At 35.2% G+C, this 144179-nt stretch overlaps 1 protein-coding gene across 1 annotated transcript; it reads left to right on the top strand.

The window, feature by feature from the left end:
• The first annotated feature begins 53451 nt into the window (after positions 1-53451).
• On the top strand, positions 53452-96522 carry LOC150096601 (ileal sodium/bile acid cotransporter-like). The gene is made up of 3 exons (XM_090408027.1): positions 53452-54515; positions 87648-87819; positions 93908-96522. The coding sequence occupies exons 1-3, from the start codon at positions 53799-53801 to the stop codon at positions 94531-94533; spliced, it is 1515 nt and encodes a 504-aa protein (XP_090264153.1). The 5' UTR covers positions 53452-53798; the 3' UTR covers positions 94534-96522.
• The last annotated feature ends 47657 nt before the right edge of the window (positions 96523-144179 follow it).

Below are 144179 nucleotides of genomic sequence, written 5' to 3'. Positions count from 1 at the left end.
ACGAGGATGTAGCAAGAAGAAAGATCCCTAGCAAACGATCTGATTGCGTTCGTACAGCAGAATTCCTCGCAAATCTGCAGGAACAGGTGTTGAAGAACCCTGGCATTGGAATTCGGGCTTTGTTCGTGAAGTTGCTAACTGTAGTCAAGCCCTGGATAACAAGGGTAGCCAATGGTAGGCCGTATGTATGGCAGCAGGATTCGGCCCCTTGCCACACCTCTGGGAAAAGTCAAAAATGGTTGTCTGAAAATTTCTACGACTTCACCAGTCCAAATGTTTGGCCTCCAAACTCCCCAGACCTTAACCGCATGGATTATTTTGTATGGGGCGCAGTTGAAAAAGACACCAATCGCACTTCCAGTAATACAAAAGCCCAGTTAATGGATAAAATTAAAACAGTTTTTGCGGCCCTTCCCAGGGAGACTGTAGCATCAGCTTGTTCGAGGTTCCGAAGCAGAATTGAAGCTGTGATCGATGCTAATGGTGGTTATTTTGAGTAAATCTTGTTGATAGTATTGTAATTAACTCTGCCTGTAATGTTTTTTTGTCAATTCATTAAATTTAATAGATACAAAGAAGATTTTCTTTTTCCTTACGAAACTGTCAAATTTATCCCGAACACCCTGTAGGTGTATTTTTTCTTATTTCTAGTTCTTGGTTTAGAGAATCTTCAGAGGAGCAGAATTTGTGTGCTCTGGAAACTAGTGATTTAATGATGCCAAATTTCTGAGATGGATGATGAGCGGAAGAATTGTGAATGTAGCGATCTGAAAATGTAGGCTTGCGATAGATGTTCAGAAAGGAGATACCCTGTGGAGATTTTTTTTCTAGCGTAAATTTGATGCGAGGATAAAAAAGGTTTATCTTATTATTTGGTTATTATATTATTATTTTTAAAATTTGGTCACGATATGTCGACGACGTATTTGCAGTCTGGGATCATCCCGAACAGGAATTATAACTGTTTCTAGATAAAATAAACCTTCTTCATCCTCGCATCAACTTTACGCTAGAAAAAGAATCTCCACAGGGTATCTCCTTTCTGGATTTACACATTCAAAGAAAAGAAGACGGTTCCATCACCACGTCTGTCTATCGCAAGCCTACATTTTCAGATCGCTACATTCATAATTCTTCCGCTCATCATCCATCTCAGAAATTTGGCATCATTAAATTACTAGTTTCCATAGCACACAAATTCTGCTCCTCTGAAGATTCTCTAAACCAAGAACTAGAAATAAGAAAAAATACACCTATATTAAATGGATATAATCTTAAAACAACTCAAAAAATCATCAGTCACCTTCCCACACATCAACCCAGACAAGAAGAAGTCCATAGGATTCCCATACCTTACGTCAAAGGCATCTCCGAACGTCTTTCAAAAATTATGAAGAAATACAATTTTGCCGCTACTTACAAACCTATCAACCAAATCTATAACTTGTTACCTTCTCCTAAAGACAAACTCTCACAACTGATGTTATCTGGTGTTTATGAGATCCCATGCTCCTGCAAATTGTCTTACTTTGGTCAGACAGGTAGGTCTGTTCAGAAACGCATCTCGGAACATCAAGACCACATTCGTCTTTTCAAACCGCAGAAATTTGGTCTCTCCCAACACGGAGTTGAAAATCCAAACCATAGGATCCACTGGGAGAAGTCGCAACTTTTACACAGATCTTTATATAAATATGAACGTTTACATAAAGAAAGTGCTGAAGCCCTACTACACAGACCAAATTTAAACCCCAACGACGTTCTTACTTCCTAAAGTATGGGAAATTGTCATACAAAATTTTTTAAAATAATCTTTATATATAGTTTATTTTTATTTATTTATATTTATTTATTTTTTATTTATTTTTTTTTTTTTATTTTCAGTTATATTTAATTTACTTCTATGGCACGTTACTGCACGCATATTGAGATTCCATTGTAACCATGCGCCCAAACTGTATGTTATTCCTAGTATTATTTGAACTACTGTACTGATGATGTCCCAAGATACTTGGGATGAAATATTTGAAATATTTACGAATTAAATAGTCATTACTGTGGTTATTACGTGTGTTTTTATTGATGAATTCACCACATGTTTCGTTATATAAAAAAGATTTGTTACTATGTATGAGACTTGGTTCACCATTACACACCAGAATCCAAACAGCAGTCAAAACAGTGCACAGAGGTCAGATGTTGAGCGCCAAAGAAGACAAAGTCGGTTTCATCAGCAGGAAATGTCAAAACATCGGTGTTTTTGGATGCTGAAGGCATTTTGTTTATTAATTATCTTGAAAAGGATAAAACAATAACTGGGGAATATTATTGCGATCTTTTAACCAGACTAGACAAAAAAATTCGTGGGAAAAGACTCGGTTTGCAGAATAAAAAAAAATCATATTTCATCAGGACAATGCACCTACCCACTTGGCAATGGAAAATTAAGGGATTTTCACTATGAATTGTTGAAACATCCACCCTATTCCCCAGATTTGGCTCCCTCTGGCTTCTATCTCTTCCCAAAACTAGAGGTGATTGCAACTGTAGAGGAATATTTTGCATATCTTACTGAGAACCACTACAGGGACGTGATAATGGCGCTGGAGCATCGTTGGAATAAATGTATCAGTCTTAACGGAGATTATGTTAAAAAATAAAAATAATTTTGAAATTATGAATTCGTTTTTTCATTATTAGGCCATGAACGTTTCAGACCACGCTCGTAAGATACATTTTTAAGAGCTATGCGAAAGAAGGCGGTTATCGAATGCATCAGTAAATTAGCAAAATGTAAGATGAATATTCTCTGGAGAACACATACGAGATGAAGATCGTATTTTCATGAAATATGAAGCAAAACACAAAATTTACAACTGGCAATAAAGATCTACACAAATAAATAAGAAATACTCGTAGCTCAGTCAGAAAAGACTAATTTGGTCGGAAAGACCTGCGTTCGATTCCCGTCCATGACGTGAAGAACCTTTATCTGGTCTCTTTCCGCTAAAGGTGAGTTAGCCGGTCTCGTACGGAGGGTAGAGGGATTTTTCACTCGGATATTCGGGTTTTTCGTCCTTTAGAGCCAGTCAAACCGGCCCCGTGAACACAAACGGATTTGCAGTCATCAATACTTACGACTATTGATGTGGAAGAGAGAGAGGGTCCTCACCACATGTCGTTACGCCCGTAGTTAACCACGAGTCACAGTCAACCTCCGAGTTAGGAGACGGCACATGAATGGGATATTATTATTAGGGATCCTCCAGAGATCCCATACAAACATACTACGTGGAATCGGGAGGTTTCTGGTACTCATATAGTTTATCGTACTGCTCGTTAAGCTCATTCACCGTCTGCACTCTCACATCCTCTTAGCCAATGGATCCTAATTATCGCCACTCACTTCATGGAAAAAAAAAAAAAGACGTACGTCCTTCCTTCCGTAACTTTCAAGGACAGTGTTTTGTTCTACCCTTCGGAAAATCTTACCAGCATTCATCCGATAATTAGTTATATCTTAATCTTAATCATACCACCCCAAATTCTATCTGCCAGAGTCGTCACAAGTCCTCGCTCTATCCTCTGGCTGAACGTTCAACAGTCTCAATATAATTACAGTAATTAATAAATAAAAATAAAACAGAAATAAATTCACCTTGCAATTTTAAGGATAAAAGTTTGTACATCTGCTTTTTTTTAATGCGTTGATAGGACATAAAGGGAGAGGAATGGAAAAGTCTGTGATGCTTTTAGAGAGTAGGAGGCAATTCAAAAGTCCCCAAAAATGTGATGTCGTCTAAGGATTATCCCATTAAAAAAAATCGAGCTAAAACAACTCAAATACTGCTTCATTTTTTTTCTAAACAAAATTTTCCGTAGAGCAGGACAGCTACCGATCGTAGTCTTTTGTAATAAATTTTGGGAAATCATGAAAAATGCACGTAAGAATGATTGCTATTCCAATCCGCACCAATTATTTTAAGTGATTTAAATGTTTATTAATATAGATTCAGGACCTCGCAGGTTTAAACATTTGAAACAAGGTCGCCAAAATCTTAAAAATAATCAGTTTATTGATGACGGCTGAAACAACTAAGACTATGACACTAGTGTATTATTGTATGCTAATTGCAGTAGCTGTTCTGGCTGGCTTGCCTGTTTGGAGAAAATAACCTCTCAGTTTCCTGGAAGAATACCCGCAATTGAAAAATTAAAGATGATTAAGAGTTTTGATTCAAAAGACATACCATTGCTGGCTTCGATGATTAGAACATGGATGCAAAGATACGTTGAAACACAAGAAATTCCATTAAAAGGGTCGATGATGTTTATCAACTGAAGCGCTCAGTGTGTTTGCAAAAGGATGCACACAAAATAAATAAAAATAAAATAAAGTTCTCATATTGTTCTAAGATTTAGTTTATAAAGTAGACTAAAATATCAATCTGCAAGTTTGAGATAAACTATGGATATAAAGCGAACCATTCGTCCATTCAAAATTCAGAAATTGAAGTGCGGAAACCGTAAAATACGAATCATTTTCTTATTCTGCCGGATTTTCTTAGATGGAGTCAACGAGTTTCGGGAAATCATGTTGAAAAGTGGCTTATCTCGCTGGCAAAATATTCAACCACTTAAAATAACTTGAAACAAGAAAACAAGTTTCGCGTCTTTATCAAAGACGCGAAACTTGTATGTCCTAGAAACCATACTAACTAGGAAAGAGGGCGTCAAATGAACGTATGGATTAAGTGGCTCTAAACTTATTTCTGTTAGCTGCAGAAAAACTATCCATACTTATAATTGAACTCAAGCTATTTCGGAAATATACAACTAATTATAATTAAAAACAGTAGACAGAAATGTCTCGAAAAGAGTTTCCAGTTGGGATGAAAAACTAGCTGTGGTTAGTAATGTATGTCTTAATTTCTCAAGAAGTATTTTTTTAAATTAAATTACGAGTGAAATTATGAATTAAATTATATTGAATTTTTAGATATATCTGTATGCTGCAAAGTTGAAGATCGTGTGTGTCGCCTAAAACTAATAAGCTAACTTCCTGCACTGATTTCGAAATCCTATGTACGAACTTGGCATATTTCCATTCAAGAAAGTATATTCGTAACAGTTTCTTTTACCACTGCTGACAGCTGTAATAAGATGCTTTTTTTAAGTCTTTATTTTATAAGTTTTCGAAACAAGTACGATAATTAACTGTCCTTCCGGACTTCTCTAAACATTTCACCTTCCTGACCTGCACTGACAAGGAACTAACTATTAAATATTTTTTTCTACACTGCAAAATCCAGTGTGCAAGGCCTTCAAGCTGAAGGAAAAGCCCAACATCAGTGGACTATAGCCAGCAGTAAATAATCGTTTTTTTTTCCTCTCTTTTTAAAGTTTTCTAGGTCACTAATTGAATCAAGTTCTTACTTAACTACTCATCATTGGTTATGAATTTTTAAAAAACGTTATATTTTATTTCTGTAGTTCATCTTAAAGAATAGTTAGTGAACAAAAATGATTTTATGCACTGCTGGAAGAAAAGTATATTATACTAGTTGCAGACAATAAAAAAAACAGTTGATAATCGCCTGAATTACGTGGAAAAATACTACACGAATTAAGAACTGTAATTAAAGTTACGCTTTTTTTTAAAATATATATTTTTTATTTTTTATTTTTTTAACTGCCAGTCGCGATGGCAGCTAAATGTAAGGGCTCGATAGTAAAGTTATCATTTTATAATATCTCGCAATAAATTAAAAGTCAAAAGTCATGTTTACTGTACGCTTCGGGTTTTATTTAACTTTATTAATGACCTTATTTGATCCTAAAACCAAATATATTTTATGATCATTTCGTTAAAAGCAGTATTAATAAAGGGTATTTCAGATTTGGGCCTCCGTAGCTCAGTCAGTATAGACGACGAGTTGTGGTCCGAAAAACCTAGGTTGGATTCCGTCAAGGACGTGAAGTTTTTTTTTTTCACCCGGAAACTAGGATTTTTCGTCCCCCAGAACAGGCAAACCGGCACCGTGAACACACGCTTCTACAGAAATAGAACACCTCCAGGAATAAGGAGTAACCAACCTATTCCGTAGGATTTCAGTTCCGAATGACTACACGGTAAAATGTGTAGGCCAGTGTTTCTCAATGTTTTTTGGATCATGCTTCACCGCAACGTCTCAAAGATCTTGATGCCCCCCCCCTAGTATAATAGTCAGCCAATTCTGAAAAAGTATAATATAAATATGTATAAATATGTACATGCACATTTTCAAATTGTCCCCCACAATATTCAAATTGCCCCACGTTGAGAAACACTGGTGTAGGCATTCGGAAGTAGGTCTACGCATTACGGTAGTTCTAATTTGAGTGAGCGCAAATTAGGATAGGATTAGGATTTCAGACTGCACAGCTACATTGAAGTAGCTGTCTGCCTAGCATTCGAATGCAATCCGAATAAGCAATGAATTGAACAAATTAATTCTTATCTTCTTCTTCTTCAATCTTCTGGTCCTGTCTACTGCTGGACGAAGGTCTCCTCCATGATTTTCCAGATCACTCGGTTTTCTGCCTCTCCCATCCATCTCATTCCTGCAATTTGTTCCAGTTCATTTCTCCATCTTCTTCTCAGTCTTCCTCTTTGTCTTGCTCCATCCATTGGTCTGTTGTTTTTCTAGTCCATCTCTCGTCACTGCATCTGGCAATATGGCCAGCCCATCTCCACTTAACCTGTTTAATGTATTTTACAATATCCATGACACCTGTTTGAGATCTTATCCAGATATTTGTCTTCCTATCTCTTAATTTTATTTTTAGCATACTTCTTTCCATGCGATGTTGTGTTGTTCTCAGCTTTTTGTTTAGGGCTTCTGTTAAAGTCCATGTTTCTCCTCCATATGTTAGGACAGGAAGTATGCACTGGTAGAAAGCTTTCCTTTTTAGACTCATAGGGATGTCACTTCTGAATATGTCTCTCATTTTCCCATAGGCCATCCATCCAGGTGAATTCTTCGTTCAATCTCTTTTCTTTGGCACTCCTCAAAGGATAACAATTGGCCCAAATATACATATGAAGTGACTTGTTCTATTTCATGGTTTTCAACTTTGATAGTTCTATGGTTAATGTATTTATTCATCATTATTTTTGTTTTTTCTCTATTATGACTTATATGACTTAATTCTAATATGACTCGCATGAAAAAAAAAAAAAAACTGTGTGTTCAACGTCTCTTTAATAGTGTCCATAATTAAATCGTATGGTACGATGGTTGAACCCTTTATTCTATTAATCGATGAACTCCGTAAAGCAATCTTATCTTCGCTGCAGGATTTCTCTACTCTGTCACAGGGTAATACAATAAAAACAGTAGCATGAGCGTTTGTTCTTTGTGACATAACGCAATAAGTTTCTCAAGATACTAAGAAAACAAGAATTTTAATTCGGTTAAGCATTTTTGCTTCTTATACTTACTAAGTTCTACTTATACGAATATAAATATGAAAATCTCTCTCTAGATTTCTATTTTAAAATTAATATACAACAAGTGGTATTTGCTTAAAAATGATTTGATGTTATCGAAGGATTGTTTTAAGCGATTGTTTTATCACACCAGCTGATGAATTTCATTAGCTGGTGTGATAAAACAACCGTCCCGTTGAAGTGGCTTAAAAAGTTCCATATTTGGTCTCTAGAGCAGGATTTCCGGAGCATGTAAAAAAAATAAATTAAGAAATACAATTGATAAAAATAAAATAAAAAATTCTTAGTCCACCCATGATACAGATGTAATATAGGTTTGCATATAACCTTTCGTGGGTTAAATAAAATAAAAAAAAACGATATAGAAGATTAAAATATTTTTCATTACCTAACCTGAGTTAAAAATATGTTATGCTGTTCTTATTGCCAGTTCATTTGAAAGACAGCATTGCATCTCCATTCTCCAAAGAACGGGCTGTGGGTTCGAATCCCAGTCTGCTATAGATGTTCGTGAAAGACTTTAGATAGAGGGTTTCATCTCCTGATGTGAGAGCATCCTGGAACCTCAAGTAGCTTCTGGAAAAAAATAATGTTTGGTCTGTACAACGAGATTTTGGATTATCTAATCCTCAATCCTACTAACGTGTTATAGGTGTCTAACATTTACTTGGTAAGATTATCCTCAAATGCAAATAAAGAAAAGGTTACATCGCGTGAGAATATGTAGAAAATAGGGAAAAGTCACCATCTTGATCTGCTGTCGAATTTTTTTTTAATATTTACATATAAAATATTCATTTATTGGTTTTTCTGAACTGTAATAGTGTATTTCCTGAACATGCAACGATTTGCAATATAGAAACGACACCACGATCACGCTTTTAAATGTAGCTTTATCATTTCTTTAGTGTTCATTCTGATAATGCCTCTTATAACAAGCAGTAAAATATTAACGCTATTAAATATTTTCTACACGTTCTTACATGTATTTAACCGTTTTCTTTATTAATATATGGCTGACACGCATATTTCATTAAGATCTCTTACATCAATGCACTGAACGGTGAAAGAACAATGAATTGCGATGTTTACTACGCTATTCACTCCAGGTAGAGCATTCGAACAAAGCTGAGTGCCTTGCGATCCGCTAGTTGTTTTGTGTAGAAAGCACTTAGCTTATTTCATAATTTTCTTATTACGTGTCACCTCCATGGAGTCCGAGGACTAATATTCATCACAGGAGGCCACTATACCACTATACACCACTATACACCATACAACTACATGAATTGCATTAATTCTCTAACGAGAATTAATGCAAGTCTTTTCCAACTGAAGGTCGACATGTCCCCTTCTTCTTCCAACTACGCTACGGAGAAAATTAAAATTATATAACTTATGCACTCCATTTTAAAACAAGTAAGGAGAGGTTTGCAAACAATCTTAAAGGGACACGTTCGTAAAATAATTGTTGTATAGTGACACTATTTATCATTCACAGCTATTGAACGTAGAGCTTACAAAGCATGTGCATTGTACACGTTTTTTGGTTTGCGAATTTTGCCATTCAAATTGTGCAACTGAATCGACAAAGTTTAATAGATCCTTAATATCAAATTTCACTGCATTCCATCAAGTGAAAAAAAAATCTTAAAATATTCTTAAGTTTAAAAAAAAATTCTTAAAGTATTAGAATACAGAGTTTAAAAGCTTCCATCCGACAAGTTTAAGTTATGAATGATAATCCATCATTGTTTATAGCTAGATAAAAACTTACCAGATTGAAGCCTTTTAGGCTCTTTATTCTCATGAAATATAAAATTGATGAAATATACAACTTTCGAACACAGAATTCCCACAGTATTGAACAGAGGCTTTTTTGACTTCCTAAGATTTCTGACTGGTCTCTGATGAAAATCAACAGTACGAAACAGCTGTCAACAGTAACACCTAAAAGAACTAATACAACGCGAATATATGAGATCCTCGGCAGAATACGTGTCTTTTAAGTAGTGCAAACAAGACGACTCCACTGCTGAAGGTTATATTCGCATAAAGTATAATAAGAAAAAAAATTTATCAAACACTCGTGAGTCTAGGACTGGTTCAAAAATAAAATTCTTACATTGGAGTGCACTCGGTAGATATTACGATAAGCAGACTCTTATGATTTGTTTGCATACAATGCAGTTTAAAATTGTTCAGTGCTGAGTTTCGATTGCAAGAAATATCATGATGTCTTAAATGTGGTTACATTATTCAAAGAACGCCCTCGAGCAGTAGTACTTTTGTAAAAATCCGAAGTGTGTCAAAAAAAAAAAGTCATACGTTTTATTAAAACATGACCCTTTTGGGGGTTTATGTAACCTGGATATACATAATTTGTCGGCACAAATCGTCGGAATGAAACCAAAAATGAAATGGTTTGACAAATTTTAACAGAGATCCTAAACAATTATTAATAAGAAATACAAATTTCATTAAATCCCATCCAGCTAGTGTACGATTATTATCAGTTCAAAAGTGAACTACAGATGCATATTCTTTGTACATACTAAATCCTAAATTTTATTAAATATATAATGTAATTATATACTGCAGTTTATAATTTGCATTCCTCTCTTCATAACACTACAAATGATCTAATTTTTTTTAAAAAAGAGTAAAAGCTCTACACATTTTTGTAAGGATTCCTAATACCAATTTTCGTGAAATCCATATGGATGGAGACGGAGAAAGTGAATCTACCCATTAAGTGTTTACATACTTTGAGAAACTTACGTAAAAACAGAAAGAGAATAGTAGCAGACAATTGTTTAATAATAAAACCATCTACAGTAGTTTGTGTCAGCCTACTGATCCAATGGTCCAAAAATTATAAGGATGATTCAACAACAGCAAATAAGACTCGAGGCAAAACTGCTGTTCAGATAGAAAGAACTCGATATTCTTTCTATCTATAGAGCATATAAACGATCATTCATGTTACGCTATGATGTTATATACGCACTTATAGCTCTACGATATGTCCTACTACTATCTTGAATACGTGTCAATTCGATGACCGTCTAGTATATCATTTCCACATCGGGCTTTCGCGATTTCCATACCATCCTTCCGTACTCTTTGTTTGCTTGGTATTAACTTTCTGCTTCCTTCGCATTTCCTTGGGCTGATAATGTTGTATACAGTTGGTTTTGAGTAATGCAATATTTCAATAATGTCGAGAAGGCTGTTGATATGGATCCTATGATTACAGCTCTTTCAAAGTTCAAGAGTAACTGCACTCTAACACTGCTGCAGTGAAAAATTTCTGTCTTCACGTTAAGTGTTACTTGTAATTTCCATTTCAGAAAAAATTAAAACTATCTGTCGACTTTTTTTTCTCTCGAAAAGTCTTAAACATCAAATTATGCAAGTTCTTACGTGAGTATGCCAATCTCCTTAGGAAGGGAAAGGAATAAATCTCACTCCTTAGGTTGCAGCACTTGCTTTTAGCACTAGCGGCTTGAATCGCAGTAGGAATAAAAACTGAGATTATTTCTGAACATATTAAGTTTATGTCCCAGTAAAATATTATTTTTATGCAGGAAAACATAAAAGTAAAGAAGAAAGTCAGCCAGATGTGGTTCTGGTTCAAAAGTCAGAAAGCGCATAAAACCGCCCATAAGTATTCAAAGGATAAACAAACTTGTATAGAATTATTCCACCGTGGTTGCCATTTTTAATCTCCTCATATTCTATCAGACAGATCACCCAACAAATCTTGCATATATTTTTGATGCACGCCAGAAGTGCTTTTGTTATATTAAAATAATAGATCATGGTAAAGTGAAAAAATAAGAACTGCACTTATACTTTTGGTATTATATTAAATTAAATAGCTTTGTCTAGATAATGAATTCGACAGTAATAATAATCGTTGACTCTCTCTCTCTCTCTCTCACACACACACGCACACACACACACACACAAACGCACGTGATACGGGACCGATTTCTGTTGCTCTACTAATTTCTAGTACAGCAACGTAACCAGTGAAAGTAATTGTGCTGCGACCTATTTCACAAATAAGGAAGTGACCAGTGCAGCTGTTAGGAAAAGTCAATGCAGCAAGAAGTGCTAAATTAAAGCAAATACTTCCTTTTCGTCAGATATCATTAATCTTTTCTAAGCACACATTACACATTTTTCACGCATTTGTTCGTTCATTTTACATTACTACTATCTGTTCACTTGCGAAGAATCAACAATAAAATGACGACGAATTTTTAGTTTTGCTTTTAAATGTACATTGTGGTAGTGTGCATAGCATAAGCGTTATCAGAATATTGGAAACAGATTGTTTGCTAGCTATTTTACAATTATTCTTCGCAAGAATGAAAGTTAAATTCAGAGAACATTTGAAAACTAATAAAAATTTTAAAAATCAAAAATAACATATACTCACACACTATCCTTTTACTGGCTTCTCAATCAACAGTATTGCATAATTAAGTCGTTTTCTGATTATAAATTGCTCCAGAATCGTCGAGCAGTTTTTATTCCCTTCGTTTCATTCGTTTTAATCATTGTAACCCTTTTTACACGTCCTCTTCCTTTTCCATATCAATGATCCTTTCCAGTTGGTTGCACATCCAACCTAAAATTTTGCCAACGACAGACCTCTTTCGATGTAACTTGGTCAAAACATGTACGTTTTGACTTGTATAGTGCAAAGTTTTCTATTTGACAAACCTTGCACTACACTAGTGGCAAGTATTATTTTGTGATACTTGCCACTAGTGTAGTGTAATAAATCTCTAAAGTATTATTTTGATGCCCCCTCCCTCTCGTTTTTTCCGATAATATTTTGACAATATTTAATACAGGATTTCTGTTCTTGGGAAAACTAACCTCTAATCTTTCTTGGCATAATCATATCACAGGTAGTGAGTGCCTCTGTAATATCCATGAAATTAGGTTTTCTTTTTCACTCCAGGCATTTCTTTACCTCTGGACACCTATTAACTCTATATAAACAAAACATATTCAATTCTGTTCTCACATTTGGAATGGTATCCTTAAGAGCTTGTTAAAAAAAATTGGCTCAGTCTAAAAGGGAACTGCTGGGTTTTGGTAAAGGCTATCCTTGTTAAAATGTAAATCTGAAAATCAATTTTCGTCCAGTGTGGACAATTAGATCCACTTTTTATGGAGACTGAGATTAATGTGATGACCCATTTTATTACAAGTAAGGAAATGACCGTAGGCAACCATTAAAACGGTTCGTTTTACGCAACCGTATCCCCGTAATGGTGACATTATTCGTTCTTCTCGAAATATTTGAACCTAAAGCCATTTTGAGTATACTGTACACATAATTTTTATCTATCCAATTTTTCCATTAAATTGGCCCTATTATAGAGAATTTGCCGATCATAATTATAGCAAATAAAATAAGACCTTTATTAGGCAGTCTTGAATTAACTAGTTTAACAATGAACAAGTATTTCCTTATCGGATCATTACTCCACAGTACACTATCTTGGAGTTAACATTTCCTCTAAAAGGAAGCCGTAATACATTTTAAATGGTCATAATCGTATTTTTTAGGTTCGGTAAGTTCAGTCAGGACTACAGCATTTTGTATATTCTACTACTGAATCGTACCCCGGACTTCTCATTTGCTCCATATTTCTAGTTATCACTAAGACATGTCCCATACCTAGAATCTCTTTTCTCTCTTCTTTAAAAACTTATTTTCCCATTGTCAAATTAATCTGCTATCGCCACCACTTTCTATTCAAATTTCTTTCACTACCAAATTTTCGACTATCTGTATTTTGATTTTCTGCAGACAAGGTGCACAATCATGCTTCTAACGAGACAAAGTCTAAAGTTTAGGCAACCTTATATTCTTCTGGTGAAAGGGTAGCTAATTATTAGACTAAATTTCTTGTAAATATCTCAGGTAATTTAAATACATTTCAAAAAGTATTTGAAAGCCTTAAATTAGGAAGACAATTACTGAGGTTAACATTCTGCTCTTGAGGATATTGTATTCTGACATTATGATCAAAGTTTACTTCAAAATTACAGTAAAATAATTCATAAAATCCCATGTCCCAATTCAGCAGGCAAAGCTGAAAGAAAAGATGAAGTATCAGCTTAGAGATATCAAGTTGATACTTCACCAACTTAGAAGTATCAACCAACCAACCGCCCGCCTACCCACCCACCCACCCACCCACCCACCCACACACACACACCCACACACCCACACACACACACACACACACACACACACACACACACACACACACACACACACACACACACACACACACACACACACACACACACACACACACACACACACACACAGTTGCAGCTATTTTAATGCATTTCAATCTAGCGCTTTCTGTCTTAACTTCGCCAGTTACTTATCTAAGGAGGTTGTAACTGCCATTTCCACTAACTCAAAAAATAACTTGGTGTAGTTTGCTCTCCAAAGGCACGGCATTCCCACTGTCGCCCGGTCTACAGCTCGTTTGGCAATATAACAATAAATGAAATGAGCTTCGTAATTTCTATTCGTCTTTTTTTCCTGTTATCAAAGGCAAACAGAGGTGACAATAAATTAAAAGAATTCTCTCGGAACGAAAACCATTCCTCATTTCAGTCTTTAAGCAAATCTTGAGTTTTCTAATAAGGTGCAATATCAGATGAAAGACTATGCATCTGATAAATCGATGAACAGCTCGTATTAATACCTTGACAGATTTCATTTTGGGATACTGATCTATCGATTTAAAATAATCCTTCTTAGGGATACAGCAGACCCTGTAGTTTCTACTACATACGCGACCGATAGATACGCTCGTCACTCTGCTTTTCTTGAGTTCTTGGAATGTGATTTGATTAACCAAGATTTGTTGTGACCTTTAAAATTCACTGTTCCTAAATGATAGAACCAATGTTGTTTGAGTAATAATTAAATCTACTTTCTCCTCAGCTTAAAAGCATTGCGTGTGTGTGCGCGCTTACTCTGAATTTCATTACATAACAGTAATAAAATCTCAGTGTAAGCGCGCACGTGCATACACGCATGCAGTAAATTTGATTACGTTTCTCTTGAGTTTATCTCTTTCTCGAGTGGGTTTTCCAGAGTTATGTCAATTGTTCTACTTTAATAAACAAATATACGAAAGCGGTCTACTAACTCGCTAACTATTATTGTGCATAACAAAACAATCTTGTCATATCGTTTCGGATTGCACATGTTAGTGGCGTTAAAGAAGTAATTTTATCAAGCATTTTCTAAAGAAGTATTCCTGTCTCTGATAATATAACTAGTTATGCAGACAGTTCTAAACTTAATAGAAACGGGCTCGCTGTAGAAAGCACTCCTCTGTAGTTCTTAGTAATCTTTGCTTTAATAATTAATCCCATAAAAATACCACGAAAGCTTTGCTATTTTTATTCATTGACAATAATCGTTGAAATTAATTTTGGTATACTTGTTAAATAAAAATAAGATAACGTGTTATTTATATCTCATAAAATATCCTAAGAAACTTCAATAACATAACAGTCCAAATCTTCCAAACCATATTCAGAAAACAAAACATTTAGACATATTTGATGGATGCTCAGGGTGTTTGGAAGTATTACACTAAATTACAATTACTCTAACCTTTATACGGGAGGGGAGTTCATGACAGAAACCCATCGTACGTCGAAAAGGTTGCAAGTCCGAAGTCACTACATGAATCAAAAAGGATATGTTAACAATTAGCAGCTCTGAATACTAAAATGTATTTTGTTTTGTTATAATTTTTAACTAATTTAACTCTAGTTTATAGTGAAATAATGCAATGTTCAAATTATAACATAAAATTACTGTATATATACAGTACTGCACCGCAATAAATAATGAAACATGAGTGTACAGTGAAATAATAAGCCTGGAAACACATGGAGCAAGAGTAATTCAAGAAAAATTCCTGCTTTATTAATTGGATGATTCGTCGTAGGATGCAGAAGCTAAGTTATCAATAACAAATTATTCAAAAAACAAAGCGTTCTGAGAATGGTTTACAAGATGCATAACTTGTGGAAGGTTTAGGCTCATCTCTAGGGGATGATGTCAGAATAGGGGGTGAGCTTATTTTAAAATTTGTACATTACATCCATCTTAGTCTGCACAGTTTGCCTTTCGCTGTAGAAAGTAATTACAGCTAGCATTATTCTGTCAGGTTTGCTAAATTTCCCCATGCAGAGATTGCTTCAAACAACAAAACTCTTATAATAACAGAGGAAAATGCCTTTGCCAATTTTTTTTTTATAAACTATTTTGAGATTTGTCTTCTTCTTCTTCTTCTTCTTCTTCTTCTTCTGCTTTTTTTTCATCTATTCTTCTTTTTCTACAACTTTCTCTGCTTCTAGTTCCATAAGTTCCGAGACCTTTTTTGCCACATCTTCCACAAACGGTTCTACACCTTCGTTGTAGACGTCCAACTATTTACCTAGCATCATCTTCTCTCCAATCTCTTATGAGGTTTGTCTTTATGGAATCTTGTGAATGTATGATCACATGTTTTCGGTAGCTTCTTCCGAACACCATTCGTACACCACTGCACATTACTCCATGCTGCATCTAAATTCTTTGTAACATGCAAGATATTGCATTCCTTCCAAAAAAATTTACGCGTTTTCTCATCATGAGCAAAAGTATTTCTTAAATATATGCCTTTGAAAGCAGCAATAACACTGGGCCATGAGTTAGCGTAGTGAGATGATTGGTATTCGGTGAACGTGTTAACGGACGGCAGTCGTAAATTTAAGTCGCATATGCCATAAGTCGAGGACTGCCTTAAGTATTCTGCCATTTCTCCTGATCTAATTATGAAGTTATTACCAGTTAATTCTTACAAAAAAATTCAACATATTCTATATATTCTATTCTCTAATTTTTTATGGTAAGTTATGCCTTTAAAAAATAAAATAAAATAAAAATATCTCGTGTAGAAAAGTGAACCGACAGTACCCAAGAAGCAGGAGGCTACATTTCCGAAAAGCAGCTTTAACATTACTTTTTAATAATCATTGTTACTATTATGGTACAGCACGAATTTCAATGGATAATTTACATTCTGAACAATTAAAATGTCCAGAATCCCGATCTTGCACTCATATATATATATATATATATATATAAGGTCGGCGTATACACTGCTTGAAAAGAAGTTAACGGATACCCCCATGGGAAAAGTGCATCGTACCATGTAACGAGTCGTGTTTGTAGCTGGTAAAAATTGGAGGAATATAATGCTCCCAAATGAGTGCAACTGTGTCCGGGTGAAATTGCTGCGAGAAGGGAACTGACAGAGTTTGAAAAAGGGGTTGTGATAGAATGTCATGTTGCAGGTCAACAATCAATGCCACCCCAAGTCAACAATCAATGATCCCATACTGAGATGGAATCGCAGGAAGTCAACTGCAAGTGCTACTCACAGTGACCGATCCACCACACTCACCGAACGTGACCATTGAATACTACAAAGTTTAATATGTAGAAACTGCCATTCGTCGGCCGACGCGTTAAATGCGAAGTTCCGGACGTCGACTGGAACACAAATCGACACAAAAACATTCAGAACCAAGGCTCACAACATGGGTTTCCATGATAGGACCGCAGTATGCAAGCCCCATATTACCCGAACCAACATGCAGCGTCGTCTTCAGTGGTGCAAAGAGCGTGTATAGTGGTACGTGTAAGGTTGGAAAGCTGTGCTGTGCAGAAATGAATCACGCTACACCCTCTGCTGAGCAGAAGGATGGATATGGGTGCGGCGGATATCCGGTGAACGTCTCTTACCAGCAGGGGCGAATGCTGGTTTTAAAATTCATGCTTGCTCTTGTTATCATTCAGGGAGTGAGAGGTGTGATTGAAATCTGATTAGCGGAATAATGAATTCCTGACATTTAAAACTATATATTTAGAAATTTATGTACATTTAATCATACAAATACATACAACATTTATTTTACTAATGATATTCTATCTTTTTCAATTTAGCTACTTGAATACAAATTCTACCCTACGGTTCTTCTTTATGAACTGGTCAATAACATCGTCATATAAAGTTGGTTGTAACTTAATTTTCCCAAGCAATGCACACAATTGTAAAGGCTGGCTGAAGCTCACTGGCTAGAGCTACGTTGACTGCGTATGGCCTGTGTTTAAGCAACAGAGTGAGACGACGTGAAATAGCTATGCGCGCGCATGAAATCACAGTACTGCTGCGAGGACCTGGAAGCTTCTACAACCGAGCAAGCCAAGGTAGCTTTGACTAGACGAGCGGGCAAGCATCGGCCTTCGATACACAACGCAAAGCTCAATTATTGCCGCGCAAGTTTAAGAGGTCTTCTGTCTACAAAAATAAAAGCCTAAATGGAATGCTTATAAATGCATACATTTATTGACAAATAAATATTACTTCTTTCTCAATGAGCTTGCGCAACAAGCATAGCAAGCATGGAGAATTCGCTCCTGCTTACCAGAGTGGGTAACTCCAACTATGAAATTCGTGGGTGGTGTGGCTCTGTTTTTACCTGTTTTGGCCTCGGAACTCGGTTTGAGGTGTCATAAACACTGAACTCCGAGAGGTATCTGAACATTCTGGACAATGCAATGCTCCTACTTCGTAGCGTTTCTACGGAACCGACTACTGGTCTCTTTCAGCAAGACAATTCACGGTGAATTGTCTTGCTGAAAGGTTGTTGTTGTAACTGCGTGGTTTGTGGGCATGAACGTCACCACACTTGACTGACCTCTACAGAGCACTGATCTCAACCCTACTGAACATCTATTGGATGAACTGGAGCGTCGAATGAGGTATCTCCCCACAAAAATTGCATGTAGCAATACAGCGATGTAACAGAAGGGATAATAATAGATAGTAAAAAGTAACACTACATCATCATCATCATTTATTCATGTACGAAGGGGGAAATATATACCAAAATTATATAAAAAAAGCAAACAATAACAAAAACTCATGGAGATAAAGTCTGTTGGATGAAAGTGACCCAAATTGCTCCGTTTTGTACGAAAAATGCCAGACGGTTCATGAGCCTTATCTTCATAAATAAGTTTACTGATGTATTGCCAAAACTGTCTTCTTGAGCTTCCTCTGCGTTCATTAATTGGCCTGTAGATAGTAAAAGCACTGAACGCAAGTGAAGGTGGATGTCTAAGATAGTGGCCCAATCATCTCAACTGACTTTTTTAATTGTTTCTATTATAGGTCTTGCTGGCTTTCTTCAAGAATGATAAGTATCAGAAATGTTATCCCAAAACGATTATATCAATTGCTCGTTGAGTAGTAATGTTCCACGTCTGGCTACCATATGTAAATATGGCTTCACTGGTAGTTTTGTACGGAATAATTTTTGTATTTGTGGTGATGAGATTCGATTTCCAAATATTAGTTAGACTTTTATAGAATTGAAAGGCTTTGTGCTTACTTTTCACTGTCTGTTATAGTATCGATGTAGGAACCAAGCTACTGAAAATCATTTACTTCTTCAAGAATGCGGTCATTTAATCTATTATTTCTTTCTGTTCTGTTCTTTAGTTTTATTGCTGTTGACTATCAATCCAATATCCATTGTGGTTTGGGGCAGTCGAATGTTAGAGTCAATCAATCCAACATCATCTGCAAAACAGAGGCTATACAAGTGAGTTTTTACTGCTGAATCTTCAAGAGTTGTTCCGTACCCATTTCCTATGAGTATGAATACATAACCACGGGTAGTAATAATAAAAAAAAAATATGGTGCCCCAAAGAGTCTATCTGAAGAACTCCAATGGAAATAGGAAAGCGATGCTCTCAATCATCTCTCCATTAATGCTTACTTGCATGATACTACATACATTATAAATATACTATATTATAATTATTGTTCAAGGGATAATATTGAGACTGATAGATTAATAAACAGACTTAAGAATAAAGACCTTCTTTATTCTTAAATCTGTTTAACATGGCTTAAAGTCTTAAGTCTCTTAAATATGGATATGGTCCTTGGTTTCACGCATTGTGAAACCAAAGACCATAGCCATATTAATTACTAGAAATCTATAAATGTAGAAGACATAGACACTACAAAATCATTTAACGTATGTAGAATCATTTTACAGGCACACGTAACATACAAATATAATATTGAGACATAATATATAAAGTTCTAGTAATCTTTTATAATATACGCTGACATGGTAGGCGGACTTGTTAGCGTATCCACTATCCATATATATTAAGAACAAAATATTAAGAATTATAAATAAGTCATTAGTTAAATATGGAAACATATCAGGAATGGTTATAACTGTAATTATTCTGTTTTGTATTCTCATCAAAGGAAGCAGATTGCTGTAGTAGTCTCCAACCCAACATGTGATACTATACTGCAGTGAAGAATTTACCCATGTATAGTAATGAGCATTGATAAGTTTTTAAATTTAATATACTCTGTTAATTATGAACCTCAAACTGTTTGTTAAAAATGAGATGTGGGAGTTATATTTCCGATTGCTGTCGATGGGGCCCAAACACTTTACTGATTTTTATACTAATTTATAGTTTTGGGTACCACTAGAATTTGTTTCAAGTCATAAAAATGGAACTTGATTTTTTTTCCAGTTTTTTTTTATAAGTATGCCAAAACATAAGCATTACTAAATATTGTTCAACGATAAAAATTAAAATATAACTGTCAATTAGGAATATACGTTTTGTAATGAATATAAACGGCCAACATTCAAGTACTTGCATATTTTACTATATTTACAATAATTAAGGGGGGGGGAAGCCTGTTGAAAATACATGCAAATTTAAAAAGTGCCTCGTTTCCTCTTGTAAGCATTTTTGCATATTTCTCTGTGAAAAACAACCACAGTGCTTTCATAAGGAGTAACACTCCATCTTCTCTGGTAGCGTTGCTCTATTACTATGATGTCCTCGTGGAACGGTTTACCCTGCTCGTTCATTCAATGTATCAAAATTTTCGAAATAAAAATCTAGATGAGAATGAAGGAAGTGAATATTCAAAACAATCCTGCCATTCCACCCCCGCCTCACACACTTATGTTACGTTGTTATAAGATGGAAGAATACTGCATATATACAGAAGGCATACATAGAAACTTCCTGTTTCTATATACAGGGTGGCCATAAAATAATTTTCCCTCTTTGGAGGCATCTGTAGCTAAAACCAATAAACGGAATGAGACCAAATTTTATATTGAGACTTTTGAAGGCATGGGGAGATGATTTCCGCGAAAAAAAGATTTAGTACCAAAAGTCGCCGATAGAAGAAATTTTGGCGCTGACGGAGCTGAAAACAAGAGGATAATTACATTAAAGGCAGATGAAATGGAATAATAACATTTCGACGGTGTAAGCGACAGCCGCGTCACTCATTCAAGCTGGATATGTGGCGCGTTACAATGATAATAAGAATAATAATAATTAAACTAAAACAACAACTTGCGAGAGACACAGAAATTAATGTAGTGATTGAACTCACAGGAAGTAATGTTTTATTCATCAGAATCAGGGTCCCCTGGACTACATACACGATTTTCACTGTGCTAACCTTTCTTCTGCCGATTTTATAATAGGACCATACTTTTTGGAGCGTATACTCCTTGAGCGTATTATTCCTACAGGTCCTATAACCTGCTCCATTACTGGAGAGATTTATCGACGAATGCTGGAAAATTTTGTCATTTCTGCATTGCATCAAAGACAATGTTTGGACTCCATAATTTTTATTCAGGATGGAGCACGACCACACATTGAACGTTCAGTACAGCGCCTTTTACGCCAGCATTTCAGTAATGAGAGGGTCAGCTCTTTCCGACGGCATGGCCGCCTCGATCTCCGAACATCACTCCATGTGACTTTTGGCCGTGGGGGTATTTGAAATCCGTTGTGTATGTTGGTGGCGTTCCCAACTTGCATGTCTTGAAAGAGAACATAAAACGGGCTGTTATGAACATCTAATCCGACTCCTTACGCTCAGCTGCTGAGCATGTCGCACACCGGATGCAATTTGTTGTACAAGAAAGGTCAGCACATTGAAAATCGTATATGTGGTCCAGGGAACCCTGATTCTGATGAATAAAACATTATTTCCTGTGAGTTCAATCAATCACTACATTAATTTCTGTGTCTCTCGCAAGTTGTTGTTTTTGTTTAATTATGATTATTCTTATTATCATTGTAACGCGCCACAATCCAGCTGGAATGAGTGACGCGGCTGTCGCTTACACCGTCGAAATGTTATTATTCCATTTTATCTGCCTTGAATGTAATTATCCGCTTCTTTTTGACACTGCCAGTGCCAAAATTTCCCCTATCGGCGACTTTTGGTACTAAATCTTTTTTTTTCCCGAGGAAATCATCTCCCGATGCCTTCAAAAGTCTCAATATAAAATTTGGTCTTTCCGATTGGTTTTAGCTACAGATGCCTCCAAAGAGGGAAAGTTATTTTATGGCCACACTGTAGAAAGCTTCATAACTATTAGTAAACATACTGAGTTTTGTTTGCGGATTCTATCAAACTACTAGAAGGCTCAACAAACAAGAGCCAATATTTCAACTCATGAACTTATTCATTTATGTAAAAAAAAAGTCACCTACACCACGGCAATAACAGAGTCCATATTTGACTCAAAATATGAAGCCAGTATTTTGTTCCTATTTTTTCTTCTTCTTCCTTTACGTATTAGGCCTAGTGGCCTGTTACGGTTACGTATTAGGCTTCGTGGCCTATTACGATTCGAAACCGGAAATCCCACTGAATGATGCGTGTGTTAACGGAGCAGTCTGGGGAACGAAAAACCCGAGTTTCCGGGTGGAAAAAACCCTACATCCTTATGAGACCGGCTAACTCACCTTTCGTCGAAAGAGACCTGATAAAGGTTCCTCACTGCTGGGAATCGAATCCAAGTCTTTCCGACCAAAGGGCTTCGTCTAAACTGATTGAGCTACAGAGGCGCTTTCCTATTTCTAAAATCAGAAATTTTCTTCCTCGAGCTAGTTTCTATTGTTGAAGATGAGATCTTTTAGCTTATTAAAATTCAAATTATAGCTGATACGACTAGGTCAATAAGACCAGTGCATTTATGTCTATTAACTGAGTTAATGGACAAAAAAAAAAAAAAACTGCTACCATAGTATGATCTGAAAATGAGATTGAAGCATTTCACATTGTTGTTCAGATAAGTTCAAATCTCTAACAAGGCTGTTTAATTCCTTTCGCTCAATCAGATAGTGTTTGTTGACAACGTCATAAATGTTTTCATCTGATGACAATGATGACTTCCTGTTCACACCGAAAGCAGATTTATCATCCATCAGTGCTGCTGACGGGTGATAAATTTCACCAAGCAGGTGAAGATTAAGTGAGATACTGGGCTTATGGTAAATTCTAACTTTGATAGGTTATCAAAGTTTGGTTGCCCATAGAAATTTCAGATGCATCACATTAAGTAAACAGAATTAACATCTGGTACACGTATGATACATGTACTTTTAGTTCTTTCCAAATTACTGGTACTCTAAAAGCCATAGATCAAACCTTTTATTTTATTTATTTTTTGTATGTTTTTATTTTCTTTTATTTTATTTTTTTGAATCCCTTAATTCACGAAAAGGTTTCAGTAATGAAGACGCCAAGTTTTATCTGTTCTTTCGACTTCGCAGTCCTTTAGCACGAATGATACTGCGCACATGCTTGAAGAAAACGAAATACACACACTAACATATTAAAAGTGCATATATCTATAAGAAAAAAGAAATCCATGCTACATGGAAATATTTGGATTGCAGAATGGATTCAGAATCTTGAAATACATCAGAAGTGTCTACATTATTTTAGTTACAAAAAAATAATAAATTAATTGAGAAGCAGTCAATATAATTATCATTTCTTTATCACTTCTTGCATATATAGGTTTAATTTTTATGGTTAATTCAAAAAATCATATCCTTTAAACAGTACATGTGAATGAATTATGTTCTACATGAAATGCACTGCTTATATTCAGTGAATTTCTAAAAGCATGTGCAGGTATTTGTTATTGTATTGTATTGTATTTTCATTGTAATCATGCACTTTTGTTTCTTGACGAAACATACTCTAATTCTCGTTCGGTATTATAGGCACGCTGTTTTAGCTCCACAATATATAACTTGCTTATAACCAAAGTGTCGAATAAGAATTGGAAAACCTGATTATTATTATTAAGTGGATTCTCCAATTTGGAGATCAGTAACCATGGTACGGCACAGTGTGCGTTCTTCTGCCACCCTTTTGATCTCGTAATGGCTCTTGTTACCCACCCATTTCTTTACATCATCTCCCCAAGAAGTTCTTAGTCTAGCATGAGATGTTCCTCTAATTTTTCCTCCAGTATTACCAGAGACGTTTTCCCTGCTGATCCTCTTAATTTTGCAATTTCTCTTTATAATATTTTCCATGAGTGCTACTTTAGTTCCCAGTTACTTCAGTACCTCTTCAGTAATTTTTTCTACTTCCAAAAAATCTTCAGTGCGTTCATAATAACACTACATCTCAAAGGAAAACCTAGAGTTGAAAATTCGCGATAAATTAAACTCCAAACAGTGTTATCGCGTATTAAATGCTGCTCAGTAAACAATAAATGATAGTTTTTTCATAATTTATTTCATAATCTTATTGAAAAAAAATTGATGATCCATTTGCGGATCGTGTGTTTATGGATTATATTAGAAACAAAAAATCAGAAATATATCTTTTTTTTTTTTTTTACTTTATACACCATATTTTAGATCTTCCTCCTTTACTGTCTCCAGCGCCCCCACAAGAATGTTTACATAATAATTTATAGAAGAAATTCTTTAGCATAAAATCTGTGGTATATATTTTCATACACCGTGTTCTATACACATTTATTTTTGAAATAATACTGCCTGAAATCGTTACACTTGTGGTGAATTTAATTAATTGCTGTGGAGTTTACCTAATTTAGATACAATTCCATAATATTAACGACCAAAAGAAAGCAAACAGAAATGTGCACATGTTCTCGATATTGCTTAGGCCTTGTTTTCATAATTCAGTATTCTTTTTCATTTTAATGTTGATAAGTTATGAAGAACATCCTCAGGTCTTGAAAGTTTACTTTTCACTTGGTTAGACTATAATAGATTTAGTTTAATCCTTTATCCAAATGTAGCTTGGTCCACCTTTGCTACGAGTTTCCCGGTGTTGTACTACCTTACCCCAGCCCTAAAGATATTTTCAGGCGCAAACTTTGTTTGCTCACAGTTGGATAAAGGATTAAACTAAATTTATTATCCTCAGTTCTTTTGAGGCAACCGAGCATTACAGCATCCTAGACAAGCACAGACAACCAAGTTTGCGTCCTTCCATTTCCAGTGAACTACTGCTATATTACTCATTCCTAACTACTCTGTAGCTTTATTAACGATGTCAGAAAATATTTCATCGTGTGAGTTTTATGCACCTAACATGAGCACTATTTACACTAGTGGCCAAAATTGTGGAAACCTTTTGGAATTTTTGAGGTTTGATGGCTCATAACACCACTTTTTTTGTGTAATACCAAATTATATATCAATAAAGATAATCAAGAATGTAATGCAACAATGTTTGTTCAATTATCTGTATTCTATGAAAAGTTATAGCCAAATAACCAGAAAAAAGAAGCACAACTTGCTTAGCTTGATATGAAGTAGCGTTCCTTCATTTGAATGTAGCCAATGAGCATGAGTGTTTAGAGAGCCCATCAGGTGTCGTCTTGTTTTGGCAATGAGCCAATAAGGTCACAGTAGGATTCAGCTATTGATGTCATGTATTGGAGCTAAGAGGAGGACATTTGTCAGTGTTATGTGATTGCTATCAAGTTGATTGTTTTTTTTTTTGTGTTCTTTCATTTAGTGAGCTTGTAAAACGTAATAAAATTAAATAAATGGCGCAAAGAGTTGACTGGTCACCCAGAAAGCGATGTAAAATAGCACTATTAAGTGAACAAGGCTACAGTTATGAAGAAATTAGAAGAAAAATTGGTGGAAACGTAACCAAAGGTGGCATTTCTTGATTTTTGAAGAGGTATAAGGAGACTCAGTCACTACAAAATCAGACTGGTAAAGGCAGGAAAGATGCACAACAACAAGTGATGATAGAAGAATTGAGAGACTGTGCCTACGTGACAGAAGAAAATCATCTGGGTGTATACAAGATGAAAGGGCGCAATACAATGTGAAGGTGAGTGCAATGACTGTTCGGCACAGACTGCAAGAATTTGGTCTAAATGCTGGAATTCCACATAAAAAAACAATTTTTATCTCTTAAACAAAGGTTGAAAAGATTAAACTGGGCTAAAACCCATGTTAACTGGATAACGGAACAATGGGACAGTGTTATTTGGAGTGATAAGGCCAAAATCTCCCTGTTTGGTAGTGATGGCATAAAATACGTAAGGAGAAGAATCGGAGAAGATCTGCATCCTGATTGCATTACACCTACCGTGAAACACCCACTTAGTGTTATGATCTGGGTTGTATGACATCAAAAGGTGTGGGCAGAATTTGCGTGATTAATGGGAATATAAATTCCCAAAAATACATAAATGAAATACTTGAGCCCAAACTGAAGCTTTCCGCACGTGATCGTTGCCAAGATAATGAAGCATTTATATTTCAACAGGATTCAGCTCCATGTCATGTTGCTGCTGTGTGCAAAAAGTGGTTTCAAGATAATCATATTCCACTGCTGGAATGGCCTGGGAATAGCCCAGACCTTAATCCAATCGAAATCTATGGAGCCGACTAAAGAAACTTGTTAGTCAGAAGCAACCCACCAATAAAACCCAATTAATAGAAGCAATAATTCAATCTTGGTTTCACATTATAACAGCTGCAGAACTTAAAAAAACTTGGTTCACTCCATGGAAAGGCGTTGTTAGGCCGTAATTGACGCTAAAGGTTACCCAACTAAGTATAAACTCACATTGTGAGAATTTTTGTATATCTCATTTTTCTATGTGTTTCACTTTTCTTCTTTATAACTGCTGTTCTAATAAAAAAAATCCTTCATAAAAGTTATTGCATTACATTCTTGATTAAAATATTAAAATATTTGATGGCTCATAAAATAAATGTTATGAGCCATCAAACCTCAAAAATACACTTTTTCCAAAAGTTTTCCACAATTTTGGTCACTAGTGTACATATATCTTTATAAATGAGGTAAATTTTAATTCAATGATAAAATTAGACTGGGATATATTGACCGAAGAGTTTAATAACACATTAAGCCGACTAGCTTCGCCAACTTGACTGTTGGCTTCGTCTGGGCATACATAAGATGATAAAAAAACAGCTTAAAACAGGTCAAGAAAGAAACATAAACGAGTAATAAACGTTATACAAATTCAAAAGACGCGCTACATCAAACGCATGGAGCGTGTGTGATGTCAGACATTGTTATGCAAGTGCGTTCTGTAATTTGCAGCGAAGTTGAATTCTGGTGTGCTAAGTGATCTTATGAGGGGCTTATCCCTTACAAGGATTATCCCTTAGTTCCTATTGAGGCTGCCTTTTGAATGGATTACCACAGTAGCTTCTTTGAAGTTTCGGTTACGAAAGTCTTCCTCTAAATATGGCATAGAACTTTTATTCCATTCAATGTCGTGATTGGTGTTTGAGAAATGGACTAACCCGGAATTATCTTTTCTGTTATTATTAACGTCTCTGATATGTTCTTTTTTTCTTATTTCCAAACTTCTGGAAGTTTGTCCTACGTAATTAAAACCACATGAATAAGGGATGTTGTAAACGCCAGGATGTTTGAAGAAACCATTTTTATCCTTTGGTGATCTTAACAAGTTGCAGACTGTCTTAATTGGTTTGAAAGTTACTCTTATTTCATATGGTTTAAGAAGTGTTGCAATTTTCTGTGAAATTATCCCAGTCCAATTTTATTATTGAATTAAAGTCGGTGGTCGAAAAAAATATAATTATCAAGAGGTAAATTTTCCTAGTTCATTCTTTTTTTTCTTTTTGCTGAAATAAATAAATAACGAATGTAATTTTATCACGAAGCATTTGGTACTTTGTCCTACAGTCTCTGACGTATTCAAATGATCTGAAACATGGCCTCGACTGCAACTATCAAGCAAGGTCACTTAGAGGGTCGAATTTGCCTGTGAAAAGAACCAGCTATCTTTATCGTAACTAATGATATGTGAGAACGCGCATGATCTCTTTAAATATCGCTTAATTGACCTATGTAATTTAGTATTCTGAATATGCTAGATTCGTCTTTCCCTACTATATGTGATAAAAACACCGGAAATATCCGGCCAGAGATAGTTTTTGCTGACAAGAGTATTTACATACTCGGGTTGCTGCTGTTGCGCGTGATGCAACAGATATAACTATTTGAGTATTTTCATGTTTCTTTAAAGAGATGGGATCAAACCAACGCACCCATGAATGTTATAAGATATACAAAATGCATAAAAAAATCATCACAGTGCTAAGAGCATAGCATCAAATTCAAATTCACTGCAAATTTGAAAGAAATGAAAATCGAATACTACCGAAATGAATTTTAAAAACCCGAAAAAAATGTTAAAAAAATCAGTGGATATTTATAAATAATAATATTATTCCCAAGACATAATTAGTAATGATATAATTTTGTATATAATTATAATAATATAATTAGTAAAGACATAATTTTGACTCCTGGAATAATAATTCCAGGAATCAAAAAAAAAAAAAAAAAAGCAACAGCAGTCACGCAGATTTAAATGATGCAAGAACGTAGATAGATATACTTTGTTGGTGAAAAGCTTTTAAATAATGTTACTTTGCCATATAAATAACACTACTAAATTACTGAGAATTTCATATATCTTTTCACTGTTAGCACAAATGAAATTACAAATGAAATACCTGTTAGAAATACTATGAGTCTTATAAAGTTCGGGCACGATGACATAAATACGAACGTTGATCTGAGCGATCTCAAATTTATTTATTGGATACTAATTACATGCGAGTCCCGTGGTTAGCTTAGTGCTTTGCCCTTTGCAACCATATGCCTGGGGAAGGAGTGTCCTAGGTTCGATTCCCGTCGACGACGTGATGAGCTTAAGGATATTTCTCAGCAATAGCCAAGTTAGCCAGTCTTGGGAGTAAACAGCAGGTCCCCCCCCCCCAGTTTATCTGGGGTTTTTCATCCCGCAAGCAGGCAAACCGGCCCCATGAACATACACGGATACAGTCATGAATATCGCCCTTAGGGAGATACAGCAGAGGAGTGGCGAACTGGCTGCATTAATACGAGAGTAACCCCTCATTAGGAAAGGACTCAACCCGTCCTAGATAAATGAGAAGGATAGGATAGGATAGGAATTACATAGGAGGATGGTCTGAAACGTTCTTGGCCTGGACCATACATGGCAACACTATCGGCAAGATTTTTTTTTTCTAAGTTGGTACATCTGTCATAAGCATCCTTGTGAAATTGCAAGTCATTCTATCATGTAGTTTGTTTCATACGGCTGTCTGAAGCAAACGTGTTGTCAGTATCCCTTGAAATTGAATAAAATTGGGTATCGTGCGGTTATAAAATTCTTTGTAAACTAAGGTTTAACGCCAAAAGAAATTCATTCGAAGTTCATAAAAGTTTATGGGCATTCTTCTCCTTCGTTTTTGACAATTAAGAAATGGGCTGCACGAAGATGATCTACCTGAAGACGTCCAAAAAAGTGTAACAATACCAGAAATCATTGATCAAGTGCACGATATTGTATTGGATGACCGGCGAGTCAAAGTGCGTGAAATTGCTGAGACTATAGCCATTTCAAAAGAATGTGTAGGATATTTTGTATGAAGAATTGCAAATGAAAAAGCTTTGCATAAGATGGGTGCCGCGCTTGCTCACAGCAGATCCAAAACCTACTCGCATGAAAATTTCCGAACAGTGCTTGGAGCGTTTTAACAAGAACAACTGATTTTGTCAGTTGATGTATTACTATGGATGAGACTTAGATTCACCATTACACACCAGAATCCAAACAGTTGTCAAAACAGTGGATAGAAGCCAGTTGTTCAGCGCCAAAGAAGACAAAGTCGGTTCCATCAGCACGAAAGGCAGTTTGTTTATTAATTATCTTGAAAAGGGTAAAACAATAATTGGAGAATATTATTCCGATCTTTTAACCAGACTAGACGAAAAAATTCGTGAGAAAAGACTCGGTTTTCAGGGAAAAAAATCATCTTTCATCAGGACAATGCACCTGCCCACAAAGGTGTTTTGGCAATGGGAAAATTAATGGATCTGCACTACGAATTGTTGGAACATCCACCCTATTTCCCAGATTTGGCTCCCTCTGACTTCTATCTCTTCCCAAAACTAAAACTCTTCGTCGCTGATCAGCGTTTTTCTTCGAATCAATCAAGAAGTGATTGCAGCTGTAGAAGGGTATTTTGTAGATCTTACCGAGGACCACTATAAGAACGGGATAATGGCGCTGAAGCATCGCTGGAATAAATGTATTAGTCTTAATGGAGATTATGTTGAAAAATAAAAATAATTTTGAAATTATAAATTCGTTTTTTCATTGTTAGGCCGAGAACTGTTCAGACCCCTCGTATTTAACTTAACTCCAATGACCGGCACGTTTTCCACCAAATATAAGACGACTGTGGTGATAATGCCAATTTACATATCACCGGCCAGTTGGATAATGACTTTGCTCGGACAGATCGTAAGTCCCAATCCTTTGCGGTAGCAATGTTTCTGAAAGGTCTAAATGGTGAACCATAGTCGTTTCCCATTCTTTTTTTTCTCTTAAAAATCGGTTGATTTGTACAAAAACTCGGTTAGTAAATTTTTATAAGCTTTATGTACAGTACTTTTTTTCAAAATATCTCTTTCAATAAATTTTCCCTTTCTCTTTTATTGCTGTTTGAATTTTGATTTCACAAACGCAGTTTATATTTCACTCAAGAAACAAATTATTTTTTTAAATCATTTGTAAAATTTTCGGCCAAGTTTCAAAGCCATTGTCAATACAGTTATAAGAAAACTCTAAAAAGAACAATTTAATTGAAAGCACATGATATTATGTGCACTATTGGCTGCAGGAGAATAGCTGCATCTGTATTAATAGATATTCATAATAAAGTGCAATACATTAATTTAGTTAATTATTTTTAAATATAAACAAAATTTAATTATAATTAAGGAACACAAATGGTCAGTATTAGTTAATATAACTTCCCAAAATTTAGAAAGTTTTAGGCAATCGCTTTTGTTCAGGTTTGGGTTGTGAATGTGTGCTTCACAGCTTTCCTTGTACAGTCTTTCCTGAAGAAAATTTTTATAACCGAAACCTCAGCAAACAGATTGTGTATTTCAACAACTGATTTTTCGGAAGTCGAGATATAGAATTTAAAAATTCTGAGGATGCATCAACATCTGGCCATTGAAGCTCAAAATCCCGTCTTCACTGTATTCATGAAAACTGCTCTGTAGCTTTGAGCCTGCTTTCCCACATTTCTTAATAAGAGATACATTTGTCATAAAAATTCAAAATATGTTTTTCAAAATGTACTTTTTTATGTCTCCTTCGTTGACATACAGAAACTTCTTTTTGCACTCGTAATTTTTTTCGCATTCATAACTAAACAGAAATTAAGACTTTAAACTTAACAAGTGTGTGAATGTAGGTACCATATTTCTTGAAAACAATATGCAACATCAATGTAGACCATCAAAAAAAAAAAAAAATGTTTACCTTCAAATAAATATTTACGATCATGGCAAACAAGAAATTCATCAGCTTTTCAAAGTTTTGAAATTTACACCCATATTGTTTTCATCATTTGAAATACCGCAACCCGAAAATTCGCATCACTCGATATGGAGTGATATATAGTTTTGATATGCTTCTATATATATATTTTTCAATCTGCTTGGTTGTGTTTCTCTATTTTACTTTAAAAATTCAAAATATGCTTTTCAAAATCTACTTTTTATGTCTCCATCGTTGACATACAAAAACTACTTTTGCTTGCACAATTGTGGGGATGAACTTGTTGTCCATTCTGGCTATTAATTTTACCTTCGATTTCTTGTGCTTCAAAGCTACTTCTATAGCTGAAATTTTATTTTATTTTTTTCTTTCTCAAAATGTCGTATTTTTCTTTAGCATTAGTAAGTTTAACTAAAGAATATAAGACAAACAAGGTATGGACTATGCGTTAGCGTTTTTTTATTAGAAACTTATTTTCTCAGCACAAATAAATAGTTATTTCTTATTCTTTCAAATGAATATTATCTCTGTGGTGTACTTTGTTCATTTCTATGTTACAAAGTTCCAAACATTTGAAACTTTAGAGTGAATGTAAAAGTCAACGGTGTCTAATCATGATTCATATCCTCCCTTTTGATGTTTATGCGTGGTCGTTCTGTGATGCTAATGACTTCAACATTCTGATTGATATTATCAGTTCTGGTTTTCGAGTATATGGACAAAATGTTTACAGATAACTCAACCAATGTTAATAGGTAACATTATACAATTTTCTGAAATAATTAATTATAGGATATCAGTTTTTCCACTTTTTAACAGATATTTGTTAGTGAGTCACCCAAACTGATATCAGTTTGAGATAAGTGACATCACTAACAGATATCCACAACCGGGGAGATCACTCATCTTCCCTTGTCTGAGCGGACATCTTCTGAAGGAGAGAGGAAGGCATTGTAGGAAAGACTGCCGTCACTATCTCGACTACCCCATCACCCTCCACGACCTAATGTTATATTTTTTCCCTCCCAACAATTTCGGACATATGAGTGACAGAACTAGTCAACTTGCTCTTACATCAAAAATGCTGTTTGAGCAAGTAATATTAGTAACTCTCGATGGTGTTTTCAAAAATAAAGAGAAAGTACATTTTCTTTTCACATAGTTGTACATGATAAAAGTTTAAAATCATGTGACTGATAGTCGAAACTTATTTCAAAACTTTACGATCCTACTGTTCTACAAGTAGAACAAAAAAGACAGAGCTAGCAAATAACGTAATTGTGGGATTTTTTTAATGGATAAAGTACAAAATGAATAAAATAGTGACAATTTTGTTACTATATTAGATGTATCCAATAGATTAGAATAGAAAAACTAAAAGAAATTTGCGCGTTTGCAGACAAATCTTATGAAATTTCTTGCCAAAAACTAAGCAGAGACTTTTTTTGAAAATCCACTCAGTGGATTATTAGTAATGCCAACCTTCAAATATTTCAAGAAACTTTGTCAACTTTTTGGAGGAAAAAAATCCAGCTACAGAAGTAGTTTGGAAGCACAAGGAATTGGATGTTAAATTAATAGCCAGAATTTTTAGTGTAGATTATTTAACATAAAAAGTATAGTATCAGACCTAATGTTCAGTTGAAATAATAATAAATAACACTTTATTTGTGTTGGAAAAAATACTTAACATAATAAGGATAAATAATATAGAAAACCATTCGAGGCACAGAGATAGGTTTTGCCCTATGATGTCATAAAGTAAGAGAAAATCACATCAACGTCATATCACCAGCATGCAAAAACATGCCCATGAATCATCTGCAAGAATATTACATTTTGAAAAAACGGTCAGGTAAACAGTACTATAAGGAATAACACTCTAATGCATTTTCAGTTTACTGCAATTCTTCAGCTATTGTATTGTGTTGTGCTGTTTTGTGTCCAGTAGAATAAAATAATGGGTGAACCCCAAAAGCCTTTGAAATTTTCTTTCTTCAGGAAAATAGCACGAGACAAAACAATTCACATAGCTCTAAAAGGATGGAAACCGATTATTATTTTAGAATATACATAGATTATTATTTTAGAAGATACATATGTTGTGTCGTGGTTATCGAGAAGCACATGGGAGAGGTTGCACTGCCAGTGGAGTGATATTCTATGATACTTGCAAAAAAAGAGTAGAGTACGGATTGGATATTGGAGACTATTATATTCTCAAATGCCAAGCTGATGAACTAATGATAGAGGAAACAGTAAATGGTATAAGTAAACTTTTCTCTATTACCTGGGAAGAGGCTGAACGAATTTCACCAAAAATATAGGACATTGATAATCATCTACTTTTTTTCGAAATTGAATTACCATATATTCGTATCATGGGAAAAATTATTGCTAACCATCTAAATTCATCAATGGTAAAATTAGACTTTCAAGACTTTATTCAATTCGATAAAGATTCTTTATTTTGGAAAATTCATGTGATTCCTATGGTGTCCGATCTTAGGACTCTTTTGCATGACCAGCTATTTTGATGTAATGTAATCAAGAAACAGTGAGTAACCAACATTTTCTTTATTGAACTCATTGGAAAATTAAGAGCGTAAACTAAATCTTGTGAAATATTTCTGGGTAATTACATGTTCGAATTTTTCTCTGTGAATATACTTGTAAATAATATTTCAGCAAAATAAAATATGCATTTGTAAACTTAAATGAACCAGGTTTTGTGTTGTTGATGTGTTTTCCACTGTGAAATTTTTATTCACTTATTCTGTTTAGAAGTTGATATATAAAAGAATAACTTCATACCTTAATGCAATTCTGTTTAATTATTGTTTAAAAAAGTTAACATTTCTTTAGGAAAAAGTAATGAACTTTTAAGATCTAGAAAATTACATCTATACAGAGACCATATCTGTAAAAATCGGCGACAAAGAAATCTTTAAGCAGAATCATTAACACAGATCATAATACATCATAATACAAGAAAACGTAAAGGTAAAAAAAAAAATATCACTCCTGTGAAATTAATGCCTGAACGGAAAAAAAAAGTAGGAAAACTGATATCCTATTCTTAATTATTTCAGAAGAAAATTGTCTAATGCTACCTATTGACATTGTTTGAGCTATCTGTAAACATTTTATCCATATACTAGAAAACCAGAACTGATAATTCAATTACATCAATGTTTGTGTCATTAGAACACAGAATGAACACATAAACATCAAAAGGGAGGATATGAGTCATGATTAGACACCGTTGACTTTTACACTCACTCACTCTAAAGTTTTAAATGTTTGGAATTTGTAACATAGAAATTAACAAAGTATATTATAGAGCTAATATTTATTTGAAATAACAAGAAATAACTATTTATTTGTACTCACAAATGAAGTTTTTAATAAGAAAACGCTAACGCAGAGTCCAAACCTTGTTTGTCTCATATTCTTTAGTTAAACTTACTAATGATAAAGAAAATTATGCCATTTTGAAAAAAATAATAATAAAATAAAATTTCAGCTACAGAAGTAGCTTTGAAGCACAATGAATCGAAGGTAAAATTGATAGCCAGAATGGACAACAAGTTCATCCCCACAATTTTGCAAGCAAAACTAGTTTCTGTATGTCAATGAAGGAGACATAAAAAGTAGATTTTGAAAAGCATATTTTGAATTTTTAAAGTAAATAGAGAAAAACAACCAAGCAGAGATTGAAAAAAAAAAAATATATATATATATATATATAGAAGCATATCAAAATTCCAAATCGAGTGATGCGAATTTTCGGATTGCAGTATTCCAAATGATGAAAACAATATGGGTTGAATTTCAAAACTTTGAAAAGCTGATGAATTTCTTGTTTGCCATGATCATAAATATTTATTTGAAGGTAAACATTTTATTTTTCTTTGCAATTTTTTTTTTGATGGTTGACATTGATGTTGCATATTGTTTTCAAGAAATATGGTAACCCTACTTTCCGACACTTGTTAAATTTAAAGTCCTAATTTCTATTTAGTTATGAATGCGAAAAAAAAAATTACGAGTGCAAATTATCAAGTCTTAGTGCAATTTGTCAGACTACAGTGTGAAAATTAACAGAAGATTATAGCGGTGACTCTACTTCCGATCCTTGTTTGCGCATTTCCTTTCAGTCAACACTTACTAAAGCAAAACAAAAATACAGGAGTCTAAAGTATAATCTTTGGAAGTTGTAACAGAAGAATTAAGTTGAAAATTATAGTACCAGACCTAATATTCAGTTGAAATAAGAATAAATAATTATTTATTTGTGTTGTAAAAATAGGTAACATAATAAATAAGTTAAAAAAAATATCACTACTGTGAAATTAATGCTGAAAACGGAACAAAACCATAATGCACATGCGAACAAAAAAAAAAAAAAGAACTCATTTCACTTGTCAGAATTCCATACTCTAACCATCACCCAGCTTTCCACACACAGGAAGTCACATTTTCACTTCAACTCAATGACATCACATTGAACAGAAACCCATAAGGAATAATAATCGGGTGCATTTTCGGTTTATTTACTGCAATTCGTTGTTTTAGGCCGCAGATCGTTTGGTGTGTGTGTGTGTGTGTGTGTGTGTGTGTGTGTGTGTGTGTGTGTGTGTGTGTGTGTGTGTGTGTGTGTGTGTGTGTGTGTGTGTGTGTGTGTGTGTGTGTGTGTGTGTGTGTGTGTGTGTGTGTGTGTGTGTGTGTGTGTGTGTGTGTGTGTGTGTAATGCTGTACTGTACTGTTTTGTATATTCAGTAAAGTAAAAAAAAAATGAGCGAACCCAAAACCCTTTGGAATTTTTCTTTCTTCAGGAAAATAGCAAGAGAGACAAATCTTGTGAAATATTTCTAGGTAAATTACATGCTTGAATTTTTCATTGTGAATATACTTGTAATATTTCAGTAAAATAAATGTGTATTTGTCACACTCTAAACATCACCCAGAATTCCATACTAAAACCATCATTAGCCATAAGTCACCACTGAAAAAAACAAAAACAAGGTTCTCACACAAATATGCCACCCAAGACACACAGGAAGTCACACCTCCCCACTACAATAACCTCCCTTTCCCCTTCAACTCAATTAAGTCACTTGTTTACACCTAACAAATTACGTCACTTATCTACATCAGATAACAACACACACCCATGACACTGACGTCACTCCCCCCATTTACCTACCCTTATTTGGTTTAAGTGTCCGACCAATGACGTCATTTTTCCTGGCGTCACATTCCCCACCATTTACCCTACCCTTATTTGGTTCATAGTGATCCCCCTCCTACTACTGTCCGACCTATGGAATAACATTGAGAATATTACATACAACAAAGCTACAGCGATTTCTGAACAAAAGAAACGTAATTTATTTAAAACATTTAATGTACTTCTTCAAGAAAAAGGAAAACAAAGAAAACATCTAGATCACTCTAAAGTAGTAATTAACCTTTCTTCAAGAGTAATATCAAGAAAAGAAAAAAAATCTACTTTTGAAAGGTTTCAACTTCGCTTTAACGCCATGCCACATCCCGAAAATTGATATCATAGCTCAAATCGAGAAAGGAATAAGAAATCTACCTGGAGTTGCATCGGATCTCATCCACATACAAAGTACAGCATTACTATTACAAAGCAAACTGCCACCCAGGAACTTACCATACAAGGAATCCACAGCTCTCAAAGAACTAAAATCAGACAAAAGCATCGTTATAATTAAGGCGGATAAAGGGAATGTGACGCTAGTCATGAACTCAGAGGATTATTACAAAAAAGTGAAAATTCTTCTTGAAGATTCCAATACCTATACACCCTTAGACAAGAGATCCCACTTGGCAAGCTCACAATAAAACCAATGATCTAATTAAAAATATACCCAATTGGACTGAGGAACTAAAAACAACTCTTCAATCAAAACACCCATTTTTTCCTAGAATATATGGAGTACCAAAAATACGTAAGAAAGATAGTCCTTTAAGACCGATAGTGGATGGAAGAGACTCTCCGACCACAAATCAGGCAAAACACCTCACTAACATGATTTTACCGCACATAGGAAAAACAACATCAACAAGGTTCTATGTAAATATCCTTTATCTTCTCAATGAAAAGATAAAGGATATATACATAGAGCCTTCAGACATTTTGGCTAGTTTGGATGTAGTCAGCGTTTTTACAAATGTTCCTAGAAATGAAACAGTGAAACTCCTTGAATATCTTTTTCCACCGAACATTGTAGAATTATATAAACATTGCATAAAAAGTACGTTCTTCATGTATCAAGACAAATTTTGGGAACAAAAAGGACTGGCAATGTGCTCCCAGCTATCCCCAGCTTTAACAAACCTTCATATGGAAAATTTTGAAAATAATGCACTAAACAGCTATCATAAAAAACCGAATATTTGGCTTCGTTATGTAGACGATATTTTCATCGTATGGCCAGGAACCACAGTGGAACTCACTGCTTTTAAAGATTATCTTAATAATCTGCACAACAACATAAATTCACTTTGGAACAGGAAGAACATAAAAAGGCTACCTTTCCTTGATATCCTAATAGAAATCAATGAAAAGAAAACACATCATCTTTCTTCATTTATAGAAAACTCAACAACACAGCAAAATTTCTTAATGCTGCCTCACACCACCACCACCACTCCATACAAAAAAAAAAAAAAAAGTTTAATAAAAGCCTTGAGGGATAGAGCTTACAATATTTCCAACACAGAAGAAAAGCGGAAGGAAAAATTACATCATTTAACACAGATCCTCACAAAAAATGGTTTTGAACCTAAGACAATCAAGAAAATCTTCAACACACCTCCTAGAAACATCTCACAAAAGCAAGATTTCAAGAACGCAATTACGCAACCATACATCAAGAATGTTACGGACAAATTGGCCAAATTACTATACAAGCATACCACTAAAGTAGTTTTTCTACAGCTAGAAAAAATATCAAGATTTCTACAGCCCCCAAAACCTCCACATCCCCTTTAAAAAAACCAGGTGTCTATAAAATTTACTGTTCCTATGGCATCTGTTATGTAGGCCAGACGGGAAGTTCAGGGAAAATTCGTATGAACGAACATCAAAAAAGGCGTGCAAAAGAAGGAGAGAACACAAATCAGGAAGTGGAGGTTCCCACACAACTTCCACTGGCCATAATGTATACTTTGACAAACATGTCTTATATTGAAAAAAACTGTTTCACAAGGAAATTTAAGGAAGCTGCAAACATGCTTAGAATCCCAACGCAATGCAACAAAAACCAGGGCCTAATTCTACACCAAGTTTGGTCAGCATTCATAAAAAATATACCTATCAGACCTCGGACAGAGTGAACGTGAACAACTCAACATAACAACATCGAGCATTGTTCAAACATAGCATGCATTAACATATGTATCGATTCTGAATTCGGATTTTTTTAATTTGAACAGTTAGACTGTCATAACAGCATCTAATGGACTGTTTTGAGTAATTTCTCATTTCTTGTTTTTAAACTTTTAGTTACCTTTAATCCCTGAAGATGTAAGTGAAACGACGTAAGAAACTTGTCGGGTTTGTTTATATTTATTTATCTTAATAAACATGTGGTCCGAAATCTTTCTTTTGACTGTTGTTCTTCCTAACTTGTTTATGTGAGAAGTTCACTTTTTTATCTTGCTAATTTTTCCATTTTTTTTTGTGATAGTATGTACACCTGAAGAAGTCGGCATTCCGATGAAACTAGTTGTGTTCTAATTATAGTTTTTGTCTTATCTCGGTGTTTCTAGTCAATAAAATTCCAATGTAATATATATATATATATATATTGGGTAAAAGAGAAATACAGATTCGCCAATAAAAAGCAAAGGGTAGCTATCTTTCGTCTGTATATGTAACGAAGGAAAGAAGGAAGGATGATTTCATCAGGCGATTAACCCATTGTCCGTCGCAGCGTTTTATTCCATAGTGTAAAATCAGCATCCATAGCTATCATATGCATTGGTATTGGTTGGAATTACGGCCGAAGTAATTAAGGCTATGAGGTCAGTATTTTATGCCTCTTAACCGCACGTATCCACTGACCGGTTTGTGTCTCTTTTTTTTTTTGTAGGTATAAAACTCGAGTTTTCAGAAAGAAAAATCCTGCCATCTCGGCCTGTATTAACAGTTGTTCCTCAAGTACCTTAGACAGGATCTGACCTAAGATCTTCACAATCAAAAAACAATGTCCCACTGCCCTCGCCAGGGAGGTGCGCCAGTCGCCAGGTATTGTACAGAACATGCATTGCATTCAACGTAGTTGTGAGGCACAGTAATATATTCCTACAGTTAGTAAAAAATAATTATAACTCTGCTTATACTAGCAATTAATAAAACATTAAGCATGAAGATAGTTCTGTCTACAAAACACCAGTTATATGAATGCGAGTACAAATTTATACATTAAAGCTGATCGACTATGAAAAAGGGAACTTCTAGAAAACTCGTTAAACAAAATTAGGAAGGGGTGGAAATTTGAAAGCAAAACGGTAAGCTTTTTTTGGTACGTTTTAGATATACACTGTGCTAAAAAGATATTGGAACTTTCAAATTTGAGAATAAAACAGTGATATGTGCTGTATATAACTGTCGTTACCAGTAGCCTGCACTCAGAGTGGCATTTAAGGTTGCTGTAACCTTAGCTAAGCTATAACTTTTAAGACTGAGTCAATTTTAGGTTTCATAGCTTTTTGGAAGCCCTTGTAATTATGTGAGACCCTAAAGTATACCTTGTCTATCTTATGCGTAAATCCGGCCATGCCTGTACTGCTGTCCCAAGAGTCGACTGTACATCTATTAATCCAATGTGTAGAACTTACAGACTTAGAAAGAGGTGTTATCATAGGCCTATCCATTCGTTATACATCACCAAAAATCAATTGTGGCAATATTATTAGCCCATTGAAATGAGACAGCCACCCCAGCCAAGAATAGTAGCAAAAGTTAATACTAAGAAAACAAAGAGTACCAGGAGGAGCGGTATGGAGTTCAATAGGGTTCTGTGCACTGCAACCTCTATGATGTTCTCTGATAGGGGGAAAAAAACCTCTATGACGCAGATAACCATTATAAAGGCTTTTTGACTGAAGGCGACAGGAAAACTTGAGTTTCCCTTCTGGAAACTAGGATTTTTCATCCCATAATCAGACAACCAGTCAAAAGAACACACACTATTTAAATACAAATATATATTTACAGGCATAAGACTGACTACTTTATCATGTTAAAATTATGGTTATGGAAGTCAAGGATACTTGGCACCCCCAAGGGCCATAAGTATTACTAATGAATAAATGAATGAATGAATACCCGAATGAACGAAATGATAACTGCCCGAAGGATAAATGAACACCAATAAATATGAAACATTTCTAGATAAGACAATGCACATTGTGGTATTTTTAAAGAACAGACCCATGCTTCTTCAACACGACAATGCATCACGACACAGTGCAATTACACAGCACCATGATTGGAAGAAAGATGTGAGAAAATATGACCGGTCTTCACAGAGTTCCAATCGCAATCGAAAGGAACACTTTGCCACAAACAGAAATTACAGGTATGGAGCAGACCAACGTCACATGAACTGATGGAAATACTAGAGGAAGAAGGGCTCAATATACGACCCATATTATCAAAACCTGGTGGAGAGTATGTCTAGAAGAGTGAAAAACGTGATCAGAGGCCAAAGGAAAACTCAAACTTTGATGTATGCAATTTAAGTTTCTCTGAAATAAAGTGCTATCCTAATACTTTGTATATTGTGGTAATATTTATCGAAATTTTGTATTTTTCCCAAATTTAAAAATATTTAAATACCCTAATTTCCTTCAGTTCTTCAACATCAGGCAACCTTACATTTGAAAGACTAGGTAATGGGTTATGCGCTGATATTTTAACAGTTGTAGTCTACAACTACTACGAATCCCAACAAATTTCTGAAGATGGATGATTTAAATTATTATAAATTATCAATGCGTTACACTTATTAACACATTATAATAATATTGTAGAAGCACAGTTAAGTAACCAAATGGTTACTTAATTACTTGTACTCTATAATGAAAAATGTTTAACCCTAAACTGATCTTATTTTAATATGGGTTCGTTTGGTAATATTTTTAACTTAAATATCAGGAAAGAACGTTGCCTTAAATTACTTTTTTGGTTAGTTTTAAAAATTAAAGAAAATTTTAAACTTAACGAATACTTCCTATTATTCATTTATTTAAAATAAATATTAGTATCCGGAATTCCGGATACTAATTGTTTCCGGAACTCCATGGGTCAAAAGACTTATTGCTGGAAGGAAAATTCTCTAAGACCATAATGCGACCTACATTTGTAACCTACATTTGTTTTCTTTCGTGAAGCGCATACAAATCATATGTACCGAAACAAATAAATAGTCATCAAAACAAATTTATTAAAGCAACATTAATGCAAACTTCTTTGTTAAATGCCCTTCAAATTCGGAGAGTCTCCTCGAATTGCGATTACTTCCGCTAAGCTGAAGTGCGGAAATGCGACTGATGAAGTAACAACCAGTCACGGTCAAGTGGGCTTTACGATGTGATGCTACGAATTTAAGTTTTTTGGTGTTTTCATTGACACTGGTTTTTAAAGGGTGCTTTTTTATCATTTGCTGTGCAGAGTAATAATATTTAATAAAATTTATTATTTTGGCGCTTATCGCGTATTTATAATGATTTAATATTATAAATAGGAAATATGAAACTAATACTAGTGTGTGTGTGTGTGTGTGTGTGTGTGTGTGTGTGTGTGTGTGTGTGTGTGTGTGTGTGTGTGTGTGTGTGTGTGTGTGTGTGTGTGTGTGTGTGTGTGTGTGTGTGCGCACACTACAAGTTCAACATGAAGGACGACGACACTTCTGTAAATTTTGACTCTTGAACTTGTCAAACAGATTATTATACTGGTACTAAGATTATTTGCATTACTTCTTTATGGAATCAGCAGAAACATATAGCATTATGTACGGCTGGTGCTAAATGCTTATAATATCGCATCTTCTAGAAAATTATCTAGAGATAATAATGAAGTGTTCCTCAAACTATTTACAAATTGAAATCGGATCTTCCTTATACTTTGTTTCAATAACAGCAATTTCCTATTATAATACAAAAGTGAACAAAACATTTTCGGAATTTGGACATTTTTAACGCTTCATAAAATCTACAAATGAAAAAACTCAGCGAATTATAAGCTATTTTGTTATGCCTTGATCAAATTCCGGTCTGATTGGTATAGTGATTAGCTATAGTGGTTAGATGAGATGAGATGAGATGAGATGAGATGAATTTCATCTCCTGGTGTGAGACCACCGCTCCACTTAATGGAGGCCTGAATTGGCTTGATAAAAGTCCCATGTTCGGTCACTAGAGTAGGGCTTCCGGACTATGTAAAAATAAATTAAAAAATACAAAAATATATATATATAATTGATTTAAAAAAATAGGGAAAAAATAATCCTTGGCCCACACACAGTATAAAATGCACTATAAGTTTGATAACTTTCGTGCGTGGGAGCAACATAAAAAAAATGCTCACCTTCTAAGATATTAGAGCGCCATCCATGCAATGAGTGAGCGAATGGTCGAAACAAACGATTTCAGATGATGTCATACGGCAAGACTTTATTCTACGTGAGACAGAAGATCCGTCTCCAGTCCCTTGATATATTCTTGCGTTCGAATTGTGTGATCTCGTATTGTCGCCTCTTTCATATCACTCTGGTTGTTGAAAAACTGAAGGCATATTGGGCTAAGTCCTCGAAACGCCACCAAATCGAAAACATAAGATGTTCTCTAACCCACCTGTTATTCAGAGAGAAAATATTGCTTGCCCTGTTGATTACTGCTTTTGTGCATTCGAACAGTTAAAACAAACAGACAGAAGTTTTATGTAATAACAATTTGGTTGATAAACTTCATTCTAAGAATATGAGACTGGAACAGACGCCATCAACTCTAGTAATCATTTGACGGCATCTGTTCACATTGGCAAGATGATAACGACAGCGCAGATATCGTTACCATCTTGGAGTACAAATTTTGATCAAATTTCAAAGAGCGCTTGTGATCGGGTTGGCTAACATGGCTTGATACAAGAATGAATTGAGGGGTTGGCCATCCGGAATGAGGATGATCTTCGAGAATAATGTCAGTGGCTTTGGAGATTCTGAATAAACCAAATACTGTGCAATCAAATAATTCAAATACTTCAAAGCCTTTGAAGAAATGTTTCAAACTGCAGTATATTCAAGTTTAAAATCGTAAAATAAAAGCTCCCGAATTAAATGATTTTGACTATTCATTCTAAATAATAAGCAAAACAGTCAATGATTAAACATAAATAATCCATATCTCTTTAATTATACACATTATATAAATAATTATTCCGGGTGGGAAAAAACCTCCTACTTCCGTATGAGACCGGCTAATTCACCTCTAGTCGAAAGAGACCAAATAAAGTTCCTCACGTCATGGACGCGAACCGAACCCAGGTCCTCCCGATTTTTTTTTGATATCTAGAATATCAAAAAGAATATCGATCTCGGTCAGTGAGTGTTGGTGTCCTCCCAGGAAGTTTTCCTGCTGGTAATACCATCAACTTTCCATCTAAGAATGACATAAACAACGGTGGATTTAAATATACTAAGACGGGCAATGTCACAGACAGAAAGACACCCAACTATCATCCCACGTTGGAAGTCGATCAGTTTAGCTGAAAACGTGGCATCTTGACATCGAGTACAGTGCTAAACATGCAACACATCCCACCTTTTATTACCAGACTTATGCAGACACTCCCTGAATGTTTGCATGTGGTAAGATCCAAAATTTGCATGGCACGTAAGGTGTTCAAATACTTCTGTCAATATAGTGTATATATAATCTACAGAATCCCTAGAAATTTCAATGGTAGGTGGCAAATCTACCAGTTGTACAAATGCTCAGTTGGGAAGTAATATCTGTTCTTTAACTATTATCGAACATATATCCGATCAGTACGTGAAATGTAAATAAATGAACAGAGTAATCAGTATCTGTTCGCCCACCGTTTGTAGGTCCCTGCTTCGCGTCTTTCCAAGAATAGTCGATTCATGCTGAAGGGGAGAAAGAAATGAAGGACGTCCGAATTGGTCGCCAACACGCGAAATCACGTGCTTTATAGGTAAAATTTTCCAACTGTTATACAAGCAACATAGTTAACTACAATAATCATAAAATAGAAGTTAATTTTCCGACCGGTAATAATAAACAACTCATCCCACAATACGGATTGATACCCTATTATCGGAATGGATTCTCCTTTTTCTGATATGCGCAGAAGTGTCGAAGGATCTCTAATCGGTGGGCGAACTATACCATTGTTACTGCAATTAAAGGACTTCTCTCTCTCTCTCTCTCTCTCTTCTCCACACATGCAAGCACACGCACGCACGCACGCACGCACGCACACACACACACACACACACACACACACACACACACACACACACACACACACACACACACACACACACACACACACACACACACACACACACACACACACACAGAGAGAGACTCACTCCAATTTCATAGATGTTGCTTCTTTTCCTTCAAGCTGGGTGGACTATTTTAATTTCGCTTTCGTAGGCTCTGTCATTTCTTAAGACTTCTTTGTCTGTTTTGCAGTAAGAAAATCCTGCCACATATTGGGATCAGGTATTTTAATTGAAAAAGTTCATAGAGTCTTTGCGACTTGAACATAATTCATGCCCATCTTTCCAGCAGAAGAACAAATGTCGCATTGTCCCCGCTACTACGCAATGGAGGCGCTCTATCTCCCATCTTCCCTTACGTGTTAGGCTTAATGGCATGCCACGGCAAAGTAATATGGTTTCTTAAAAACCATATACTGCTGATGATAGGTCAGTTAATCGTTGCTATCGGCACTGTCTACTATAGCTGTAAATTGCGTGTGTTCTTGGCCAGTCTGCCTGTTTTGCGGGATCAAAAACCCGAGTTTCTGGGATCTGTAGGTGCTCTCGTGAAACAGAATTACTTAGCATAATTCCACACCATAAAGTAACAAGATGTTTGCGCAAGACCATCATTGTGATATTAAATAAATTTTTAGCACTAGGATTGAAACAATGTTTCAGTCCTAGTGCTCATTCGAACTGTTAATTCGTAGACAGTTTATTTTAAGACAATTCTTCAAAAGTAAAAAAAATCGAAAATTAAAATGATTTGGAAAGAATAACAAAAAAATTTTGATATTTTAAGTTCCTAGTGGGATAATGCTAATGGAATAAGAACCACAAATTAAGCATAAGTTTATTGTATAAGTATATATAAAATAAGTATATGTACGATAATTTTAATAAAACTTTTATATAGTAAATATGTAAAACATGTTTCATAGCAAATATGTTAACAATAAACATAGTGAAAAAATGTAAATTTCATTAAATGACTTGCTGCATAGGGTAAAACGTCTAAAAAATACTGAATATTACAAATAATACAAACGTACCGCATCGACGTGTCACTGTTAATAAACGTACCAGTACGCCGTGCCGTTGCTACCACTCCTGACACCTCTTCCCCCACCTAAAAAAAAAAAATAAAAAATACTGATCTTAGCTAACTAAGATTAGTATAAAAAATCTTCAAGGAATAAACTTAAATTTCACTATTTTATTTTTTTTTTACTTAAAAACTGAATATACCTTGATATTTCTGAGAGGCAATAATACAGAGTTATGATTTCCTTTGATTTCTTATTCATTTATCAGCAGTTTACTATATCGAATGTGACAGAGAGAGAGAGAGAGAGAGAGAGAGAGAGAGAGAGAGAGAGAGAGAGAGAGAGAGAGAGAGAGAGTTTCTGGCGTTTTGAATAACAAAAAGTACAATAAACTGAGATCACGTTGTAACAGATGCTCAAAAAGTAAGTTATCACACAATATTTAAGAATATAGAAGATATCAGGAAGGCGGCAAAGGCAAACATTCTGAAGACTATAAAAGTTAAGAATTTGAGTAAAAATCTACTGTAAGCGGAATAATAAATGATAAAGTGACATAAATACTGAAGATAAAAATGTTATGGATGTATGGAGTAATTACTTTTGAAAGACTATTAATGAAGCAAACAGTGAAAAATCAAAGTTAAAGAGATATTCAAGAGATATACATTTGGGAGTATACATAACAATACTTGAGATTAATGCCATTAAAAACCTGAAATATGGAAAGGATAGATAATATTCGACCAGAAATGCTGAACTATGGAAGTATAACAGTTTTAAAATAGCTGCACTGCGTAATTCAGAAGGTCAACTTTCAGATAAGGAGTAGAGGAGTACTTGTAGTACCCATTCATAAAGAAAGGAAATAAAACAATGCGAGAATTGAAGAGGAATTTATCTGCTAAGTATTCCATTAAAATTTATTTATTTAGCGTATGGCATAATAAAGACACACGACATCAGAACATATATATAAATACATATTTGTGCAGACAATAAAAATGAGACAAGTAATGTACATATACAAATATCAGGTAAAAAAAGTCACTAAAATTTTAAGTCTAGTTCAGATAGCCAATCAAGAGCTGAAGGATCTGCCTCAGAAAAGGCTCTCAGGTCACCCTGGTGACCTGAAAGACTGTGGAGGACCGCAGCTCTTATGCTGGGGTCCTCGACAATGTGCCAGATAGTTTGGATTATGGCCCCACAGTCGCATTGGGGTGTAGGTGATCTTACCCACTTGTGTAAGCTGTCTACGCAGATACCATGTCCAGTGCGTATCCTATTTAGGCTTTTCCATAGAATGGAAGCTCAATCCCTTTCGGATTTTGGTTGGGAAGGATATACTTGTTTAAGTATGGTGGCGATTTTTCTTTCCAAGTTTCTAGCCATTTCGAATTAACATTGAAATTGCTATTTACTAGTTCTTCAGCCAGTATTAGTGGAGCCCGTCGGGATTTAAGGCGATTCATATTTATATATGAGGTCTTCATATATATTGGCAACAGGGGATTGCTGTTTATTTTTTTGTACTCTTTTACTAGAGCATCTTGTCTGAGCAGGTTCGATGGTGCAATATTGCACAAAGTTGGAAGCCAGCAGAGGGGAGTGGATTTGACATAACCTGTTATTGTCCTCATCGCTGCATTTATTTGCGTGTCGATTTTCTTGATATGAGGACTGTTTAGCCATACTGGTGAACAATATTCTGCCGAAGAGTAGACTAAGGCCAACGTGAAGTATCGCAGTGTAATAGCAGAAGAACCCCATGTAGAACCACACAGTCTTTGCAGATATTTCTAAGGTCATTTGTGAGAATATCTTCAGTTACTTTGATGCTCTTGTGTTGGATGGTGAGGGCTATATCATCAGCATAAGCACATTTTTTGACCTACTTGACGTAGATCAGATGTATATAAGTTGAATAAGATTGGTGTTAATACTGAGACCTGTAGGAGCCCATTGTTCAGCTTTATCATTTGCTCATTTGTTTCCCAGTGCCACATGGAAGAACTTGTTAGAAAACATATTACCAATAAGTCGTATGATGGATACGACTGTATGATACAGTCGTATCCATCATACGACTGATATGATTGTATCAGTTTGTATAGCATCCCCTCTTTCCATACCGTGTTGTATGCAGCAGTAAGGTCAACAAACACAACAGAGGTTTTCAAACGTCTCTGAAAGCCTGCTTCCATATGGGTAGTAAGGCTTAGTACTTGATCCGTACAACTACGATGAGTCCCAAAGCCTGCTTGCTCAACAGGGATAACTTCAGATATTTTTGGCCCAATTCTGTTAAGGAGGAATCTCTCGAGGAGCTTATAAAGCAACTGAGGAGCGCAATTGGGCGATAGCTCTCTGCTTAATCTTGAGGCTTGTTGGGTTTTAATATGGCTATTATTTGGTTCTCTTAAAGATTGTTGGAAGGTTTCCCGTCCTTAAAATGTGAGAAAAGAATCTTATTAGCCATTGACGAGCATTTTTTCCACAGTTTACCAAGAATTCAGGGTGAATACCATCAAAGTCTGATGCTTTGCCGGTTTTCACCTCCTTTAAGGCCTCGGTTATTTTGTCTGTAGTAAATTCTCTTGAAAATTGGGAACTGTCAGCTGCACTTTGTCGTAAGTTTCTGAGTGTTCGTTTAACCTCCCATGCATGTTGATGATCTCGAGGGGCTCTAAACAGCGAGGTTATTCGACAGGCAATTTGATCTGATCTGGAGTCACCAAAGGATCTTTACGAGTGATTGCGTTACTTCCACCTAATTTCTACTTGATTTTTTAAGTCTAAGTCCTATGTAGTTTTTATCTATTTTTCTCTGCGTTCATTATCAAGCTTCTGGAGTAATTTGTCAGCTATGGCACAAATTCTAAGTAGATTTGGTATAGTTCTTCACAGTCTTTATTCAAGCCGGGTATGTATTCTTTTCGGAAACCCCTTGGAATATATTTCTTCGCTGTTAATATGACTGCTCCAATGAATCTGTTGTAGTTTTCACTCATAGGAGGTATCGATCTTACTATATTATCCAGTTCTTGTGAAAAATCCTGCCCGTTCGTTTTTCTAAAATTCCATCTTGGTCGTGGAATGGACCGTATTATTGGTATTTGTATTCCTACTTCTACCAATACTGGGCGATGTTGGCTGTGTGGAAAATCTTCAAGAACTTGTCTTGTTGTGTTTATCGACTGATTTTGCAAATTGTGGGTGATAAAGCAGAGGTATGAGTTGTATTCCCATCAAATATTAATCTAAGATTGTTTTGGTCAGCCCAGTTTGTTAATGCTTCACTATTTCCATCATTATTATTGTAATTCCACATAGTGTTACGGCTGTTTTTCATCTCCTGTTTAATTCTCCTTTGTAAATAGTGGGATGTGGAAATATGGGAATTACTTAAGCTAGCCATTCTACCAGGGGAGACTTAGATGTTAACCACTGTGAGATCTTCAATTTTGGCTCTGATAGTGTGTATATTCTGATTAATATGTGCTGATATTAAGTGGGCATTCTCTATATTATTGCGTACGTAAGTTGCACAGCCATGAGCTTGGTGATGTGTAGCTCCTAGTATATCGTATCCTGCAATTTTCCCTCTAGATTTCAATTGTTGTTCATTATCTGTGTGCGTCTCTTGAATGATAGCTATATCATTTTCTCGAAGGATTTTGAGAGATACTGACTTTTAGCAAAGCTGATTCCTTTAATGTTCAGTTGGCAAATCCGGAAATTAGTAATCAGTTTCCTTTTCTTGACCGTTTGGCGATTGTATAGCTTGTAATTTCATGTGTCTATAGCCAGGAGATCGTTAAGATAGGTCTGGCTGCCAGCAGTCGCTCCAGCTCATTTAGCATTATCCATTATCCACGTGGAGGCGACTTAGGAATACACCCCTTCCACTAAAAGATTTATGCCATCACACTCTGGGATTCAGGTCAAATATGAGTTATCAATATCGGAAAATCATTTTACGACAAAAAGCTGAGAAATCGTGGGAATATAACATGGATCCGTAATTTAGTTTTGAAAATCTGTATAAGTCATACACAAGATGCAAAAAAAAAAAAAAACGCTACAATTATACGGGGTAGACGAACAGTATACAGTATACAGAGCAATATACAGTATACAGAGCAATACACAGTTTATATTTAAGTTGTAAATCAGCAATTAGAATTGAACGAAGTACAGAAAAATTGTAAAAGTAAGACAAGTATGTACACTATCTTCAGTGTACATACTTGTCTATATGGATCACATTATGAAGGAGAGTGACAATAAACCTGATATCAGAACTAGAGATATTAAACCTAGTTCTTTCTTTTAATACAGATAAATTATACTCATAAATGCATCCATCGCAAGTCTTCAGTATATATTAATATATTGAAGACTTCAATATATTAAACTTCTATAACAAATTTAGTCTGAAAATCAGCAATAAAATAGGCAGGCAGAATCATCACTCGTCTTCTCTATAAAGAATCTATAGAAAAATGAACTAATTTCAGCTATTTAATAACAATTTTTAGTGAGGATGGCAAATTAAATATATATGAAAATAGAGAGTAGAATAAGCAAAAAAATTCGGTATGGCGGGAAGCCAGTTAAATAAATTTATATGGAATAAAACAGAAATTAGCAATTCTCAACTTATGGATCTGAGAATTGAGCTAAAAATAAAGAAGTCGATAACATACTAATGACAGCATATAATTACAGTTAAGAGAAAATTTGGGGAGAGAACAGATGGTATCAGTAACAGAATCATATTAAAATGACGATATTATAAATGAACTTGACATTGTTAGCATTCAAGAATTAGCGAGAAGAGGTAATCTAAGATCCCTTAATAGAATGGGAGAGGAAAGATTAGTAAAACCGGAGTTCGTTGTCAAGATAACAGGAAAAAGACCCAGAGGAAGCTCATGATCTAGGGATTGATGCAACTAGAAGTGCATCAATCCCTATTTAAAGGGTGGAAATATAGGGGTTTACAAGAGGTCAATAAAACGTAGACTTTATCATATGGAACTATTATAGTATCCTGTACATTCCTTGTGGATACATATCAGGAATTTGATAATGCTATAAAAATAGCTGATATACCAACTGGGACCATAAAACTAATAAAGGAATTTTACAATCCCTGGATATAAAACAAATTAACCAATACATAACTACATATAAACAAAAATAGTTAGAGCATCGAACTCGTATGGAGAATAGCAGACTGTCAAAAATGCTATATGTATATAAAATAAATGGAAAAAAGAAGCATTAGAAGACCAAGAAAGCGAAAACTATGGCATGAGACCAGAACAGACCACTTGGCCTAAAATCCATGATAGGAAGAAGAAGAAGAAGATCAAAAAGGTGCCACATTACAAAGTTTTGGTTTTCTATAAGGAGTGTAAAAAGTGTCAAAGATGTAGTCAAAACAAAAATTATTACGATGGTATAATTATAAAAAAAAAAAAAAGCTTGTTGTTGTAAATACATTTCGAATATTTCGTAAATACTCCTAGAGAAAGGAAAATGTCTCCGACTTTATAGATCTTAAAGATGGAGCCGTAAAGTGATGATATTTCTAAATATCATCGCTTTACGGCTGTCACGTTCGATACAGAAAATCACTTCTCTCCAACAGCTCTTGGTATGCGCACACTATTTTTTTAATCAGTGGCCGTTTTTATATCTCCTGTAAAAAAACTCTTCATACTTACAATTACAAGTTCTTCATTTTAGACCTATAATTTGCGTGTCATTGATTCTTGCGTGCTTTTGTTCATAAGGTAAATGCTGTCTTTTTAAGCCGGTAATTATATTCTCTTGGTCTTCTAATAATTGATCCAACGGTGTTCTCAATACAAGCTAGAATTTCATTAAAGGGGATTGTTGTGCATGTTTTTTCTCAAAGTAACAAAATTACAATTAATTAATAAATAATAAATATATAATAAAGGACATTAATACCACAACGAAATGAACCTGTCCATCAACAGATGTCGTTGCATATTGCGACACTAGAACAAAAATGTCAACTGTTTCTAATAAAAACACACTTGTTAACGTTAAGCGCATGTATCTCTCTTGTAGAAAGTGGTTTAAACCAGCAGAATAAAATGCTAGCACGAAAGGCCAGCAAAAGTCTCGATTCTATATACCATATTCAACGAAACAGCACATATAAATAGTTCATTAAATCGCATAATAACCTTGATTTAAAGCAGCAATAAATAAATAAATAAATAAAAGTCTTTAATTCACTAGGTAGTGGCAATGCCCGTTGGTTGGAAAGAGAGACCTGTGTTGATTCCAGATTTTTCAAATGAAGGTGGGTTCAGCTGGTCTCATAAAAGGATGGCAAGGATTTCCGTCCAAACACACAAACCGGCCAGAGATCACGCAATCTACAGAGATTTGTAGACTAATGCGTGAAGCGGGAGGATGTTACATGGCACTTCCACTAAATGCTTCCTGCTGACAACAGCTAGATTCATTGCCTCACCATGACGATGCTAATGATTAAGGTTCCAGAGAACTAACAGATAATACAACATTATTGGTATTAATATCGGTTAGTGCCCTCATATAACTTTAAATACAATATTACAATCAAATGGTTCAGAATACAACTTTTCCATTTTTCCTTCCCCCCCCCCCCCCGAAACAGCAGTGCTGAAGTCAGTGAAAAATTACGCGGATAAATCCTGCATTTCATTAAATTTCACCCAGTCATTGGGGAAGTTTTGCCAAAGTTTTTCACTGTTTAAAATGGTCCTAGTTCATTTCCTTCATTTTTTTACATTAAATGATGAGAAAATCAGGATAATTAAATATGAAAAATTAGCATATCGTATACTGAATATGTTAAATTTCCATTATCAATTATTCACGTTTTAAAAATGTAGTATAAATAGTTTTGAATCTGAAATCTTAAGTTTCTAGAATCTCTTATAAGCCATTGCTAAGTTAACTCATATTACCCACCATTAACAAGAAATAAACGTCGAGTATAAAAAACAAGGAATCGCTCGAAACCTTTCATGATTCATTTGCAACTTTTAACTTGTCTGCTACTGGATAATGTTAGAAATACTAATTAAAAAGACTTAATGCGTCTTCTTTCCTCCTATACATTTAATCTAAGTAAGCATTCCAAGAGAAAGTTCCCTTTCTCTTGAAAATTTTTCCTGCTTGCACAAACGGAAAGAGAAGTGCCTTTCGCATGCGGTCTAAATACTTGTGAAAGCTATGCCTGACGAAACAGGCTGCCACACTGAAAGAAAAAAAAAAAAAAAGTATGTCAAATGGCGCTCTCGCTCACGTTTCCTACCCACCCATACCACGATAACAGTTGCTAATCACGCGATCACGTGAGTCTAGTAGTGAATATGTCAGTATGTTCCCGCCACAGTTAAAGCCAGTCGAAAGGTGAAAGTGAATGCTGAAAAGAGGATTTTTGAGCTGAGGGGGGGATCATTTACTAGTTCTAATTTTGTACAGGTGTCTGCGTTTTGTAACGAATGTTTCATTCGAGGAAAGAGAAAGATAGAAGTGGTGTAATTGGTGTCGTGGTGGTGGCCTTGAGCACAATAGTCGTGACGCTGTGGTTCCGTAATAGTGTCCTCATAAGTAATACAAGGTAATCTTTAACAATTTAGTTGAAAAGTGCTCCCTAAAACCGTGTTTATCTTATTTCTAAGGCAACGAATCATACGTGTTTGTGATCAGAGGCTCAACCTGGCATTAATGTAGACAGTTGTTACTTTTTGCAGATGCTCCCATACTAAATAAATATGGCATTAATTGTGAGCACTTGTTTAAGTTTCGTTTTGCTTTTGCTAATTTGTGTGATAGCAGAGACAGCCATCACGAAAACCTCAGATAAAGATTACGCTCTGCTTCCAGAGGTGAACTTTTTTCCACATACTCTGCAAGGTTTGGTGGAAGACGAGGAAAAAATAATTCTCACCAGAATTATTTGGGAAAATAGTTCTACTAAAGAAACGAAATTCAATATTAACATCTCAATTCCTGTATCATATCGAATCGACATACTCACAGAAAAACCTGATATAATTTCTGCATTTACCAATAGTTCTTCACCTTTCTGTGTCCAAGAAGGGCAAGAGACAAATTTCACACTTGTAGTGAGAGGAATTTTCTTAGGATATTCTAAAATTTATGTTAACCTCATCAAAGTATCTGATGACTGTGAAAATCAAACAAATTTCTCCGATGTTTACCCAATAAATGTTTTCCATTATCACAGTGTAAACGAGGATTCACTAAACTGGACATATGCTGATAATTTCAGTTTTCATTTTGAAGTGAGTGTGGTTCGAAGTCCTTCCGTATGGATAAACGTTATCACTGGATTTTTAGCAGCATTTATAACGATTAATTTCATCAACATGGGTATTCAGCTGGACCTGAACTGCATACTCGAAGCATTAAAGAAACCTATTGGACCATGTATCGGTTTCTTGTGTCAGTTTATTTTCATGCCTCTGGTAAGTGTTATCTATTCATGTCCTATTTAAAACATATTCATAATTTTGAAGCGTTCTCACAGACGAATTTTAGCTAATTTAAATACTTAAATAGATAAGCAAATGTGTTTATTAATGTGTGTGTGTGTGTGTGTGTGTGTGTGTGTGTGTGTGTGTGTGTGTGTGTGTGTGTGTGTGTGTGTGTGTGTGTGTGTGTGTGTGTTAATTAAGGAATATCCCATATGTATCATTATAGAGAACTTCATGTGGTCTGAACCCTTTGGTGTACAGATACACATGACGCATTAAACTGCAAGTGACTTCTGTTTATTAAATAGTAATAATAAAATTGCCTAACTGTGGTACGTGCGCATGGTAATTTTTGCCGTCCTTCATCTATACTTATAATGATAAAAATAAAATTACTTGTTGCCCTTGAAAGGCTTGCATCCTGATACCATTATAATTTCTTGCTTTATATGGTTGGCGCGTTCTTGATATCGCTAATACATTATAAGAATAACATTCGTTCACTGATGTGTATCCACAGTGCCGTAAGTAGTCTGGTGCAACGGATGCATAGGCCCAGGGCCCAGGACGAAGGGGTGCCTGAAGTGCGGTAACGAAAATAATCAGTATTAAATTTTCAAATTTTAAATTTTGCCGCCGTGGGGGCCGATTCCGTAACGTTTTTGGTTAAAGATAAAATTAACCAATCTATTTCTATCGTTTTTTTTTTCTTTTTTTTTTTTTTTTTTTCAAAAAGAGGCAGGTGGCCAAAAATAAAATCTTGCACAGGGCCCATGAAAAGCTAGTTACGGCACTATGTACCCACGTGTTATTTTTATTATAAGCACAGCTGGATTTCGTTTTTATAACAATGAAAATAAATCGATAGAAATGAGGTTCTTCAATCACGTGACAATGACATCGCATTAATATAGCACCGTCCTTGCATTTTCAATAAGGTCACATTTCATGCCACATGACAGCAATCAAGCGGGAAGTCACACTGCTCTGCATACATTATGCTCCTATTAAATTTTTAAGTCTTCTAAAATCTACTTATAGTAGTCAATAAGTGGTTTTGTTAACGCCATTAAAATGTCGAAATAAATCTAATTAATATTGAAAAAGCAATAAAAAAGGGGCTGGGATGCACAGAGGAACACCAAAATCTCCAAACTACACAAGGAATAGAAAAACTAGTCCCCTAATCATAAACAGGTCGACATAAAAATAGATACAGGACAACTGAAATGGGCAAATATAGACTTCCAAGCACCTCGCCTCAAACACCTGCACTATATTAAGATATTTATTCCCACTAAGTCATATTAAATTAATCCCAGAAAGATATTAGAGTGACTATCGTACAAATGATGGGTAAAATTAAAGTGAATTCGTGGAAGAAGTACTCGGTACAGTTCGAGAAATGAAATCCTCCATGAGAGACACTGTTGCGATCAGCGAAAGAATAAACAACAACCAAAGAAAGGAAGGAAAGAGTCTGTCAGCGGTTATATAATGCGTGATATAACCTAATATAAACGGTTATATCCAGGATGTATAATCATTCAAAAATTATAATCCCACGCCTTACAAATCTAACTTATCAATAATCGTGATATCAGCACTGTAACGGTAATTTGCACCCTGGATGAAGTTATAATTATACACAGCTGAAGAATGCCTCTAATTTTTTAAACTTTTATTTACGTATCATCTCTTCTGAAAACGATAAAATAATAATTAAAAAATTGCTGTATTTTTGCATTACTCTTTTTCATTTGACAAACAATGTAGGGCTCCATTGTTAGAACCCTCAAGATCCACTACGACGAATTTCCGAAAGTGCGATCTCCTTACCACTAAAAGATCTCTCGGAAGAAAGAGCTCAGTTCTCTCTCTCTCTCTCCCTAACTTTCAATAATACCAAGATATCAAAACACTAGATTCTATCAACTGACCTATACCTCCAGCCTTATCTGGCACAAATACATTTCAACCATATCTTCTCCAGATGTCAAAAAAAAAAAAAAAAAAAAACTCTGTGTACTTTTCCGCACGATGCACTATTTCACACCTTTCAAATCCCAAATCCGCCCAACCATGGAATACTGCTTCAGATATTTGAGGTTGTGCACCAAAATCCTCTATGAATTGATCGATTCCATCCAGAAAAGGGTAATCCGGTTAATTATGATCCCTTTCTCTCTCTCTCTCTCTCACACACACACACACACAGATCCACTTCAATCCCTCCTGTTCAGGTACTTTCATGGACAGCGCTCTGCTGAATTGCCCACTATTCTTCCTTCTCTTTCCTCCAAAATCATAAAAATAAGAGCCACTACTAACCAACACCATTCTACAGTCCAGCTTGAAACTCGCCGAACCAACTTCTCTGCCTTCTGTTTCATTCCATCTACTGCTGTTCTTTGTTTGGAACAGCCTCACCACTTTACTTTCTCCAAAGAATACAACCTTCAGCTATGATATATATATATATATATATATATATATATATATATATATATCCTCTTGGCAACACACTGCAATATGCTATAGGTCTTGTAACCTATGGTGGGTGGGTGGGGGGGGGTCAGATATTAAAATAAAATAATTTCTGAGCACGGGGCGAGTATCCTGTCCTGTTCATCCTACTGCTTGTGATAACGACCAGGAAAGCACTAACGAAATTACTTACCTCAGAGTTTATAAAGAGTGTAAAGCAAATCCAAAAAGATTAGTTAAGGAAAACATAGCTGATAACTTGAGTATTGAACTCATTATCAGTAGCTAAGTACTTCGTTATGCGTGCGCAGTCTACATATTTTAGCTCTAAGATTGAGTTATCCTCTTCATTCAACAACCTTGTTTAGACAGCAGGAAATATAATCAGATCCTGTATCAGTTTTTCATCCCGCAAAGCAGGCAAACCGGCCTTGATAACTCAACACTACAGGAGATAGGATACACCGGGGTGTAGGACTGACCACCTTATCCTGTGAACGGTTTGAGGTCTGATGATTAATAAACCCTCGACACCGCAAGGTAAAAGAGGGTAAAAGGAAGACAAGATGAGATTATGATTTTTAAATTGTCACTATCTTTAGTTCATCAGTAAATTATATAAAATAAAACTGAATCTTAAAAAAAAAAAAAAAACCATCCATCATTGCGACTTTTAAGTATTTAACTGCAAAGTACTTCCCGTTTACACTTAAAACGGAGAGGATACGTAACTTTAAAATTTCAACTACAAAATGTGCAATAAGATCTGGGTATAATTTATTATATACAGGAAAGATGCAGTTATTCTACATCTGAGAAAGGAATTTTCATCACCTAAGCCGTAATGGTGGTGAACCTTTTTATGTGCGCGTGCCAAAAGTTTACAAATCAAGTTGCTGACGTGCCGGGCAGTTTTTATTAGGGGAAAATTAATAGAAAATTAATTAATTTATAATATATATATATTATAAATAATTATTTATGATTTGATAAATAATATTTTATTTTATTTATAATATTTATGTATATATAAATTTATAATATTATTCAGTATAAAATTGATTATTGTATTATTAAATTGATTTTAATGATGTTGGTTTAAAAAAAAAAATGGGTAGTGAGAAAAATATTTATGCATTGTAACTCACCATAGAAGTCAGCTGAGCAGGGGAAGCGGCATAATGATGTCAACTTATCGGCGAAATGCTTACCGTATTTACTGGAATATAACTTGCCCTCGCGTATAACCATCACCCTTGATTTTACTTTACGAAAAAAGACATTAACCCTTGGGAGCTCGCAGTGGTAAAAATTGCAGCGTAAGTCGCTGTATATCTGAGAGATACATTCATTACTAGTATGTGCTAAAATGCAATAAAACATAAAGAAAAAACACTGCAAATATAATACATGATGGTACAAATTAAGTGGATATTGAATCCAACATTATTTCATAGCCGAATATAGAAAATACAAGAGTTTCGTGCCGAATATATAGAAACTATAAAAGTTTCGGCGGATGCAAGCATAAGCAACCTTATGGGCAACTCGTAGTAAAGGTGGAGTGAGCTCCAGATCACTTTCCTTAGTATTTTCCATAATGTAAAGCACATCTCCTAGAGGACATGTATGATAAATAAGCCTTTGGCTCTCTATTTCAGTAAATACATGATGGTTTATTTATTTTCAGTTACAATCTAGAAATTATTGAACAAGGAATGAAAATAACAACAACTAAACAATGCTATACTGACATCGGAGGTCGCGGCATATCTCTCAGACACAATTTACTGTCAAATATCACAAACCTTTACATAACAAGTGTTAAACCAAACTGATAGCAAAAAATCACTCGTAACATATGAATGCACAGCTGCTCATGATCTCCAAGCTATACACTGATTTGTGTAAGAATATTTATATTAAACATTTTGCATGTATCTGTCAGATCAGCTGCGAGCTCCCGAGGGTTAAAAAGTTTTGCATATACCTCGCACACGAAAAATGTTTAAACATGTTCATGGAGGCGATAGTAACTCGCTTCCCGCGGTAACCACACACCCTCCCCAACAGCCATTATACTGCAGATGCAAGAAAAACGAGTAGTTTTATATCTGAATAAGGTACAGAGGCTTTTGCAGTCTGTGTAATATATTTCTCAACCAATAGTGCAATTAGAGACAGCTGGAATAAAAATGGCGCTAACTAATGAATCACATGTCCCCTCCCACAGAAACTATGCTGTATAGACTCAAGCAAAACCATACGTTGCACTGAAACACAGTATCTAACTAAAAAGTATTGTCCAATTTTTCAATTACATGAAATAAGTGTTTTATTGCATTTGAAATTCTCGATGTAATTATGACAGATCATAAAGGCTAACTTAAAATAAAATTCTACTAAGGATTGAAACATGTCATATAATGAATATGTGAGTTCGCCTGCCAGCTGAAACGCAAACAAGCAGCCTTAAAATCAAACAAGGGTTGAAACTTTGTGTGAGTTGAGCCCTCCAGTAATGAGAAGTTCCGTCAGAAGGATAAAAAACACCCCGTCGTGAATGTGTTAAAACTAAGAAATATATAGTGAATGTTGTTATGACAGTTTCAGATGTTATGGAATTCGGTTGAAGTGAATTAGCATTTCAACTCAATAATTGTCGGTTGCCTTTGTCTTTGGGTAGCGCGATCTTTTGTTAATACCGCACCAATCATATGCACGTCTTCATAGCTGCTCTCTCGTGCAAAACAAATTTTAACTTGTATGTATTATAAATTATTCAACTTTTTTTAAAATTATTACAAGCGTATAAAAGGATATCACCTGTAAATCGTTGACGTGCTAGCAAAATTCTCGGACATGCAACCTCTGGCATGCGTGACATAGGTTTGCTATCTAGGACCTAAGGCATAACGGATTTTCATAATTGGTCTGACTACGGTTCGAAATGACATTCGGTGTTTCGTGTGTCCTATCTCTGAGCGATATAGTGAGAAGGAAACTATTTAATAAATTAAAAAAATCACTCTATTCGTAGATATTTATGAAAAGAAGTAAAAATGCGCGCTAATTCTAAATTCTAGATATTCAATAAAAGTTATGTCTATGTTAGTTAAAAGAGAGAAAAAAAAATGCTTACTGAAGAACGCAAATAACCCGCACAGCCACTTTCATTTGGATTAAATGATGCCACTTTTTGGGTACATTTTGGTCTCCCCACCCATCAGAAAATATCACAGAACTTCAGACAGTGTCGCATTTTTTAAGGAAAGTAATTTTTAAAAATACTCAAAGAAAAAATATAAATTAAATTCTCTGACGCCTTTTTATTCACCAAAGCCTAATCACTTTTGTGAATCAAAAGGCGGACTGTTTGGAAATCGTTAGGCTGCCGATCTATACCTTTCATCATTGCGTTATTTGAATGCACTTCTTCACTATGCTAGACGAAAGGAGACGTTCCTTATCCTAAAAGTTACTTATTTGTGTGGTGGTTATGGGTGGATAGCATTCTAGCTCTCTGGCTGTAGGTTTGAATCCCACCGCAGATAATAGATGTTTGTGATTTTGTATGTAGTAGAGACGTGGGACTATCACTCTGCTTACTAGAAGCCTGGAGTGACTGGAAAATAGTTCATGTTCGGTTTTCGAAAGTATTATTGAAGTATTAGATGTTTACATCCTTTCGTGGATGGCATTCACATCCCCAAAAAAACTTACTGCATACACTTAAAAATTATTAAAAAGAAACTTTTTATATATACTCGAGTGCGCACTTTTTCTGATTTGCATAATTAAAAAAAAAACCGAGCGGATATTTCCGATTTTTCCTTCAATCCTTCCGAATATCTGAATTCTTTATTTTAGCCTTGCATTATCAGTACTGTTTCTGTAGTATATGTTTTTATTTCCATTGAGTATGCCATAATTGATCTAATATTTCTTTTTTTTGATTGGCACATACACGAGAGATTCGTTGATCAAACTATGGTACGTAAGTACCGGGCACGGGTGGTAAATCAAAAAAAGAGAAACTTATTTGTATTTGATTGGAAGTCCTGTATATTGTATTGCTTGGGAAACACATGAGGCAGAAGACTGTTCCAAAATGCAGCCGCAGCAGGGATGAAGGAGAGAAAAAAAAAACATATTCTGTTAGTTTGAAGTTGAAAATTTGTGAAAGTGTGAAAATTTCAAAATCCGGGGACTATTCCTTGTGCGTGCGTCTGTGTGTAAGAGAGAGCGAGAGCGCGCAAGAAACATGATCCCTTCTCTTTGCTATTCACACCACTAAATTGTTTAGTTTGGAAATAACTGTCGCACTACTAGTGAAGTTCCTGGTGGACGTTAATTCAGATAAAGGGTTTATTCATTCAATAACCCCTTTATCCTTCCAAAAATAAAGCACATGAAAAAATTCTGCTTGAATTTAAAAAACAAAAATACGGTATTTAATTCTCACCACCTATCAACATTTTTGTTGGAAAGAATATATGAATTATTTCTAATGCTTCACCGGGAGGTTATTGTTGTTGTTGTTGTTAATGTGTTGTTTAGCATTACGGAAGAATCAACGAACGCTGTGAAGTCCGTGTCCATAGATATTATGTTCGTTAGCTAAGTGTGTTCTCGTCCTAACTTCTGCTTCATTACCGATATATGAACGAAAAACCCATCACCGCCATCAGACTCGCAAACTCACTTTTTGCTAAAATGCTCTTCTAAGAATTTCTTGAATACTAGACGGAATTCGAACCCGCTTCTTTCCAACAAAAGCACATATGTCGTTTTCGGTCTATGTTAGAAGCGCTAACAAAATAATTTCTCTACTCTATCATGACAAAATAATTTTGTCATGCTAGAGAAGTGACTCAATTATGGACATGATCAGAAATTATGAGGGATATGAATTTTAAATGCATATTACATTATCTGAAAACTGCTTCATTTTATAGGCATGTCCGGAGAGGACAGTACATTTATTGTCAACTGCTTATGAAATACTTGATGGAAACAGTTTAAACCAATGATGCTGAATAAGTATGTAAACAATTGAAATGTCTCATAATAACCATAGATAATACTTACTTTCTAAAGAACGATATAAATGAGTGTCCTTGTTGGAAACAACAGTTTGGTGTTTGTTAATGAATTATACAAGAACCTTCTCAATTTTCAATATATATAGTTATCAATTTTACACTTTACGGTTTTGATATACGCATTCAATAAAAACGGATTTATGATGTACAGAATATTAAGTTAATATTCCAAATCATGCAACACTCATATTAAGTATGAGTTAAAATCTTGGAAATGAAATTTTTAAATTCTACAACAATATTCACATTTGTGTCACTAGACCCTACCGTTTCGTATAATAGACTGAAACAATATACTCTGGATGAACAAGTATGACTGCCAGACATAACAACATTCAGCACACTAACTTAGTAAAACATTGCTTATATGTATAGACGAAATGCTAGGATGGCAGACTGTCACTTTCCACGTATACTCATTACCAATTACTGTCATTACCAATCGACATTTTTTTTTTCATTTCACCACTTGCAAATAATCTGGAGAAACTCAAGCAAATTTGAAAGTTTAAGCGCATCGTATAGCATGGTATTTATTGATCCAACTTAAGGAAGTTGCATGACTTAAGTAGTTGCATGCACTACTTAAACACTAACAGATAAATTAAAATAAAGAAGCCTCATGCAGCTTTCTTAAATTTCATGAGGCTTTATTTTAATTTATCTATTAGTGTTTAAGTACCATAACATTCTGTACATGAATAACTAGCTTTCGTTTAGAAATTCTTCACTCACAATTTTGTATATGATAATACCTAAACAACTTAATCGTTCAGAGATTTTTTGAGACTTGCTATTATTATTGATTACATTAGTAAGCTGTTTTTAAAGAACATTTTAAAGAACAATATTTTTGCTATCCATATTGAGAATATTTTCAAACATCCATCACTTAGTTCTGAAAGAATGTAATATTTCCATTAAAGTGTATCCTTTATCTTCATCACCAACCTAATCACATACGCAGACTTTTATGATGAAATCTATCCAAAAGGTTTAACAATTCTCTTCACATAGCTATATTCGAAATCTTTGTTCTGGTTTGACGAGTTCTTATTGCAGAATGTTACACAATCATAAACGAGTCTTAAATGCTTTCATAATAAGGAGTTAATTTTAGTAACTTCTTTCCCGAATTGTGGCACAGGATTAGGTCGTATTGAAAATAAATTCCGACACCTAGCATTAGATGTAATTAAAGGCTGTTAAAACATTTAAAAATATCATGAAGGAAGAAAAGAAGAAAGCAAGAGCAATTTGACCTTCACTATGATGAAAAACAATAAAATAATTAATTTTTTGTCACTGTAAGACTAACGCCTTGTCGTCCATATTTCAGTGCATGGCAGGTTGAAATATAAAACACTTCCCGTTCAGCTACCTAGTATGAGAAAGCGAAACTTACTATTGCTGTGGAAACAACCATAGCATCATAGCTGTCTAAAAAATATACAGAGGTATTATAAACTAATAAGCAGAGTGAATAATATACCTGAATTTTGTCTAATTTGTAATTTTAATCCAGATATCGTCTTTCAATAATTCAGTATAACCTTCATATATAATTGTTATCATTTTATAACGTAATTCTTTTGAATTTAATACCGGGTTCTTTGTGGTACACATCTAGGAACGTAAATGTTTCCGTGTTAGTTCAAGTGCAACGATGTATTAAGTGTAAGAAATACTGAATGGAGAAAACTATTTTTACCGGAAGACTATAAAGTAGGTCATTGACACGATGATGTTTCATTGTGCAATATCTATTTCCTTTTTTTTTTTTTTTTTTTTTTCAGAAGGATGACTAATTAAATTGTTATTTACATTTCATGATAATCCGATACACTGAGATGCATAACAGTTATAGGTATGTTGCAGGTTATCCAATTAAAGCAATACTCATGAAATAAATTCTTAAAACGTTATTTATTATAAATATTGTGCTGTGATAATTGAATATTTTTAACTTTATAGATGCACCTATTTTGTTACTATTTCTTGTTATATTTTTTTAATTCAACAAATGTACTTCACCTACTATTTGTGTGAAAACTAATTGGGACCTAGTCCTTTCTTTATTTCCGATAGCGACACTAAGTTGATTTTTATAGTAAAAAATTTTCAAGTTTTCCTCAATATGAAAAATAAATAAAATAAAATATTTTATTTTATAAGCCTTTATAAAAAGTATCCAGAAAATCTAATTAAAATGTTTAATATATTATTTAATCGACTTATTTTTATATCTTATTCTCATTTATTAATATAAAAATTGTTTTCTTTAGTATTACAATGATATACATAATTTTAAATGAATCTTGGGAATGCTGAGACGGGAAAAAAATTACTAATATCCTCTTCCTGATCAAAATATGGTACTGCAAAAGAGTTGTCAATTAGTAATAGAATGTATAAAGATGGCCTGCTGAAGTGAAATGCATTAATGCTGATTGATATGCAAGAAAAAAAAATTAATTAAATAAAGAGCTCATTTTCCTCCTAAGGAGTTATTGTATCTTATGATAAAGATATATATTCATTCCAAACATCATTTACTTCTGAGCATCTAATTCTCAGACATCTTAAACAACCTGACAACAAAAAGATCAGTATTTTCACATCTTTTGTTGAACAGGTTGATTAATGCAGAAAATGCTTCCGTAGTTCAGTCGGTATAGTCGAAACCCTTTGGTCGGAGAGATCTCGGTTCGATTCCCGTCTGTGATGCGAGGAACCTTTTATCTGATCTCTTTCGAAAAGGTGAGTTAACCGCTTTCATAAAGGAGGTAGGGGATTTTTTTTTTTCATTCGGAAACTCGTGTTTTTTCTTTCCCCAAAACAGGCAAACGCCGGGTAAACACACATGGATTACAGTCAGGAATACTTAAGATCCAGCCATAGGCCTGATTCGTCAGTTATATGTCGGTTTCGAACCCGGATAAAATGAATATTGAGATGGTGCTGTACTTCCTCGTAAAAAGGGGACTCACGGCTGTTGTATCATCATACGAAATAAATTAATTAATTAATACCGAAGAATTGCCGACTAAAGGGAATCTCCGCTTATTTAGTTTCTTTAATATTTTTTTTTTTATTTTACCTTCTTTACTACTCAGTCTATTTGCTTCTCGAAACTCGGCTCTTCACACTCTGTAGAGTGTGAAGTGTGTGTGTGTGTGTGTGTGTGTGTGTGTGTGTGTGTGTGTGTGTGTGTGTGTGTGTGTGTGTGTGTGTGTGTGTGTGTGTGTGTGTGTGTGTGTGTGTGTGTGTGTGTGTGTGTGTGTGTGCATTACATCCTCAAAAATATTAATTACAGTATCGTTACACAATGCACTGGTATCAACATTTTTCTTGTAAGAACAATAATCTAGTTACTTCGCTGAAACTTAAAGCTGAAGAATACCCAAACGAGGTGAGTTTGGTTCAAATTCTTATTCTCATTTATTCCAATTTGTTTTCTGACTGGTATCATGAATTATGAAGTAAAAATTAATAGATTAACTGGTACTATCGTTACTAAATAGTCCATACCTCAAAACTATATATTACTAAAACTATATATTACATAAACTATATATTACTGGTAGGTCATGATAAATATAAATACAATCATGACAAATACTCAGCAACATACCAAAAGAAGTTCGGAAATCGATTCATATATGCTCCCTTTTTTTTAATGCATTTTAAGGAATTCCATTAGGTTTTATACAAAGACCTAATCTGTTTCTTACATTTTGCAAGTTATTAGCCATTTTCGTTTTCTAATCACTCACTTTCAGAGAGAAAGAGCAATCCTGGTGGAGGATTGCTCTTTCTCTGAAAGAAGTAAAATGAATATATAGAAATATAAAATCGATATACATTATCGTAATCTGTATGAACTAGGGACTAGTTGCTTATGAAAGAGCACTTCGATTTCAGAGCCTCGGTAGCTCAGTCGGTTTCAACGTGTCATTTGGTTGGAAAGACTTGGAAAGTGAGTTAACTGGTCTTATACGGATGTGGAGGGTTTTACCTCCCGGAAACTCGGGATTTTTCCCCGCAACCAAGCAAACCGGTCAGGAAAACATACACATGCAAATGAAGATAAAATACATTACAGCTAATAATCTTATACTGCTTTTATAGATGGTACTGAACCTGTCCGTATGAGTCTCACGGCCGTTGTACCATCATACCCTAATTAATTTCATGTCAGTTTGATATTCTTGATTCAAATATGCCTGTTGCTTTCTGCCTGTTTCGTAGCAGAAACAAAAACTGTCATTTGTTGTTACAGCAAATAAAGTTTATACGAGGGGATGATTTCTTCAAATTTTCCAGTCTTTACATCTAAGGAAAATTATCTCATTGTGCTTCATCATAGTATTTCTATGCCCGATGAAGTTAACTTTTGTTGAGGTTTGCTTTTATAAATTGAGATTATTAAGTATCACGCTGGTAGAAATAATTAAGATTATAAGATTAGAGAAATTAAGATGATTAAGTATCACGCTGGTAGATATAATTAAAACAGAGTTTCTCTCTCTCTCTCTCTCTCTCTCTCTCTCTCTGAGTGTTTTTTACTATGCGAAACCTAGCGTTGTTTTTTTCCTGAGTTTGATTTCTACGTAAGTGGGTATCGCAATTGCCATACAGTGTTGAAAAATGTAAGATTTTATACTTTGACCAGAGGAAATGGATTGTGATTGACTAGTTGAGACTGCTCTAGGAGGTGAAAACAAAAGGCGTTGATGATGACTTTGAACAGAGAGTATAAGTTCAGGACACACATAAAAAAAAAGTTGTGAAGGTCACCCAAAACTGCTGCCATATTAGAGCGGCCACTGACAAGTAGGGAAAAGTACTATTATATGAAGCATTTCAGACCACATCTGGAACACTGTACACAGGTCATGTACCCTAAATATTTAAGAGATTCAGGAATAATGGCGATAGTTCAAAGACGAAGCACAAGAAATAAAATGTCAGAAATAGACAGATGAAGGAATTGTTTTCTTCGTCTAGCTTCATTTGCCTGTTTGGTAAGATAAAAAAAAAACCTTGCACATCCGTATGAGATCGGCTAATTCACCTTAAACGAAAAACAATCTTAAAAGTTCCTCGCGTTCTAGACAGGAGAGCTAATCTAGATTTTTTTAACAAAGGGTATCGTCACTACCAACTGAGCTATGTTGGACGTTGCCTTTTATTTATATGGATAGAAATATATAACGTTAAGTAGTTAAATGAAAATAGTTAGTGCGTGAGGACAGAATTTTCACAATTTTTTTTTTGAAGTTTATTTTTCACTTGGTTAGAATATAATAAATTTAGTTTAATCATTTATCCAAGTGTAAGAAAACAAAGCTTGCGCCTGAAATCTTCAGGACTGAGGTAAGGTAGTGCCACACCAGGCAACTCCGAGCAAAGGTGGACCAAGCTCTCATCACTCCTAGTCTCAGTATCTCCCATAATGTAATGCAAAGCACATCTCCTTACAGACATGTATACTGCTATGCATTAAGGGAAGGGCCACTACCCAGACCTGTTTCAACCTTTATTGAGGTGTAGTTAAGTAAAGACCTCTCTAAAAATTAGACGATGATCGATCCAACTCAGCTTTGTTCCACTCAGTGACAGGCTCACCCTGTCACCAAGAAGAACTTCTCAGCGTTGGCTCTACCCAGTGGCAGGCTCACCCCACCACCAGACAGATCCATAATCTCAGTGGAGGCTCTACTCAGAGACAGGTAAAAACCTACCCCAAGCAGACCAATATATATATATATATATATATATATATATATATATCCAGCATGGGAGGCAGACCAAAATGTGGAGATACTAAGGCAGAAGCAATAGGAGAGGTCATATTTATCTATAGGAGTTGCCAACAGATGTACCACCTTATTATTGAATTACTCTGGATTTAGAGAAAGCTGTTGAAGTTCATTTTTCACTTGGTTAGACTATAATAAATTTAGTTTAATCCTTTATTCAAGTGTAAGCAAAGTGTGCGCCTGTAAATATACTTCCAACATCTTTCTCTAAATCCAAAGTAATTCAATAATAAGGTGGTACACCTGTTGGCAACTCCTATAGGTAAATATGACCTCTCCTATTACTTCTGCCTTAGTATCTCCACGTTTTGGTCTGCCTCCCATGCTGGATATATATATATATATGAGAGGCTCTGTTTGGGGTGGGTTTTTGCCTGTCTCTGAGTAGAGCCACCGCTGAGATTATGGTTCTATCTGGAGGTGGTGTGGTGAGCCTGCCTCTGGGTAGAGCTAACGCTGAGTTCTTCTTTGTGACGGTGTGAGCCTGTCACTGAGTGGAACAAAGCTGAGTTGGATCGATCAGCGTCTAATTTTTCGAGAGGTCTTTACTTAAATACACCTCAATAAAGGTTGAAACAGGTCTGGGTAGTGGCCCTTCCCTTAATGCATAGCAGTATACATGTCTGCAAGGAGATGTGCTTTGCATTATGGGAGATACTGAGACAAGGAGTGATGAGAGCTTGGTCCACCTTCGCTCAGAGTTTCCTGGTGTTGCACTACCTTACCTCAGTCCTGAAGATATTTTCAGGCGCCAACTTTGTTTGCTGACACTTGGATAAAGGATTAAACTAAATTTATTATTTTTTTTCTAATAACGCCTTTTTTTTCATCATTAGGAATATCATAAAAACGATACACGACATACTGCGTACTACTTACAGAATACTGACAGCTTATGACATACCTTACCTTACCGGGGGGGTGGGGGGGAGTTCTGCTATTCTTTACAGAACCGCAGTTTTTCTAATTAAGAAAACTGCGGAAATAAACAGTGTCATTAAAATTGTCCTGAGTTCACGAACTTCTTAAAACTGAAAAAATATTAGTTGTTGCCATTTCCCTTGTCACCACTTTCACAATATTGCCACACACCATAAAAGTTTTCTTTTCGACTCATAGAAATATGAATACTTATTAACCTAGCAAAAATCTAACCTTATTTGTTTCTAACGCCTATTAAAATTATTCTTCGTTACGAAGAGCAGAATAATTAGATTAATCAGTGATCCTTACCAACTCTTCTGAACCAATAAGAAAAATTTAAACAGGACAACTCAGCGAATATAACTCAAACGGAGATAATATTTAGAATAAAGATTTGAGTACTTATTTCGTATGTGCGATATCTTGATTTTTTTTTTCAGCGAGATTAGTGTTTATTCACAAGCAAAATTCTAGAACCAAAGAAACTTTTTTTCTTGGTGTATGTGGGGGAGGGGCTACAAAAGCGATATGTTTACAGAAGGAAATGTCGGAAATCAACATTATTTAAGCCAGTGTGTTATACACCCTCTGTCCAAAAAGAAACCAAACTTTTTGAAAATATAAAAAACTAGTAGCGCCACCTGTTGTATCTTTTTGTCGTTGAAAGCGGCAACCTTCATTAGTGTTGTCAACTGTTTATGACATTTGTTTCATTAGAAGCCGAGTGACAGTGTGTTTTGACGAACGGTCGGTCGTCACGATATTCATGCCGTACGCGACGAATTTTCGCTATCAATCGCTTCAAAACTTCGAGATAAAACTCACCATTGACCGTTTGGCCAGGTGGAACGAATTCTTTGTGGATAATGCCCTTGGAATCGTAAAAACAAATCAGCATTGTCTTTACTTTTGACGTCTCCAAGAGCGACTTTTTTTTCCGATGGGGCATCGGAAAGTGGAGACCACCAAAGGAGGGGCTCCTTTGGTGGTCTCCACTCAGCACTCTGGCGCTTTGTTTCGGGTTCATACTCAAAACACCACGTTTCGTCACTAGTAACGACCATTTCAAGGAAGTTTGGTCCTTATGAGCGGTTTTAATGAGGTCCTTGCAGTGTTCAATTCGATACATTTTTTGGTCGTCGGCCAACTTGTGGGGAACCAATCGCGAATTAAATTTACGAAGGCCCAAACTCGGTCAAAATGTTGTGCACAGTTGATTTTGGAGCCCCAATTCTTCTTCAATCAATCTCACGGACGATTTCGGGTTTTCTTTGATGAAATTACACAATTTTTGGAAGTTAACTTCGCTCAGTCCAGTTTTTGGACGGCAGCTTTTCGTCGTCCTCAAGCGTCTCACAACCACTTTGAAATCGCTTAAACCACTCGCAAACTTGAGTACGGGATACGCATTCATCACCGTATGCTTTTTGAAGCATTGGATGCGTTTCGGTAAAACTTTTACCAAGTTTAACACAAAAGTCAATCGCAGCTCTGTTTGAAACTCATTTTCCAACCGTTCGTCAAAACACACTGTCACTCTTGGCACTATAACTCGGCTTCTAATGAAACTAATGTCATAACCAGTTGACACAACACTAATGAAGGTTGCCGCTTTCGACAACAAAAAGATACAACAGGTAGCGCCACAAGTTTCTTCTATTTTCGAAAAGTTCGGTTTCTTTTTGGATAGAGGGTGTAAATGTGCATGCAGAGAAAAACTAAGAAATAATTCTCAATTAATTCAGTTTATAAAAGTGCGGTCATGTATTACTCGTTTTGGTTTCTAAGGAAGCTTAATGTTAAATGGCCCGTAACAAAATGACTTCCTGTATTACCAGCAGCATCCTTTGGATAAGTGACGTCATCTGCAGAGTGGCATTTCATTCAGAAAACAAAAAGAAGTTTTATGTGTTTTGGATGGCCAGTGATAAAATGCATGTCGAACTTTGAACTAAAACTTTTGCATGCGTACATTATTTTTTTTTATTTAAGATTGATATTTTAAACATCTCTCCATTAAAAGAGACAGTAGAGATAACTAAAGCATAAATCCTAGTTTGCATCGAAAACTTACAATACATCTTATATCGACATAGAACGGAGAGAGAGAGAGAGAGAGAGAGAGGGGGGGGGGGGAAATTGTCAATCAAATGAATGTAGTCATTTAACAAATGACCTATGTCAGGTTACAAAGCATAAAGGAATATTTCTTTTATTCTCTTTTCGGAACAAAGACTGAGAGAACATCTTTATAGCCTTCATACATTAAAATAATATACTTATCCGAACCAGAGCAATGCCTCAGCGCAATGTAGATGAAAATTCAAAATGCTAATATATTTTTTATAGTTAGATGGATAAGTGCGAGATAACCAAGAGTCACGAAAGGACAATATGTTATATCTATGAACTGCATGTGCTTTGTTTGGACGGATATAAAATCCATAGATCTGAAAAGGAAAACAATGACCCACTTTAATAGTTTCAGCATTTCGGTGTGATAAGAGCATGTGGTGTGGAAAAATTTTAGTTCAAAGTTCGACATGCATTATATCACCGTGGGCGAAACATGTTGGTAGTGATGCGGCCTTCATGCCTAGGTAGCCCTTCTGGTAGTACTAAGTATACATGACCGACATGCTTCGCCCACATCGCCCATTCACGCTAACGCAGGTCAAGAGGAGAGACTAGGTAAGCAGCTTGAATCAAGATAAGTGTTTCAAGGAAACAATGAAGACTGCAACTGGATTGACCACATGGAACCAACGAACTGGACAAGGAATTTGAAAACTTGGAAACAATATGATTTTAAAATAGCAAGTGAGAATGTAAGATTAAATCAAAACTAAGATGAACTAATAAAAGAAATATTAAAATAGCAGCATTATCTGAAACCAGGAAGAAAGAAAGATAAATATATAAAGCAGAAAACCGAAAACTATATAATATCATACAGTTGGAGTAAGTAAGGAGGAAAAGGCGAAAGAGGGAGCAGTCACTGCTGCTCTGTTTTTATTACATGAGCAAAATAAATTAAATATAAAAGAATGTAACTAGATACCAGAAAGAATCATTATTGAAAAATTAAATTTCATAAGTGTTTATAGTCCTGAAGAGGGTGAAACAAGAAATGAGAAATGAGTAAATGCATTTTACAAAGAATTACAAGCAACTACAGAGAAAATAAAACCAACGTAAATAATCACTATAGCCAGAGATTTAATTGCATGAATCTGGAACCAGATAATACGGAATATGTCAATGATTTAATGAACTATTGAAAATAAAATCATTACAGTTAAGCAATAATAAATGGACACATTAAACTTGAAGAAATAATAATATCTAGGTTCTAGCATCAGTTGCCAGGAAGTGACCGTGCATTTCTTCTAGAAAATTTACGATTTTGGAAAAATATTTCAAAAAAGTAACATACAGATTATTAAGATTAAAAAGTTTAAGCTAGAACTGTTACAGGATAAAAAGTATTAAAAAGCTATATCAAAGAAGAATAAAAGAGCAATTTAACAGAGTTTTAATGAAAACAGAACTGAATGAAAGCTGGGCAATCTTTAAAAGTAATATTAAACAAGCAGCATATGAAGTCATAGGGGAGAGAGAGAGAGAGAGAGAGAGAGAGAGAGAATGGTTGTAAATAAAACGAAGAGAACTCCTTGGTATTCAAAGGAAGTTAAACTGTTCACACAAAAGAAAAAAAAAGAAGTCTTTTTGTTATATCTACATGATAAACCTAATGAAGAAAAGTATAATAGATATAAAAGCTTAAGAAATGAAACTACTCCCAAAATCTACGAAATAAAAGGAAAATGCTGTGATAACTATTCAAAACATCTCAAACACGGACTTGTATGGCATACAGAAGCAAATATGGAGATTAGTTAAAACAGTTGAATTATGTGAGCAACATATCCTTAACTGAAAAAATAAAAACTGCTGGGAAGAACACTTTACGAAAATGTTGAAGAAAAAGGAGAACTTACCTGCAAACTTGAAAGATGGAGATTTAGATATTTAGATATAATATCGCAACAATTAGAAAATCTTAATAAAAATTAGAAACAAGAAAAAACAACAGCCAGAATAGACAAAATACAGAACGAGTTGTTAAGATATGACGGAAGAGAAATAATATTTCAGTTAACTAAATTATTAAAAAGTGTTTCTAAAAAAAACATCAGATGAATGGGGAAAATATTAGTGCCATTCTTTTTTTTAAAAAAAAAAAAAAAACGAGTGAAAAGACATCCAAATAATTAAAGAAGGATTAATCTATTATTCGCAACTTTGAAAATTTTTACAAAATTTATTTAAGAAATTATTCATGAATATATGATATTAAATTATGAGCAATAAGGTTTATACTGGAAGTTCTTGTGCAGATTCAATATATTTGTATAATAGAACAGAATATTCTATTTGTATTCTGCAAACTTGAAAGATGGAGATTTAGATATTTAGATATAACATCGCAACAATTTGAAAATCTTAATAAAAATTAGAAACAAGAAAAGAAAAAAAAACAAGCCAGAATAGACAATATTTTACTGTTCAATATTTTAATGAATGAAATGATAACAGAACTAAAAGATAAGAAGTTAAATGGAATGAAATTGAACAGGTTTTGCCAAAAATATAATATGGAAATATCAATAAAAATATTCTATTATACAAATAGAATATTATACAAAATATTTTATCATACACCTAATAGAATATAACGCTCCACTTTTTATATATTTTACAGATCTACAAAAATCATTCATTAGTATGAAATTATAAGATATTATAAATACAAAAGCGAAAATAAAAATAAAAATAAATATAGTAAAGCTTATCCAAGATATTCATACATATAATAAATGTGTCATAGGATACTATGACACATTTATTATAATTAAACAAATTAAACAAATAATTAAACAAAAGATACTGAAATGAAAAAGGAATCACACAAGAGTATTCATCAAGTCCATTACTGTTCAATATTTTAATGAATGAAATAATAACAGAACTAAAAGATAACAAGCTAAATGGAATAAAATTGAACAGGTCTGCGAAAAATATAATACGGAAATATCAATAGAGAGAAAACAATCCGATTTAAGTTAGAAATAAACAACAACAAAAAATAATAATAATCGAACAAGTGATGTACTTAGGAATTCGGATTAACTCCGAAGGAAAAACAAAAAATGAAGTAAACGGGCAAGCGTTTAATCCAAATAGGATTACTGAATGTTTAAACAGAACGATAGAGAAAAATAAGAATCTACATCAAGTTCAGGGGATAGTAAATCCCTCATTATTTTAAAGCCGGATACGAAACTCGGAGATCGAAATCTATCGAAATCTAAGAGTGTCATGCCGAAGAACTATCGGCGAGTCCAAGCGTAAGTCAACACCTCGGTAGTACAACACTAGGGCAACTCGGAGCAAAGGTGGAACAAGTTCCATCACTATCCTTAATATTTTCTCATAATGTAAAATGCAGCTCCTAGGAGATGTATTACTGTTTTACATTATGAGGAGAGGTCACTACCATACCGGTTTCGACCTTTATTGAGGTCTCATCAGTGAGTAGATAGACCGGGATGATACCAAGGTTTAAGTGAAACGAACTTACATACTCTTACTATAATATTGCAACTAAGACAAGTATAAATAATAGGATCAGTTTTAACTTATGCTGCCTAAAAGAAGACTGAAATAGTTAAGATAAAAACAGTTAAACACTATTACAGAAATTTTTCTTTCAAGGTTGCATAGTGGTCAGCATTCGTTGTGTATAATTTATGAAGACAAAAACACACGTGTCAGAGCAATTACTTGACTTATAATTGAGAAAATAACACTCAACTTTTCGCCCTATATATATATATCAAGATCATCATCAAGAAAACACATATAAACAAGATACAAGCTTCGTGCCAATACACATAACAGCGGATAAGGAAAAAAATTAAAAGTAAAACTACATCAAATGCACCTCTACAGCACTGTTATCTTTAGGTTTTCTTGTGTTAGTGTTCTGCTATCATGTTCTTCTGAATACCGGTTTTTCACATGGATCTTTCAGACTCTTGGAATTGCTAATCCATCATTCCTGTTCAAATTAGGATGATGAATAAGCATTTCACAAGCTTCCTTGAATTTTTTTTCAAACCAAAATTAGGAGCGGTGTAGGGATTCGTCCTTTTCTAGCTACTTCTGTGAAAAGTTTAGAGTGCATAGTTGGACAGATCTGTTTTACCGTAGGAAGGAATATAATGTGGAGTTTGTGTTTGTTTTTTTCTTATTAGGATGGAATTATGCGTACTGTTTCCCTTATATAGGGTAAGTTGCAGGTGCACTGGATTGTGTAAACCCCCGGTGGGGCTAAGTATCCTTTTTAATTTTCCTGGAGGTTTGAATGTTGCACCCTGATATTGTATTTATGTAGTGTTTATCTTTTTTGTTTTTTTAAATATTCCTCTAATGTATAGTATGGCTATGGCATTTAATCTTTTTCACCTTTCATGGCATTATTGTGGAGGGTCTTGCGAACTGTTTTTTTTTCTTGTTGTTGTTATTGTTGTTGTCAACAACAACAATAACAACAATAATTTCATATTCATTCTTCAGCACTGGCTAATGGAGCAAATTGTTACCATATTGAAGAAGCTGATGATCCCTAGTTTTTGCGTTGGGTGTTGGTATGAATCTTTGTGTACGTATTGGTCTGTATGTAGGTTTACAGTAGACAGTGAAGGAATGACAGCCTGAGGGAAAACGTGTGACAATTGTGTCTAGAAATGAAAGAGAGTTATTGTTTTCAATCTCGTTGGTAAATTGGATACGTTTGTGTTGTTTGTTCAGGTGGATTAGGAATGCATTTAATGATTGGCGGCCATGGGGCCTGTGACTACTGCAGGAATGAATGCAAAGTCTTAGGAGAATTGTAAGAAAAAAAATCAGTAAGATCAGAAATGAAGAAATATTTCAAAAGTGTACCGTGCAACTAGTAAATGAATGGACAGCAAACAAAAAAGAAATGGCAAAAAGCATGTTGAGAGAATGCAAAAAGACAGAATAATTAGACGAATAGAAAAGTGGAAATTAAGTACTAGAACACCACAAAAACGATGGAAAGTTTGACTGCAATAAATATTGTCGTAACATGTCTGACGACCTAAGACAGAAGATGAAGAAGAAAAGCCACGATCATATCTTGAGGCTATCTAGTTGAAGCTCGTTGCACAACGTCCTAGAAAAATGAAATATCCATGGTTCGGTGCGACCCGAACCATAGTTGTCGATTGCCAATCATGGTTGGTCTTTATCAAACCAAGACTTGACAACCGATAGCTCAGGTGGAAATTAAGTCTTTACCAACCAAGACTTTGCTGCAAAAATTAAATTTTGAATTCAAATTTAGAAGTGGATGTTCAGGAATGTTTCCAGAATCAAGATAGCAGTGCTGTGAGAGAGAACGGGCAAAAGCGAAAAGAATCAGAAATATTTCAAAAAACTCAAACGTTACTTCATTTTAAATGAATTTTGCAGTTTTCTATGATGATGATATTAAAATATTTCATAACTCTTAAAATTTGTAAATACACTATTCGAGTAAAGAAACAACACGTCAATTAAAGATTTCTTATTTTCTTTATTATAGTATGTCTTTTAAAAATAAAGAGAACACACAATTATGTATGCAAAGGTGTACGCAGGAGCACACACACGCGCTCCTGCGTACACCTTTAGACTAGCGCTGATTCTGGGTAGTGAGAGGTCACTACCCAGACCGGTTTCAACCTTATGTATAGGTGAAGCGAGCTCTAAAAATAAGACGATCCCGAAAGATCGCTCAACTCAGCGGTGTTAGACTCAATGACAGACTCACCACGTCACCGCGAACTTCTCAGCATTGGCTCTACCCAGTGGCAGCCTCACCCCACTACCAAGCAGGACCATAATCTCAGCGGTGACCCTAATCAGAGACAGAAAAAAACCATCCCCAAGCAGAGCCTCTCAGAGCCAGCCGGTTTCAACTTTTATTGAGGTCTTATCAGTGAGTAGGTAGACCTGGAATATCAAGATTTAAGTGAACCGAACAAACATATACCCCTACTAACGAAGTGCCAGACCGGTGTATCCATACATTATTATTACTACGATAAAGAGTCAAGAGGCTATTTTTCCGGGGGCGTAAATTAAGTTAAGGGAATAATAAACCGACCACCGGTTTCAACCTTTTGTATAGGTGAAGCGGGCTCTAAAAATAAGACGATCCTCACCCTATCACCGAGAAGAACGTCTCAGCATTGGCTCTACCCAGTGGCAGGCTCACCCCCACCACCACCAAACAGAGCCATAATCTCAGCAATGGCCCCACTCAAAGACAGGCAAAAACCTACCTCCAAGCGGAGCCGCTGAAAGCCAGATCCTCCGCGCACCGGTTTCAACCTTATGTATAGGTGAAGCGGGTTCTAAAAATAAGGCGATCCCGAAATATCGCCCAACTCAGCGTTGTTCCACTCAGTGACAGGCTCACCCTATCACCGAGAAGAACTTCTCAGTATTGGCTCTACCCAGTGGCAGGCTCACCCCACCACCAAGCAGAGGCATAATCTCAACGGTGGCCCCACTCAGAGACAGGCAAAAACCTACCTCCAAGCGGAGCCTCTCAAAGCCAGATCCGCCCCACACCGGTTTCCACCCTAATTGGGGTCTCATCAGTGAATAGGTAGACCTGGAATACCAAGATTAAGTGAACCGAACTTACATATACCCCTACTCACGAATTGCCAGACCGGTGTACCCATATATTATTATTACTACGATAAAGAGCCCAAGAGGCTATTTTTCCGGCGGTGTAAATTAAGTTAAGGGGATAATAAATCCCTCATTATTTTAAAGCCGGATACGAAACTCGGAGATCGAAATCTAAGAGTGTCATGCCGAAGAACTATCGGCGAATCCAAGCATAAGTCAACGCCTGCGTAGTACAACACTAGGGCAACTCGAAGCAAAGGTGGAGCAAGATCCATCACTATCCTTCATATTTTCTCATAATGTAAAATGCAGCTCCTAGGAGATGTATTACTGTTTTACATTATGCGGAGAGGTCACTACCCAGACCGGTTTCAACCTTTATTGAGGTCTATTTAAGTAAAGACCTCTCTAAAAATTAGACGATCCCAAAAGATCTCCCAACTCAGTGTTGTTCCACTCGGTGACAAGCTCGCCCCATCACCAAGAACTTCTCAGCGCTGGCTCTACCCAGTGGTAGGCTCACCTCACCACTAGACAGAGCCATAATCTTAGCGGTGGCCCTACTCAGAGACAGGCAAAAACCTACCCCAAGCAGAACCTCTCATATATCCAGCATCCACCCCTCATCTGTGAATAGATAGACCTGGAATACTAAGATTTAAGTGAACCGAATTTACATACACCCCTACTCACGAATTGCCAGACTGGTGTACCCATATATTATTATTACTACGATAAAGAGCCAAGAGGCTATTTTTCCGGCGGCGTTAAGGGGATAATAAATCCCTCATTATTTTAAAGCCGGATACGAAACTCGGAGATCGAAATATAAGAGTTTCATGCCGAAGAACTATCGGCGAGTCCAAGCGTAAGTCAACACCTTGGTAGTGATTTATGAGGGATTTATTATCCCCTTAACTTAATTTACGCAGCCGGAAAAATAGCCTCTTAGCTCTTTATCGTAGTAATAATAATATATGGGTACACCGGTCTGGCAATTCGTGAGTAGGGGTATATGTTAGTTCGGTTCATTTAAATCTTGTTGGTATTCCAGGTGTACCTACTCACTGATGAGACCTCAATAAAGTTTGAAAAACCTTTTTTGAGGTCTCATCAGTTGAAAAAAAAGGTCTGGGTGGTGACCTCTTCTCATAATGTAAAACAGTAATACATCTCCTAGGAGCTGCATTTTACATTATGAGAAAATATGAAGGATAGTGATGGATCTTGCTCCACCTTTGTTTCGAGTTGCCCTAGTGTTGTACTACGCAGGTGTTGACTTATGCTTGGATTCGCCGATAGTTCTTCGGCATGACACTCTTAGATTTCGATCTCCGAGTTTCCTATCCGGCTTTAAAATAATGAGGGATTTATTATCCCCTTAACTTAATTTACGCCGCTGGAAAAATAGTGTCTTGGCTCTTTATCGTAGTAATAATAATATATGGGAAACCGGTCTGGCAATTCGTTAGCAGGGGTATATGTAAGTTCAGTTCACTTAAATTTTGGGATTCCAGGTCTACCTACTCACTGATGAGACTGCAATGTGTGCTGAAACAGGTATGGGGCGGATCTGGCTATGAGAGGCTCCGCTTGGAGGTAGGTTTTTGCCTGTCTCTGAGTGGGGCCACCGTTGAGATTATGCCTCTGCTTGGTGGTGGGGTGAGCCTGCCACTGGGTAGAGCCAATACTGAGAAGTTCTTCTCGGTGATAGGGTGAGCCTGTCACTGAGTGGAACAACGCTGATTTGGGCGATATTTCGGGATCGTCTTATTTTTAGACCCCGCTTCACCTATACAAAACGTTGAAACCGGTCAGGATAATGACCTTTCCTCATAATGTAAAACAGTAATACATTTCCTAGGAGCTGCGTTTTACGTTTTACATTATGAGAAAATATTAAGGATGGTGATGGTGCTTGCTCCACCTTTGCTCCGAGTTGCCCTAGTGTTGTACTACCGAGGTGTTGACTTACGCTTGGACTCGCCGATAGTTCTTCGGCATGAAACTCTTAGATTTCGATCTCCGAGTTTTGTATCCGGCTTTAAAATAATGAGGGATTAATTATCCCCTTAACTGAAATATATACGTATTATACAGTATACAGCATATCGAACAATCTATAGCAGAAAAGTCCAATCCTTTGCAATGTTAAATTACAACTAGAATTACATATAATTCGTATTTATTCCATTTGCTATTCATGAATACCTCCCAACTTTATACTATAACGTTAAATATATATACGGCCGGCTGTTCTTAACCAACTCTGGTTTCTGAAATTCATTACGGTTAGTGAAATGGATGTGACGTATTACCCACATTGGTTTCGCTAACTATAATAATATACAGGGTTTTCACAAGATAATGCCAGTAGTTTAAATGCAAATATTTTTCAAACTGTCCTGCTTGGCCGAGTGGTTAGTGTATCTGCTCTCCAACCAACAGGCTATGAGTTCGAATCCCGCCAATGGCATTGATGTTTGTGATTGTCTTTAGGTGGAAAATGAATTTCATCTCTCCATGTGACATCACCACCCTGCTTATGAAAGGCCTAAAGCGGTTTGAAAAAAAAAAAAAAAAGAAGTTCCATGGCTTCTGGAGCAGGGTTTCCGAATTATATAAAAATACAGTAATACCCCGACTTACGTGAATCCGGAGTTACGCGGTTTCTTATATATACGTATTCCCGTCCCGCTTCACGCCTCACCACTAGTCGTATCTTTCCGGCGCCGGCCGCATTCGCCAGTGTCGCACATGCTGTGAGCAACTGATGGGTTGTTTTCTTGCCTCCAAATACAACCAGCCTACTTCAACCGATGGACCAATGAGTTATCAAAACATTCAAAGCGTACTACACACGGCGTTCATTTGCAAGTCTGAATGAAGCTATGAGGCAAAATGAGCAACTGTCTGTTAAAGAGGTTTGGAAACAGTTTAATGTTCTAGATGCTGTAAGGATTATCGGAGATTCTTGGGGTGAAATTTAAAAACCTTGAATGGTATCTGGAAAAAACTTTGTCCATCCTTTTTGTAAATGCGAAACGGAAATGTTGCCAGAAACTGATCACGTTGTCAACCTTGCCAGGCAATTAGATTTAGAAGTCGACAGTGACGATGTCAGCAAGCTGTTAGACTCAAATAACAAGCTTACAATCGACGAGCTCAATCGTGAGCAAAGGGCTACTGAAGAGACCGAAACCTCAGATCCAGTTCTACCAGAAAAGCACATGACAATTGCAAAATTAACAGAAGGTCTCAGCCTAATTAAGAAAGGTTTACAGATTTTGGAGGACATAGATTCTAACGAGGAACGAATTGTAGCCACAAGGCAAGGAATAAAAAAATCATTGGTTTGCTATGAAGAAATTTTGCGTGATAAGAAAAAGACATTACGCCGTCAGACGAATCTATTAGATTTTATGAAACCATCAACAGGGAAATAACTTTCTTTTTTTTATGTACGAAAAACTACAATTATGATTATATTCATAAAAAGATATAGCTGTTTTCGTAAACCTTTGGTCCCAATTAACTAATATGCTGTATGTTTGTATATATAAATTACATTCAAAATTATACCCCGAGTTACGCGAATTCAACTTACTCGCTTTTTGTTGGTCTGAAATACCGCGTAACTTCGGGGTTTTACCGTATATATAAAATTAATAAAATAATAGAAAAACCTTATCCGACCGGCGTACCCTGAATTAACAGCCTTTAGTAGGTGGCAGTCACATTTTAAAAAAAATAATTCTTAGTTACCTAATCTGAGATAGTCGTTCACCTACTCAGGGAGTTTTGAGAGCAGGCGCTTCTACCCATTCTAATATTTAGTTTGCAAGTGAGAGGATAATCCGCCTGTGATTAACGTATCCCAAAGAAAGAGAAGTATGATCAATTTTGAGAAACTAGCAGAATTCGGAGCCAATTTTTCGAACTCTAAGAAACCAACTACCTTTGAAACTTTGAAGTACAACCCATTCCTCCTTTTCTCGTTCTACAAACATTTCAGTTTTCCTATCTTATTCCTTGTTAGAAAACTCCCACTTCATTTCCCTTACCTTACCTTTGATTATATCCAAATCTGCAGTCGAGACCAGATTTTTTTTTAGGACTCTGATACACCTCTAGCCTTTCTACGCACAAACACATTGCATCAATAACTCGGCCAATAGAGCACTTAGGATTTAATCCTAGGGGGGGGGGGCAAGTTCAGTAGACGATTTGAGAATACACACTAAGCATCACATACGACCTATGACTGAGCATCTGCAATGATCGCTAATTCATAAGTACTATAGAAATAGAACATATGATACAACATTAAAAAAATGCATTTTTTTAATGTTGTATGACGCGATTTCTCATTTGTGCAACTCCTAACACTATGTAAATCCTTCCAAGCTTGGAATATTGTTCTTCTCTAGGAATATTCGATGCTATCCAGAAGAACGAAAACCATAATGCAGCGTTTCCCAAACTTTTCAGACGACGGAACACTTCACAAATCCTGAAATTTTCAAGGAACACCTTGGTTATTTTGTAATGTATTAATTAATAATTAATTAAACATCGATTAAACATAAACATCGTTAAATTAATTTGTGCTGAGTTTTATTGACATATCCCATTCTGATCACAAAAATGTATAATATTATTATAAATACTTAAGAGTGAATGCAGACTTTTTCTCCTGTGTGCAGGTAGTTTTCCCCTCCTTTTGTACATCCTGGAGATCGCTTTGTAGGCTGGAGATGGATGAATCACTATTTGTTGCGTCACAAACACCTTCAATAAGAGATTTCTTAATACCAAAATTAAACAAAGTCCCTTGTCTCTTATTCATATTAAAATTTAAATCTGCAAGCCTATTACTTTTTAAAAAATCACGGCACTACGGTTTCGTAACGTTCACCCTACAACACGAACTGGCGAAGAAAGTATTCAGTATTATTACATTTGAGAACCGGATACAGACTACCTTGAGCTTTAATTTTAGTGGAAAAGTTTTCTTTATACTTCCTTGCTGATTGGTCACTAACATTTGCAATACAGCTGTTATTTCTTTCAGTTTTGAGAACAGAGGATACGCCGCCATTTGTTATAATCGGCTTGCAGGTTTTTTATGATCTGTCATAAGCGGTATTCCCTTTCCCAAATGTTAAAAGGTTTCCGATGTATGAAAATTAACGATACACAGATGTTATTAGGCGTTCTGGGTTATCAAGGTTTTCGACATATTCACGAATATTATTCTCCTCAGACTATTTCCACTATAAAATATCTATTCATGAAAAATGCTTAGAAAACTAAAATGACAAATTCCAGGCGAAAGCCTCGTGGAACACAGTTTGGGAAACTTTGCTATAATGGATGGTTGCCTACATTTCAGTGACTTCTCCAGTCTCTACCATTTCTGCATTGTCTTCTCTATGGGTATTTTCATGGGCTCTGCTCCATCGAACTAACCACTGCCTCGATTCTTCTACTTTCCTCTAGACATGTAAAAACAGGAGCAACTAGTCGCTAATCAACAATCGTAAACGATTTAGCTTCGAGCTTAGAATAGACTGCTTATCCACATCTTTCACCCTTGACCTCTTCTCTGGAACGGTTTTGCTTATAACTTAAGCCATTCAAGAGACACATTAGCAAATTCTTTTTAACACAAATGACTATCCCCACACGAAAATACTGTATTATAGGCTTTGATACTCTTTGTGTGCAGGATTTAAAAAAAAAATTGGAATTCCAAGTCCACTCTTCACAAGGTGATTCAAAAAAATTGTTGTATAAGCGCTATAAATTGCAAAGCAGTTTCATGTCATTAAAATTGACAGACAAGACTGTTTTAAATTCGCTACAATTATGACTGAAAATATGGAAGAATTTCTTCAATAGAATCGTATTTCCCGAACTAAGCTCTCCGATTAGTTAATGTAAACAAGCACGACTGTCAAATTCTGGGTAATCTAATTTACTCGATTTCATTCCTAATTTCTAATTCTGGGGATTAGTAATTTATCCAAAGAGCGATTTCATTACAAAAGTTATTAAAAAAATAATGAGGCTGTAGCGAGTTAAATGAAAATGTAGCGGATAAAACGATACCTGAAGAACTTGTTTACTGAAACAAAAATAACTTAAGAAAAGATTTTTGGAAAATTTTAGTGACGTGAAACTGCTTTGCAATTTAGAGCGCTTATACAAAAACACAAAAACCCGCTCCAAACTGTCATTCACATTTGTTACTATTGTATCTTATTTTTTAATAAATATCTGCGTTTAGAATGTTCAGTTAGTTGAATGTTAGTTTGAAAATTTTACGTGAATAGCAATTAGGTTTTGTATTTAATTTTGTATTAATCATTTCCCCCAACTGAATACTGGACAGACCCAAGAACTATATCAAGTGCAAATACGTTTCCTTTATGCATTTTGTTTTAAATAATAGATATGTCAAATAATTTCAGATTGCTTCAAATAACAATAGAATGCTTCAAATGATTCAAATAAAAATTCCATATTTGTTTCAAATATAAATTTTAAAATATATAATAAAGTTATATCTTGCTGTACAAGATCATCCTTTTCCTTAAAACACTTGCATGAGACTTCTATTTCAAGTGATTGTATGAAAACACGCTCAAGTACTATACTTTAAAAATTAACTGCTCCACAGCTGGACAATTGCTATTGTTTGATAATGCAATGTAATCTATGGTAATTGATATCAAGTATCTGTTTTGGTTAATTCAAAATATACAACCTTTGTTTTAGCAAACCATGATCTGATTATCAGTGAGGTCAGATTTAACTGTATCATAAGATCGATTTGTTGTACAGCATTGTTTATTAATACTGCATCATCTGAAGATAAGTTAGAGAGCAGTTGGTGTTGTTGTTGTTCAGAATTGTAAGCAAGTCTATGAGGTCTGTATTATAGCTGTGTGTTTATTCGACAAACTCTCTCCAACTTAGAACTCACGTTTTTCGGGGATGAAAAACGAGAGTTCTGAGTTAGAAAGCCGTATAAGTATAAACCGCAAGCAATTAATAAATATCAAAAAATAAGACTGGTCTCAGCACCACCGCAGAGAGACCCCTTGTTTGCACAGTTAAGTAGTTATTGAATGTCTCACCTAGTCACACATCTTGTTTCGGCTTATTAAATAACTTTTCAACCATTCTTATCAAGTATTTCTCATATTACTTGCATGTAACTTTGCAGTAAAAATAAGTGAGATGTGAGAGTGTACGAGGGTGGTCTGAAATGTTCTCAGCCTCGACCATAGATGGCAACGCTATCGGCAAGATTTTTTTTTCGAAGTTGGTACATCTGTCATGAGCATCCATGTGAAATTGCAAGTCATTCTATTAAGTAGTTTGTTTTATACAGCTGTCTGAAGCAACGTGTCTGTATCCCTTGAAATGGATAAAATTGAGTATCGTGAGGTTATAAAATTCTTGCGTTAAAAGAATGTTTAACGCCAATTCATTTGAAGTTCATTAAAGTTTATCGACATTCCTCTCATTCGTTTTCGACAATTAAGAAATGGGCTGCCGAGTTTAAGCGTGGCCGTACCAGCCTTGAAGATGATCCACGTGAAGGACGTCGAAAAAAGTGTAACAACACCAGAAATCATTGAACAAGTGAACGATATGGTATTGGATGATCGGGGAGTCAAAGTGCGTGAAATTGCTGAGACTATAGGCATTTCAAAAGAACGTGTAGGATATATTTTGCATGAAGAATTGCAAATGAAAAAGCTTTGCGCAAGATGGGTACCGCGCTTGCTCACAGCAGATCAAAAACGCATTAACAAGAATAAAACTGATTTTGTGCGTCGATTTATTACTATGGATGAGACTTGGATTCACCATTACACACCAGAATCCAGACAGCAGTCAAAACAGTGGACAGAAGCCGGCTGTTCAGCTCAAAGAAGACAAATTCGGTTCCATCAGCAGGAAACGTCATGGCATCGGTGTTTTGGGATGATAAAGGCATTTTGCTTATTAATTATTTGAAAAGGGTAAAACAATAACCGGGGAATATTATTCCGATCTTTTAATCAGACTAGACGAAAAACTTCGTGAGAAAAGATCCAGTTTGAGGAAGAAAAAAATCATCTTTCATCAGGACAATGCACCTGCCCACAAAGTTGTTTTTGGCAACGGGAAAATTAAGGGATCTGCACTATGAATTATTGGAAAATCCACTCTATTCCCCAGATTTGGCCCCTTCTGACTTCTATCTCTTCCCAAAACTAAAACTCTTCCTCGCTGGTCAGCGTGTTTCTTCGAATCAAGAGGTGATTGCAGCTGTAGAGGGGTATTTTGCAGATCTTACTCAGAACCACTGTAGGGACTGTATAATTGCGCTGAACCATCCCTGGCATAAATGTATTAATCTTAAGGAAGATTATGTTGGAAAAATAAATAAACATAATTTTAAAATTATAAATTCGTTTTTTCATTGTTAGACCGAGAACGTTTTAGACCACCCTCGTATAAGAGACTATTGAAAATCTCATACACTGAAAGGTGGACAAATGAATGATTTCTATAAAGGAATGGTAGAACTTTAAAACTGCTTAAGAACGGTGACAGAAGAAAGCTAAGATACTTTCGGCACATAGAACGAATGGAAACAGGACTTCTCAAAACGGTAATAGAGCGTCAAGTTCCTGGGAAAAGATGGAACAGTAGACTCTGAATGAGATGGATGGATGGTGTGTCTGGAGTGAGAGGTATTCGAAGAACTGAAGCCTGAAGAAAAGCCCGTAAGAGCACCACCACCTGATGAGAATTCGTGTCGCATCACGGAGATGCAAAATAATCAAAGGCTAATGTCCAGTGAAATATGGATGGGCTTTCCTGATATGAATACTGTGACAGTTTTTTTTTTCTTGTTTATACCTACGTAGATTTTATTTGTCACAGTAAGATTTACTTTCTCAGCATTGCTATTTTCCCTATGGAACGTTCGATTTGTTAACAGTGTGCCGAACAAATAGGCTTGCAACATGGCATCCTATCACAACGTCTCTTTCAAACTCTGTCAGTTCCTTTCTCGCAGCCATTTCACCCGGACGCAGTTGCACTGATTTGAGAACATCATATTCCTCCAATTTATACTGGCTACAAACACGTAACTATTACATGAAACGATGCGCCTTACCCATTGGGGGGGGGGGGTTTCCTTTAATTTCTTTCCAAGCAAGCAGTATATACATTAATTAACTGGAATAAGATATTAACACGTTCATTGCCAATCACGCGATATCGCGATGCGACTTCTCACCAAACGGCCGATCACGCGTTATCGCGTTGACGTCGCTAACTAAATAAAAAAAATAAAAAAAATTTGGCCACCACACGAAATTCCAATTTTCAGCTTGGCAATGAAAGTGTTAACTTATCTACCTGAATTATATATATATATATATATACTTTAACAATTTAGCAAAATACAACAAATAATCCATAAATACATCGCATCCTGTAAGTGAACCATGCAGTAAGACATAAGTGGTAGTTATGAACAATTATGAGTTACTTGTCATTTACGATAAATAATTTAATTTTATATTAAATTAACCTATAACCTATTAACCTATTAAAATATTTACTGAATGTTTACCGTATTCCCGATATGAATATAGCAAAGTGTGCTGTCTTGGAAAAAAAAACGTGGGAATTGACTTGAATGTCAGTTATAATAATGAGATTAGAATTATAAAATTATAATTATTTATTAATTATTTATATAATTATTTATTTAATAATATTAATTATAAAAATATATCATTTGATTTAGGAACTAATAAAATAAATTGGTAAAAAACTAATTATTAATTAGTAAGGTGTGCATATATTTTAACTATAGGAAATATGACTAATATGAGTAACCCTTTAACTCTTGTACACTTATTTAAGTGACTTCTACGTCTATTAAATAAATATGAATATTTTATATAATTTCCTCTACTTCATACTAGGCCTCCTATGGATTCGGTTACCTATATCTAGACGACGACAGTCTTCGTCTAGGTCTTTTTACGCTGGGATGTTCGCCAGGTGGAAGCATGAGCAACTTCTGGACTTTGTTGTTTAATGGAGACGTGAATTTGAGTGTGACTATGACATTTATTAGCACGGTTGCAGCATTGGGTAAGTTATAACTTTGTGGCATATATTAATATATATCGTAACGCGCTAGCAGGACTCGTCCATAAATTACGTAATGGTGTTAGGAGACTGTAGACTTGTGACAGTAGTGGAAGAAAATATTAGGACAGACAAAGTTATCTTGTTTATCAAAAATATTTCCTACATTTGTTTTCCAAATATACAATCTATGAGCAAATTAATCTACATGGGAGTAATTACGAATCTAGTGTAGTTTATGAATGAATCTGTAGTTTATTCCTAAGGTGAATTATCAGATGGTGGATGATCATAAGACCATCGCTTTGACAGAACCTATTTCATTTATACTGAATTTTCAAATATTTCAGATTCTCATTCAAATATTTCAGATTCTCATTCGAACTGAGAGTTTAAGGACTGCCTTGACATCGAACAAAAACCGGAATAAAAATTAAATAGGTTTTTATGATTTTAAGAAAACCATAAGGAATTAACCGTTGAAATTAGTAGATTCCGCTTGAAGAAACAAAACAAATGATATAAAGGAATGTAAACGAAATGTATACTTATATATTTCGTTTCTTCAGGTGGAATCTGCTAAATTTCAATGGTTAATTCCTTATGATTTTAGGAAAAAATAGTCTGTATCAAAATGGATCCGATTTCTAGCCAGTATCTACATATGAAAATTATAAGATAAAACTGACGCCTCGGTAGTTCATGCGGTGCAGACGAAGCCCTTGGGTTGGAAAGGCCTGGATTCGAATCCTTTTGACGACGCGAAGCACCTTTATCGCGGATTTTCAGAGGAAGGTGAGTTAGTCAGTCTCATGCGGTAATGGAAATACTCTTTCGCCAGGAAACTCTCATGTTGCAAACCGGCCACCGTGAATTGAACACAGATATCTGCATACATAAATATTTACTGTTAGAAAGGGAAGGCAACCTTGTTTTTAATTGTTATTTCCTAGTAGAGTAGTATTGCTACCCACCAAGAATAAGTTTGAGGAGAGAAGAAGCGGGGGGGGGGGACTAGAATATCTTGTTAAATGTTCATTTTAGAATTGGAAGTTACGAAATGTTTTTATATCATTTTAAAACTTCTTACGCTTAAGTTTGAAAATAAATTCTTTTATGAAATGAAGATCAGTAACACCCTTATAATAGCTGCTTACAGTATTCATTCTGCTTGGAGACTAGTTGTCGTGTATGATAAAAAGATAATAGTTCAAAGTGTTATTCTTTATATTTTTGCAAAGTAATTTCGAACGTAGTCTGCAGCATCCAAAATATTCTCCAGTGCAGGGCATTAGCCTTTTGCCCATTACATAAACGCTTTCATGTGACCCTAGATCCAGCAATTTAAAGTGTTCAAGTCGGGATATCTAGCTGCTTAAGAATTAAGACCTCGACCACTCACTGCCTGCTGTTGGGACAGTGATAGTTCAGATAAATAGTATTATTTTGGGAATACTATTTATTCCACTATATTATGGTGGAACTCCATCACGACGGAAATGCATGTTCCTTTGTTATACACCTCCGAATCACAAAATTAGAATAATCAAAGAAAATGTGTTAAATGATTTGAAATTCATTCAATTCATTGTATAGAAAATAATTATTAGCGAATATGAATTAGCATAATCTAAATTTGCGTAATTTGTAGATTATATGACCATGTAAATACATGTAATACACATAAAAGTGTAATATAAATTATAAGAAACTTATTATTTGAAAACATTCATAAAATTAGAATAATTTTTACTGGTTTGAAATATCAGAATAATGCGAAAATAAATGCACAAAAATTACAGTCAAAGGGAAACAACATGATAATTAGTACTTTGTTGCATTCGCCTTAGCTTTTATGACCGTTTGTAAACGGTTAGACATATTATTTACTAGCGGTTCACAGCGTTTTGTTTTGTTTTTTAATCAAAACATGCTCATATTTTCTGCAAACTAGAAACAGGTTCATTTTTGTCTTTTGGGGCAACTTTTTGAAGACGTTTCTTCATAATTCCAAATTTTCAATGGGGTTTAAATCTGGTGAGTTCGCCGACCAAGGAATTACATTGATTTTCCTTTCTTTGATCCATCTAGTAGTGGACTTGGAAGTGTGACAAGAAGCTGAATCTTGCTGAAAAAGGAAATCACTATCCCATAAATCTTCCGATGCCGGTAACATAAAATGCTCAAGAATTTCTTGATACACTTTAGAATTGACTCTTTCGTACACAATACACAGCCTACCTGGATCCTCTGAGGGCATACAAGCCCATATGATGACAGAGGTTGCAAATTTCACCGAACGTTTCATGCATTATTTATCAAATGCTTCTTGCTTAAGACGGCTAACACGTATCCCTTGATGACCATGGGACACACAAAACATACTTTCATCGCTAAAAAAAGTACCTTTTTTTCCAGTCCTCTTGACCCCATCTCACTATAGCTGCGTTCTGCTTGGAAATCATAAGCGGCTTCGGCTTAGGCACACGTGATTTAAAACCCAATTTGTGAAGTCGTAGATTTAGACACATTCATACCTGCTTTCCATCTCCTGTGAAAATACACATTTCGGAAAAAGTGGTTTTTCTTCACGATATTCTTCAATCTCCTCTCATCTATTGATATAGTTATTAACTTTCGATCGCTACTGCAGAGATTATTTTGAAAACTCCAGTTATTAGAATGCTGTCTGAATACTCTACTCACGCTTGAGAAGATTTCAATTCCTTAGCTATAAACTGTTGACTTTGGCCATCTTTGTGTAGAGACACCACACGAAACTTCTCTGCTTCCAATATGTCACTCGTTCGACCCATGTTTAGTAAATGATTAACTGAAATCCACGCCGTATAAACGATTCCTCACACACAAGTCAGTCCCGCAGCTACTGAAATATATGCTATTTCTATACTCTCCTCAAAACCAATCGGAAAAATTTGGAATATTCTAATATTTTGAACCATGCTAAAAATTATACTAATTTCATGAATGTTTTCAAACAGTTTTCTTATAATTTATATTACATTTATATGTGTTTACATTGTTATATAATGTGCACAGTACGTAGATTTAGATTATGTTAATTCATATTTGGTAATAATTATTGTCTATGCAATAAATCAGAATTGCAAATCATTCAACACATTTTCTTTGATTATTCTAATTTTTTGATTCGGGGGTGTACCAACAAAGGAACATCATCCAAAAGGCTGAGTAGCCCATTTTGTAAAAAAAAAAAAAAAAAAAAAAAAAAGACGTTTCTCTATTGAGACGATCGTAGAACATGTATAAATATTTACCGAAAACGGCATTGCTAACTCCTTTTACTTTTGCAAGAGGATTTTCACCAGCCCATACACGAATGTCTATGAGTATTATTCACTCCATTTAGAGTCAAGTTCGCTTCCTTGATGATTAAGGTGATCTCCATGCATCAGACAAAAGTTCATTCGCAGTCCATGTCTCTTCAAGATGTTCAGTTCCTTGAAAAAAATACAGATGTAAACGCTATTCATTTAGTGCCCTCCGACTTCGGAGGGCACTAAACAGACATACAGACATACAACTGTTGTATGTCTTGTAACGAAACTTTCGATTAGAATAAGGCAATGATTCGATAAGATAAGGAAATCGCTGTTCGGTAATCCAGAACAGGCTCTTACCAAAAACTGTAGCGGAGAGTGAATATCAGCGTACTTCTCGCTTGAAAATTTATCTGGAATCTTTACAGTGAACGCATGCGGTTAAATAGTTAACTTAATAACATACAACGGAACGCTGCTTGAAAGCTCTAACCTAGACTACATAATACATAATTACACAGCAAGGCATAAACAGACAGGCAAGTCTGCAATGCACTTACTAGCGGCCGAATTGTAAAATGACAGTAATTCTCAACCATACAGTATCAGACTTATATTAAAATAAACGTTTTACTTAAAATTACTCAAGGAATCAACCCCTGAAGTTTGGCAAATTCCTCCTGAGTGCTGTGTATCTATAGACGTAAACTAACGGAACCTTTAGTTTACGTCTGTTTTCTTCTCCAGAACTGCCCACTCAGAACACGTGTGTGTGTGTGTGTGGCAGTGGAATACTTACAAGCAGTGGCTCACCCAGAGGGGAAGGGGAGCAAGGGATCCTTCCCCCTAAAGAAAAAGGAAAAAAAAAAACAAGAAAATTTTCCAAAAATCTTTTCCTGATTAAAATTCTTTTTTTTTTTTAAATGTATGTTGTGTCGGGTCTTCTATTTCTATACTACTTATGAAGTAGCGATCATTTCAAATGCTCAGTCATAGGTCGTATGTGATGCATAGTTTATATTCTCAACTCGCCTACTCAACTCGCCCCCCCCCCCCCCCCAAGATTAAATCCTGAGTGCGTTACTGCTTACAAGTTACTTGTGGCTCTTAAGTTACTGGGAGGTCAGGAAAGGAGAGAAAAGGGGTCTCTTTTGCTAAACTCTGACAGTTAACATAAGACCGAAAAATCAGATTTGTCCAGGAAATAAAAACTGCATTATATTCTTTATTAAACTTGAAATCAGGACGTTTTTGTGGAGGAGGGATACTAATACCTTAACAATACTGTAAGTTATACTGTATAGCTTACAGTATTGTTAAGGCTATCTAACATTATTATTATGAGTCTATTGTCCAACCATAGTGGGTATGTGGCTCACATGCTCCTGATAGTTTATTTATTTATCATTCTTTTTTTTTTTTTACTTTTTTTTTTAAAATTTCTAAATTTTATGAAATTCGGTTTCGCTGAGTGTTATAGCTTCCGCTTAAAAAAAAAAAAAAAAAAAAAAAAAAAAAACATAAAAACCGTCTGAAAAACTAGTGTAGTAAACTTAAGCTTACTTCAATAAACAGTACAGTATACAACTTATTATACGTAAAGTTAACGGCGTTGCTACCGTGAAGGGTTGAAGCAATAATACCTAAAGAATTTATATAAATATATGTAATTGATTTACTACTAAACCATATTCTATGCGAAGTTTTTTCTTTCTTTTATTTTAATGTTTGTAGAAATTATGCTACTGAAATCTACAGAACCGATTAGGGAAATTTTGCGTTCCTTTTGGGATACTTAAGGTATCGTTTGCACAGTAGGATCCCGTTTGCTTATAAATACAGGGTGTCCCAAAAGTCCTTGTGTAACCTTAATAACAACACCGTTCAAAAGCTTAATTACTGATATTTTATGACTCAGTTTTGTAAATTAGGACTAAGAATTTGTTTTATTTTATTTTATGGTGTGCCCTCAGGAAGTTTTGCATAATTCTGTTCTTTTTTGAAGAATCAACAATCAGTGGTGAATCTTACAATGCTGCAGACATTCTTCAATCCTGAACTAGAGTGGGTAAATCTTTTTAAACAATACCATCTTTCAACAAGATGGAGCACCCAGCATGTGCGGCAGTTTCTGAATGACACTTTCTCAGAGTGATGGATCGGTAGAGGGACTCTTTCTTTGCCAACTTGATCCTCTGATCTAACTCCACTGGACTTTTTTTTATGGGATCACATCAAAATAGTTGTGTATAACCATCAAAATCTCATCCTCTGGATGATCTTATGGTTAGAATTACAAATGCAAATCAGTCACTGTACTAATGAATGTCTCCACAGAGTTCGAAAATCGTATCAATGTATCACAAATGATGGTTGTTATGTCGAACTTTGAGAATAATCTGCACTGTATAAAAAAACCTTCGATAATTAAGCTTTCGAATAATGTTTACTGTATTTTGGAACATTTATACATCTTAATCTATTAAACTTTGAACTACACAAGACTTTTCAGATACGCCGTACAACAAATATAAACCATTTAAAGTGACTGATTTTGTTCTTTGTGTATAGACACTTTTTCTGGAAAATATTTATTAGTCAGTGTGCTGAAAATACGTAATTCTCTCTCTCTCTCTCTCTCTCTCTATGTAAATTTTCTTTATTTTTTATGCTTATTTTTGTATTTAATTTTTTGTTTGCTTATTTATATGTTTATTTATCTGATTTTTTTTATATTTTTGATTTTGAGTTTATTTATTAATTATTTTGCTTATTTATTTATTTGGTAGGAATGATACCACTCTGGATGTTTACTCTTGGCTCCAAACTATTCCGTAAGCAAGTTGCGATTCCTTTTCTAAACATCGCCCTTTCTCTTTTGCTGCTTACTGTTCCTGTTGGAATTGGTCTTCTCATAAAACAACATCGTCCCAGCTGGGCTGCCATCTCGCGTAAAATCATACGACCCCTGACAATTATTTGTGTTTTGTTTGCCATAAGTGTTGGAATGTACGTGAACAGATTTATTTTCCAGTTATTCACCTGGCAAATAGTAGCAGCTGGGATGAGCGTCGCTTGGGGAGGTTACCTTATGGGAGCCTTTATGGCATGGATAGCCCGTCTCAGTCGTCCTCAAATTACAGCTGTATCTATAGAAACAGCATTTCAGAATGCACCAATAGCTTTTGTGATGCTGATTCTATCTTTGCCACAGCCAGATGCCGATCTCACTTCTGTTCCAATCATTGCTCAGCTCATGTTAACTGGGTTACCCATGTGGCTTTTGCTGGTTACAACAAAGATATATAGTTGTTTCAACAAATCGGATACAGCCGATATTTCAGAAAAGAGCAAGGAGAAGACGTGCTACGTTACTCTAACGGATGCTAAAAAATCTCTGACTGAAGAACAATGATGTTATTACTGTTTCTACATTGCACACGTTGATCAAGTGAGAATTCATAGGTACATATTTCTGAATCTGAGAAGCGTAGTTAAGGCGATGTACCCATTTATAAATGTATCACTGAATCACTGTCTGAGTGTCTGAGTAAGTACCATGAAGCCCTCGGAGTAAACTGTAGAGGACCAACTAAACAATTTATTTAAAGTGATACTGCTTAAGAGGATTAAGATTTTTTGCCTTTTGTATGCATTTACCGAGTGTAAATTTACACAATATACATATATTATATAAAAAAGAGCTAATCGAAAAAAATAACACTAATTCCATTTGAACTTAATGGTAATTAATCAAATCAGCGAAATTTTTAGGTTGAATATTCATAAACAAACAATTGTCATTTGTTTTATGAGGTGATATGTCCAGCCTATATATATCCTGTTTGGAGCTGGATGATATTACCAAAAAGTACACGGTGTATAAATTGGTCGAGAAATGTAAGAAATATCATTCGAAAATAAATATGTTGAAGATAGCGCATTTAAATGAAGATAAGAAAAATGGGAACAGAATGACCGAAGAATAAACTTAAATGAAATTCTGCGATTCAAGAATTACTTCCTAATATTGAATAATAATAATAAAAAAATCCTTAATAAATGAGAAACCCATAAGGAAAAAAGAGGAAAAACTACAAAATTCAGCAGAAGCGAAAGTAGTTAAAGAAATTCAAATAAGTGTAATAAAACACCATTGATGGTACTGAAGTCTGGAAAATAAATTATCAGAATAATCGACAAATGATGTTTTTTTATGCCTTTCAGAACGTGCGGAAACTACAGGTTATCACCATCTGTTACGTCAATGTGCGAAAGGCACGGTAAAGCAAGGCCATCCTTTCAAAACTGTGATATATATAAAAAAAAAGACTAGTTGCAAAACTAAGATCTATTTTTCGAGAAATTCAAATGTCAAAGTAAGAGAGTCGAGCAAAAAAGTGACCTTCAGTTTCTTCAATGAGAGTTTCAAAGCGTACGTGTTTCAGAGTGAAACGTTTCAGAAAACAAAATGTGCTGTTATCAAAAACTACCATCATTGGAATATTGCAGAAAAACGGTCTACAGTTCCTTAATTTTTTCAAGGAACATTTTATGGGGTATTCTATATTTGGATTTCTTACCATTTACTCTTTCAGCGTTCTGTCTCTGGAATACATCAAGACGTTAGGCTGTTTACAAGTGAAAATTTAGTTCGTGCTGATCAATTGCCAGATGACATATTCCAATTGCAAACTTGGCACTACTTAATATTGAATCACTGACTAAAACAAATAGTTGGTTAAAGGCTGGGTCAAAACATTTTGGTGTCCTATCGATGAACAATGTATCTTACAAGAATTTAAAAAAAAGTGATCTTTCAATATTCGAATAAGTGCTAATTATTTTGCTATAGCAGGCATAATTATCGTGATACTGTTTAAAAGTTAAAAGAAAAAAAGAATATACTGTTAGCAAAATGTGTTGTTGTTAGCAAAATACGAAACTGGTACGTATTTTGCGAAAAAGGTTTAAGTTTATTTAAAAAACAAAAAAAAAAAACGTGCTTATTTGCAGCAAAAAATAAGTAGGAATTTGCACAAAGATTTGTCGTGGAAAACGTTTTCTAGCCTTTTATTGAAAAACTCTTGTCGAAGACCAAAATATCACAACAAGCATGTATTTTTAGTACGATGTTTCTTTGTAGCGCCTCTTTAAAACCTTCGAAAACGTTAATGAAAAAAACACCAAAAAATATGGTCTCCACTGAAAATCTTTAGAACAATATGAGAAAAACGTCCAGCAAGCTATTATGCTGTTTGATCGGGCATTAAAATAAACCTGGATCTTGAGTTCGTATCAATTTTTTCTTCTCTTGTTTTGTCAATCAGTATGGAATTTTTAAGAAACTCTTCTTGAATAAAAATAATTTAGTGAAAATTTAAATTTCTTTTAACGTCCTAAATATTTCTTATTATATACTGCAATATTGTATAGAAAAACAATATATTTATTAATATTGTAGATAATAATATAATAATGTATGACGTTTAAAACATTAAAATATAATTTTTTTTTTACTTGTGGCAGTCGGTATCACAGTCCGCTGAAAAGTAGTACCACACACACACACAAAATAAGATAAAAAAAAGGAAAAGAAAAGAAAAAATTCTGAACACTACTGTAGTATGTTTCAAAATTTATTTAATATGTATGTGTGTGCACATCCGCAAATTACTTCAGAGCTACTACTTGGGATATCGATGACTTTATTGAATTCTTAATAAGTTTTACTTTGAATAAACTTGAAGCTTATGAGATTTAATATATATATTATGATTGGGTGACACCTCCAAAGAGTTTAAGGACGTACTGCAATTACACTGCAGTACATTACTTAATTACTTAATCGAAGGAGGATGGATTGTCGTCGAAGATTGATTACTTAATCAACCTTCGACACACTACGCTATCTACCGCCCATTAGTAGTGTTCTTGTGTATGTTAACCACGTGTGTGTGTTCTATTCTGTTTTCCCTGCTTTCAAGATGAAAAACCAACCCAATTTCTGGGAGAAAACACTGTGCTACTTCTGCATGAGATTCGGCTATTGAAAACCTTCATATAATTCCTCGCTCGTCAAGACGTGAATTAAATTCAGGTTACTCTGCATAATTTTCCCTTAACTCAAAACAACATATACTTTGTTCTTGCAGATTTTTGAAACACAGTTGGTAGGCACTGAACTCAGCAATCATTCTCTAAGTAAATTTGATCTCGACTAAGTCAAACCGGCGTGCTTTGAATTTCGTTTTCAATTTCAGAAACAAAAACAAATAAAGAAAAATGAATATGAAAAATGAAATGAAATTAGATTTTCATTAGCAAATACTAGAGTGAGACACGAATTACTTGAATTTCGATACGATTTTTAAATATAGCCATATAATACGCATGAAAATCGGAGAAAGTAATCACTTGGTAAATTATCATTTTTCCAGTAAATTATATACTGGTTTCCCTTTCAGTCGTTTCCGACCGTGGGTGACTTCGTAGGCATTGCCCACAAAGTATTCCTGGTGAGATTATTACAGAGTAGTCCACCATTGCTTTCTCCAACCTCCCAATTTTATCCGGGGTCGGGACCGGCATATGGCCCGGACGTATTCATGGCTGTAATCCATGTGTGTTCACGGGGCCAGTTTGCATGTTCTGGAGGATAGTTCCAACCTCCTTCGATTATAATCAATCATACAATCCGCGAAAGCTCTGGCAGAGAACGGGACAGTCAGTAGATCGGCAACACTGTTTCCCATTGTAAATATGGACAAAAAAAGTTATAAATTATTTATAGAAACCACTGGAACGCTAATATTTTGACCCGCTGCGCCATCTGTACATCTGTTTGAAGGGCTCTAAGGTATGTATTTGTGACCGCACACCCGGGCTCTTAACGCCAATGCGATGCAATGTTTACACTTCAAAAAGTGTCCTCTTCATAAAGCATTAGTATAATGTATTTAATTTTCGGAATCACGCGAAGCAAAGAAACAATTAGGGGAGTCTTTAACGGGAATAAATGCAAAAATACAATATTGATAATATTGCTGTTCCGTGGATGTGCATCGCACACCTAGCACACCTTGAATATATATATATATATATATATTAGTCCAAAGAGGAAAGGGACCGGATAAAGGTTCCTCACGTCATAGATGGGAATCGAACCGAAGTCTTTCCGATCAGTCGGTACTATAGACAATGCCCTTTGATAGCAGAACTTAGTATGAAACGAAAACATGTTAAGCAATCGCTGTTGCTCGACAATAAGAATGAGTAAGGGTAAAGTTTCTTATGACATCTAGACTGCTATTACTAGACAGTAATAAATGAGTCAGGGTTAAGTTTCTTATGAAGTAAGGATTGCTGCTGCTAGAAAATAATAATGAGCCAAGTTTAAAGTTAAATTTCTTATGAAATAGCTGCTGTTAATAGTAGTTTAGTATATAATAATTTAGCTGCGAGACAATTTATTATATATAGACAATTATATATACACAATTATGCATAATTGTCTATATATAATTGAAGTATCTCAGTACGAAATTTAAAGATTAAGAAATCAAAGGCCATTATACAATGATTTTTTTAGCTTATGTTTATCAGTGATGAAAATCAGCATGTTTCAAGAACATGGTGGAGAACACAAAGGACAGATGTAAATTTACAAGAAAAACTGACCAGGACCTTAGGAATATAATTGAATTTTTGGTAAGAAAATAAAGTAAATAAAAGTGGATATTTCGTATATTTTCGAAGCTATTTTTATAAAAATAACGAAATACTCGGTGGATGTTGCACCACTTTCGTAAATTCTTCAGTGAAAGAATTTCACTGAAGAAGCGTATCCCTGTAGAAAATTTCTAACAGCAATAAAGCGTACACAAATTGGGAAGTATAGATTAGGATAAAATCCATCATTATGACAAACATTATGACAAACATATTTATCAGTTTTCTTTTTAATACCTGCCCCACACGCGAGTGGCTTCAATACATCAAGGGCCAGACATATATCCTGGACAAAAGATTAAGTAGAAAATAAGATTTCTGTTGTTTCTTAAACAAGTGAAGATTGTACAAGTTAAGGAGAAAGTAAAGATCATATTAGTGTATTTCTTGAACAAGTGAAGGTTATAGGATTTGGCTAAAACAGTGTGAAGAAGGATATTCAAATAAAGGTATATGAAAAGAAATGAATGTTGATCAGCTGATGGCGAACAATCATTTAAGTCCAGCTACTACAGGTTTAATGGAAATTAGTGGAATGGTGATAATGGCCTGATTCATGGGAATACCGCTGATGAACAGGCCTATAGAAAAAGTACAGGGAAGAAGAAACAAACCATCTAGATCATACAATCATTAAGAAGCAGTACAGCATGCTGTATTCCCAACAAAAAGGCAACCCCAGACCATCTGTCACTAGACGGAACTGTAGAGATAACACGCTGAATCCTAACTGGTGTGAGCCGTTACCAAACTCTGACCACATAATCGTTGCGGATTAAAAGGTAAATTAATCCGTTGACTTATAAGACATTTTTGCCATTAAACGGAAATCAGTACTTTGAGTAATATCAAGAGCAACATCTTTTCCATTGGCCCACAGCCAATGGCAAAAATGTTGTGTTTGAAACCTGTCAAAGCATTGATTTCTGTTAACTTATTCTGTAAGAGACGAACGGGGAAGGAGGTAAGATTCAGAAATGGCACATGCTTCCGTATATCCTGTTTATGGAGTTCTATACGAACGATTCTCAATGTGTTCCATCTGAGAATCGTTCATATAAAATGGAACATCCTCTAGTGAAACTCTAGATATACAGTAACTCGCTTATTTAGAAGCAGTCGGGTAAGACATTAACAGTTTTCGTGTATCTTAGCCTTTCAGCCAGATACTCTAACTGTTGCATGATTCTCCCTATCCGTTAGGTGAGAAGCATTTTATACACTACCTTACTAATACACTATACACTTGCTATTAAGTCGTTGGTATAGTTACAGATGTCTGATATGAACTGATCCTACAGATGAGACTTCTCTGAAAGTCACAAATATTGCCTTCTCCAACCATACTATTTGTATAGACCTCCTGTATAGAAGCTTTTATTATTCAGCGATGCGTTACAAGGAAACTGATACTGACGAAATGTATTTGTACAGATGCCTTTATTAGCAGGGTGATCACATCACTCTTGTGCAAATCATTCGACTACTGTACGCAAATCATTGGGCTATTGCATCCTATTTCTTCTAGGACCTATATAAGAGATAATTTTATTATAAACATTATTATCATTTAATATTTCGTGCTAGATTATAAATCACACGTTTGGAATGTTACGCATAACTGACAGAAAGAAAGACTACTCAGGATAACCGCTATACTTGGTCATGACATGTTACTTGGACACGTTAAGGAGGAAGATGAGATAAACATTATGGTAAGCATTATTCCTTTCCCCTCTCTCCCACTAGTAGCAAGAACATTTTATACAATTACCTTCGCAAGAAATCAATAATGTTTTATTGATATTTTAGAATCAAATGGAAAATGGTAGAAATTATAAAACGAGTTGAACAATTCTCACTGTGTGTCACTAATAAGATCTTTGAATTTTTAAGAGAAACATTCTCCACAATTAAACAATATGAGTATGGTTTGCAAAGCTTTCATCATTATATATAGCAAAAAGTTTTCAGACTCCCTAGTTCCTTACTATATCTCAGAAATATCCTATTTTGTTATTAGAACATATAGAAACATCGAAATCACAGGCCATCAGGTCGCTGATAATCATAGCATCCCACTTAAGATTCGTAGAACTAGATAAGAATACAAAATTATGAAATTAGATTTTTTTTTCAGACAACCCTTGTACTTTGTCAGGATATTTATTTGATCTTCATCTGAAGAATCAGACAGATTTTAAAAGCTGCATAATTCAAATAATGTATGAAAGAATCTAATGTAAAATATTTGGTTCGTTTGAATGTGATTGTTGACTTATGCTAAGGTAACGAAGGCTATGATGGTGATGGTGTGGGTGTATTTCTGCCAATCGAGTGTTATCTAGATTTGTCCAAGAAGGGGAGGGGGAGGAGGTAAAAACTCACGCAATACTGTTATCGAATAGATAGATTAAGAGTCTTTAAGTCTACGTACCTAGACATTGTTGGTACATTGGATTTATAACATGCAAAATTTATATGTTGTATTTTCAATAAGGAGTATATGTGTACAAGAATAATTACCCTGTGATATAGATTAACCAGCCAGTTAGAGTAATATACTTGAGCTGATCTTCGAGGTGAAATTGTGATCATCGATCTAAGTGAAACTGTGATTCAACTCATTACTAGTAAACATGCACGACACAAATATGGTTAGTCTTATAATCCAAGGTAAAATTTAAAAGAACTTACGCATAATATAATAACACCTTCAATAGTTCCTCACAATGAAATAATACCATGGAATAAATGAACGCTTCGCTACGTTAATCAGTGGACCAGCAAATAGCAATGTAGCGTATATATTTTATTCATGGGTTTTAATTCTTTTATATAGACGTCTTCTTTTTCATCAGCCGTGTTTCAACACGTCACTCGTGTTATTTGAATATAACAACGCAGATGCCAAAGCAAATAACACAAAAGCAGATAAATAATGCCTAATTAGAACTTGGCGACGTATGTGCTACCGCAGGTAACAGTTTGTTGTCTACCACTAGCAGAAACATATATACAATGGGGAACGATTTTTTATTTATTTATTTATAAGCATGCCATTAGATCTAAAATGTTACTGAAGATATACTGGTGTAGTTCTGATCAACGCTGAATTTCTTAAAATTTGATGAAAAATATTATGAATAATCCAGAGTTTGATTTTAAATTAGAAAAAAGTAGAAAAATCACCTTTAACTTTAAAATATTGCGATTGTTAAAGTGAAAACAAAATAATGATTAACACTGCAACAAGATGGAGTATAAAGCTGATGAAATCAAAGTACGTTAAAATTTTCTTTTAGTTTTTAATTATTGTGACGAAAAATACGGAATGCAACAACAGGATACTGAAAATTGTCTACGTAGGAATGACATAAATGCTTTCCTGATTCACAGCATTGCACTGCACCATTATCATACCTTCCGCAAGAAAATAGGCTAACATAATAACTATGTTGTCTATCCGGGTGTTTTTCTCCTCGCTAAATAACTTTAAACTCGTGAACGTTGTATAATTATCATGCACTAGGATTATCTTATAGGAAAAATTTCCTGTATTCAGTTATGGGGGGAAAATACTAAAGAAAATGTTATTTCAAGAGGGCATTCGATTAAAATCTTCGTAGCACTGACCAGTTAAAACTTGGGAACTTTTTCTTACATAAATGAAATACATAATTACATAATTATTTCCTAGAGAATTATAAATTCTCTCCTCAGCGGTTATTTCTTTCAGTGGACTTTATAAAATATTATTAAATTCATAGTAAGCTGTGTCAGATACATTATAGTATACATTACACCTTTTTAAAAAGCTTTTCAGCAACTTTCAATAATTCTCACTTCAACCTCGTCATTTTATCTTTTGAAATCATGATAAAATCGTGGATTCAGGAAGAAGCCAGATGGTAATGCATAATTCTTTTATATTAGAGCATTCTTTTTACATCTGGTTCGTGCTGAATTCATGGTCTTAATTCTTTCTACATAAAAATTTCGAAGACTTCGCTTCGAAAAATAGAAAGAACTGAGGCCAGTCGGAATAACTAAAGTAGGAAAACGAAGGCATGAAACTAGTTTTTATGTTTTAACTGTATGTGTTTTCTTCATGTTTGTTTTCAAGTGAAAATAAAAGGAAAAACTATGTATCCAAGAAGTAACAATCCCGTCATCTAAGTATGAGACAAAACTGAAAAATTCTCATGAGAATGGATGGTTATGCATGCCCATTTATTAAATATTAAAGTCAAAAGGTGCGACATCACTAAAGCGTTCATATATAGCTAAATAATGATTCTAAATTTAAAAAGATAGGTCATATTTGGAAAAACTGATTCCAAATATCGGTGCCTATCATCAACAGATTATCGAAATTTAACAACCCAGGCCGAGGGGGGGGGGGTAATAATATCCAAAAGGCATCCTTCATGAGAACTATTCAAGAAAAATAAACTAAATACGAGGTATGATAAATACCTGAAATCTTTAATGGTGCATTATTCTAAATCGAAGTTTCTATCTGGACAAACAAAGGATCGGAACTCTCGGACTATGTGATCACATTCCCTTCAAGAATGATTAAATAGTAGGAATGCGTCATTAATTCTTGTTAATTTTAGAAACAATATAAAAAGTGTCTCCTGTTTCTCAAAAAAAAAAAATCCACCAAACATTAGTCACTGTAAATCAAGCGGTCTTAAATTAAGGGCACGATTGATGAAAAAGAAGAAGTCTATATAAAGGAATTAAAACCTATGATTAAAATATATACGCCAGATTAATTACCAAGATCGACTTTTATAGCCTTGGTGTTTATAAGAGCACTTGCAGGTGTGATATTATTCATTTTACGCATAATCAGAACAATAGCCTTTGGATATTTTAAGAACATTTATCAAATTCTCGAAAAAGAGACGTTAGGTTTCAGTACATTTCATTAATCACTATAAAACATATTGAAATAAGTTCCAATTCAAAAATTCAAGTTTGTATTACAAGTCCGCGCGGTTAGCCGAGTGGCTATGCGCTTCGCAACCATGTGCGTGGGAAAGGAGTGGCCTGGGCTCGATTCTCGCCGACGTGAGGAGCTTAAGGAACTTTCTCAGACATAGCCAAGTTAGCTGGTCTTGGGCGTCGACTGCAAGATATTTCTCCCCGGTTTATCTGGGAGTTTTCCTCCCCGAAGTAGGCAAATCGGTCCCGTGAACACACGCATCTATAGACATAGGACACACCGGGAGGCATAAGGCTAGCTACCTTATCCTCGGAACGGGTACGGCTTAGAAGGTTTTTAATGAGTCGATATAAATGAACAGGGCCACATCACCTATCTTAGCCATTAAACTGAAAGTCGATGGATTAATTCAGCCAGGCTACCATTTTCTTATCAATATACTCTGCACCATTTAAGTATGGGATCCTAATACATTTTCTTATCAATGTACTCTGCACCATTTAAGTATGGGATCCTAATATATATATAATGTGGTGTACTTTTACTTTTGGTAGCATGCTTTTACTATCTACTGTTTTCATTCGCTACGACGTCTTGATAAAATAAGCATTATATTAGTAAATTTAAATGAGTGATCTCGATTTATATTAGTAAAAGGGACTCATGAAGTCTTAGTCTTCATTCCATAAATGAGACATTTACAAAATGAATAAAATTCCGTAAATCTTCATTTACGGAATGAAGACTTTAAAATACATCAGTATTTGAACGAATTTAACGCTTATCAAATCAGTATTTTCCTTTAACAATTCTATCAGTACTAACTTCCAACTGTTTTTGCGCAATGTACTTTCACAAGTGCAGGAACCTGTTTATATATATATATATATATATAGCTGAAAGCTTTCTTCCTTAATAAAGTCTCCGTTTCCAACCTTTATTAAATTCGCAGCGAATTACATCTGATTTTTAAAGCATGCTATAACAACAAAAGTAACTCACCTTGACATCCTTAGCATTAAATCTATAAGCGATTTCTTGTTGGTCGTGTGCTTGACGTGTATTTCTTCCCTGTATGTTTTTACTATCTGCAGATTTGTTTGAAACGTTTGACAACAGGGATATATAAAAAATGATAGCCTAAAAATTCTTTGTAGACTAAAAAAATTCCCTTATATTATAAAGCGATTCTTGAATTAAAAAATAATCCACATGTTACAAAAGAAACCGTTAATTTTCATATTACCAGTTCTCAAGCTGATTTATCGCAATTTAGTTAATTTACAAATCTCCCCATTATGGCATCCTTAGTCTGCCATTGTTAGAACGTAATATGTGTGTGGACAATGATCTCACAACCATTATTAGACTAAATATGTGGAGTGGAAAAATATGTGGGAATGCTTTTTTTATCATAACTGAACTCACAAGTAAAGTTAACCTTAGCTGCTATATGGTGTGGACGTAATCGCGATGTAGGCAGTTTATTTTGAACGATTTTGAAATGGCGCATCCTTATACTAAAGCAGCAATAACAAAAATAAACCTTGCTATACGCGTAAAAATTAAAATGAAGCAAAAGCTTACAAAACTAACTCCTAACTCAAGAAATCTAAAGATGAGAGTGCTATTTTTTTCGCAACAGCTTGGTTTATGACAGTTACAATGTACAGTAGTACAGCACAGTACTGCAAATAATTACCTACAACGCCCATTCCTTGAATGCAGGGAATTTGTGTGGGGAATTTCAGTCCAAAGTTTATTATTATTATTATAATTATTTTGCTTCGCTTATGATAAACAGTGAAAAATATTTGATATCTCATTTTCATGTTAATAATAAAAAATTCTATTAATTTTAATTCTTTTTCTTTCAAGATTGGGCTATAAGCCTGTTTTTTTCCTCCTCTGAAGGAACTTTCATTTTCTTTCTAGATCTTCCTTTATTTCTTTTCCTTTCAAGTTGATATTAAATTACGTTCTTTGGTAGTCTTCCCTCACTGCACTTATTTCGTTCCTTATTTAACCATTTCATATTCTGTTCATTCTTGTACATCCTTTAAGTAAATGAAAGTAGAATACCAGTGGTGAAATTTCATTACAGCTGTTTCTATCCTACTTTTATCTTTTTTTATCTTTTATCTCTCTCTCTCTCTCTCTCTATTTATCTGTCTATCTAATTAACTAACTTTACGGTTATATACTGTTGGTATTGATAAAACTTTGTGTTTCCTTCCTTATTTTGTTATTTGTTGTTCGTCTTAATGTATCACAGATTGCTTGGAAGTGGTGTAATATATTATCTATATCAAATATTACATAACATCCTAACTTTTGAAAAGGTGTTACCTGTTCTACAGTTTGGTTTTCAGTGACTGTTTTAGTTCGTATGGGATATTTACCAAGAGAGCCATAATTTTAGCTTTTTGTAATAAAATTCGTAAATTAGCAAACAAGTAATTATTAATTACTTGTCTTGTTGTAAATAGTAAAATCTTTGAAGGCCTTCTTCTGATTTTTATATAATTACTTGATCATCGGCAAAAAAAAAAAAAAAACATTTTGTTTACTGTTATATGATGACTGATGTTCATTCCCGGGTTTACTATAGATTCCCACCGCTGTTATATTTATTAATATTTACGATTATTGCTGTATTGTTATATAAGATCACTGCATTTCATAACGTAATAATGTTTTTGATTGCCTCAGTCTTCTGTTATATTCCATGATTTTTATCTGTTAACTCGGTCAAAGGCTTTTATATAATCTATACATATCAAGTGGTCTGTAAATTAATCTTATATTTATTAATATTTACGATTATTGCTGTATTGTTATATAAGATCACTGCATTTCATAACGTAATAATGTTTTTGATTGCCACAGTCTTCTGTTATATTCCATGATTTTTATCTGTTAACTCGGTCAAAGGCCTTTATATAATCTATATATATTAAGTGGTCTGTAAATTAAATCCCTGTCTTTTTCTACAATTTGTTGAAAAGAAAGCAAAGTGCATTTTAGAGCGATGATAATATTAAGCATGCAAAGAAGGTTTAATGGAAAAGTGTAATGTGCTCACAATGCGTTCCTTTTAAACGTTTCAGGCATGGTGAATTTATAAACACAGACTAAGAACTGACAACATGTCGAATGTATGTCTCTTAACTCAGCAAAATCGCTACTCAGGCGAATCCCAACTTCCCGACTCCTGCCGCTTGCATTATTATTATGCGCAATCAGACCTAAGTTTCTTGACACATGTCATAATAGAACAGTTTCTAATCATTATTTCACTTTGGATATGCTAAAATGGTATACCCCAAAGGGAAAAAAAAAAGAAAGACAAATGCATGAAAACTACATCGTCAATACTAGAAAAAAATAATATCTCTTCGACGCACTTAGGGGAAGGTAATTGAAATCGAAGTGGTCCTTTATCATGGGCAATAAATACTAGAGGGGCAAGGAGCAGCAGACCCATAGGAGTGAGGCTATCGAGATGCTGGGGTCAATTTAAAAATTTATGCAAGTAGTAGTAAGGGCACTTCTGACAAGATCAAAATAAGATAAGGAAGCGTGACGCGATTGGTTGTTCGTTTGATGACGTCATTGCTTGCGTGACGTCATGAGTTCGGAATTTTTCTGGGACCATCTGTGTGTATGACGTCATGTTTGTTTTGTTCGCATATGGAATTATTGGTGATGGTAGCGATAAGGATTCGTGTCGTGATTGGTGGGGCATTTTGAACAAGATCAAGATAAGACAAGGAATCAGGACGTGAATGTTTGTTATTATCAGATGTAGATAAGTGACGTCATTTGTTAGTTGTAAATAAGTGACGTTATTGTTTTGAATGGAAAAGGGAGATATATTAGTGGATAAGGAATTGTATCATGATTGGTGGGACACTTCTGACAAGATAAGATAAGGAATCGTGACGTGTATGTATGTTGTTTTCAGATGAAGACAAATGACGTTATTTGTTAGTTGTAAAAAAGTGACGTTATTATTTTGAATGGAAAAGGAAGATATTACTTTCGTGTCGTGATTAATGGGATACTATGAACAAATTAGGGTTAGAGTGAATGGGGGGAAGTGACGTTGGTGTCTTGGATGTGTATTGTAATGAGTTGTAGATAAGTAAATGGTTTGCGTATGTCATTATGGGTGGTGGATAGTGATAAGATAAATTTTGGAATGTTTGGAATTTCGCTGCCCCCCCCCCTTCTGTCAGTGACATCACGTGGTGTGTTGGGTTCGCATAAGCATTGTGGGTAGTACTTAGAGATAACCAATCATGACGTTATGTGTTTGAAAATTTCTGGGGAACATATGTCTCTCTGTGATATCACATGGTGTTTTGGTTTGCCTATGGAATTGTGGGCGACGTTTTTGAGATAAGATATCTTGGAATTTTCCCAGGGTGACAAACATCCGTCATTGTCGTCAGGTTTTGTGTTAGTTGTCTATAGATGGCAGTACTAATTTTCCAATACATTTTGGGGTATTTCTTTCCTGTTAAAGGGTGGGAATTCTTAGAGTAGAGTCGTGATGGCGACAGTGATTATGCTTTTCTCAATAATTTAATTATATGCTGGTGTCCTTTAAACACACAATTTTTTCACCATAGCTCATACATATTTTATTCTATATTCATATTCTATGAATATAGAATATGACTATAGAATAGAACATGACTATGAGAATTCTTAGAGTATAGTAGAGTATAGTGGCGGCAACGTTTAGGCTTTTCTGAATAATTTAATTATATGGTGGTGTGTCCCTCAAACACACTTTTTTTCCCTATCTCATACATATTTTATTCTATATTCATATTCGAATTCCTATTTTATTCATAATTCATCCGAATATTTTGATTTGTCTAAATTTAAGACCTTAAAGTTCAATAAATAAATAAATAAATAAATTGTGTGTGAATTCACTGTGATTTCAAAAGTGATCTTACTTAAATATGCATAACACATCGACAAAACCGTTTGTTCATTTAAGTTTACACATTTTATTTCACAGATATTATTTACAATGTAATATGCAGAAATAGGAATTTACAGATATCACCAATGCATGTGGTGTTTTTTTTTTGTCGTAATAACATTTCTTTGATGAGACATGTACGATTGGGCGATTTTGATACTGCTTCCCAGATGAGTATGGCAATTTCCACATACATTAATATTAGCAGTACTGCTATAAAAGCAAGTATTGCCACTTTTGCGATGGTTCTTGATTTTCACCTGCAAAGAAAAAAAACTTCTTGTTAGTAATGGAAAAGTTAGCAGATTACTATAATCCTAATATAAAGTGTGTAAAAGTCCCCACACTTTTCAATGTGATTTGGCAGATATGTCATCCCATGCAAAACAGAATGGGGGTGTGTGTTTCCTTCTTGTATGCATTGATTGTTTTTCCCGATTTGCTTGGGTTCGAACACTGAAGAAGAAATCAGCAGACCATGTTGTTAATGCTTTCGGGTCTATTTTTAAAGAAGTGCCATGTTTACATGAACACAGATGAAGGAAAAGAGTTTTGCAACAAGAAAGTTCGTGCATTGTTTAAGAATCATAATATTCATTTCTAAACGACCAGGAGCGAAATGAAAGCACCCATTGCAGAAAGATTTATCAGAACATTGAAAACAAAGATCTACAAATGGATGACGTATACTAAAAGTAAAAGTTATACGAAAGTTTTGCAGACTCTTGTACATACTTATAACCTCACACCACATTACACTGTCGGTATGGCTCCTTCGGAAGTTAACCTTCACAACGAGGATCGTGTTTGGAAATATTTGTACGGAACCCAAGAGGAGCCTACCAAACCAAAATTTCAAGTAGGTGATACAGTGGTTTTAAGTGATGATACCCACAAATTTAGAAAAGGGTATTGGGGTAACTGGACACGAGAATTTTCCACTATTGCTCAGGCTATTAATAGAAACACTGTAGTATATAGAGTTCGCAGCTGGGATGGAGAAATAGTGGAGGGAACTTTCTGTGAACCTCAACTTCAAAAGGCTGATATACCCAATGAACTTCCGGAAGACGTGTATCTAATCGAACAAGTACTTAAACACCGCAAACAGAAAGGAGAGCTTCAGTATTTTGTTAAGTGGCTCGGTTATCCCTCATCGTATAATTCTACAAATTTCCTACAAACACGCAAACGAAATTTCAAGTGGAATTACCACACGGGATCAGACTTAAAGGTAAATGGGAAGTTGCTCTTGCCGAAATTCATCATGCGGGAGAATTTAATAACATCGATTCCGGTTACGATGAGTTTCATATGATACGTGGAGTTGGAGGAGGAGGAGCCAACACTATTGACAACAACAACATCACAGGAAATAAAGTTTTCGAAAAGTCTAAAGAAGGATTTTACAAAGAACAAGATTTCCCATGGCAGTTACAATTAACCCTATGAACTTCTTCAAGCAGTGTTTGGTGTAAGTTCTGTGATTACTGGATAAAAGAACACAAACAACATCATTTCTCTGACAGTCCCAAAAGATTACAACCTGATGTTTCCCAAAGAGGCCTCGGGTTTGGGCCTTGTACTGGGTTTTAATTAGATTATTGTTAAACTGAAAGGCACAATCACAGGGATATATCCAGTTGATAGAAAGAAGGGTGTAGCCGCATATTTTGTTTATTCTGATTTAATCCAAGAACAGATTGTTGGTGATACATGTGCACCATTGTTACGAGTTGTTTAGTGCAGCACCAAGTGTTCCTTCGTTTTTGCTCACCCTGATTATTATCCGTTACGAAAACAAACATTTCAGTCAATTATCATTGAAATTCGTTCTGACAGAGGCGAGTTGTTCCACTCTCGTGGCGGCAAGCAATAGTTAAATTACACTTCCGACAAGTGAAGAATGACTGATTATCTCATATATTACACAATGCAGGAAGGTGGGGCTCAAATGTTTACGGGGACCCCAATACAGCGTGGGTACGGATTAGGTAGCATTTTCAGAAGTGCCTTCTCCTTTCTAAGTCCACTTTTAAAACCTGCAGCTCAATTTGTCGGTCGTCAAGCCTTAAAAGCAGGTCAGCATATGATAGGAGATGTATTGGAAGGGGTAAATGTACATCGAGCCTTTATAAACAGAGCATCAGAAGCTGGGAAAACCATTGCTGAAAAGGCTCAGAGCGATTACTTCAGAGAGGTCAAGGAAGCAAGAAGAAAAAAACGAATACTAAAAAGGGCAAGGGAGATGACATCTTTTGCTGATGATATGATGTCAGAGTTAGATCTTTTTTCCAACCCTCGTGTCAACATGTGTGTGTGTGGAAAGAAGTTCCTATGTCACCTACCAACCAATATCCAGTACTGACAGTGGAGGTCCTGTGAAGTTTTGCATACCAGGTACATCTGAAGAATACTTGGATTTGGGAAATTCATACCACATGTTCGTGTGCGCATCACTGACAATGATGGTAAACCTATCGAAGATTCTTCAGTTGGTGTTGTGAATAATTTTTTCCATTCCCTGTTCAGTCAAATTGACTTTTTTCTCCAAGATAAACTAGTGAATGTGGAATCAGACACGTATCCTTATAGGGCTTATATTGAAAACCTACTAAATTATGACAGAGATGCTAAAAACGGCCAACTGACAAATGAACTATTTGTTAAAGATGATGTGGCTAATGTTAGTGATATGTTTACCAAACGTGAATGTGGGATGCGTAGACGACAAGCTCGAATTAACCAATCGAAAAGTGTCGAGATGCTTCGGTGAATACACGCTGACATCATGCATCAAGACCGGTACCTGATCAACAACGTTTCTGTTCGTGTTCGTATGGTTCGCAGTTCTCCCGAATTTTGTTTACTGACTGCAAATGCTGATGCTAAGGCTAAAGTGCAAATTGAAGAGACTCCACTTTTTGTCCGCAAAGTCAAAATAAATCCAAAGGTTCAACTGGCTCACCTGTCTGTGTTAGACAAGTCAAACATGATATATCCCATCAATAGTGTGCAAGTGTCTTATTTTTCGATTCCCAAGGGTATGTCAGATGCCACACGAGACAATCTGTATCTAGGTGAAATACCATCTAGATTAATCTGGACTGGTCGCTAGTGATGGATTTAATAGCACTTTCAACAGAAATCCATTTAATTTTTATCATTTCAATCAATTTTCTTGTGGTGACAGCTGATGGTATTCAGTATCCCTTATAATCTTTGACTCCGAACTTCAAAGAAATGCATTACAGCAAAGGTTATATGTCACTGTTCACATCGCTAGGCAAATTGAACAGAGACTGTGGTAATGACATTTCTTATGAGGAATACGTAAAGGGAAACGTTCTCTATGGATTTGACTTATCGCCAGAACAAAATGCCGTTTCCCCGCCCCCCATGTCAGCCTGTTAAGAAGATGAAGTGTGCGACTATAAGTTAAATTTGCTCAAACTCTTCCTGAAAACATCACAGTGGTTCTTTATGCAGACTTTGAGTGTACGTTATCCGTAACAAAGGATCGTTCTGTGTTACTGGACTATGAACACTGAACAATTAGTAAGCATACTAGAGTTAGAACCCACCACAAGAAAAGCGGGTTTAGGAGTTTGTGCTCGTGATGAATTGCCACAATATCCGATCAGACAACAACAACAGTCGATGTTCGTCATGAACACAGATCCGACTTGGTTGCCAGGACAACATTGGCAAGCAATCTATATTAAAGACAAACACAGAGATTTTTTCGATAGCTTCGGTCGTCCACCCGAAAGCGATATTGTTAACTTTCTGAATATCAACACTAATAAATGGCATTATAATACTGTAGCTGTACAAGCTAAGGAATCTGTCGCGTGTGGTTTGCACTGTGTATATTTTTTAATATTGAGATGTCGTGGTCTTTCTATGCAAAATATTATTAGCAAATGTTATTCTAAGGATTTGTGGTTAAATGATATTGTAGTAACTTATGCTGTTACAGATCATTTACTGAAAATAAAAAATAATTTAAAAAAAAATTGTTTTTTTCACTTACCATTTTTTCCACACCAGTTTCTTATTCCCATGCAGCTTTCGGGGAGATAAAAAGACGAACCTGGTATTGGTTCTTCGAGCTCTCCTGCGGGCAGGGAGTAGACTGGAAGCATTTTCCTCACTGGGACTGGCTGACGTTGATGGTTGACGGGAATGGTTCTGGGTATTCGGTTTGTTCAGTGTAGGTTCTGGATGTGACAGTCTATGTTCCTGTTGCTCTCCTTCTGTGTGAGCCAATTGGTTTTTCAAACCTAAATACTTCTGCAAAACAACTAAATATGCTTTTACTTTTTCATCTGGATTTTGATTTCTCATTTTTAAAATGACACTCATATCATCATCTAGTGTGTACACCTCACGCTCCTCTGGAGGAGCGTAAATTTTTTAAACATACGATTCATTTCCTAATAAATGAACTCAATAAAGGAACAATGATACTGCCTAATAAAGGGAACAGTGCTCCCAGTGCTGTAAAACCAGTTTTCTTCTAGTAATGAAGGGAAGCGATTTGTTACTTAGTGCTCTCATAATTTTTTTTTCCTTCGTAGGCGTGACTTCTGGTTATGTTTTAGTGGAATATTTCCAGATAAAACATTTTTGCAGATTTCACAGAGTGTGGTGATTTGGCTGGAAGTGCAGTGTTTTAAAGCATCATTTGCTTGTTTGGGAGAGGAATGAGATAAGTACTTGATGAGATATTCATAGCGTTTGAGTCTATCAGCCATTCAGGGATAAACACTGTATTGGGTTCTTCTCCTGGCAAATCCGTGACCTTAAGCGTAAAATATCAGGTGTTTCCTGTCTAAAGTCTAAAACTAAATATGAGTGGAGTTCCAGTGTTGCATCTTTATAAATATGAACTAATACGTTCGTTTGTCCTGGAAATACTTGGGAAGCTAAATAAGAAAACTGTAAAGAGTCTCGGGAATTTTTAACAGCAATAACATAATGGCTATTAAGAGAAATTGTCCGAAAATGTGTACCTTTACAGAATAAATTTTGTGTCAGTAGAATGATACTGAGGTTATGGTGATGTGAACCTTTTATGAAAACATCAGCTATTTCCGTGGCTGTCCCTTAGCGTGGTGAACCAAATCATCGATGAGTAAATTTCTCACATTTGAATCAAATTCAGGTACCTTCACACCATTCACGAATTCTATGTTGGTAAATTTCTTAAATTTATCCTGATTTTCACTGTAACAGTAAACCGTTCGCTCCGGTGATGGTTTTATTAGTTGATTACAATGTTCTATGAGAGACAACACGAATGTTGTTTTTCCTGACTGAGTAGCTCCCGAAATAATGGATGTATGAACATAGCGAAAATGATAACATAATTAGACTGTGATTATTTTTATATAATCAGAGTTCATGTATAAACAGATAGATAGTTGTTTTTAATATAAAAAATATCCCCATCAAGATTTTTTTTTATCACAGTCACCATGTAATCATACCAAGACAACTTTTTCTTTTTAAATTCTAAGGGGGAAAAAAGCTATTGTGGAATAATAGTAACAATAACAGTGATGTGAAAACTGTACAAGAGAAGGGCGACACTGCAAATTATCGTGTTGGTAACAATCATGTATTTTTACCTACCAGGTAGAATGTTGTTTAGTTTTCTGTCCCATAGATGGCATCTTTTGCTTATGGAGTATGTGAGTGTAAGGAATTATCCTTTAAAATACCCATAGGGAAAAGTGCATGTGTATGTTGACACTATGCGCTTCGCAAAAGTGTTTCCAAATCTTTTTGTTACGGAATTTGTTTTGAGTTGACAGCTCCATTTGTGGACAGAAAATGGTACAGGAATTTGGATGTTTTGTGGCTCACCCCTTACTGCTGCTATCATAGATTCCAGATTAATCTCAGTGGCCGCCCGAGAATTTAAAGTAATGTCTTTGCATTTGGTCACAATCTTATCCCCCCCCCGCGTTCTGTAGGAAAATAAGATTTGGGGCCTGTGGTAACAAACTCAAGTATAAAGTCACCGTCGAGTGACCAGTGGACGGTAAGTATTCGGCCGGTTTTTCACTGAAAATGACAGAATCGGTATCTGTATACAAAAGCCGTCTTTGCAAAGGTTCCATGACCTCATATAACTTTATCCTACTGTAGGCAGCTACAAATGAAGAGATGCCACATTCCCTTTCCTATTTTCAGGCTCAGTGCCTTCAATAGGAGAGTAGGCAACCATCATCTGCTCTTCTGAAACTAACCTGGCATCTTGGATAACTTTACTGTTATCTAAAAAAAAGTTCTACTTGGTCTTCATAAGAGGAAATCACCTGAGTCTGAGTTCTTAACATTCTCATACCAAGCCTTCCCCATAGGGAATTCAAACAAAGCTTAGCAAGTGAACGTTTACCAGGATTTTTACTATCACTATTTAACATAACACCTTCCCTTAGCAAAAACTCATCCAGATAAGACTGTCGGTTTTGACCTTCAGGCCATCCGGATGCTTCCTGTTTCAGCTTCAGAAGGGTATCAATGTGGTGAGCAAAGAAGTTTTCTTCACATTCAAATTTTTGAGAAAAATGCCACACCTCGTAAAATTCTATAACTTTATAACCGCGAGCACGTGCTAAATCTAATTCTGGAGTGCACCATAAACCTGTAAAAGATCGGTCCGTATGAGAGCATAATGGGGCCATTTCAGAAGCACACTTTCCACACAGGGGAAGATTAATTTTTCGTTAACTGTGATGGGCCAAACCGGTAAAAAGAGATTGGTAGGTGCTTCCACTTTTGCACCCAGGAGAATAGTCGAAATTATTGAGAATAACTTCGGGAAGCCCCATAGGAAATACCTGGTATTTCATTAAGCATGGATAAAAGCTATTGAAGTCCAAATAGTGAATAACTTCCCCTTCTAACTGAATTTTGTGATACATTTTGTAGCAGTCAGTTCTGCCACCATGCAGAGCACTACGAGGTAAAATGGGATCTGGAATATTAAGAGCAGCAATAAAGTTTTTCAAGGCTGTGTTTTCAGAAATTTCTGTATTAAATTGGCATTCCCAAATTGAGATCACATCGAATCCTTTGCTATGCGATCCTTCATTTGCTTAAAAAGAGAAATCATGTCTGTGTTTCTGTATGGTTGGAATGTACTTGGTCTGTAACATTTTTGGCACCCATGATATTCATATAAAATGCTTCCACATTTCCCATCGACAAAATAAGGTCCAATGTGGACTTCTCTCCCCACAGAACATGCATGTTGTTCTGTTGTTCTTGCCATTTGAGTCAAGCCAAAGCCTTTCGACTTTGCACATTTGCCCCTATGTAACCCTGAGCAGGAAGTATGGCCAAAGTGTTAGGTTTCAAAAGGTTTTGGAGAAATACTCTCAAACATACTCCTGCAATTGTAATGTCATGGAGAAAGGGATCAATCTGGGTAAGCTGTATGAAGAGAGTGCGAAAAGTGCTGCAATTGTCACGCAAAACACGCACATCATCCTTCGTATAAGCTAATAGTTCTGCTTTCAGACAGTGTTCAGTGTCTAGCCGATTTTCATACCAAGTCTCCAACTCTGTATGAGTTTCTTTGTTCATAAATTCCGGCTGGAAATATGATTTTTTGGGGATGACTACACGATAATCGAGAGAATAGGATGTGTGAAACTTATGAGGAAAGAAACCCTTACAAACTTCTGGGAGATCGAACATGGCTGGTAGTTTCCTCAGACCCACACTAATATAGGAAAAACTATCAAGAAATACGATGTTTAAAGGGTTTCATAATAGATAGCAAGCATCTTCGATCGTCAAACGCTACACAGAGTTGGAATTTTTTTCAAAAAAGATATTCCAAAATAAAATACCCGTCAAAACCACGACAATTGTACAATCACACATTTTCGTATTTTGGTTTAACAGTCCAAAGGATCCGACCATCTTGATCCCTTTTCATGATATTCTTGACAGAAAACAACTCATCTAGGAACTGACCCACACAGTTTTCACCCCAGAACTCGTGTTCGTGACTACCAAAATCAGCTATACATAATATTGGAACATGACAATGATTTTTAGCAAGTTTCTGTGTCAAAAAAAATCATAAAACCTGCTTATTTGAGACCTCCTATTTTTGCACAAAACACATCTGTCTTGGGTGAACTAATTTGCAGTGGCGGCAGAAATTTTCAGGTGGACAGACATGGGTTTTATCTGTAGAAAAAGTAGCCAAGCACTGTCCGCAACGACAGAGTTTTGAACAAATACTATTTTGTATGTGCAAATTCAGACAATCGTTGCCATAGAAAAATCTATTCCATGACTCACAAAAGAAGGTTCTGTACACTATGAATGTTGTTTGTGTGACAACAGATGCATACTTTTATACATCTATGCATCTGCATTTGGATAGATTCTTTGAATGTTTTCAAACAGCAGGGGCAATAATAGGAACTCCCAAACAGAGCTGGCACACTACACACAAAATCATAATGAGAGCTGTGGTATAAAAGAGAGATTTTTTTTTGGCCTTTGGCCCCTGAAACACCACAGAAAAATGAGCATCACCCGAAAAAATTATAATTTGGTATTCTGGAGTCAAATGCTTTTGAAGGAGACCTGCTTCTGGAATACCACAAGAAATGAGTGGAACCCCTGCAATTTTGTGGAGAGTTAAAGCCCGCTTGGTTTGTATCTTTTTACAATCTAACTGCACTTGTCAGTATGTTTGGGCATCATCAGTGTGTGCAGAAACACCCAGAACAAGTGCTCAGGCCATGCAAAGATTGTCTTTGTTGGTAATTTCCACAATAGCTTTTTTATTTTCACAAATTCATCCAGGCTAATCAGCGTTCTTCTTTTTACATTGGATCTGCCTCCACCATTGTTACTGATATTAATAAGTACAATATCAATAGTAAGATCATTTGCCAAAAGAAACTCATGTTTCAGTTGGGAGACAGCATAAAATGCATCAACCATCCTTTGGATAGTTAATTCAGAAAGCAACATGAATGGTAAGTTAACACTGCTTTCTAAACTGGATGCACTAATGCCCAACCGAACGTGAGAAAAAGTTCCTAAACTCGATAAACGCTGAATGATCTCATTAAGCATATCTCAAAATATTTAAAAAAAACAATCTGGTGATAGGAGTTCAAGATCACGAAATCGATTTGATACTCTATTTTACAAGTTTGATATCTGATAGAATTACGTGATCGGCCCACCGAAACAGTATAAAAATCCCTGTATAGTGAGGGGTCAGTAGTGGTAAAAGAGCTTTTAGTTTCACATTCAGAATGTAAAAATTGTGGGGGGGGGTCACGAGAGCTTCCAGCCACACCAGCAAGAGAAACACGTGGGTTAACGTCATGACCTGTGTGTTGTTGTTCATATTCACTTACAGATGAATCTGTTAAATCAACTTCGACAATAACTGGTGCATGATTATGCACAATGTCATCACTAACAAACTGAATGACTGATGATCGCTATAAAAAAATTTACTTTCGAGATTCAGAAATCTCTGTTATAAATAAATGTTAATCATCATAAAGTGATTTTGCAATTGCGACACTACGCGATCCTTTCACTAACACAATTTTACTAAAAATCCCTCAAAATCTGTCCAAAAAACCCTAACAAACGAAACAAAATTTTAAAAAATAGTAATGACTTATGTACATTTCACTTAACACAAAACCACATTGAAGTATTTTCATGAACATGTTTTTAAGTCCATTGCAAAACCACCTTATAAACTTATATATTAAAAACTTAGACCTTAAAAAATTAGTTTCTAGATTTCAGATAAATGTGTACTCATAAAGTGTTTTGGCAATTTCAACATTATACGATGGTTTCACTAACCCAATTTACTAAACATCAGCCCTCAAAATCAGACATTTAAAAAAAAATACTTTCTAGATTTCAGATAAATGTTACTCATCATAATGTGTTTTGCAATTTTGACACTACGCAAGCGAAGTCTGGACAATAAAACAAAAAGACAAACAAAGATTAACAACAGCAGAAATGAAGTTTATGAGAAAAACTTTATTTCTGATCACAAAAGAAACGAAGATATTATGAAAGAATTAAACCAAGAACCAGTAATAGAAAAAATTAACAAATATAAACATAAATGGATGGAACACGTTCAAAGAATGAAAACAGAAAGATTACCAAAACAAGCCTTAAAGTACAAGCCATTAGGAAAAAGAAAACCAGGACGTCCTCTTAAACGATTCAACGATGACTTCTAAAGCCGGAACAGGCCATGCTAGGCCTAAATCCTTGATACGTATGATGATGATGATGATGACACTATGCAATGCTTTCACTAACACAATTTTACTAAATAACCACACTCAATATCTTTTCCCAATCATTAACAAATATATATATATATATATATATATATAATGACTTATGGGATTTCACTTAACACAAAACAGATTGAAAATCATGAACATGATTTTTAATTTTCCATTGCAAAAACTCCTTATAACTTTATAAACAAAATTCGCTAATATAGTCACTAAAAAAATGCAACTAATGTTAAAATTTTCAAATGACATTGCCATAAAAATGACATAAAATTAACTTACATTTTCTCCAGAACCACTCATTTTGGAACTATGAACTTCTGAATGCATACAGATATTCCAGATACTAGAAAGACTAAGGGAAGCACCGAGCCCATTAGTCTATTTATAAAAAATCAGAACCAATGGAAAACCAATAACGACAACATGTGACATCGAATAACTTAGTTCTCATCGATCACACGAGGTCAAATTGCAAACCTTTGCTACCCAACAGTAGTGTAATCAATTCCTGTATCACCTCGTAAACAATAAACAATTAGTCACAACAGAAATGATGAGTAATGTACAACCCTGGGGAAAAATTTTACCTTTGAAGAAACCGCGATACGGCTATGAAAGGAAGTGATTTGAATAACTTAGTTCTCATCATCACATGAGGTCAAATTGCAAACCTTTGCTACCCAACACTATTGTAAACATCTAGTCACATCAGAAATCATGAGTAATGCACAACCCTGGGAAAATTTTACCTTTGAAGAAACCGTGATACGTCTATGAAATAATCACTATGAAAGTGATTATTTATTACAAATGTCTAACTAATGTTCCCAAGATCTGAACGAGATCTGACTGGATATGAATCACTCAGTTATTTATAAACAAGTCTAATGAAAATTAACAGTGTGGGAAAATAATTCACACACAGTTTATTTATTTATTTAACTCAGTTATTCTGGTTATAATATGTAGTTAACTGAATTTTAAAAGTAAAAGAGAAAATAACCAAATCAAAAAAAAAATCCGCATTGAGAGATGGGAAATGACCGATCGCTGGTGGATATATTAGTCAGGAAAAGACAGTTTGAGGTTACACTCACCACCTTAGGAATAAAAACATAGTATAACCCAATGATAAGGAATGAACAGTGTGCAGTGTGCCAAACAAACAGAAAATCAAAGGAACAAAAGTCAGATAGCTTTTCAGGTTATTACAGAAATTTCGTTCTTTAAAGATTATGTTTTTGTGTGTTGTGGTGTGGATAAAAATCAACTATTTTGGAATATCTATTTGCATTAATATCCACATACAAAAAAGTTACTGTAAGCTTTTAAGTCTCCATTTATTTTTAATTTCTTTTTTTAAAATTCCGTTTGATTTTTCTCTTCATGTAAACTAAAGAAAACACCATTACCCAAACATTTGTAAACAAGATGACGTTAATTCGAAAAAGAGGTTGTCATTTGCCAATAATCTTTTAGTGATGTCACCTCCAACTGATAGTGATAACTTCGGAGCAAAAAAAACAAGTGTATGTTTGAGGGACATCAGCATATAATTAAATTATTCAGAAAAGCCTTATCACTGCCGCCATGATGACTTTACTCTAAGAATTCCCACCCTTTAACAGGAAAGAAATACCCCAAAATGTATTGGAAAATTAGTACTGCTATCTATAGACAACTAACACAAAACCTGATGAAAATGACAGATGTTTGTCACCCTGGGAAAATTCCAAGATATCTTATCTCAAAAACGTCGCCCACAATTCCATAGGCAAACCAAAACACCATGTGATATCACAGAGAGACATATGTTCCCCAGAAATTTTCAAACACATAACGTCACGATTGGTTATCTCTAAATACTACCCACAATTTCAAATGCGAACCCGACACACCACGTGATGTTAATGCGAACCCAACACACCCTGCAGAAGGTGGCCCCCAGCGAAATTCCAAACATTCCAAAATTTATCTTATCACTAACCATCACCCATTATGACATACGCAAACCATTTCTTATCTACAACTCGTTACAATACACATCCAAGACACCGACGTCGCTTCCCGCCATTCGCCCTACGCCTATTTTGTTCATGGTATCCCACCAATCACGACACTAAAATAATATCTTCCTTTTCCATTCAAAACAATAACGTCACTTATTTACAACAAACAAATAACGTCACTTATCTTCATCTGAAAACAACACACACATACACGTCACGATTCCTTATCTTATCTTGATCTTGTCAGAAGTGTCCCACCAATCACGACACGATTCCTTATCCACTAATATATCTCCCTTTTCCATTCAAAACAATAACGTCACTTATTTACAACTAACAAATTACGTTTACTTATTTACAACTAACAAATGATGTCACTTATCTACATCTGATAATAACAAACATTCAGTCCTGATTCCTTATCTTATCTTGATCTTGTTCAAAATGCCCCACCAATCAGGACACGAATCCTTATCGCTACCATCAGCCATAATTCCATATGCGAACAAAACAAACGTGACGTCACACACAGAGATGGTCCCCAGAAAAATTCCAAACATTCCAAACTCATGATATCACACAAACAATGACGCCATCGAATGAACAACCAATCACGTCACGATTCCTTACCTTATCTTGATCTTCTCAGAAGTGCCGCTACTACTACTTATGCATGGTAGATGTAATTCATGATATAGATATTTTCCAACTTCCTAACTTTTTACTGCTCTGCTTATTGATACTAACCTAACCTGTATTTTGCAGAGAACACATTCCTGCTATAAATATTACATACTAAATTTCAATATACATCCTAGAAAACTCCAGTTTTTCATCCTGCAAAACATACATTCCAGTAGGAGAACACAGGCAATTAACAGGAATCATAATATGTGATCTTATAGACTCAGTTACTTCGGCATAATTTCAACCATTACAAATAAATCCTGTTGAGAAGAGTACTGAGATATCCACCATTAAAATGAAACCTACTGTCATGTATATTCCTGTCTTCATACATGACTATAACGTTATATATTAACAAACAGATATACCCATAGAGTCCAATGTGCATCTGTACTTTGGTTGTAGTGCCTGGAAGAATGAACCCTGATTGATATCTTTATGTGAATCTCAGAGGCCTGACTCCATACCACGAGAAACAGCTACAGATCATTATATCTCTATCACCAAACTTGAGTCAATGATGCAATCGGGCATAAGGAGTTTCCCAAGGCACCTCTCCCACCTACACATATGTAACACTTTTGAATAATGCAATGCTTCCTACATTGCAGCAGTTTTACCAAACAAACCCATGTTTCATTCAATACAACAGTGTGGAATACTGCAGGTGATGATGCAATATGGATTAAGAAAAACTCCGTGTGGAAACTTGAGTGATCTGTACAATGTCCGATCTCGTCCCAACAGACGTTCTGTTAAGAAGAACTGGAACATTGGATCAAGACAGTCCACTGAATTCAACACTGGTGCAGTGTAGTTTCAGTAGAACCACCAGTGCAAATATGCACTGGTGGTTCTACTGAAAGTAAAAGGGCCCGAAATACCTAACTTATATTATTACAAAGCAGTAAAAAGTATGCTTAGAAGAATGAAAAACATGATTCAGAACCCTATTGTGTATGTGCAATTTGGATTTATATAAAATATAAAATACAATACTGTACTGATACATTTAAACATAATGTAAAGTTCACATCGTTACAAGTAAAGCTAATGTTGCATTACTGACAAATTTCATAAAATAAACTACATATCTGAAATACCCCGGGCATCAATCAAGGCACTCAAGATTTAATCTTGGGGAGGGCCGAACGCTAAAAATTTAATTTACTTTTTTTGTGGGGGGGAGGGGGACGAGTTGAGTAGACGATTTGAGAATAAACACTAGGCCGTTGCCATATCACCCCAAATAACTATTTATAGTTTCCTAATTTCGTAATTTGGACATTTTAGTACCAGATGTAAATTACTGCTCAATGGTTGTCCTGTTTTGTAGTAAAGATATTCGAGCAAGACAAGGCAAAAAAGCAGAAAAAGGAGGATACATGAGGATCAAGTAATGATGATTTAATCTCGGTGATCAGACAAAATGAGTCTTAAGTGTTCTATTAAGATAAAACTAGGGCAGTCGTATGAATATAAAAAAGGAGAAGGAAATAAACAAACCTTATGTGTATGAAAATAGGCGAGGGTAGAGAATTGGGCTCTTCAGAAGCTCCCTCATTATGCAGTGAGTTAGCCTGCTTTGAATTACAAGCGAATGAACTAAAGCATTGAGGAAGTTCCTGAGCCCGTTAAGTTTTCGAATAATACTCCATTAGAAAGGGGGGGGGGAACAGATGATTCAGAAAGTACAATAAAAAGAATCAAAGTAACCGTTTCCGTTATAAAATGGTGCGTAAAATAGAGCAATCCCCAACATACACACATGCACGCGCGCGCACACATATTAAATAAACAGTGGTGCTAAACTGCTGCTGAATTTGCTGACCGTAGAGTCGTTGAACATCGCAGCGCAAGCAAAATCATATTTAACAATTTATTTTTAATTACAGGAATCAAATGATTTAGTAAACTGGCAATTGAAAGGGTAACATACCTTTCGTTGAAAGCTAGTCATTTCCATTCCCGAGAGATGAAGTATGAAGCACATTAATAAGAAAGGGAACCAATGACGCACTCAGGATTTAATCTGGGGGAGGGGGGGAATAGTTGAGTAGACGATTTGAGAATACACACTACACATTGCATACGACCTACGACCTATGACTAAGCATCTGCAGTGATCGCCAATTTTAATTAGGAAATGATTTGGGGAAATTTTTCTAGTGTTTTTTAACTTTTTCTGTTTGGGGAGCCAGGACCCCTTGCCTTCCCCGGGTGCGCCACTGGAGAGAATTATATAGCAATCGTTGTATAAAGTGTGTATGCTTATCATTATATTGCCTATGGGATGTGTCGTCTTCATTCTTCACCTGTTTCCATAACAGGTAAAGTATAAAACTTAAAAAACCTATTGAAAAAATCAGATAGCCTTGTGACACAATGATATACCAGTATATAAGGCTAATTCACCATTTCACGAAAATTAATTACATCACAATTGGAATAGTTTGCATTAAGGTCCACTGATAATTTAGTTCTGCCACTGGGGAGGAAATAAAGGCTACAAATAAGTGTGGAGCTTTCTGTAATATCAAATTAACAGAGTAAGGATCCTTATCTTGCGGCCTTCGGCTACTAGTCCAGCTACTGTAAAGTTAGCGAATACAATTACAAGTAAAAAGGCATGGGCATCTTTCTTCGAGAGGCGGCGTTGTTCTCAAATATAATGATTCGATCTTTTGAAATTTGGATTTCTGTGTTTGGTTTAACCGATAGCAATATTTTTTTTTACTTATTTTGTTCGATAAAGGAATGTGAACTCCACGGATTATTTATTTTGATTTATTCTGTCCTTTACAAAAAAAAAAAAAAAAATTAAGTGGGAAGGAAACAAGGAAAAAAAAGTCCCATCCTTTCTTGCCATTTTCGAGTCAAGAGAAGAAATATATTTTAGAAATTTCAAAAATGTCTTCTTTTTTTTTTTTTTGTATGAATTTTCAAAAAAAAAAAAAATTTTTTTTCCTGTCGGTAGCTCGCGTGCGATAGTGCAAAATTTCTACTTCGAAACGAAAAGGATAAGCATTTTGATCTGGCAGCTAGTCAGCCATTCACTTAGCAAGTGCATATTACATTAATGAATGCACAATGACCGTATGTGTTCTATAAAGCAATGATATAATTCATGCTAGGCGGAGCTAAAGATATAATCCCTGTAATGTCACGGTTACTGAAGTGGCGTCAACTAGTTTGAAAATTAACAATGGAATAAAGAATTGATGAGAACACAGTGGTATTTCGTATGGATAAACGAAATCGAGATTAGTGGGATTTATTGATATTTATCTATATATAGAAGTTCTATAAATAAAATATTAAATCAACTGAATTTAACTAGAAATTCTAAAAAAATTATTTAAAAATTAAGGGGATATTAAATCCCACATTGTCTTAGAACCGAATAAGAAACTCAAAGATCGGAATCAAAGAGTTTCATGCCGAATATAGTAACTATAAACGTATCGGCGACTACTAGCGTAAGCTAAAGCACGTAGTTCAAGTACGTAGTACAAACTAAGGCAACTCGTTGCAAAGGTGGAGAAAGTTCTGATCGCTATTCTTAGTATTTTCCATAATGTAAAACCCATCTCCTAGGAGATGTATGATGTTATACATTATGGTGGGAGTTCACTACCCAGACCGGTTTCGATCTTTATTGAGATCTCATCAGTGAGTAGCTAGACCAAAGTATAATACTAAGGGTATAGCGAAAAGAACACTTATATACTCTGCTATACGAGTTGTCAAAAAGGTGCACCCATAAATTATTTAAAATAAAGAGCCAATAGGCTTCATTTCGGCGATGTAAAAATTATTTAAAAATTAAGGGGATATTAAATCCCACATTGTATAGCATAGTATATAAGTTCTTTTCGCTATACCCTAAGTATTCTACTTTGGTCTAGCTACTCACTGATGAGATCTCAATAAAGATCGAAACCGGTCTGGGTAGTGACCTCCCACCATAATGTATAACATCATACATCTCCTAGGAGATGGGTTTTACATTATGGAAAATACTAAAAATAGCGATCAGAACTTTCTCCACCTTTACAACGAGTTGCCCTGGTTCAGGGGTGGCCAACCTATGGCGCATGCGCCAAAAGTGGTGCATTGCATGATTAGAAGTGGCGCACTGAACCCCAGAGAAAAATTTTAAAAAATGTTGTATACGATTTATATATATATATATATATATATGAATGTTCATAATGTTTAAAACCATAAAATAATTTAAATAAATTATTTAATAATAAGCTTTACGTTTTGAAATAATTTTTTACAGTCAGTTACCCATTACTTTGCAAAAGAAAATGAGCAGAAGAAAAGCAGAAGGTGATAGCAAACGCCAGTTTAATGAACTGTGGGAAAATTAGTTCTTATTTAAGCAGTCTCTCAGATAATAGAAGACATGATCTTAACAGACACTATAGAAAACATCAAGTTGAATTAGAAGAAAAACTGAAGTTAGTTCCTGGGTCTGAGTTGCGGAGAGAATAGGTGGTTAAGAAAAAGGAAGAAATAAAAAAGAGACAAAATATATTTGTGAAACGAAGTTGTGAAAGTGTGGCAATGTTGGAGGCATCTTATGAAATTGTCTTTGTGTTGGCTAAAAAACACAAGCTTTTCTCTGATGGAGAGGAAGTTTTTAAGCCCTGTCTCGAAAAATTTGCAAAATGTCTTGGTGATAAGAATGTTGTAAGAAAAGTAAACCAAATTGCTCTATCCAAGCAAACAATTACAAGACGCATCGAAGAACCTTCCCATGATGTTACTGAGCAATTAAAAGATCATGTTCAAGCTTGTGTTTTCTTTTCTTTAGCCTGGGACGAATCCGCTGACATACGTAATGTAGCCCAATTAAGCATTTTTATAAGAGGAATTGATGGTAATTTTGACATCTTTGAAGACCTTATCGTTCTTGAGTCACTTCATGGAAAAACCAGAGGGTCAGGCATATCTAACAAAGTCTAGAAAATCAACAACTAGATTCTAGTAAGCTCATCAGTGTGTGCACTGATGGAGCATTGGCAATGATAGGTAGCGTTTCTGGGACTGTAAGGTTTTTAGGTCGTTCTCTGCTAAAGTATCACTGGATTATACATGAAGAATCTCTGTGTGGAAAAACTCTAAATTTGAGGCATGTTATGATACCAGTTGTAAAGTGTGTGAATAAAATTAGAGCAAGAGGGTTAAACAGAAGAGAATTCAGAGAATATTGTGAACTGCTGCATATGGAATATGGTGATCTCATCCTTCATTGTGAGGTGCGCTGGTTTTCTAAAGGACAAGTTCTCAGTAGATTTTGGAAGCTGAAAGAAAGTGTTCGTAATTTTCTGGAAGAGAAGGATGAGCTGCATGAGGAAAAATCCCTGTTGTGTGATGAGAAATGGCTATTTGATTTAGCATTTTTAGTTGATGTTACCAGCCACCTCAATGATCTAAATTTGAAACTGCAGGGCAAGAACAAATTGCTTCCTAGCTTAGTAAATAACATCACTGCATTCAAAATGAAATTAAAACTGTTCATCTCCCAGTTAGAAAACGGGGATTTAAGTCAATTTCCACATTTAAAAGAACATAGCGAATCTGTTGAAAATAATGGCAACTTTACAGAATATACTGAGAAACTCAGATTATTGCAAGAGTCCTTTAACATTCGTTTTAGCGACTTTGCCGAAGAAAGAGACTGCATACCTGCATTTATAAATCCCTTTTCACTTACTGAACAAAAAATCTTGACGATGCTTAGTAACATACAAATGGAACTTATTCATCTCAGAACCAATTCTTTATTGAAAATGAAATTTAATGAACTTCCATCACTTCCAGATGCTTCTGATGTAATTAATTTCTGGCGATCGTTGCCCTGTGAACATTTTCCAGAACTGAGAAATTTGCTCAGAGTTATATCTGTCGTTTTGGAACTACATACAGATGCGAACAAGCATTTTCATAAATGAAAATGATTAAGAACAAACTACGGTCGCGACTGACTGATTCAAATTTGAAAAACTATTTGATGCTTTCTGTAACTGATTTAACTCCAAACATTACAAGCTTAGCAAAAGCAAAGCAATTTCAAAAGTCAATAAAATAACTAATGTTTATCTTGTCTTTATATGAAATCCTTTTATTTAAAACTGCTAAAAGTGTCTATATTACCATATATATAATAAATCATTTTATGCATAACTGTTAAATATATCCATATTACCACATTTTAAAAGCGCTGAAAAGTGGTATAAGTTTGTATGGCGCATCTTAACTAAAAAATTAAAAAATTGACGCATGAACTATAAAAGGTTGGCCATCCCTGTCCTAGTTTGTACTACGTACTTTAGCTTACGCTAGTAGTCGCCGATATGTTTATAGTTACTATATTCGGCATGAAACTCTTTGATTCCGATTTTTTTATTCGGTTTTAAAACAATGTGGGATTAAATACCCCCTTAATTTTTAAATAATTTTTACATCGCCAAAATGAAGCCTATTGGCTCTTTATTTTAAATAATTAACTAAAAATATAAAATAAAATACCTTATTCGCCCTATTCAGTGCTGCCATCTGGTGCTTCAAATTAGCAGTGGTGGATAATTCTGTCAAAAAATAAAAATATCATTATCAAGTATTTGATTGCTGAGAATTATTTGTATAAGCTTTAACAAATTAAATGCTGCAACAAAGTATGAAGAGAAAGAAATTATACAGGCAAAAAATATCGCGTGCGCGCGTGTGTGTGTGTGAAAGAGAGAATTATTCATTTAGTACAGAAAGGTACCTTTTAAAAATTTCTATAAAATTTTGTCTTATGATGTGAACACAGTTATCCAATTTGTTTTTTATCTAAAAAGAGAAGTATGTCAACAGGTTTAGTTCTCCGCTGGGCATATTTATTTAAGGTTTTCCTTTAAGGTAATCACTTAAGGTTTTATTTCAAATTCTGTGATAAAGTTCTTAATTTCTCCGAGGACAGTTTATAATTTTCCCCATTCTTAAAAGTTCAAATTTCATTTTGAAATTTTTGCAAATCAGAGGTTAATAAAGTATGTGCAAAATGTATGAAATATTATGTGTTTTTTGTATACTCTTTATAAAATATGGTTCAGTTTACTAGGTTTGATGTCAGTTTTTCATTTAAAATCTTATTATATATCATATATTATATATTATATATTATATTTATAATTATATATATTATAAATATAATATTATTATGTATTATATTTAAAATCTTATAATCTCAGAATCAAAAAGTTTTAGAGTCAGGTAAAGGGTGAGGAATACTTATAAGGGATTTTGAAAAGAGTAAGGAGCTAAGAGTAATGTTGAATGGCAATAGGAAGGAGGACAGATAACTTGCATATGAAGAATGGGAAATGTTTAGAATTTTAAGCAAACTTGATGTTACGAGGGGTTGCTGAAAAGTTCTGATAAACACCTAGAACAATTAGAGTCAGTTTCATACAGAGATAACAGAACTTTCACTCCACATTCCGGTTTTTAATAAATAAATACAGATTGGCCAGTCTAAAGAACGCACGCAATTCATAAGCATATGAATTTAATAGATTTAACAATTACGTTGTTAAATCTATTATTATTAGATCAGTGAAAATCCCGAAAAGAAGAAGGTACCGGAGAAATATGTCAGGTTGGTGCAGGAGATGTACAGAAATGTGACGACAAGAGTTCGGACCTTCCTGGGAGAGATAGAAAGTTTTCAAGCGACAGTTGGTTTGCATCAAGGGTCAGCATTAAGTCCGTTCCTGTTTAATATTGTGATGGAAGTGGTAACGGAGGAGATAAGAGAAGACGCGCTTTGACAATGTTATATGCGGATGACATCGTTCTGTGTGCGGAATCAAGAGAAGTGGCAGCTAAACTGAAAAGGTGAAGGAAAGTACTAAAAGAGAGAAAGAGAGAGGGGGGGGTATGAGACTGATCAGAAGTAAGACAGAGTATATATGTTGCAAAGTGGATGGCAGCCAGGAGGCAGATCCGGAGCTGGAAGGAAATGTCATCAGGAAGGTTAGGGACTTTAGATATTTAGGGTTCAACAGTGAAAGAGAATGGAGAGGCTGAGAAGGAAGTGGGATGCAGGATACAAGCTGGATGGAGGAACTGGAGAGAGAGAGAGAGAGAGAGAGAGAGAGTCGGCCGGAGTGCTATGGAATAAAAGGGTGCCGATCAATCTAAAAGGCAAAATCTACAGGAGAGTAGTGAGACCAGTTATGACGCATGCTATGGAAACTGTGGCCCTGAGGAAAAATAACATCAGCAGGATGGAGGTAGCAGAGATGAGAATGTTTACGTGGATGTGCGTGTGACCAGAAAGGATCGTCTGAGAAATGACTATGTAAGGGGAATGGTGAAAGTTACGAACTTAGGAGCGAAGATACAGGAGGCAAGGTTGAGATGGTTTGGTCATGTGATGAGGAAGGAGGATGAGTATGTGGGAAGAAAGGTCATGCAGATGGATGTGAAGGGGAGGAGAAAGCGCGGACGGCCAAAGAAGAGATGGAGGGAGCTGGTGAGAGAGGACTTGAGGATGAAGAACTTGGATGTGGATACAACCCAAGACAGAAGGAAGTGTAGGAGACTCACTAAAAACAGCGACCCCACTAAGTGGGACAAGCTGCAGAAGAAGAAAATCCTGAAAACCATTTAATATGCCATTAATAAATGATATTGTAAAAGGCATTCAGAATTCTAAGCATTTTTTCTTAGAAATGTTACTGAAACAATCAAAGATTAATAACCACGGGCGGAGCATGTATTATTATCGTAATCGTGATCATCATCACTTAAATAGAATGATAAACAAAATAGTGCAATATGATTATTATATAAAAATTAAAATATTAAACTATATTAATATTGATTCTCAGAGATTCGCGTAGTTTTGAGTAGGAACATATAACCATCTTGATGTATCCAATATGGACTTAGATTTACTTTTAATAATATACATCAGTAACATTATTTTTAACACAGTGGAAGTGACGCCTTCATCCTCTGAACTAAGCTTCCCGAAGATATACTTAAGTTCAAGTCTAATCGCTGACTAGAGGAACGTTTTCTAAGCCTTTCTTCGACAGGTTCCGGAGTTAGTCTATTTCTGGCACTGACAAGCGGGTCCCGGAAACTTAGGTTTTTCGTCCTGTGAACTCAAGAAAATCGATCTTAGAACCTGCATTATTTCAGACAGTAACACATCCTGTTAGGGTTAGTTACCTAGAGAGATGGCAACACTTGTTTGTCATTACTAATCAAAACTCATTATAGGTAGCAAATCAATTCCATTAATTTGCCACCTATAATGAGTGATAGTCATGGGCCAGCTTTCTCCGATTGGCTACCAGTGGCTCACTCAGTCTCCAAAAGCTAGATAGGGTTTAAAGGCCTCGCCTATTCTCTTTAAGGGAATAAAAGGCGTTAGCTAATTATTATTTATTATAACATTATTTTAAACCCAGTCCCTACTCTTCTTTCTTTTACGTTGCTTTCTTTCTTAGACCAACTCCCATTCCCATTAGAGTATCTAACAACGATAAGGTGAGGCCTCTTCTGCACTGAAAGTTCCACTAATTAAAACAGGCACGCTTAGTATCATAATATACTACTAGTCTTGAAATTGCATGGACATGAAATTACTTTTAAGTCATGCAGATTGAAATAGGAATATAATTTTAAAAACTGCAAAACTGAAAAGGTAAAGAATTTATTAAAAAGGAGAAAATATGGTTCAATATGTTACATGAAACTAGTACATGAAATAACAGAGAAGAATTAAATAAAATCTTATACGAAGATATAGAAATAGCAGTTTTTAGACATAAATAGCACGCAAAGAGAGACAAATAATTGTACCATTAATAATGGAGGAGTAATATCTGTAATCATAAATTAATGAAATCAAAAATAATCTATTTATGCTTGAATGAAAGAACAATAACGCCACCTTTAAAATTAAATGGTACAAATATGAAAATTGTAGGGGTATATGCCTCTGAAAAAGGAACAAGAAAAATATACTGCATATAATTTTAGCTGTTTATGTTTCTTTAAACAATTAAAAATACATGCAAAATTAATAAAAAGGGGGATGGTAAATCCCTTTATGTTTTAATAGCCTGGTACGAAACTCGGATCGAAATCCATAGAGTTTCATGCCGAAAAAAACTATCCTTTTGGATAATTTATAAAAATAGGACAAATTGTAAGATCTGAAGAGTCCGCCATATATATTCATTCATGAATCTATGTGTATAAAGATGCATGTAGATGGATACAGAAGTATCCATCTACATGCATCTTTTGGCTTATTAAATTAGTAATTTACATGCAAAATTATTTTTGATAAATAAAAATAACAGAATAATACTTGGAGGCACTGATGCAAGGATAGGAAAAGACAAAATTAATAATAGCCTTGATCAGCAAAATTAAAACTTCTCTCTCTCTCTCTCTCTTTGTATCGAAAATTACAAAACGATTCTTATGTATTTTCAGGGTGTTGAATTCAAATCTGCAATCCAAAAAAATTCCATCGATATTTTTAATAGACATACAGTATACATGTTTTTGATGTGTTTTATCGTAAACAATACTAAAATGGTTTAAACAACCTGAATAGGCCTTACATCAAAGAATGCAGTGACACAATACAGTCTACGAGTTCAGATTTCTTTAAATCTCTTGCGGCTATCATGTGTACAAGTTACAATTTGCCAGAGAAGCATAGACTACGTTTATTGTATGCACGTTTCGTTAACAAGTGTTACGCACGACATAATATCATTCGTGAGTAAGGCCTGCAAACTTTCATTACTTTTGATGTGAAACAGAGGATCAAGATAAAAAGTGGACCGTTCCTTAATTTTGTACACTCTCTACAAGTTAACTGAGTCGACAAATAAAAAAAAAGTCCATGACTTCTGGAGTGCCGATAATTTTGAGAACTAAACTAAAATATTAAGTAATAGATTGGTACTTCTGTATCCATCTACATACATCTTTATACACATAGATACATGAATGAATATATATGGCGGACTCTTCATATCTTACAATTTGCCCTATTATATGGTTAGTATACTGTATAAATAGATTTAACGATATCGCTGTACCGATATCGTTAAATCTATACCAATGAAGAAACTTCTGCTTCCGGTGTAGAGAGGAAGTCATCACTATGAGATGAAAAACATCTGTGAATCTGTGAACAAACTTCATTTAATTAAAGAGCAAGAAGAACTAAACGATTTTTTTAGAGATTTATATAAATAAAAATATGAAGTACCTGAATTTCATTTTCAATATTGGAATTTATTAGCTTCAGGAAAACACGTGTTTTTATTTTTAGAAAGAGAAACAAAATCGAAGATTCGCATTTTGAGAGAAAGAGTGGAATCTGTTATTGCCGCTTATTATCTATAAGCAGGACTAATAGCAACATCCCACTGGTATCATATGCATTATGCATAGTGTAAAGATATATATATCATATGTGTTTCTTTTCAGATGCGTAGAAGGCTACACACCACTCATCTTTAACTGAAAATCAGTACGATGAATTTTCTCATCTTAAATTATAATAAATTAAAGAAGGGTCTGAATCAACACTCCATAAGTACCTTATAGGCTAAATTACAGAGAATGACAATTTATTAGTCGATAATTCTGGTGGTTACTCTCGCCATTCTGGCCATGTACACTCTTTGAGCTATACACCAATATATTTTTTTTAAATTTAATATTTTTGTAACATTTATCTATTTTGTAATTGTTATAATTTGCTATTTTTACGTGTGTTATGGGACACATATAAATAGACACTTTTGTAAAAAATTGGTTAGATTGTTCATATTACTTGACTTTTTTTTTATTATCAAGAAAGCATTTCAGGGGATAGGGAGATTATTGTTCAGAGTGAATGCAAGTTCACTGACACGCATCTGCACTTTGTTAGTATTGTTACTGTATTGAGCAAAGGAAAGAAAGGACGATTGAATAAGTCACAATATTTACAGCAACTCTTAAAATGCTTATTATTCAGGAGAGAGAAAAATAAAATAAAATAATAATAAACAAAAAAAATTATCCAACAAAAGAAATACATATAACAGTAGAGATAAATACACAATTACAAATAAGAAAAATCAAAGAAGGTTTTTAAAAAATGAAAAATCTAAAAGTGCTATAAGAAGTTAAATGCAAAAATTATATTTATTTTTCGGTTATTTTATTCCATATTTTCTCCATGTTCTTTTTTTATTTATATTTATTTATTTATTCCTTTATTATTTATTTTATTTTATTTGTACGTGCGTGTGTGTATTACTTAACGATAAAGTAAAAATAATAAAATAAAAAATATAATATATATATATATATATTATATATATACAGTATATACAGTATATATATATATATATACACTTACACGTAATAATAATAATAATAATAATAATAATAATAATAATAATAATAATAATAATAATAATAGTATGCATAGAAATAAACAAAATGGAGAAAATGTAGAATAAAATAACGAAGAATAAAGTAAAATGGGTGAAACAGAATACCTAATCGCTATAGAATCATATCTTCATCGCGTTCACGAGAGTCCATGTTCAATAAATTATCAAGTGCATTTTAGTGTTCATTCAATTTTATTCTTTTTTTCGTTTTTTTTTTTGTTTCATAGCACTACTATGTTTGACTTGATAATTTTACATTTGGACTGTAAACATTTTGGATTGTACATTATACATTTACAATATAATGTACATTTTGTACATACATTATTAACTTATCATGAAGTGTTAAGCGCTATTTACATATACCATATTTATACATGCACATGTAGTTACTTTACATATCATAAATATTCTTAACATATAATTACTAAAACTTGTTTTTGCTGGGGGGGGGGGTGGGGGGGGGGGGGGGTGGGGGGGGGGGGGGGTGGGGGGGGGGGGGGGTGGGGGGGGGGGGGGGTGGGGGGGGGGGGGGGTGGGGGGGGGGGGGGGTGGGGGGGGGGGGGGGTGGGGGGGGGGGGGGGTGGGGGGGGGGGGGGGTGGGGGGGGGGGGGGGTGGGGGGGGGGGGGGGTGGGGGGGGGGGGGGGTGGGGGGGGGGGGGGGTGGGGGGGGGGGGGGGTGGGGGGGGGGGGGGGTGGGGGGGGGGGGGGGTGGGGGGGGGGGGGGGTGGGGGGGGGGGGGGGTGGGGGGGGGGGGGGGTGGGGGGGGGGGGGGGTGGGGGGGGGGGGGGGTGGGGGGGGGGGGGGGTGGGGGGGGGGGGGGGTGGGGGGGGGGGGGGGTGGGGGGGGGGGGGGGTGGGGGGGGGGGGGGGTGGGGGGGGGGGGGGGTGGGGGGGGGGGGGGGTGGGGGGGGGGGGGGGTGGGGGGGGGGGGGGGTGGGGGGGGATTCTTTTCTCATATCATAATCCTTCTAAAAAGGGAAGACAATGTTCTTCTATTATGATTTCCTTTTGATTTCTAGTATCATTGCATTTTCTTTTCATGAGCGCATATAACTCCATTTTTTCGCTGCAAAATTCTTGTGGAAAAATATTTTCGAACAATGAAATTTGTGTGTGTGTGTGTGTGTGTGTGTGTGCGTGCGTCATTATCTGCTAGAATGACATTGTCATCGGTTCCGGTGGATGAATTGCATGAAACATGCAACTCATCCTAAAATATATACCTAGCATTATTACTCTTAGATGCATGTACGTTTTCGGGACAACTTTCCTAGTGAAAAATCTTACATACTGCTGATGCTACAATGTTCAGTGTAATTGTATTTACTTTATCTATTTCGCGTGTTGCTGCCGCCATTCTGAATATTACATTTGACAAAGAGAAAATAGAACAACTTAAAGTAGGGGAGCAGTGTGATATAAATTTCCACCTCTATACCAAAAGTCTATCGTACGACAAATGTTCATCATGTCGTATCTTATCAAGTAATCCAAGCATCGTTGAAGTGATTACTAATGCGTCCTGCAATGTTGAATGCAACAGAAACGAATCTGAAAAGTGGGCCAATTTTACAATAGAAGGTCGATTTTTAGGAAGAAGTTTTATTTATGTGGAAATAGGTATGGGAAATGAATCCCAAACATCTCCACGACTGCCAGTGAGTGTGATTAGACAAGATCTATTGGTTACTAATATAACAAATGTCTGTTTAATAGTAGTAATTATAATCGTTAATATTCACATTGGATGTGCACTGGACATCGAGGCGATAAAATCTGCTCTGAAGACGCCAGTAAGTTTAGCTGTGGGATTTTTTTGCCAGTATTTAATCATGCCTCTGGTAAGATCCGTTTAAAGTTTAATTTCTTGATCAAATATTTACATCAGTTATACGATGTTTCTTATTTTGTTTCGTTATATGAATATCATTTTATAAAATGAGGATAATTTAGATATAGCTTTCCAATGATTATTGATATGTGTATTTTTTTTTGTTTGTTTGGACCACAAACGTAAATGTCTTAAAGTTGTCAATTAATCAAAACGAATTTCTTCTAATAATTTATTAAAATTATAAGAAAATATCATCGAGAACTTAACAGGGAATCGCTTGCTCTCGTTATTTAAATTCAACAGACATATTTAAGTACTATTTATGCATAATTTTAGAGAAGATGTCAGAATAAACATGCCAATAAATAATAAAATAACACAGCTTGTATGGTGAGGAGAGAGTTAATTAAATAAGCTGTTATATATGCAAGAAGTGTAAAAAAATCAGAGCTAAAAAACAAATAGGAAAATTTTAAAATAATATTAGAAATAGAAATGATACAAATGATAAAGAAACAGCTCTGTTTTGCGATGAGAATCAGTTATTAAACGCGCGTCAGAAGATGGTAATTTAATATTAACTGGAGACTAAGAAAGAGAAATTAGAAATACAATATATTTTTATATGTTTACCAGCAGCAGGTAGTAAAGACGTGATAGATTACATTCCTTGCGTGGTACAAATTCGATTATTAAATGAGTAGTTATGATATTCATATTAAAAATAGAGCTTGGTCTGCATGTCAAACTATTCAATATGCTACCAGATATGCCAGAGGGTGGGGGGAGGGAAACTGCAAGGATGGGATTTGTTTTTCGGAAGAAGGAAACTATTCAGTAATAATAATGAACTCTATTTAGGTAAAAAAAAAAAAAAAAAAGATCGAGGGTGTACGTTTAAGAAGTATGATTAATTCCTCTGTTACGAGAACGAGAAACTAAGCCGGGGGGGGGGGGGGGTAAACAGAACACTGTCAAACTCAGCTGAGAATGATAAACATCATAAAAAAAGTTTTGTGAACGAATGTTCTTCACTAAGAAGCACAGTACTTAGCAAGGAAATACTAGTTAACAGAGTTAATAGTTCAAATTAAGTACAAGCTCTGTTGATAACTGGAGAGGAATTTCAGTTTTAAGTCAATAAACAATACTTTGGATCTTTACAGGAGTTGTGTAAGGCATATAATTTAACGGTATCACTTACGCGCCTTTATGCGAACGCGAGAAATTAAATTAATAAATATTGCGAATTTGAGCTAATGATCAATAGCATGGATCCAAATAAAAACGGGTGTAACAAGACAACATCCTGATATACACGACTCTGAATCTGGATAAGGAACATACATAACTAGGGAAAGGGAAATTATGTTACTGGTTGATAAAAGGCTAGATTCTAACGGAAATTTCCATTTAATGATAATTCCGATTTCGTGTCCTGTACCGAACACGAACTAGTCGCCATTCATTTCTTCCAAGACTGTAAGGAAACAATAACTGTTGGTCAACATTCATTTAATGTCCAGATATAAAACTACCTAAGCAACAACTTCTCGTTGACATCTTTCATGCATCTACTTCTGTTTTTTGGAACAGCCTCTCTCACTCTGTCTTCTCCAAAGACAGAACATTCAGCTATCCAAGAAAACGTTGTTGTTTGGGATTACGGCAGAAGAAATTAAGATCAATGAGGCCAGTGATCTTAATATCTACTGCCGTAGTCCCAAACAACAGCAGAAGAAATTAAGATCGATGAGGCCAGTGTATTTATCTGCTACTTGCGTGTTCGTCTAGCCAGTTTTCTGTTTTGCTGAAAGAAAAACTGAAGTTTTCGGGAGGAAACCCTTCCACCTGTGTTATGAAACTGACTACCTTATCTTTAGTTGAAAAATCCTTATAAAGTTATTCGCGTCCTTGACGCGAAGAGACCTGAGATCGAATCCAGATATCTTGAAACAAACCGATTGAGCTATGTAGACTCCAAGTTTCCTTCTTTCTTTTTAATCTCTTGCCCACACAGTATGACGAGCCATAGATTTTGCAACTTTTCGCTTGTGGGTTTGAAATAAAAACAGTTTCCTCGCAGCCTTAGTAATCGCCATAAAATGAATGCAAGATTCTTCTGCCTGAATTGGTAAAATTAATCCCAAGTGTAATTTGCAATATATACTTATTATTCCATGTATATAAATGTACACGAAATAATTAATGAAGTGAACATGACAAGTGATTAGCCGTTTCCAGAGTAGGTAAAAATATCATTATCAATACTCTCCAATATGGTGTCTACAAAGGAGAGGTTAATAAGGGTACGCTTCAGACATTGTTGAAAAGAGGAACGTCAGCTGAAATATTCACAGCGAAAAACAGAACATACTCCTACTCCACGTTCTTTACAGAAAATGCACCAAGTTAGTTTATTCTAATCCTAATCCTATGTTCTAATTTAAATCAGAAAAACTCAGACAATACAGAATCAACTGATATCATATTTCTGAGAAGAAATATCAAAGGACACAAAGAAAAACAAATATAAATTCTAATAAAAGTAAAAGTAAATCTAATTTAATTTTGTTTTTATAGCTTAATTCTACTGCATTTTCCTTGTGGAAATGATGTTTCCATCCATAGCGCTAGGCAGCCCGAAGAAAGACGTTCTAAGATTGATTCTAGTCGCCGACTACAGGAACGTTTTTTTCTCTTTCTTCGACCGTTTCCCGAGTCATTCGATCTCGGCTCATGCAAGCGGGTTTTCTCTCCCGGAAACGGGTTTTTCGTCCCTTAAACTGAAGAAAATCGACAGCAGAACCTACACTATTTCATACAAAATATATTTCGTTAGGGTTAGGGACAAAGAAATGGCGATACTTGTTTGCCATACTCTCTTCATATGATGCCATTAAAATAAGTGATAATCTTGAGCCAGCTATCTCTGATTGGAAAGGTGGCAACTATAAGTTGCCACCGTTCCAGTCAGAGATAGCTCAACCTCAGTCTCCAAAAACGTTGGAGTTAAAACGGTCTCGCCTACTCCCTATAGAATAAAAGGCGTTGGCGGTTTTATTTTATTTTATGACATGAAGTGTGCTAAACAGTCTCCATAGCTGAGCCAGTTTTGACGAAGTCCCCTTTGGTTGTAAAGACCTAGGTTCGAACCCAGTCTTGGAGGATGCAAAGAACTTATCAGGAAGTTTTAATTGCAGGTGACAGCCAAATTCATAAGGTGGTTGTAGGGTTTTCCAACCAGAAACGGGCTTTTTTCATTCTGCAGCCGGGCAAACTAGCCAGGGTATCACACGCAGTTTACATAAAGAAATATATATTCAAACATAAGACGTAGTTACTAAAGCCAATCTGGGTAGATCGTGGGCCTTAAAAACCTGCATTCATCTTCAACTATTAAGTTATCGATGTACATAGAGACAGGATCATGATTATAATTCAAGAGAAAGAGAGAAACTATCCAGTATAACTCTAATAATTACTGTTACTAGTCGCACATTTTCTTTACGAATTAAATATAACTACCATATTGTGCATACTCGTTACAACAGTTCTTATGAATAACTTCTTCACTAGAAGAGACATATTATACCAGCGCAAGCATATACGAAATATACGTGACGGAGCAAGATTTCAAGGTTAATCCACCTTCGGCTTTATTATCCTTGAAATAGAGAACCGTCACTGACATTAATAATCTAAACGTTAACGATAGTAATTATTCTTTTTCGTCTGAGATTGCTATTGTGTTCCGCATGTAGCAATTATTATTAATACTATGATTTGTAATGCAACTCGAAAAGGTTATGCTAGGAAAGAAGCTGGGCAGATATCGGATATCACTTTATCATGCCAATTGTGTAAACCGCAAGTTCCTTAAAATTCAGTAGCCTATGGTAATCAAAAAATTGAGCAGACGTAATTATGAAGACAGCTGTGGTGTTTGGATCCTGAAGTTATGTTCAGGGTAGGATGTTGTCACTGTATATGCTCTACTTGTTAGTAGCAAAGTTGGCAGTAGCTAAATTGAATAGAATAGTTTATAGCGGCCCTCAAATTCATTTATACTTAAATTAATAGTAGTGACACTGTGTGCTCATAGTTCATATTATTTGGTTCAGTAAGTCATTCCCTAATTCAGAAGATCGTATGAATTATACAATCCTAATCAAATTGGACTCCCAGTAGATCGGTGACATGCAAAAGACGGTCTCCTCCAGTGAAGTGAATCCCGCCTTCTCAATCGAAATGGATCCTTTTTTCCACCAAAGGAAGCCTGGCACTATTAGCGAAAATTCCCGCTGTCAAAGGACATCTTCCTAGCTGGAGGAAATGCCAACTAGACCTACTAGGTGGTAGATGGTTTCATCTATGGGTAAAACACCATTTTTCTAATTGGGGCCCTGAGTATCTGATGCTATGTTGGGTCCTCAGAGCAGGAGGTCTGGCTTTTGACCACAACATGGAGTGTGAGTGATATTCCCTTCAAGGGCATGCCAAAGATAGAGGGAGATCCAGCGCCTCCCCCATCTTCGAAGGTACAGCAATAAAGTAGTTTCGTAGGCTGTGGCTGGAAAATAGTGAATTGTACCTGATGGCACTGTTAGGAAGCTTTCCGATCAGAAAGCACATAATTCCGCCTTCTACACTGACAGATCGCGCCAGTCTGAATGGAAGTCATGTAGTGTTATGCTGTGGAGAACTGTCGAATCCACGTTATGGTATGGAGACCGGATACTCTCTGTATCAGCGAAATGTCTATTCTTCTCTCGCTTCATGTTTCCTTTGCTTTTTTTTTCTCTCTACCTCATAAATACTAACGTAATATAATGTCTGCCAATACACGGCACTGATCTGCTACAAGAATTATAGCCTTTTTCTCTCTCGCACGCGCGTGTGTGTGTGTTTATATGCTGTATATATTTATATACACAGAACATAAATTACTGTTATAAGAAGAGTTCATATTGTAATTCTTCATTATAACAGCGCATGGCATTTTTGTTGCCCAAATAATTCGAACCCCGTGTGACTTTTATGCCTTCAGATCCCTGAAACAGGAACTTGGACATTTCTGAGCAAGCCATTGAGATCAGGCGGTGCGCAAATGGTCTAAATAGTAACCTAGCAATTCGTCTGTAAAACATTGTACCCCTTTATCTTTATATATTCTTTATCCTATAACAGAATAAAGGTGTATAAAGGATCTAAGCCGAGAACAATCTTTGTGTGCTTATTCATTTTATTTAAATGTCATATTTTATACTTCGTGTTATTCCTATAAAGAACGACATTATTTTTATGATATAAACAGGAATAAGAATGGATGGATATATATACGGTGTCTGGTATTTAAACACTTTTTTTTTTTTTTTTTGTTTAATGAGATATTATTGAGATACGCTATTGTTTGCACTGAAAAATGAAAGAATAGAATTTAAAGATGAATAAAAGAGAAAGAATTATATATATGGAAGGTTCCCCCCCCCCTAGGAGATGACCCTTCCATTTTTGTATCAGGCCGGCTAACTCAACTTCACCTGAAAAGCTTATAAGGAATTCGCCTTGGACTAAAGGCGAATATCGCCTTCAGGTCCAGTTTCCTTCCAACCAAACCGCATTAATATTGATGATCTACCGAGTCTCCACTTTATTTGTATTAAACTAGGAAAAAATCAGCTACTGATTCTTATGATTTATCAAGTTATATCAGTGATCAGAGCGTGAAAGCTGCTGTTGCAAGAATAAGATTATATTTCCTAGTTCGCTATTTAGCCTTTTTCCCTAGTTCAAAATAAACCTTCACAGCTACATAAAGAAAGAGCCTATGGTGGTTTATTCTTAAATGTGGTTATTGTGGTTGTGATACTTGTGTATCATTATTTTAATTATTATCAGAAAATAAGCATTTACTAAATTTAAGCAGAATAATTTTTATATGGCTTCCGTCTAGGCCAGGAAAGGTTGCTAACTAATAGTGCATAGTGCCGTGGCTGAGCTAAGGATTAGACAATCGGTAATCCCTAGCTCTTGAGACTAAACATTGAACTGCTATATTTCAAGTCTACTTTAGGTCTACAATAAGCAGAGAAATAGACTCACACCGGCCGATGAATTTCATCTACCACCTAAAAACATTTACAGAAACATTCCTAATTAATTATATTATTTCATTTAAAATTTTAAATTAACTTAACATTTGATTAAATAGCTCAATTAAAATAATAACTTAACAGCTTAAATAACAACTTAATTTTAACAAAATAAAGATTTGTCAATGGAAAACTGGTCATTAAAAATTTGAGTTCTGAAGAGAAGAAAAAAAAAAGATGTAATAGATTTTTCCTTCACGATATGTAAAAATAATAAACCACCAGAGGTTTCTTCTATAACCTGATTCGAAATCAAACTATGGACCATTTCCCAAGTGCCTCCTAAGAAGTAACTACATCTATTATATTATTTTGACCAATGTTATAGTCGTAGATCGAAAGAGATTATACGGGCCTTTCAATGAAAGGTGATTCAGTTGATTTCATAAAAAGGTCTGGAGGTTTTTTCATCCTTCATGACATGCAAAATGTCTATTACGACCTCATAGTCGCAGTTGTTTGTTTAAGCTTAGTGTAAACATATACTCATATTGCAATTATGTTACAATAAGTACTGAGATACCCTCTATTTTAGAATCATGCATACAAGAAAAGGAAAAGAGTGAATTGTTTTCCTCTAGTAAACTGTACGATCTGATACTGTCAATAGCACGTGAAAAAGAACTTATAACTTCGAAAAAAAGTGCCATTACAGGATGACATAGTACTCTATCTATCTGTGACATTGAAAAAATCACCACATCATTCAAAATCACCCGATGGAAGGTAAGAGTACCAGCTTAATCAAAGAACGCACAGGAAGACTTAGAAAGCAACGCCAAAGGACTAAAGGGTAGTCTTTGGGGTGATACGGAAATAAAGGTAGTCCAAACGACAAATATTATAAACAGGTTCAGGTCAATAGTAAAATACAAGGTAAAGAGCTTCGCAGCCTGTTTCTACGGAAATGAAGCTGCGAATAAAACCAATATAAACCATGGCACCCAACAGTTCAGACTACATTGGTGTCTTTACATTACGGATCTTGACAGATCTGTAAATTAAGGGAAATCAGTGATATCCCTTAATATCACTGACGAATCACGCTACACGTTTTTCCGCTCGGATAGGCAAGTGGGTGTGGAAAGACGTGCCTTATGCACGAGTGCATCATCCCAACTGTGAAGCTGAGTGGGGTGGCAGAGACATAATGATCTGGAATGTTTCTCCTGATATAGACTCAGTTCTCTAGTTGTATTTGCCTGGAAGATGAACTTTCAATATACGAGGGAAGATGAACCCTCGTATATGCATGGCTTTTGAATAATGGTGTTCCTACATTATGACAGTTTTCAGCAACAGACCAAAATACTTTCAACACGAGTATGCACCAAAGTTATACTGCGGGTAGCACCGCTATACAGTTTGAAAAAAAAAAACTACGTGTAGAAACTGGAACGACCTGCAGGAGTCTCGATCTGATTTCAACAGGACATCTTTGGGACAAAATGAAAATTTGGGTGTAGGCAGACCAGTGCGTCCAACAAGGGTATATGGTTTGTGGTCATGTTGAAGATAATGATCAGAATCGTTATCATAAAGTACTGGAAATATGCTCAGGCGTGTGAAAAGTCTCAATGGCAGTGTGCACCAAAGGAGGATGGTCTACACGCTATTGAGGTGTGTACGCAGTTTAAGTTTTTCTCAAATACAGTACCATAACAAATAGCGTGTATACATACCTATCAGTAATTATTTCAGTAAGAAATAAATGTCAAAAATGCATCGAAACGAAATTTTGGCTATGTAATAAATAATACAAACAAAAGACATTAGGGGGGGGGAATATAAAAAAAAGACTTTTCGGATCGAAGTAGCATTGATAGCAGCTGCGGTAGATAACAGTAAAACAGGGACGT

The sequence above is a fragment of the Typopeltis vanoorti genome, chromosome 18 (genome assembly GCF_054136105.1).
Source record: "Typopeltis vanoorti isolate ZY-2024b chromosome 18, IOZ_Tvanoo_1.0, whole genome shotgun sequence".
Lineage (NCBI taxonomy): Eukaryota > Metazoa > Arthropoda > Arachnida > Uropygi > Thelyphonidae > Typopeltis > Typopeltis vanoorti.
The sequence above is the reverse complement of the archived record's forward strand: the minus strand, read 5'-3'. Positions and strand labels throughout refer to the sequence as shown.

Excerpts from the sequence above, each read along its gene's own strand:
- LOC150096601 (XM_090408027.1), top strand. The coding sequence starts at position 53,799 with ATGGCATTAATTGTGAGCACTTGTTTAAGTTTCGTTTTGCTTTTGCTA. Across the intron at positions 54,516-87,647 it reads AGTTTATTTTCATGCCTCTG|GCCTCCTATGGATTCGGTTA; the intron begins GTAAGTGTTATC and ends ACTTCATACTAG. Across the intron at positions 87,820-93,907 it reads TAGCACGGTTGCAGCATTGG|GAATGATACCACTCTGGATG; the intron begins GTAAGTTATAAC and ends TTTATTTGGTAG.